Raw genomic sequence first — 144,179 nt, 5'->3', positions numbered from 1 at the left:
GGGTTTTGCAGGGGTTGGCTGTGGGCACGGGGTGCAGAGCTGGCTGTAGGCAGGGGGGGCAGGGCTGGTGCGGGCAGGGCAGGGGGTGCAGCAGAGGCAGCTGGAGCCCCCACCCTTTAAATAGCCCCCAAGGCTCCCGCTATCCCAGGGCTCTGGGGGTTATATAAAGGGCCTGGGGCTCCCCTGCTTCTACCCTCCTCCCTGGACCTTTTAAATAGCCGCGGGAGCCCTGGAGAATACATGGGGGGGAGGGGCCTCCGGTGGCTATTTAAAGGATGAGATGGCAGAGGCAGCTGGAGCCCCAGCCCTTTAAATAGCCCCCAGAGCCCCCTGCTATCCCAGGGCTTTGGGGGCTATTTAAAGGGCCCAGAGCTCCAGCCGGGAGAGCAGGGCTGCAGGGTAGGGCTTGCGCTCTGGCAGGGGCTCCAGCCGGGAGAGCGGGGTTGTGGGGCGGCTTGCCCCGCTCCAGCCGGGGCTCCAGCCAGGAGAGCGGGGCCGCGGGGCACCTTGCCCCGCTCCAGCCGGGGCTCCAGCTGGGGCCGCGGGGCGGCTTGCCACACTCCGGCCGGGGCTCCAGCCAGGACCGCGGTGCTGCGGGGCTTGCCGCACTCCGGCCGGGGCTCCTGCTGGCGCTTTGGTCAGGGGAGTGGGACCACTGAAGACCCCGGAGCAGACCGCAGCCGGGGTAAGCAAAGAAAATTTAAAAGGCGCTTAAGGTGCGGGGCCCTCTTAGGCGCGGGGCCCGGTTCCGGGGAATCGGCTGAATCGGCCTAAAGCCGGCCCTGGCAGGAGTGGAACCCAGCTGATTGCTAGGGTTGAGTGAAACACACTGCCTACAATCAGTTTTCTTTGTGAAGACAGACTTGAAACTTGTAAAGGGCTAGGAACTTACCTTAAAAAAACCAACAAGAACAACCACAACAAAAGACAAACCCACCACACCAGCAGAAAACACAGACTTCATCCTCAATGCGGCAAAAAGACTGCTTCTGTGAACAAGGGTCTCGTATGAGTGCCCACCAGCCTCCACCGACTTATTAGTGGTTACAGGCTGCGTCTGTCACAGAGATTATGAACATCACAGATTCTATGATCTCTGTGACTTCTGCAGGGGCCGGGGTGGCTGGCTCCAGGGCTGCCCAAGTAGATGAGGCAGCCCCACCCACACTGGCTGCTGCTGGGTCAGACTGAGTGTGGGAGGGGGGTTAGGACTGGGGCAAGAGGTGGAAGTGTGGGGCAGTGCTTACTTTGGAAGGGTGGGGGGCTCCCTGGAAGCTGCCGGCATGTCCCTGCAGCTCCTAGAGGAGGGGGCAGGGAGCTCTGCGTGCTGCTCCCGCCCACAAATGCTGCCCCTGCATCTCCCATTGGCTGTGGTTCCTGGCCAATGAGAGCTGTGGAGCTGGAAGCTGAGGCAGCACGTGGAGCCCCCCTGGCCTTCTCTCCCCCTAGGAGCTGCAGGAACATGCGGAGATGGATAGGGAGACTGCCAGCTCTGCTGACCCTCCTCACCAGCGCTAGCAGAGGTCCCGTGCTGTGCGCCACCACCTGCCTCCCATGCCACCACCTGCCTCTCCCCAAGCCCCAAACCTGCCACGGTGCACCTCCCCTGCCCCGCCGCGGCCAGCGGACAGATGGGGCAGGGGAGGTGCAACCCCTCCGCACCTGCGGCACCCCCATTGTTTTACTTCCCTACAATTTATTATGACTATTTAGATCACTTCACAGTATATAGTAGTGATCAATGGTTCCATGTCTAGTTGGCAGCCGGTATCAAGCGGAGGGCTCCAGGGGTCGGTTTTGTTCAACATCTTCATTAATGATCTGGATGATGGGATGGATTGCACCCTCAGCAAGTTTGAGGATGACACTAAGCTGGGGGGAGCATGGGTGCCAGGTTTGTAAAATTTTTGGAGGTGCCTAGAACTGGTCCGCAGAGCCGTTGCATCCATAGAACAGACCAAGGCAACTGACCTGGGTCCCATGCTTTGGGGGCCCCTGCACTTCAGGGGGATGTGGGCTCCAGGGTGGCCTGGGAGGTGAGTGGGGGGCCTGGTGCTGGCAGCAGCAAGAGACCCGGCCTCAGCCTGCTCCACTGGCTCCCAACATCACTCGGGGAAGGGGGCAGAAGCTGGAAAGAAGCCAGGTGAGGGTTTCGGGGGGGAAGGTGGAGTGAGGATGGGACGGAGGCAGAGCAGGGACGGGAAGAGGTCAATCAAAATGATTAGGGGGCTGGGGCACATGACTTATGAGGAGAGTCTGAGGAAACTGGGCTTACTTAGTCTGCAGAAGAGGTGGGATTTGATAGCAGCCTTCAACTATCTGAAAGGGAGGTTGCAAAGAGTATGGAGCTCAGCTGTTCTCAGCGGTGGTAGATGACAGAACAAGGAGCAATGGTCTTAAATTGCAGTGGGGGAGATCTAGATCGGATATTGGGAAACACTATTTCACTAGGAGAGTGGTGAAGCACTGGAATGGGTTACCTAGGGAGGTGGTGGAATCGCCATCCTTAGACAAAGCCCTGGCTGGGAAGATTTAGTTGGGGTTGGTCCTGCTTTGAGCAGGGAGTTGGACTAGATGACCTCCTGAAGTCTCTTCCAACCCTAATCTATGATGCTATGATATAGTTTAACATTCTTCACTATTTCTTGTAGCTCTGAACTTTCTAATTTCCCACATGGGTTATAGGTATAAATCCTTTAAGAAATATTAATCTTCTGCATTGGGATCTGAACTGCATTATATTCTAAGCTTACTTCTTCATTCTCTACTGCTATCCATTTTAGTCTCTCTCTTATGAAATACAAACACTTCCTCCCCGTCCTAGTTTTCAGGCTTGTCTACAGGCAATATATCCTGGAATTTTAAAAGCAAGATTGTCAAGCTTTTTGTGTTTCCTAGATACATATGACATCTGGTTTAGTTTTCACTTCCAGAATATTTTCTTTTAGTTCTTGACCCTGTGCTATCAGACTGTTTACATTCCGACAAAAGATTGAGATCCTCATACTACAGTCATATTTTACCATTAACTTCATTAAAAATTGCACCAATGTGGTCCATTGACAATTGCTAACATACAAGTATTTTTGCCCTTGCTATACTTTTCATTTTTTCTGATTTCTTCCCAGTTTGGGATATACAGTTTATCACTCTATCATAAATGCAGTAAAGCCTCTTTTTTCATTACTAGTATATCATCGCCTATTCCAGTGGTCCCCAATGTGGTGCTCACGGGCGCCATGGCACCCACCAGGGCATCTATGTGCAGCCACCTACTGACAAGGGAGCGCCCCACCGCCGAGTATGGCTGCCGGACAAGTGGCCATCGAAATGCTGTCAAGAAGCGGCAACGTTGAGAAGCATCGCTGCCGAAATGCCGCTGCTTCTCGGCGGCATTTCGCCGGCAACGCTTCTTGGTGTTGGCGCTTCTTGGTGGCATTTAGGCGTTAACGCCTCTTGATGACGCTGCTTCTTGGTGGTATTTCGGCATCTGCTTGTCCGGCAGCTGTGCTCTCTGGCGGTTAGTTGTTCGGCGCCCACTACACTGAAAGGTTGGGGACCACTGGCCTATTCCTTCTGCGGTGTTTATCATATTCTTTATAGAATGAGACTGTGTTTTCTTGTGAATTCTCTCTTCCTTCACCACCTGATATGTTGAGAGTCTCTTTACAGCTTCCGCTAGGATCTGTTAATTTTTTCCTCACTCTTTAGCTTACCTTATTGCAATACACCTTCTATAGGCCTGTCAGTGATTACCACTGCAGTTACTACTTTTGACCTCTGTCCCTCCTGTGAAAATTGTATAGAAATACTCTCCCCTACATTTACTGCATCTTGTTTTCACTTTACAGACAGCCCTACATGCCCATAACACCTTAGTGGAGGGGGGAATATATGGCTTGGTACTGAATATCTGAAACGCTAGAGTTCCTTTAGGCTGGTCTATACTAGCGCTTTCATTGGCAAAAAAATTTTGTCCGAGTTGTGGAAAAAACACACCCCTGACCAACATAAGTTTCACCAGCAAAAGCACCAGTGTGGACAGTGCTATTTTGGCAGGAGACGCTCTCCCATTGGCACACAGTGGCTACATGGGAGATCTCACACCGATGCAGCTGCAGCAGTACAGCTGTGCCACTGTAAGGTCTGTAGTTCTCTAGACAGGTAGAGTCTCTCAGGTAGAGTCCCTCCCTGTACTGTCATCAGTACTCCTGTTGATGGCTTTGACTTTCTACTACTCATTTCCTAATTAGTCGCTTGACACTTTATCTCATCATTAGTCAGCTCTAATGACACTCCATGTATTATTTCCTTTCTTTCAGTTAAACACTTTGGTACTGGCACCTCAACTTTCCTTATCTTAGTTTTTAACAGTTTATCAGTTTGTTCTTTATTTTTACATTCAACCAAAAGATCACCATCTTGCAGCTTCCCTGGCTCTTACACTATCCTCTATGCTTTTTTTAAATCCACTCAGCTACTTTCCCAGGATTAACATCACCTCATCTTATTTCTCTGGCTAGGGAATCTTACTATTATAACATTCTGGTTTATTTCCTTTCTCAGCTTTGCTTTTTTGCTGCTATCATCTGATTCTGTTTCTACTCTATTTTTCCCCCCCCTACTTTGCTTCATTCCTCCCTCTCTAACAGACTCTTCTTCAGTTTCCCAAGTGACTTCCTTGGAGGCCAGAAATATCCTCTCTCCCCCACCAGGCCCAACCCCTTTCTGCTTGCCTGTCCCTGGCTTTATATAAGCCCCTCCTCTTCCTACCCAGCTGGGCTTTAGGTTCAATTAGGGCTGTATGCAGTATACACTTTACCCAGGCAGGTGCAGCCCATCCTGTCAAGTAGCCCTTTCTGAATCATTTTAACTCCTTCAGAGGTGGTGGAGGGTGAACACCCATCACAGTGGCATTTTATTTTCTTGTGCTGTATACGAAATCTCATCTCTGTTAGTAAGGGCACAGAGATGGGCTATCAGTAAGCCATCCTGTGTTAAACCACAGCAGTACAGGAAGCAGAACAAACAAACAAACAGTTTTACTTTCAAAAGCCAAAGCAGTGAACATACATAGCTGCCCTACACAGCCCAGTAAAAGCAAATTGATTAAGTGTCTTGGGCCAGCTATATATTTGATTAAGATTCCCAGAACCTTTTTGGAAGGGATTCTTCATATGTCCACAAAAGGTAATTCCTCTCTTCCCTGTCTATTTGCCTCACAAACTTGCATGTTTCATTGAATATTCAAAGTGACTTGCAGGCAGGAGTGATTTTTTGTTTGTTTTTTAAATTCAGGCTTGAGATGAACATCAAAAATACAGGATCAACACACTAGATGAGAAACCATTGGTCCAGTATCCAGTAACATCAAGCTCTGCGGGGATTACCTTTTTAGAGCCAGTGGTGACACATTGGATGAGAAACCATTGGTCTGGTATCCTACATTCAGCAATAGCCAAAACCTGATGCTACTAAAGAAAAGTACACATTCTTCTATAATGTACATAGTCAAATATGCAATGGTATCCATAAGCTTTGGTGAAAGTAGGGGAAATATCTTAATCTCAGACATTCAAACAAAAAAAGAATCTTTGTTCTTATTCATTCCCCCCCACCCCCCCAAAATTTTTTTTGATTGGGTTACTTGTGAATTTCATTCAAAAATAGTTGGTTTACTTCATTAACAGTCATCCAGAGATGATAATAATATTACATTTTAATTTTCTTCAAAATAATAATTCAGCCTATTAATATTTGAGAGGGCAGAAGTGAAAGTTATATTTCAAAGTAGGGCTGTCAAACAATTAATTTTTTAATTGCAGTTAATTGTGCAATTAAAAAAATTAATCACAATCATTCTGTTTAACAATATAAGAATACCATTTATTTAAATTTTTTGGATGTTGCCTACATTTTCAAATATATTGATTTCAATTACAATAGAACACAAAGTATGCAGTGCTCACTTTATTTTTGGATTACGAATATTTGCACTGTAAAAACAAAAGAAATTGTATTTTTCAATTCACCTAATACAAGTACTGTAGTGCAATCTATCATGAAAATTGAACTTACAAATGTACAATTATGTACAAAAAAATAACTGCACTCAAAAACAAAACACTGTAAAACTTTAGAGACTACAAGTTCACTCAGTCCTACTTTTTATTCAGCCAATCGCTCAGACAAACAAGTTTGTTTACATTTGCAGGAGATAATGTTGCCTGCTTCTTGTTTACGTTGTCACCTGAAAGTGAGAACAAGCTTCACATGATACTATTCTAGCCAGCATTGCAAGATATTTACATGCCAACTGTGCTAAAGTTTCATCTGTCCCTTCATGCTTCAACCACTATTCCAGAGGACATGCTTCCATGCTGATTATGGGTTCTGCTTGATAACGATCTAAAGCAGTGTGGACTGAGGCATGTTCATTTTCATCATCTGAGTCAGATGCCACCAGCAGGAGGTTGATTTTCTCTTTTGGTGATTTGGGTTCTGTAGTTTCCACATTGGAGTGTTGCTCTTTTAACACTTCTGAAAGCATGCTCCACACCTCATCTTTCAGATTTTGAAAGGCACTTCAGATTCTTAAACTTTGGGTCAAGTGCTGTAGCTATCTTTAGAAATCTCATATTGGTACCTTCTTTGTGTTTTGTCAAATCTGCAGTTGAAGTGTTCCTAAAAATGAAGAACATGTGCTAAGTCATCTGAAACTGTTATAACATGAAATATTTGACAGAATGCAGATAAAACAGAGTAGGAGACATACAATTCTCCCCCAAGGAGTTCAGTCACAAATTTAATTAATGCATTTTTTTAAAAGCATCATCAGCATGGAAGCATGCCCTCTGGAATGATGGCTGAAGCATGAAGGGTCATATGAATGTTTACAATATCTGACACATAAATATCTTGCAGTGCAGGCTACAAAAGTGCCATTCAAACAGCTGTTCTCACTTTCAGGTGACATTCTAAATAAGAAGTGGGCAGCATTATCTCCTGTACCAGTAAACAAACTTTTGTGTCTTAGCGATTGGCTGAACAAGAAGTAGGACTGAGTGGACTTGTAGGCTCTAAAGTTTTAAATGTGTGTTACATAACTGCACTCAAAAACAAAACAATCTACATTTGTAAGTTGCACTTTCACAATAAAGTGATTGCAGTACAGTACTTGTATGAGGTGAATTGAAAAACTATCACTTTTACAGTGCAAATATTTGTAATAAAAATATAAAGTGAGCACTGTACACTTTGTATTCTGTGTTGCAATTGAAATCAATATATTTGAAAATGTATTAAATATTTTTGGATGTTTTTCCACATTTAAATTGTCATTCTATTGTTTAACAGTGCAATTAAAACTGCAATTAATCACAGTTAATTTTTTGAGTTAATCACATGAGTTAGCTGCAATTAATCAACAGCCCTATTTCAAAGTAATTAAATATGAACATCAGGCTCTATGGGATTGCCTTTTTAAAGCTGGTGGTGAATTAAAGGCTACATTTCCTTATCACATTCGGCAGCATATTAGAAAATCCCAAGTGTACTGGGAAAGTGTTGAAAGATACGGTGCAAAGATGTGCAGACTGAAAACGAATTTTCTGAGTGGAAGGTTGACTCACCCGGTGTTTCCTATCGAATTGAGTAGAATATACATTTAATTTAAGATGCAAGAGGAACATTTTCCTATGCAGTTATATAACGGGACTGAGTCACCTGGAAAGCTAAGCAGTTTAACCTTTTCTTGTAATCATGGGCTAATGACATACAGATACCAAACAGAGTAATAGACACAAATGAAAGTTTCAGTGCTGGAGCACAAGAGTCTCAACAAGGTTAGAGACAACAAAAAATCAGCCCCTATACGTGGAACACTATTCACCATTTCTGACAAACTCCTTGAGTGCAAAAAGGGAGGTGAAACTATTAGGAATCAGGAGTGATGTGTGAAATCTCAAGCAGAAATCCCTCCAAGGCAAGAAATATAACTGAGATAGCTAGTACATCTCATCACAGGCTCATTGACTGTCTGGCTTGAGAGGGCTCTAGACACCGAAGCTGGGGCTAAATGATAGCAGCTGGACCCTAAATATCCTTCCTCACCTGTTTGTCAGCAACATTCAGGGACCAAGCTGGAAAGTCTTAAGATTCTGGGAGGTCAAGACAGCTATAGTTCTTCAGGCAACTAGGGCCACGTGCTTTAATTACACAAGGCAGCAAGAACATTGGCTGCCCTTCCCTGATTATCGGGGGAAGGAGAGTGGACGAGATGCTCAGAGGTAGGTTATGGCTACGCTAGAGAGCTTACAGCAGTGCCATTGTAAGAGCTCTAGTTTAGCTACTCTAAGCTGCCAGTAAGGGTTATGGTCAACAACCCACACTCTGTAGAACTGGAAATCAAAGGAGTTGCAGGTGCTCAGGACCTATCAAAATCATTCCATTTTTACTTGGGAGCCTATGATTTAGGCACTTAGGTTAGACATTTTAGTTCTCTAGCCTTGTACTTGATATAATCATAAACAGCTAATGGTGCTACCTGTGGTTTTTTTTTGTTTTTAAAAGAGCAGAAGGTCCTGAGTTTTGTCCCTGCTGATGATTATGAACTTGATGCACTCCCTCCATCCTGATAACTTACAAGATATCCATTCTAATAAATGTAAAAGCTCTGATTCCTTTCATGTGGAGATGAAAGTCTGAAGTTTTTCCTTCCTGAAAATTTGCCTTCTCATGTCTTTGGAAAACTCTCAGGAACAGCAATATTAAAGGAATAACCAATAGACATTACAACAACAGCTACATACACAGCTATGTAGACTATGACATACTGAAATTTACAAGTCTTTCCTGAATTTTATCAGAAAAGAATCAAATACCGAAAGACAGCACAATAGAAAAAGACAATAGCAGAAGTGCTTTTACTAGCAGTGAACCTAGTCCCACTCCCATTGTAGTAAATTGAGCAGTTTATTTTGTGGGAGTCTTTAGGGTGAGAACTTAGACACTGAAGTCCTGTCTGCTCTGGACAGATATTAAAGATCAAATAACACTATCATAGCATAGAGGTTTCCCTGTATCTCTGCCCCAAAATATACATGGTTTGGCTGCTGCTCCAAACCAAAGGGTGATTTCAATAATTCTACGTGTAAACTGGAACTGATTCTGCTTCATCAAAGTCAGCTGAAAAACTCCCATTTTACTACACTGGGAGTGGGAGTGGGAGGAGGCTCATTGCTAGTAAAGCACTTGGAGATCTTTCAGGATGAAAATCATAACAGCTAATGCTAAGCAGAGAGTTTTGGATGGGACAGGAAACACAATACCCCACATCTGCCTTCTGGGGGATTTCTTGCCCCTTCCTCTGAAGCACCTGGAGCTGGCCACTGTCAGAGTCAGGAAATTAGATTAAATGGACGATGGGCTGGATTCCCCATGTATGGCAATTCCTATGAGATGCTCTATATGAAAGAATTAGTTCACGCAAACCAGTGTCACTCTCAGTGGATATACACAAGTATAAATGAGATCAGTAAAACCATCAGGGTGCCTGTCAGACACCTGTTTTAGTTAAATGGATGTACTACATATGGCCCTGATCCAAAGCCCATTGAAGTCAATGTAAAGACTCCCATTGACATCAATGGGCTTTGGATCAGGCCTTATATAAACCCTGGAGTAAAAATAATAAACCACATGCTTTGTTTCAAAGGACCAATCAGGCCTAATATTTTAAATAAGCACATCATTAATAAAACCACCTTAAAATATAAAACTGTTTGAAAACTACATTGTATTTGCTTCACAATTTGGTGTTCTGATTTTTCTGTTTTGATTACTGGCTTCCCTGTGGTTCTCCTTTGCTTTCAGTTACTCCTATTCACCCTCCCTCTTAATACCCTCCCACAGAATGTTTCCACAAAAAGCATCTAGCTTCCAGGCATCATGAAGAATTACTCCTCAATTGTTAGAGGCTTGACTGCAACATAACAATAACTAGAAGTGACCCATCTACTGTTCATACTGACTTGAATGAATTATACAGTGTATCAAGTGTCTGCGAGTTTTATTGGTGAGGCTTAAACAAACAATACACAACCCAATACAGTAACTCCTCACTTAAAGTCATCCCAGTTAACGTTTCATTGCTGATCAGTTAAGGAACATGCTTGTTATAAAGTTGTGCGCTGCTCCCTTCTAATGTTGTTTGGCAGCCGCCTGTTTTGTCTGCTGCTTACAGGAAGAGCAGCCTATTGCAGCTAGCTGGTGGGGGCTTGGAACCAAGGTGGACCGCCAGCCCCCCTATCAGCTCCCTGCTCCCTGTGCTGAAGCCACCCACCAGGCTAGCAATTGCAGCTGTCCCTCCCCCACTGCCATGTGCTGCTCCTGCCCTCTGCCCTGGAGCTGCTCCCTGAGACTCCAGCTTGCTGTGCGGAGGGAGGAAAGGAAGGGGGGGGGTAATGTCAGGATGTCCCCTCCTGCTCCTGCATCCCACTTACTCCATCTTCCACAGAGCAGGAGGGACACACCAGGGCTCAGGAGGAGGGCACTTGCAGCAGCTGGTCTTAGCAAGCTGATCTAATTAACAAGGCAGTGTACTTAAAGGGGAAGTGCACATCTCTTTCTCACACATACCCTCTCCCTCCATTCCTGGTGCCTTGTAGAGTGAGAGAGTTAACCCTTGAGGGCTCAGCCAATTGCTAATTCATCATTTAGCAGTAAGGGAAATATCCCACCCTCTGACTCCTCCACCTCAACCAAGCTTCACAATCATCATCACTGTGTACCAGTATTAAATTGTTTGTTTAAAACTTATACTCTGTGTGTGTGTATATATATAATATAGTCTTTTGTCTGGTGAAAAAAAATTCCCAGGAACTTAATCCCCACATTTACATTAATTCTTATGGGGAAATTGGATTTGCTTAACATCATTTTGCTTAAAGTCGCATTTTTCAGGAACATAACTACAACGTTAAGTGAGGAGTTACTGTAGGTCAATTCTCCTCTCACATGAGTAGATCAGGAGGATTCAATGCCACTGAAACCAGCGCAGGTACACTGCTGTGAAACTGGTGTGAGATCAGAAACAAGTTCTGTCATAAACAGATAGTTAAGGGTTAATGTCTCTTTTACCTGTAAAGGGTTAACAAACAGGGACCCAAACACCTGACCAGAGGACCAATCAGTAAACAAGATACTTTCAAATCTAGGTGGAGGGAAGCCTTTGTTTGTGGGTTTGGGGTTTGTGCGTTGTTCTCTCTGGGTCCTGGATGGGACTAGAGGTGCAACCAGGTTTCTGCCAATCTCCCTGCTACAGTTTCTTATCTATTCAGAATAGTGAGTAAGTACAAAGGTGATTATAGTCATTTAACTTGTTTTTCTTTATTTGCAGATGTGTACTTGCTGGAAGTAGCTTAAATTGTGTTTCTGCTGGAGAAAGCTTCTTTCTATTGTCTATAAGCTATAAAAACCCTGTATATTTACCATCTTGATTACAGAGACCGTTTTTATGTTTTTCCTTCTTTATTAAAGTTTTCCTCTTTTTTTAGAACCTAATTGATTTTTTTGAGTTATCTTTTGTAAGACTCTAGGGAAGGGAGTCTGTACTCACCAGGGAATTGGTGGGAGAAAGGAAAGGGAGGAGGGAAGAAAAACCTGCTCTCTGCGTTTATCTCTGTATCTCTCTCTGGGGAAGAAGGGAGGGGGAAGGTAACATTCCTCTTGGGGTGGGGATTCAAGGAACTGAATCACGGTGGTCTCCTAGTGTACCCAGGGCGGGAAAGAGCTGGGAGGAGGAAAGGAGGGAGAAGGGAAATGGTTTATTCCCCTTTGTTTTGAGACTCAAGGAATCTGGGTCTTGGGGGTCCCCAGGGAAGAGTTTGGGGGGACCAGAGGGTATCAGGCCCTGAAATTCCTGATTGGTGGCAGCGCTACAGAATCTAAGCTGGTAATTAAGCTTAGAGGACTTTAGGCTAGTACCCATAACCTGGACGCCTAAGTCCAGAGTTGGGAATTATACTATGAGAAGTTCAAAGTTGTGGGTGAGACCTTTTATTTGACTGACCCAAAAAATATAAAAAGGGAAAAAAAGGATTAGTTTAGAACGACAGTTTGATTTTTGACCTCGAATACACCAATGTAAAGTGGGAGTAGCTACTGAAATCAATGGAGATGTAATGGTGAGCGTGAGAGGAGAATCAACAGTGTCTGAGACTGTTTACACTATGAGCTAGGGGTATGATTTCTCAGTTCTTGTACATATACTCAAGCAGGGAAATCACACCCCTAGCTCATAGTGTAGTCCTAGAAAGCAGAACAACATGGGGTATAAGAAACACTGACAGGGCATGAACACTTCTTAGTGAAATTCAGCAGTAGAGAAACTAACAGGGTGAAAGATGTATAAATAGAGCTAGCTATAGCTATGGACTGAAGTTTTAATTCCTTAAGAAGAACCTGCTGTGATTTGTTCTACAATAATTCAAAAGTACACAACTCTGCAAGACTTCCTTGCATGGAGCTCCCGCTGAAATCTATGAGTCACTTGTGTGAAGGGCTTGGATGATAAGGCCCCTACAGAGTTAATTACTGTAAATGTTAATTAATTTTCAAAAGAGGTTTTTTAGAAACACCTGTTACTGTTTTATTATCTGCAGCTCAGGAAGTAGAACTGTTTTCTTAGTAGGGGTGGCCATCAGAATAATACTGCCTGATATTTTCCAGCACAGCCTTACAAGGAAGATGGAGATGGAGAAAAGTAGGTCTCATCAGAAACTGATGATATTGAGAGGTTTCAAAGTTGTTCTAAGGTAAAGCCAATATTAAAACAAACAAACAAACTTCTGACAATTTACACTCTGGTTCATTAGAAGCAGATGTAGTGGCTAGCATCTCTTATTTTCTGTGTCTGTATTATAGTAGCAGGAATAAAAACTAAAGGTCTGAATGCACTCACTTATACTTGTGTAAGTCAGGAGTAACTCTACCACTGTTAATAATGCAAAACTGATGAAAGAAAGATCAGAATCAGACCCAAAGAGTAGTTAATCAATAGAAAAATAGCAAAATAGAATTAATTAATTAGCCAGGACAGTTTTTGTATGGATGACAAGTGGGTTAAAAACCCACTAGCCTAGAGCTGACCACAAGCTGCAACCACATTGTTAAACAGGATTTGCTCTATCCAGTTGGTGCAAAGAGCTGTTTAAAATGGTGTTAATTAAAACAACCTGTTATCCTTGTCTGGCTACTGCCTTTTAGAGAACAAGACCAGAGAAAATCCACAACACTGGCCAAACATTGACCCTGGGCCTTCCAAATGACAGCTGAGACCTCTGCCACCAACCTACCAGTGCTAAATGGTTTGCCGCTCGTAAAGAATACCAATGAGTCCAAGTATTTTCCTCTAAGAACTTCAGGTCAGCGCACCAACTGTCTTTTAATTTTCCACTTCTGCTAATTAGGAGTGCAGGATACAGAGTGGGTGCACAGCAAAGGGCTTCTTGTTAATTCCTGGCCAAGGCAGCCTGTTGGTGGCAAAGGGTGGCTGGTGAGAGGAAAGAAGGGATCCTTTGGCGGCGGCAGCAGTTGGGGAGGGGATCAGATCTCAAGCAGTACATCTTAACTTCAGTCAAAACAGAACTGTTGGCCTATGGGAGATCAGTGAGCAGCCAAGGTTCTGTAGGTTAATGGTTACTATGTTTACCTCATATGGACAAGGTCCCTTTGTTGAGGGTAGTTTCTTGGCTGGGAGAGTGGGAAGGGGTTCTGGATAAAACTCTGTATGTCTACACTGCAGATGGGAGGTGCAATTCACAGCCCTGTGCTAAAAACATTGGTGTGGACCTTGCTACACGGTATGGAGATGTATCAGAGGGGTAGCCGTGTTAGTCTGGATCTGTAAAAGCAGCAAAGAATCCTGTGGCACCTTATAGACTAGCAGACGTTTTGGAGTATGAGCTTTCGTGGGTGAATACCCACTTCCTCAGATGCATGTCTGGAGCAGGTATGGAGATGGACACAGTAGCTAGCCTGAGCTGCTGCCCCACCGCAGTATCCAGTGGTGATCTCCAGCTGGTTTGCACTGGTTTGCAGGAACCAGTTGTTAAATTTGGAAGCCTTTTTAGGACTGGTTGTTCCAGGGACAACCAGTTCTAAAAAAGTTTTTAAATTTAACAAAGGCTCGGGCAGCTGTCCACCCGGCCCCGGCTCCGGCTCATCTCCCCCTCTCCCCTGAACTCTCCTCTCTCCTTCTCCTCCCACTCCCCTGCTTCCCGCGAATCAAATGTTCGTGGGAAGCCTGAAACAAGCAGCAGGCAGGTAAGCCAGGCGTGTGCGGCCCAGTCCGGCTCCACCTGAGCGGCTCCCCCTGGCCCTGGCCGAGCGCCCCAGCCCGGTCCCGGCCAAGCACCTGCGGCGCCAGTCCCGGTGCCGGCCAAGCGGCCCTGGCCCCACCCGGGGAGTTGGGCCCTGCAGTGCTGGTTGCAGTCCCAGTGGAGCGGACACGGTCCCAGCCCCAGGCAGTGTGGTAAGGGGACAGGGAGGGGTTGTTCAGTGACTTGTAGGGGGGTGGATAGGGGTCGGGGCGGTCAGAGGGCAGGGAACAGGGAGATTGAATGGGGGCAAGGGTCCCGGGGGGGCAGTCAGGAAGGATCAGGGGTTGGATGAGGTGGTGGGGAGCAGTCAGGGACAGAGAAAAGGGGGGTTGGATGGGGCAGGGGTCTCGAGGGGCCATCAAGAATGAGAGGAGAGGTTGGATGGGGCGGCATGGGGCAGTCAGGGGACAGGGAAGTGGGGGGAATGGGTCACAGATCCCTGGGGGGGGGTGTCAAGGAACATGCGGGGTTGGATGGGACACAACTTCCCAGGGGGGTGAGATGAAGAGGAGGGAACCTGTTAATATTTTGGCAGCTCATCGCTGGCAATATCCACTCTACTTTTTCAGTGTGCTATTTGAGCAGTGCTAGCGTGAGTCAGTGGCATAGCTAGGAGTAGAAATTTGAGTGGGCCCCGACTTTCGGGTGGATGGGCAATGACAGACAGTGCTAGCTCAGCCCTTGACCCCATGCCCTCTTCCTAGCCCTGGTACCCCCAGATACAGGGCTTCACCTGCCGAGGTGCACGTGCACAGGCCTCACCTTGGGCAATCACCTCCAGCAGCTCCGTCTCCACCAGCCTCAACTCACTTCTGCTGGAGGGGAGCCATGGCACCGCCTCCTTGTCCTGCACTCACAGGGGCCAGATACAGTACCACATATTATTGAACCCAGCTGGGACCCAGCGCAGCACCCCATATGCCCACTAAACCTCTCCCATCAGAGCAGCTGTGAACAGGGTGCCCCTGAAAAATGGTACCCCTGCACTCCACCCTGTTCCAGCTGGTGCTTCTGCCAGGGAGTGGGAGAAGCTCCTGCATCCCAACTCCATTTCCCTGGCAGGATCATGGGGGCGAGGGGGCAGAGAGGGAAGAGGACTGCAGGAGGAAGGGGTGGGAGGATCCCTCCTCCACTTGCTCTGGCCCAGGGTGCCACAAAACTGTTATCAGCCTCTGGGTGGGGAGGAGGGCGGGGAGCAGAACAGCTGGGGCACTAATGTGTCTCTGTGGCACTGTCCTTTGCCACTTCACTGTGTGTGAGTCCTGAGTGCGCTCCTGGGGCTGAGCAGCCCTGAGAGGTGAGGGTGGTGGAAACCCTCTGGCCCACAGCTCAGAAAATGGCCAGGCAGAGCTGCCTGAGCGTAGCTTTCTGAAGGGGGGGCGGCGCAGAGCTCCGTCCTGGATTTCAGGTGCCCAAGTGCCACTCTGGGCTGCTGTGGCAGTGCTGCACCCCAGCTCACATTTGGGTGGGCCGTGGCCTACCCATGGCTACACCCCGGCGTGAGTGTCTACCTGTGCTAGGAACTGCACCTCCCAGCTCCTGTGTAGATGTTCTCTTCATCCCCATAACTGGTTGCGTAGTAATCTCCTTGTAGACCCAGCCAACTGAAGCATGCCTTTTCGATGAATGCTTACATTCATCTTGGTTATCACACAGGCAGGCCATATGGAGTAAAAATATCAACGTTAAACAAGAAAGAAAATTGATGGGCAACTTGTAACTTCCTGGCAGGCTGACAACTTTTCATAAACGCCTCCAATGTTAAGCACTCTCACTGTATGTGTATATATTTAGAGTCACAAGAGACTACATGCACAAACCTTCCTCCTGGCTTATCTTTAGGCAGCACAGTCTCACATTGAGTGACACGAGGAGGAAGTGTTCATTCAGCAGAGCAAGGCAGCAGAACAGATGGACTAGCGCAATACTTAATAAAAAAAAATCATGCTGCTCTATTTAGCTCGCATGAGCTTCGTCATCTGGACAGTTTTATATTTAACACTTCATTGATTTTTTTCACCACAATAACAAATTACTACAAGATGGGTAGAAATCTGGTCTTCATTCAGAATATAAAGGGAGACTGGCAGTACATAAAGCTAGGGAACAGAAGTACAGCAGAGATTGTATTTGGATTATGACTTGTGTTATGACTATTGTGTTACTTTGCTGCATTTGTACACGTTTCTGTAATTAAAACATGGAACACTTTCTTTTTGGCTCTCTCTTTGGGATATGTTTTTTTAATACATAAACACAAATTCTAATATTGCATCAGTGTAAATAGGAGTGATTTCACTAAAGCCAATGTGGAGTTTAACTAGTGTAGGCAAGTGCAGACATGTGCGAAGAGCAGTAGTCCTGCATAATAGTTCCCCCCCCCACCCCCAGTCTCTCTCAATACCTTCATTTCTACAGCCTAAGCACTTTCCATGTCCTTTAGTTACAGTCTGTTTCCATGTTGCTGCACACTAGCATTTTCCAAGTCCTGGGAAACCCAGTGGCAAGAATAGTTCTGGACCAGATTTCATATTTGCTTATCACCTTTACAAATGAGTGTATTTGCTCAAAATTTCAAGGGCAGAATTTTAATTCTGAAGTGGGTAAATAAGCAGTCTCAGACCTCTTTCTGTGTGCATTACTGCCTATCCTGTGTGCTACTAAATCGAGCTATAACAGAGTAGTGGTGTTGGTGAAAGCTAGGTCAGACTTCAATCTGACCAAATGGGAAAAATTCTGGAGTTCCTTGAACCTTGGTTGAACCTAGTAGTTTGTGACTATTTTTAATGCAGGAATACTACAGCTGGCAGTAAAGGAAAAACACCCACTTATTTTGGCTTAACCAATCCACCAATTATAGTCTATATTCAAACTGCTTGAAGGGGTGGCATGACTTGGCCTGTCTAAGGGAAACTGGCTGTTGCTGAATTTTCCCCTTATTGGGGTTCTTTCATTTTTTCCAAGTGTTTTCTCAGCTGATGGGATGGAATTATACATTTACACTGAGCATGTCAGGGAGGCAGGATGGTGAGGCCATCTGACATCCTTTAAGAGTTTTTATACGTTCAAAGGGGAAAATGCACCACAGTACAAAGGCCCTATTCACCACGAAGGGCTTTGAATCCCTCTGCGCTGAGTGAATTTCACTCAGATTGAATAATCTTTAAGAAATAGGAATGAAAGGACCTCCTTGCTGCTGACAAAATAGTCACAAGGGACCCTGCATGGAAACCCAGCATGATGAACACAGGGATTTTCCAAACAGAGGTGGGCCAGTTCTCTGTTTCTTGATTTGGAGGGACCACTTCTGTACATAAGAAGGTGGTTTGAAAGAGCATACAAAACAATCTGAGGTCTCTCACCTGAGATTGCCAACAAAAAGGTTCCAATTAATGGCAACCGTGGCAGTGGTTTTTGTGCTGTGGACACCTGTCTGCTAGGCACTACATGATGACAAACTTGTTTCACAGAAGATTCAAAAGTCATCAGATAGAACCACTTTCAAATTGACCTGGGCTGCAATTGAACTGCTAATTTAAAAGACAAAGGCTCCATCCTTATCCCAGCACCAGCCCTAGAATAAATTATGAAAACATAGCTTTGTAAAATAGAACTATTTACATGTGAAGTGCTAGAAGTGTATTAAAAATATTCCAAAATGTATCCTTGCCCTTTGGTACTGCTAGAAAATATGGCTGTTTACAAAATGTCAGACAAAAGGTTGGTGCATGTACAACAGAAGAAAATTAATAGGCCGATAAATACAGAGAATACTATTTAGCATTTTCTAATTCTGTATTTCTTTCTCGGTACTTATATAGCCCATCACTGTAGTTTTATCAGCTATTTTGACACATTATTTTCCTGGGTACTATTAGCATCCTTGGTTATTTTATGATTTTAATACAAAACATATCAAATAATCTCTAGAAAATCAGCCATTGAGAGATCTTTTACACTAATAGGAGTTTGCCACCATAATCTGAAATTTGTCCCTTTGTCATGGAATCATAGAAATACAGATGTGTTAAAGACCTAACAGGTCATCTAGTCCATCCTGCAGGCTAATACAGGAATGCTCTCCAGTGTAGGGTGGCCCCGCTGCATCCCCAGAATACATTACATCCCCTCAGTTGCATGAAACCAATATATATAGCTAACATTTCCATGCAGGCTAATATAACCTGCACCAAACATAGCTGTCCACATTTAAAATGCCCCACTTAGTGCTGAGTGTTATTGTTAAAGACTAATTCAGATTTTGGATGAGTTTAATGACAATGCAACAGCCTGCATTTAGTTGTGTATGATTACACAGACTAAAAATTACAACACAATTCAGAACTTTCTCAACAAAATAGAATGTGCATGTGTGTTTAAGGAACAAAGGGACTATGTAAATCCAGTTAGACTTGCTAGCGAGAAGCTGATTGTGTGATGTGCCTAATTCACAGAGTACCATATGGCATTTATAGTGACCATAGGAAGACAAAACATCTCCCTTTTTATCCGTGTCTGTACTTTTGCCCATCCCTGGTTTCTTTCAGAAGTTTTGTTCCTGAGGAACGTGGAGCACATACTTTTGCATTCCCCTGTTAAATTGACACACATTAGGAGCTCTGCCTTCATGCTCTCCACATACAGCTTATTCCTTTCATTTTCCAAGCTTTGGTCATCAGAGAAAAAACCTTCTGGATGTTAGCATTGCTGCATGTTACTGAAAAGATGAAGGAGCTGATCTTCATTGCCCTGAGCCTTAGTGAAAATTGTCAGATACCTCACCTCACTAGTCAGACAATCTTTTAACTCGGGAGAAGAAATTAGGCTTTCTGCAATGCCAAATCCTTACATAGAGCTCATCCACATCCACTTCTTTCATGCTCCAAGCACAAACAGCTTCAGAAAATTCTTTAAAGTTGATGGGTGTTTCCAAGAACTATCTTGGACACTTTGCTATGAAGGTGGTCTTCAGAGAAGTCATACTTCTTTGCTCTTTCATTAAAGGTCAAAAAGTGTATGTCTACACTGCAATGTTAGCCAGGGTTCAAACTCAGGCTCAAGCCTAATACTTCCCCTCCATCTACACACAAATCACGCTAACCCAGGGCTCAGACCCAGGGTCCCAGGACCCCATGGGGATGGAGGGTCTGAGCCAAGCCAGGACCCAGGGTTCAAGTCTTATTGCTTCACAGTACAGACATCTCCACTGGACTTGTGCTCTGGCAGTCTGCCAAAAGTATTCCATAGGCCAACTTTCTTTGCCCAAGTTTGTTGGACAATCAAGTTTTCCCACAATGCACCATGAACCAAGGGCTAGAGCAGCCACATTTTGGGAGGGCATTAGGAAGTCTGGGATACGAGTGGTTGGACTTAGTCCCACATAACGCAATGTAGGCACTGGAGCCACAGGATTTAATAATTCCTAAACCTGGAGTTACAAATGAGTGTCAGTCTCCTCATTTCCAAAGTATTTCCAATTTACTCTGGGGCACTCCTCCTCACTCCTTAGCTACTTCTAGAGTTTGTTAGTGGTTTCTAGCACTTCAGTACCCTATCAATTGCTGGCAAAAAAAGGACAGCCACCTAGTAACATCAATAGATTGCACTCCTCCTCCTCAACAAAGTCACAAACCTCCTTTAGTTCTGGTAGCAGGAACACTAAAGCGGGAATAAACCTTTAGAATTAAATGTTCTACATTGACATCAAGTTTTCCTGTGGGGTACTTCATTGCAGTATGCAGAATGTGCACTAGCAGGTTGACTGCTAAATTGTCCTCTTTTGTATTTTTCAGTTTCTGGTAGATGCGGTTATGCTTCCTGTAATTTACACTGGCATACTCTGCATACACTGACAGCGTCTCCAAACTGGAGTCAAAAGCCTTGAGTTTTAAAAATATTTCTGTGGCAATGGCTTGAATAGTTTCCTGAGTATCACTGTAAAAATCCAAGAGAAAGTACTAAAACCTGTTTTAAAAACTGAAATACATGAAAACTAATGGAATACACTTTAGTGCTTCCTTATTTGCAGTATGAGTGGCCAAAGGGAAAAAGATATAGTTAGTCTGAATATATTCTAAATGCTTCTAAACTGAATACAGGGCTAAAATGTTCTCACTCCATGCCTTTGCTTTGTTTTTTTTTTCCTGCAAGTCGAGTCTTTAGCCACATATGAATTTTATGCTACAGTTGTGCATCATCATTCTTACTGAAGCATCAACAGCATGGAACACTTTTCAAAGTTCAGCAGTAGTCACATTATTGTCATGAGGCGACACTAGCTTTGAGGAAGCTCTGTATAGTAGTTGAAGTACCTACACTACTACTGTTTGTGCTTTTTATAAGAAAAGTGTTGATTCAAAACTTTCCTTCCATGATTGCTGACATCTACATCACACCTAGTCAGTCTGCAGAACACCTTGGTGCTCTCCTTGCCTACTTTAAGCAATTAACTCATTCTTTTGAACTTTTGGGAATAAATGTCTTGAGTTTTGGCATGGTGACTATAAAGCTGCAAGATGATGTTGCTTTTACTGACACTGATCATGAATCAGTGCTTGAGGGTGTCATAACCTTAGTCCCAGATTTGGACCTTAGCGTCCAAAATATGGGGGTTAGCATGAAAACCTCCAAGCTTAGTTACCAGCTTGGACCTGGTACCTGCTGCCACCACCCAAAAAATTAGAGTGTTTTGGGGCACTCTGGTCCCCCTGAAAAACCTTCCCTGGGGACCCCAAGACCCAAATCCCTTGAGTCTCACAACCAAGGGAAATAATCCTTTTTCCCTTCCCCCCTCCAGGTGCTCCTGGAGAGATGCACAGACACAAGCTCTGTGAATCCAAACAGAGTGACTCCCCCTCTCCGTTCCCAGTCCTGGAAACCAAAAGCACTTTCCTATTCCCCCAGAGGGAATGCAAAATCAGGCTAGCAAATCCAACACACAGATCTCCCCGATTTCTTCCTCCCACCAATTCCCTGGTGAGTACAGACTCAATTTCCCTGAAATTTCCCAGTAAAGAAAACTTCAACAGGTCTTAAAAGAAAGCTTTATATAAAAAAGAAAGGAAAAATACATACAAATGGTCTCTCTGTATTAAGGTGACAAAATACAGGGTCGATTGCTTAAAAGAATATTGAATAAACAGCCTTATTCAAAAAGAATACAAATCAAAGCACTCCAGCACTTATATTCATGCAAATACCAAAGAAAAGAAACCATATAACTTACTATCTGATCTCTTTGTCCATACACTTAGAAACAGAAGACTAGAAAGTAGAAACTACTTCTCCAAAGCTCAGAGAAAGCAGGCAGATAGACAAAGACTCAGATACAAACTTCCCTCCACCCAGAGTTGAAAAAAATCCGGTTTTCTGATTGGTCCTCTGGTCAGGTGCTTCAGGTGAAAGAGACATTAACCCTTAGCTATCTGTTTATGACAGAGGGAACAATCTGTCTGAGCAATGGTGTAGCCCTGAATGAGAAAAATACCAGCACTTCCAAAACTGTGTAGGCTTGCCCTGCCAGCATAATCTTACATGGACCATATGTGCAAGCTCACTGCACAGAGGACATTTTGCAGAGGATGTTGCCCTGTGCCTGCTGGCATGACCTTGCATGCCCAGTGTGTGCAGGATCACACTGGGATTGGTGGAGTAGTGCAGTCTGCAAAATGGCATCCTCCATGCATTCACTGCAATAATAGACAAAGCCGCATGACTGTCCAGCTTAAAACCAGATGACTGGCCTGCCTGGCTGGGAGCCCTCACTCCCTAGCAGCTGGCCAGGTGACTGCTGAGGAAACAGGCAGGCCAGCTGGAAGGAAAATAGGTAGATAGCTCACCCAGTCTGCCTGGTTTCCACTGAAACTTTCAACAGAATCAATATGCTCCTACAGAATGTTTGGAATCTGCATTTTCTGATAGGAAACTGTTCCACTGGAAAATGTTCAGCCAGTTCTAATATTATGGCATGGAGTCACTACAAGGTACAGTTATGGTTGTTTGGATGCCCTAACATGTTTGTTTGTGTCTTTAGTTTTAATCTCAACTCTAAGTTTCCTGGGCTTATAACACTTTTAGGGGAACAATTACATCAGTCCTCACAATGTTTTTTACCTTGATGTGCTCTCAGCCTCAATGCAGTTTCTCTGGGATTTCCTACAAAGCTCAGTGCAGTTATGGACTAGTTTGGGAGCATACAACCTGAAGTTTGCATAGAGAACCTAAACAGTACTGCACTCAAACATTTTTTATTACAGCGGCATCTATAAGCACTAATCAGGAATCAAGGTCCCATTGTGTCAGACCCTGTAGATACATCTTACAAAAGACAGTCCCTGCCCACAAAAGTTTACACTCTTAATACATAGATATTATAGAGAAATGTACATAATGATAAAATGCCCAAAATATTCCTGCTGATAATACTACTTGATTACTGTTGCTAGTGTCTGGCTGCCAGTAACACTACTTCATTATAATTAGTTTGTCCCATCACATTTAGCTATGAACCAATTTTAGTTTTTCTGCTACTTTATTTTAATGAGTGTCCCAACTCAAGGGTTTCTGAAAAACACTTTTAAAATTCCCAAGAATTTGGATTAATATGCATCTTTCCATTCTATGTCATAATAAAAACCTTAATTTCTGTACAAGTGGCTTTAAACTTGAAACTCCATTCATCACACTTAGTGAGTTTCATTTTTCTATCGTTTAACACCAAATTGCAATTTGTCTCTGGTTCTAAATCCAACTGTCTAGTCTAGGTCCACATCCATGAGAGGCCTTGGGCACTCCTATCCCACACTGGTGCTGGGTTGGCAAGCAGACAGATAAATGCTGTAGTAATTATGTTACTACACTTCCACCTAGTGGTCAGTAGTGCTCCCAACTGTGTCTATTAAAATAATCTAACCCTCAATCTGGTCTGCTGGGCTCCAAGACTTTATTATGTTATGGGGCATTGTCCTTTAATGCGATGAGACCATTATTCATGCTGCTCCCACATCATGAGATCAGCTGGTTCAAAACTTCCGGTACTCCACTCCCCTTTCCAGTGAGTTTGAAAAAGGTGACAAGTTAATTATCATGGTGATTTTTATGATATGAACATCTATCCATCTATCTATCAGAAAACTGAACCAGAGCCACCAATTCATGTTATATAGGCCAGCAGCAGGTGTGTAGATCTGGTCCAGTGGTTGCTAAGAAGAGGTTAGCACTGTTCTTAAGCAGAGGAAGATAAAAGCTGAATGCCTTCAATGCAAAGTGTCACAGACCTGGCTGAACCCTTCTGCCCCTTCCCCGAATCAGGCAGCCATATTTGGACCCAGACTCTGGATCCATGTGCTTTCAAAGCTCCCTCTGGGCTGGGAAGGCTATAGCCATAATCTGTTCTCTTGGGCACACTTCCTGGCCACAGACCCCCTGGTACCAATTCTAGGGAATAGAATCCTGTGGTCCAACTGCCCTAGGTCCTTAGAACCACGGCTGACAGCCCAAGACACCTCAGTTACTCAAATACAACCTCTTCAGAGCGCCACCATCATGGGTACTCCAGTTTATAGTTTAATTCATCAGGGACATAAGACAGTTGAAGCAAGTAAGAAATTCTTCCACAAACTCTTTCTAAAATCACTCACCTGTATGCCATTTCTTCCCTCAGCATCTTCACTCCTCTTTGGGGTTTGGTTATTGCCTTCAGGGGAGTAACAGGCCCCCCTTTTTGGACCCCACTCCTCTGGCTCCATTTTCTCTTGCCAGTCATGGAATCTCCTTTAACTCCTGCAGACAACTCTCCCTCTTTGTTCAGGTCTGCAGGTCAAAATATTCCCCAGCTCAAAAAGCATGTCCTTTTGCATTCTCTCAAACCTCCCAGAGTCTGTTTTTAAAAGGCAAGCCTAACACCGTCTTTTGGACCAGAATCACAAAGGGTTTTAGGCATCTAAAGCCCAGGAGCAGGATGGAAAAATAGTACGTGTTCATGTAATTTAAGACTATCATAATGCATATGCACAAGCAGGATCGGCGCTAGGGGTTTTAGCGCCCTTGGCGCATGGCAATTTCGCCGCCCTGTGCCCTGGTCCCAGGGCTCCGGTGGAGCTGCCGCAGTTGTGCCTGTGGAGGGTCCGCTGGTCTGCGGCTCCGGTGGAGCTGCCGTAGTGGTGCCTGCGGGAGCTCCACCGGAGCCGTGGGAACAGCCGACCGTCCGCAGGCACGACTACGGCAGCTCCACCGGAGCCGTGGGAACAGCCGACCGTCCGCAGGCACGACTACGGCAGCTCCACTGGAGCCGTGGACCAGCGGACCCTCTGCAGGCACCCCTGCGGCAGCTCCACCAGAGCTGCCTGCCGCCCCCTTCGGCAAAATGCCGCCCACCAATAATCCTGGCGCCCTAGGCGATTGCCTAGGCCGTCTACATGGAAGCGTCGGCCCTGTGCACAAGGGTTCAAGGTAAGGTTGCTCAGAGATAATGTGATGGTCTATTGGAATACTGGACACATTTGTATGACGGGTTATCAGAATCTCAGTCTAACTTGTTTAGGTTAATTTCATTAGGACAAAGATGCTGAAACAATAGTCTATATTCTCCTCTCATTTGCACCAGTGCAACCACACTTCAACAGGTTGTACTGGTATAAGAGAGCAGAATTTGTCCCAGTAGGTTTGCTTAGGCAGGTCTCAACATTTCAATATTCAACTGAATTGCTACAATAAGTTGCTGGGAAATGCACTGGAAAAGACATGGAGTACCCACCACTCTATCCAGACAAGCTCATGGCAGACAATATATACACTCATCTCTGCGGAAGCCCATTTCCACTCTTCCTCAGAACGTGATGGCAGAGAATGAATAGAAGAGGGAATTTATGGTTCCAGGCCTGACCACTCTTGCATCTAATCCAACATCCTGCCCCCAGCATTGACCATAGTATACTGGATGCTTCAGAACAAGTGAAACTACAAGCATGCCAAACTGGGATAGTTCAACACATCGTGGGTATGTTGACACTAGACTTTTTAACCTCAAATTAATTGGTTATTTTACAGCTAGTTAATTGATATGCTAGAGTTGACCTTTCAGTGGTAGCTATTGTGATTTATTGGACTGAGGCCCATATCAGGTATGCCTATTCTAGAATTCATATGCATTAACCAAATAAGTCGTTTGCTATCAAGAAAAGGCGAGCTGCAGGATATGTTTAATGCTCTTTCATGTAAGACAGCAGTTAGGAGAAAGAAACATTGATCATGCTTTTCTGCAAGGGCAGAGGCAATTTTAAAAGTACAGTTGGTAGAAAATCTGTCTTTTGCTCACTGTCAGACTTACACACAGCTGAGTAGATCCATCTGGAGTCACGCATTAGCAAAGCACTTAAGGCATTTTGACACAGGGATATTTACCAGTATCATTATACCACTATAGTTATACCAGAACTTCCTTTGTAGAAATAGTCTTTCAGTTTAGCTCAGTGTCTCTCAAACTTTTTTCACTGGTGACCTTTTTCACATAGCAAACCTCTGAGTGTGACCCCCCCCCCTTATAAATTAAGAACACCTTTTAATATATTTAACACCATTATAAATGCTGGAGGCAAAGCAGGATATGGGTTGGAGGTTGACAGCTTGCAACCCCCCATGTAATGACCCCCTGAGGGATCCTGATCCCCAGTTTGAGCGCCCCGGTTTAGCTTATGTTCCACCCAAGGAGTTATATCTGTATAACTATAGTAGTATAATTATACCAGGCAAATGTGACAGACTGGCCTTAGGTTTCTCACTAGATAAATGCAGTGTGAAAATATCTGATACTAAATTCCATGCAAGTGAACAATTCTTTGCAAAAAAGTATTTGCCACTATATTTCAGGTGATTGTGCAACCTCTGCAATTTCTACTTCCCTACCTCCCATTTCTCTGCAGATCATAACCTATCTACTTGGGCTTCATATGAAGGAATGGGACAGCAATTACTTGGCCTTCAGATAACATCTTTTTTTTCAGAACTGACTGTTTTCCTTTGTCACATGCCACTGGAAAGGTTTCCGTCTCTAGGGTTCAGTTCACATATAGGAAAATCCTTTTCCAATTCCTGGGTGGGGGTGGGGGGAAGAATGACATTCCAAAATCCATATTGCCCTTTTATTAGAATTTATCCATTCAAGTTGACAGTTGGCTTCCTCTTTCATGGAGAGACAAGGTGGGTGAGGCAATATCTTTTATTTGTCCAATTTCTGTTGGTGAGTTTGAGAAGTTTTTGAGCTACATAGAACTATTCTTCAGGTTACCCACTTTGTCTCCAATATCCTGGGACTGACACAGCTACAACCACACCTTCTCTCTTTGACTCCTCAGCTACATGTTAGTATATTGGATTAGTTCAAACAACAAAGTACTTAAAATTCCAGACCATGCAAGTTATCTTTGAATGCCTTTGTTTATCCTACTATTTGAGTCTTTAGGACATCCATTATCTTTCTTTGGTGACACTTCTATCTGTGCCCCAGGAATACAAAGGCACCATTAGCATTCAGCTACACCAGTGATGCTTAGTTCTATCTGCTACAAAAACAGTGTTTTCTGGGATAACTTCAAAGGCAACACAATGCCTTATGGACAATCTCAGGCTGTTTTTTGTCATCTCCTTGGGAATGTCTAGCTATTGACTGAAATGAACACAGCCAAATGGAGCACCTGATATTTCCTCTGAAAACCTGTCCCCTTTCTCTATCATTGTGGACAGCACCACCATCTATCCTGTCACACAAGACCCTAATTTGGCGCCACCTTTGGTTGTTGGCCTGGATGTGTGGATTAAGAGGAGACCCATGTCTTAGGTCTAGTCTACACTAGAAGCTACATTGGCACAGCTGCACTGTTTAAGTGCATCTGCTGAAGACCCTCTGTTGATGGGAGAGAGCTCTCCCTCAGCATAGTAAATCCACCTCCATGAGAGGCGGTAGCTATGCTGGCGAGAGAAGTAGGCTGAGATCACTTACATCACTCAGGAGTGGCTTATCCACATGCCAGAGTGACATTATACATACCCACATTAGTGGTAGTGTAGACCTGGTAGGGGAGGAAGTGTAGACCTACACCTCTCCAACCTTTCCTCTCTGTGCACACTGCCAAAATTCTTGTCCAAGCCTCGATCTCCTCCTCCTTTCTGGCCTCAATGCCTCCCCTCAAGTCCATTCAAAAGATCATCTTCCTGAGTCTTTGTGCTATGTCACTCTCCTCTAAGTCTACTGGTTCCACCTCTCTCACTGTGTCAATTACTAGGGTTACCATATTTCAGATTCCCCAAAAGAGGACAGTGCCAGCAGCGCTGAGGAAGGAGAAGAGATTTGGAGAGCGGAGGAGGAGCTTGAGGGAAGGTACAGTTGGGGTTGCTGGTGGGGGTGTGTGTGGGTATATACACGTACACACTGGAGTACCACCAGAGGGATGCTGGAAGGAACACATGAGGGGATGCAGTGGGGGGGTGTATTGGCAGTGGTATTTGGGAGTGTTGCAGGGCATGCTGGAGGGGTATATGTATACTAGAGGAGTTACCTGGAGAGTGCAGGAGAGGTGTGTGTACTGGAAGGGTTATTTGGGGGATGCTGGAGAGGTACCTGTGGTAGGAGTACTCACTGGAGGTGGGGGGACAGTATCACTCCGTCATTGGCAAGAACACAGCAACAGCCATCAGTCAGTGCCTCCTCCTTTCTGAGCTGCAATGACTGCTCTGCAAAACCCCTGATATGGCTCGTTTGATAAATCTGCCCGAACAAAAAGGTGGAGGATGAAAAAAGAGGCAATGTCCAGGAAAACCCGGATGTATGGTAACCCTGTCAATTACAAACTCTTATCCTTACTTTCAAAGCCTTCACAGCTTAGGTTACCTAGGTAGGGCAGAGCTATTGTCACCTTTGCTCTACCAGTGACGCCAGCACCATCTGCTTTTCTGACAAGCACTTCCACCTATGCCACATTTGGAAGCTTCCACTTAACATCCCTAAAGCCACCATGTTATCCTCTTTCAAGTCCCTCTTCAAAACACCGAACATCCACAGTCTATACAGGGAACTGCAACCTCATAATAGCTTGGAGGGTGGTGATCTGTGGTGACTGCTCCTGAGAGGAGGCACACAGTTTTAGCCAATTATTTTTGTTACCTTATATACGGTTTGGGCTGAACATACTAACTAAACATGTTTAATTGGATACCAGGTGCAGTAAATAATTGGTTATATATTTGCTTAATGTATTATAAAAAACTGATTCATGTGGCATTAGCTAAAGTCCAAAATCTGACAGCACTTGTCTGTTAAAGGAGTATTAAAAAAGTAAACTCTTTAAGGGTTCACTGCTACTACTTGCCTGACCAAGTTGAAGTCAACCAATATGGGTCTGAGTACCTCTAGGATTCAGCCCTTTAAGTGTTTTAATCAAATGCTTATAAAATGTTTTGTTACTATTTCCATGCAGTAAATTGCTTATTCTATAGGCTTTTAAAATATGTTTAGAGCAATTGTAGAACTACAATTCAGCCTTTAACTTTAATAAAGAATTTATGGTTACATTGATGTCACAGTAGTTATCCTATATTATTAACAATTGTTTTCTGTAAAGGCTTTAAATCAAGCAGTGTTTGCAGTTCTGCACAGTATTGTTACCAGCATGCTCAAGAAGAGACCATTTTATAGGCTTGAAGTGGCACAGAGCAGCCTGAAGGGGGCCCCCTTCACACCCTTTTAGAAAAACGCTACAGGAATTGAGAGACATTTTAAAATTTTGTGCAAACTGAGACAAACTCTAGATAAAAGGAAGTTAAGATGCATAGCACAGTTTCTGATGGCTTTCTTACCTCAATTTTAAACTACACAGGTATATATATTCTAAATATGTAACTAAAAGTGTATTTTTTTAATACTTCAGAGCCAAATCCTATAGCCCTTACCGAGCCAAAATCATCATTGAATTTAATGGCAGTTTTGCTGGAGTAAGTATTGACTTCATAATGCAAGGTTTAGCCCTTAGGTGTCAAGCCCACATTTCTCTTGCTTTAATCAAAGCATCCTGAGTAAAAGTTATTTTGGCAGTGCCACTAAGGAGTGGCAGAAGAAAAATCTTCTTGACAGTGACCACTGATTCCAATCAGAGAGGTATAAGTGGGTGCAATGGTTCTGAATTTTACCTACTGTCTGTACTGATACCCCTCACTGAGCCAGGAGACTGTAAGCCAATGCACTTTCATTCAGTTCAGAATCTTACAAAAGCTGACCCTACCAGTTACTAGGGTGTCTGGAAAAGGCCTGGCAGATCACAGTGTCACATAAATAAAGATGGAAGAGAGCGACTTCCACGTGCAACATTTCATGCAAATCACATGAGCTAATGTGCACATGTATTGATGTGCATATGACAAAATTCACTTTATTACCAATCCACTCTGCTCAAGGCAGTGGTAAGGGTAGAACATGAGGCCGTATAAAACATGGCAGCTGTGGGTAGGGATGGCTAGGGAAGCTGGTTGATTTTGGATGGGTGTGGGGGGAGTAGGAAGGGGAAGGAAGCTAGGTGGATTCTGAAGTAACTGAAAGTGCTGCAATATTGCCAACATCAAGCCCCTCAAAATCATGATGAGTCCCAAACTAGTAAACAGATGACTTGTACCTCCCCACTAGGGAGCAGCAGCACAGGTAACATGACATTTATTAAGATAAGCAAATATTTGAAATTTTAAAAGGTAGCTATCTAAAAATTGAGTTGGCTTTTGCATGTTGATGCTGTGGTGCAAACAACAAAAGGGGCAACACCTACCTACCCCAGTCCTGGACCAGGACTCCATTTTGTTAGGCACTGTATAAACACAGAACAAAAAGATGGTCCCTGGCCAACAGTTTACAGCCTAAAGTATAAGATATGAGGCAACAGCTGGCTACAGACAGTAGGCGGCAATGTAAGGAAACAATGAGACAACACGACTCAGCATATGGTCACTTGCCATGAATATGCTAGCAAGTTAATTTACATGAAAACAGCTTATTTTAAACAAATATTAGTAGAAGAAAGTTTAGATGATGTAAACAAGAATTCTACTTGCAAATCTGATTCTAGGCATTATACTCATCCAGTCTATGGTTATGTCTCCAAAACTGCTGGGAACAGGCTTCTCAGTGTGGGTGAACCGTCATACACCAGCTTTGCTCGAGCATACGGTATTTCACACAAGGATCTCCCAGCACCTCTTAAACAAGCCTTAACACTCAGCTGAGGTAAAGGCTTAATAGCCATTTTACAGAGTGGTAAATGGAGGAAAGCCTGAGCCAAACAAAAACTGGGGCCTGATTCTGAGTGCCCAACTTGTGAAAGGAAAAAAAAGAGGTGCTGAGAATCCACAACTCTAATTCAAGTTAAGACCTGTAGACTTAATTCTAATTAAGACCTAATTCAAGCTCAGCCCCTCTGAAAAAAGTCAGTCTGTACATGTCTGAAGGTGGGCATCCAGAAGATGAAGCACCATAAAATAGTGAATCTTTGAAACTTGGGTCTAATGTCCTACATTAAGCTAATGGCAGAGTTGGCACTGGATCCTGATTCCCAGTTCCCGCATTCTAATCACTAGACAATACTCCTTCCCATACCAACCCCAAGCATTCAGAAAATCATGAGACTAGCTTCAAAATTATAAGATTTAAACAAACAAAAAAAATACCCAAACAACGCCCCCCCCCCGCCCAAACACACATTTTGGGTCCTGTTACTGAGTTTCTGCCTCTAGAACATCCCCTCACGGCATGGAGTGGCTCCGCAGCACTCCTGCCTCAGTTTTCCTTTCTGATTTGGCCCTCCAGCTACATACTTAAGAAAATTCCACTCATTCTGAGGAACAAAACATGGCTTTGTCCCAGTCACAGACTAGGCCCAGCTCCTCCTTCCCAAGGAACCTGTGTTCTCTCCTTTAATTTTTTCAGTGGACTCTCTGGGCTTGCCTTTCAGCCCCTCCTGGGCTCCCTGCTGTTTCCCAAACAGGCACTCACAGGCCTTCCTACCTAGAGCCTTTGATACAGGCCTCTGCCTGCCTTGCATTTGTCTCCAGCTCTTCACGGCCTTTCAACAGCTATGTACTGCTGCTGAAACAACACTTTCTCTTTCTATCTAGGCCTCCATCTTATCTAGATAAAGTCTAGCTAAGGGGCTGATTGGGTCACATGGCCTTCATTTTCCCCCAACCTGAGGAGATAAGCTAATCATGCATTGAGGTGGGGGGAAGGAAGGGAAGAGAAGAGACTAGGCCCATCTCCCCTTAACCAGGCCAGTCGCCCTGTGGAACAAGTTCTTGTGCATCTTCTGGTGTCTAAATTGTGAAGCTAGAAAATGTGACTGCTCTACAACCATGATGGCTAGAAATTTCCTTTATTTAAACACAGCCTGAGATTCTCAGGCAGGAGCTGTGGGTTTTTAAAGAGAAAAATCTCAAGTGTCTTGTTCAAGGGCGGCTCTAGCTTTTTTGCCACACCAAGCACAGCAGGCAGGCTGCCTTCGGCGGCTTGCCTGTGGGAGGTCCCCGGTCCCGCAGATTCGGCGGCATGCCTACGGGAGGGCCGCCAATCCTGTGGATTTGGTGTACCCGCCACCGAATTGCCGCCGAATCCGTGGGACTGGCAGACCTCCTGCAGCTGTGCTGCCCAAGGCTGCCTGACTGTGGCCTTTGCTGCCCCAGGCACGCCCTTGGAGCGCTGGTGCCTGGAGCCGCCACTGGTCTTGATGCTCAGGATAAAATAGAGAGCTGGCACCATTGTACATGAGTAGTCCTGAACTAGTCAGTCAATACTGACGAAATGGATACTGAACATTTCTTGCTCAATTAATTTTTTTTTTTTAATACTGGCTTATGAATAATCATGACCATTTCCTTTTTGTGTTTCCTCAGTCAAATAAAATTTTAGCTTAAGGTGGAAGATATATAAATTACGGTACATAATTGGAGGAACATAACTGGCTTCACTAAAGATGTGAAGTGAGATTTTCTTGTTTCATTATTGAGACAGACTGATTCTTACACCAAATCCTGTATTAAATGTGCAAGAAACATTTTAGACCTTTTGGTTGCATTTTAAACTAGAACTGAATAAAGAAACTACAGATTAATAGCACAAATCTGCCTAATGCTAATTTATCTGAAAAAAACCTCATATTTTAGGGAACAACTAGTTGTGTTTCTCAGCAAGATTGCACATTCAGAAACTGAATCTCCCCCAAAAACCATCTTCCCCAAAGGAAGACTTTCCTTTTCTGTATATTAATAAACTCCCAGGTTAAGAGTCACCTGTGCAATGTATCGATTTAGAAAAGTCAGCGGCAGTGCCACTGAAGACTACAGTTAGTAAACTGCTTTCAGCCACTACAGAAAGTTGTTCATCTTGTGACAGAGCACGTGCATGTCTGCCTGTAAAAGATATTTGATAAATAATCCCTTCATAACCTTTGCTTGCTTTCAAAAAATCCAGTCAGGGAGTACTAAAAAGACCCCCACACTCTGAGTGACCAATCACATGGTACAAACAGTGCATTGTGAACAAGAACTTGAGGCAGTACTCATGACAGAGTTTGCAAAGAAGTCATGCAGGGCCAGCGAGGTCTCCTCGTTCATTTCAAACCACCTTCAGTCACAATTTCAAATAAGTATCGTTGTAAAAACAGATAATTGTCAAACAGAAAAAGGAGCTAGATCCATAGAATACATTGTTTGCTCTTACTGTCTTGGGGCACACCACTCACCACCAGACTAGTACTTCCTCCTAATACTCTGGGAGTTACCTCAAGGTCAATGGCCCCCTAATCCATGGTTTGCAGTCACTCCATCCGCCTGCAGCTTGTCCCACAGCCTCAGGAACCACAGCATCCTCTTCATGGCCCAGCCCTCCAGCAGTGTGATTGTCTGTGTTCCTCTCTTCTGGGGGAGGTTTAGCCCTCAACAGTCCGAGGCAGTCCGCTCACTTATTGCCTTGGTGCCACTCATCGAGTGGCTGGTAGGGGAACCCAGGCCCGCCCCTTCTCTGGATTCCAGCCTAGGAACCTTCAGCTCAGCTGTCTGAGCCTTCTCTCTCTGGTCTCACTGCTGAGAGCTTGTGGGCCCAGGTGGCTGCCCTGGCCTCCTGACTGTGTGGGGCAGGCTGGGAGCCCTGACCCCCAGACCAGCTGGGCAGCCCAGACCCATCCTCCCTCCGTGCCAGGCAGCCATGAACCTGGGACTCTAGCATGTGGCCAGCCTTTAGCACACAGATGAGCTGGGCTGCAGCCATGTGCTAACTGGGCCGCATGGGGCCTACAGGCCTAGAACAGCTGGTGTAGATGTTTGGGCTGGGTCTGGAGCTCAGGCTCTGAGACCCTCCCCTCTCGCAAGGTCCTAGAGGCTGGACTTAGCCAGAGCCCAGATGCTTTCACTGCAATTTTATAGCCTTGCAACCTGAGCCAGATGATCCCAGCCAGTCACAGCCAGTCTGCAGGTCTTTTTTTGCAGTGTAGACCAGTGGTCCCCAAACTCTTCAGGGTTGCGCCCCCCTTATCCCATCTGCCTCCCTGAGTAGGGCTGGAAACAGGTCCATGGCTCTTGGGGGGAGAGGGGACAAGGACAGGGGTAGAGGGGCTGAGGCTGGGTCTGAGGCCAGGAGTAGGCCTGGGGCTGGGGACAGAGTCGCAGCCAGGGGCTAAGCCTGGGGGGCAGGAGCGGAGCTGTAGCCAGGCCCTTCCCCCACCTCCAGCCAGAATGGAGCTGCAGCCAGGGGCCAAGTGTGGGGGCGGGGCTGGGAGCAGAGCCCCAGCTGGGCCTGTGCCCTGGTGCAGAGCTGCACTGAGGCTGGGGATGGGGCCAGAGCAGAGCTTTTGGAGGGCCTGGGTGGCACTCGCTCCCCACTCCCCATGGGGGCTGGCCTGGGCCTGCTGTGCCCCCACAAATATTCCTCCATGCCCCCCCTAGGAGTGTGCACCCCATAGTTTGGGGACCTCTGGTGGAGATGTACCATTGTCTATAAATAACTGATATGAGTTGTGCTGGTTACTTGTGATTAGTGAGGTTGTTCCCCTTCTCTAATTCCAACATCCTGCTACAATAAAATATCAAAGGCAGACCAGCATTTACTGCTATTACCCCTATCTGGCTTAGAACAGAATAATTTTCACAATTATTTTGTATCAGTTGGATATCAGAAAACCACTTCAGTGCACCTCATAAGCAGCTGAACCACTCAGTGCTTAAATTAAACTTTCGGAGGGTCCACTATCAACTAGTACTTTTAATGAGTACATTTAGAGGGGACAACATAAGCATCTTTCTCCTATTTTCCTCACCTGCAGACCCTCATACAATGCCAGTAAAGCCAACAGCAGAATTCAAGTGGAGAAGAATCTGAACAACACAGATGATTTAAGCAATTAGTATGTAAACTCCTGCCAAAACCCTAGATACGTATCTTAGATTCTGAAGATAACACTTAGTCCTTATAAATAGGACAATTGCAGGAAGATTCTTAAAATTGTACAGTCTATTTCTTTAAATGTTTCACAACCTAATTTATGGCAACATCTTCATTTTCCATCAGATTTCTGTACTGTTGCCAGACTATCTCCAGAGCAAAGTACTATGAAATGTTGCACTGAGAAACAGACCATATTCAACCCAAGGTTAAATTGATGCAATGTGACACTGCCATTGAGGGTCCATTCATCCTCTAATAAATCACCTATCATTATTAATTATATTCATGCAAGTTAAAAATCTAACATGTTGTGACAAAATTGTGTAATTGGATAAATGCAGAGCAAGCAGTCTGCCAAATTGGAACAGTAACCAAGAAAATGCTGGCCCTCTGCAAACTACCCTGGGCTGCCAGCAGCACCATGAGAAGTGAATTCCATGGAGACATTAAGCCATGGGAATCAAAAGCAAATCTCCAGCAATTGACATACGTTTCCTAATGTTTCTCACATGCAGGCATGGATTGAGGACCAGACCCATGATTTCAGTCAGGTTTTGATGTATCCTCCTTTTGTGGATACAGACTAACAGGGCGACCCCAATACCTTCTCAGAAGGATAATTTCAAAATGGTATAAAATTTGAGATACCCTTCACAGCAACATACAGTATAGCAAGTTTTCAGATTTATTTCTTCAAGTGACTGCTTCTTCCCTATTGTGTGTAGGGTAAAGTGCCCCTACAAGTGGATTTAACAGTTTAAGATTTTAAAAGCGGTCTACAGGATTAAGACACTTATCTTCCATTAGATGTTTTACGTCCTAACACTTATGCTTTATTTGCACTGCATTGTATGGGTCCCTCCTTACTAGCCTGATACTATGATGAACTCAGTGCTGAGTAAAAATTTCCCTTTCTTTCCAGATCTTTGCTGACACTATTTTAAAGTGCCACAAGGTCAAATCCTTCTCCTAAATACTGTGGATTCACAACTGCAATGGAAAACAGAATTCATCTTTTGTTGCTTAATACATTAGCATAATGTAAAAATACATTTTGAAGCTTTTACAAGTAGATCTGAATTAAAGCATTTCTAAAATGCTTAACTGACATCTCTAATAAATGAGAACTAGTTTATCCGTGTCCTCCCCCATTCATTCTCCACTTAAAATTTCTTTTTTACTTTACCATTGAGTAAAGCCACTCTCCTACAGAGTTTTCACTCTCCCAGGAGGGCTGGGAACAGGTCCATGGCTCCTGTTTCCTTTTGAAGGATTTTCCTCTTATTTTCTTTTGAAAGGCAAGAAAATCTGAACTCTAAACTTTGACAAGCCTTATTTTAATACTCCACAGCACCCAAGGAGAAAGAGGTAGTTGATCTCCAGTCTCACACTCACCATTTTTTAAATAATAAATTTGTACAGCACCTTTCAACCCAAAGCACTTCACAGATAATGTATATACCAGCGCCACTGAAATGCAGCTGCCTGCAGGGTGAAGGATGAGGGCCAAGTGGATGCATAGCACTTGAGGATGAAGTTGAATGGGGAAATATTGCCAGGAATAGCAGGGCAAGTCCTTAATTTTATGCCATGTGGTCTTTAATGCTCAGACAGAGGAAGCAAGAGACTCAGATTTTTATGCATACTCCCAAACAGTAAACTGTTGAAGGATGAAAAGCTGAGTCAACCCTATTAGGAAGACAAATTCAAAATTAATAACAGGAAATACTCTTTCCACACATAGTATAATTAGACTGTGGAACTCATTGACACAGGATCTCATTGAGGCCAAGAATTTAGCAAGATTCAAATCTGATGTTTCAGGGTTTAAACCACTCTCTAACTCTTAAGGATTAGGATGAGTCCTACACAGGGGCTGAGGATTAGGCAGATTACCACATTTACCTTCAATGGCGTTTCTTGAACCTTCCTCTGACAATGGTTAGCACCAGATGCTTCAGAGATAGGATAGTGGACTAGATGGACCCTAGCTCTGATCCAGTCTGGCAATTCCTATGTTCCTATGTTGCAGGGGCTTTCGGAACCCTTTACCTGATGCTTAGGCCACTAAGCAAACCCTCTATATGATGTTTCCCCAGGTGGAAACTTCTATCCTCAGTACAAATCATTTTAATTTTTCTGATTTAAAACATTAACTATGTCTAATTAGGATTGTACTGCAAGTGACTAGCAACTACCCTTCACTGACTACTGGTGTTTTTCAGGTGTGTGGGGATATAATTCATGCGTAATGATTACATCAAGGATTATTTTAAAATGCCATTTTACTCAGAAAAAGTGATTATATAAAAATGGCATCATGTTTGTTGTGTTTGATTCCATATAATTGTGCTCAGTTTATAACTTAAAACAGACTCTCAGTCTGAGCTCCAAGACCCCAGTTGAGTTCTTCTCTATGACATCAGTAAAAGATTCTGCAGGTCAGATTAGGTCTTGAGTGACATCTGTATACTCTCATTGCTTTTAGTCGGTTTGCACAGAACTAGTGGTTTGGAATTAAGCAAACAAGTCTGGTCACGATGTACAAGGAAGAACAAAATCATGCTTCCGCCCGCTGAGCTGCACTGATTCTATAGTGCTAACAGGAATAATATCAGTGAAAATTTTAATTTTATTCAAGTCAGGCAGTACAACTCTGAATACACTAGAAGCAAATCTGTTGAGTAAGAAGGCATTACTTTCATGTATTTATTTTTCAGAGCATTCCTAGAGGTTTTAAAATATGGAAAAACAAACAAACAAACAAACAAAATAACCCACAACAAACCATACAACAGTTTATCCAGTAGCGCTGCTTGATTGTGTGTATCCCTAGGATATGTATTGTCCCTGGATACTAGGAGTAGCTGTAATGGTTTAGTACGATTGAACTGCCACTGAAATAAATCGCAAAACTCTCACTATGTTCATATTTTCAACGCAGCAGTCTGTAAACCTGGTTTCACTTCGGGCATCCTGCTGCCGCCTATCCAGAATGTCTAGGCAAACTGTAAAAGTGAATTTAAGATCTTCTCCTGTTTTGTCTTACACACATACAAAACACCTAAGAAATGCCATGCAAAACCTCCACTCTTATGAGAAAATTAAGACTGAAAAAAAAGTTAAGCAGTCTAAAGTCAGAAAATACCAAAGTTAAGACTGTGCAAACTTAATTCTGACACTCTGTGTCAAGGCATTATTTATATGACCACATACCGCCACTGCAGGACTTCTCCTACACATAAGAGGGCAGAGTTAAGGTTCAACATAGAAATTTAACTTTGGTATTTCCTGGTTTAGAGGGTGGTTGTTTTTTTTTAAATACAGAATTATATGGTATTTATGACACTCAGACTCGGTGTTATCTGGCAATGGGAGGTCCCAAAGCAGATAAGTTACCATTCAGGATATGTGTGACAGCTAGAGCAGAACACAGAATAGGTGCCAATAAGTCTTATCAGACCAACCTCTTCATTCAAATCTTTCCTTAAAATATACTTTTAGATAATCCACTAAAGACAGACGTGTACAATTAAAAAACCTGTATGGCTTTAAGATTGGTTCTTTATCCAATGCCCTGTGGGCCAGATCCAAAGCCAACAGAAAAAACTCTCATTGACTACAACGGGCCTTGGATCAGGCCCTGTGCGTCTGAACTGTGTGGTCTAATTTAGAGCCTAGTCTTGCAGTTGATTCTGGATGGCTTTCAGGCAGACCTCCATACCTGAGTGGAGTGCAATTGCAGATGCCCAGGTGTTCTCGCACGGAGTCAATTGCAAGATTGGAGCTTTAGGATCAAATCCTGGGAGTCAGGGAGCAAATCTTACTCTGGTTTACACGGTGACCAAGTTACATGGTGCACTAAAATTCACCATAAGAAAATTTAAGGATATAAGACACCACTTGATACGGCAGGCAAAAGACATTTTTATACAAAAAAATTATTTATTGGCTGTACTACAAATAGCTGTACAGAGTGTAAACTTTAATGTATCACCTGATATTTGAATAATTTTGGAGGAACAGTTATTAAGCACCTTCATTTCAACACATTTTTGGTATTTACAGTTAAGACATATTAAAGTATATGAATACAATGAATTAAAGTTATTAAAAGTTACACAAAAACTTTAACATTCTATATGGCATTTGATATTTTTGTGATAAATACGTAATTAAAAAGGAAATAGTTCAAGCTCAAAATTGGCTCTGTTATAGCAATGTTATAATCTGGAGGAGAACGGCCTCAGTTATTTATTTATTTTTTTAACCATAGCCTGGGGTTTTTTATTGTAATTTATCACTGTAACCAAGAGATTATAAAGACAGCTATTTAGATACATGACTCTCACAATCACATTTGGTTCTTCTACTGCAGATAAGCTACCCTGCCTGCAGCAGCAGGAGCAAAAGTCAAATCCTGTTCCCAGAAATGGTCTGCTGAAGCAAGCCTTATTGAAGTGTTCTATCATTACAATGTGTAATCTCTTATGAAGTCTGTGCTGGATTTTCCTAACTGCTCTGCAAACATTGCTGTCAGTGGAGACACGCTCCATCTTCACATTGATTTCCAGCACAGATGTTTTGCCCTTACTGTAAAAGTGACACATGAACAGGGCTGGGTTTTTTTGTTTTTTTTAAAGCCCTGTGAGATTGTCAGAGTGTTGCCTAACAAATATTCAACTATCATGGTTGTTCATGGTCTGCAAGAAAATAAAATATCTAGGTTTGCCGCAAAGAAAAAAAATTGGTAGGGCAAAATTGAAGTGTCATTTTTAAGCTTATAAAATAGTATCACAAAAATAGGAAATGTAAACACTATTTTAAAAAATACTTGACAGTGTCCCTTTAAAAACACACCACCAATCAATCGCCATTCTTTGATGAGTAATTGGGATTTGTATCCCAAGTCTCAACTTTGGAGATATCCAAAAAGCTATTCAATAAGTGTCCACTAGCAAAACAGAAAAAAAACTTTTTGGGAAAATCCACGGAAAATTTCACAATACCAACTAAAGCACTGCTGGTATTAAGATGATTGCACACAGTATGAAGAGGTAACATGAACCAGTACCGGAGCTATCCCTGTGCTAAAGCATATTGGTTAACTTCCTCTAACATTATCAATAGCCAAAAGGCAAAGGTTTGAGAGAGTAGCTTTAACGTATAAAGGCTTTGGCAACTCTGTGTGTGTGTGTGTGCGTGCGTACGTGCGCACACATTGTGGAGTTCATGTTGCCAAAGGATGTGCTCACGCACTCACTGACCATTCTTTGGACCCCAGGCTTCCTGCCTAACTAAGCTGAATTTGCGACCCAGCTGCACCTATGCTGGGCTACAGCATTCCATTCTGTGGCTGAATTGTTGTGTGCTCCGATGCACAGCACAATCAGTGGTGCTCAAAATTCCAATCTCTCGTCCACCTCAGGATTTGAGACACCGCATAAAACACAGTGTACAATAATTTCACTGGGAGGTTCAGAGCCCAGCACAGAAGCAAATGAGCCCCCAAGCTCCTCTTTAAAGGCAAGAAGGTGATGCTGCAGGAGTGGGACCCTCCCTGGGCAGCACAGACTTACCTGAATGCCACCATGCTGTGCTATGGTGAATGTGTTGTGGCTTGCCCCCTGTAAGCAGCATGGAGCTTATCTTTACTGTCTTCATTTTATGCTGATAGCTGTGAACTATTTACAGTACTTTTCCAAAGGGAGACTCTGTTCTAACACATTTCCTGGTTTGGCTCTCAGTTTCTTTCTATACAATCCACTCCAACGGTATTGTCAGGGCAGCGGCAAGAGCGGCCTCCTGGGGTAGCCAGGCATAAATGAGTACAGCCTCCGTTATTCACTGTGCAATAGTTATGACCTATAAAAGAACAGGAATTTACATATAAAAAAGCCTTCTAGGGTGAAGCAATTCATATAGTAGAAAAACCAGGAACGTTACAAAAAATAAAAACCACACCAGAGTTAGGGCTGCAAGTGCTTTACTTCTGATTTCTGATTGATCAGCTCCTGAGCATCATCCCCCCAGTCCCATCAGATACCAAGTACCAATCTGGATATCATGTGATGGAGCAGGTGGCAGGTTTCTGGAGTTGGGAATTAGGTCACAATGGGTGGGGAAAGGTCCACAGGGAGAAGCAGTGATTGCATAGAAAAGAAAAAAAGAGAGTTTCCGAGATTGGTTACAGGCAACATGAAGGACTATGCTTAAAAAGTATATCCAGAACTTTAACGTTCACAGTTAAATAGAATGCAGAGACAGTCAGTGAGTGAACAAATGAACAGAAAGGAAGAAAAGGAGAGCACTAAGTCCAGAATCCTAAGAGATGTCAGCCAAATAAAGGAGAAAGGGGAGGATGAGGAGCCATTAAAGAAGACGGTGAAGGAGTGTTCGAGTAAAGCAGAATAAGCAAGAAAGCAAGCTGTGTGCACTGCAAGCCAAGGGGAGGAAGTGGAAGAGACAGTATCAAAAGTAGTATATAGACCAAAGATGACGAGGTCACAGAAAAGGTCATTAGTGACAATGTTTCACTTTAGTGGTGAGGGAGTAGCCAGATTTGAGGAGTCTAAGACAGTGAGAGTTAGCTGTATATCTCCAGGATTTGAGGGGCAGGGAGTCAGGATGGTATTTAGAAAGGCAAGTTAGATCATGAGATTTTCTTTTTAAAATAGGGACACAAAACATGTTTGGAGAGAGTCTCACACACACACACACACACACACACACACACGAAGCAGAGCAGAGAAAGCTGGCCATGAAAAAGATGTAAACTCACATTTACTTAGATGGTTAGCTCTGTGGGGCAAGGACTCTCTCTTTGTTATGTACGTACACTGCCTACACAGTAGGGCCTCAAGGTGCTACCATAATACATATAATAAACATTTAAAAAGTTTCTCAATGAAGATGATATCTATATACTCATCCTTTTTAAAAATCACACATGGTAATTGGTGTATGGTAAGTAAGCACCTACATTAAACTACTCAAAATCATTAGCAAAATATCCTTTGAACTCAAACTTTGTCACAATCTTGGTCTTAGCTGAAAAGAAAAATCTCACAAATCTAGGACCATTGTAATCCTAAAACACGAACTCTTCTGTTGACAGCCAGACTGAATTTGGCCAGAAATAACAAGACTAAACAGTTGCATTAATTCCCAGAGAAACAGAAATTGTTATTTCAAGGATATTAATTTCCTCCTCTGAGCCTCTATTGCTCAAGCTAAGTATGAAGAAGAAGAGAAATAAAGAATGTTGTTTCTCTGAAAAGAGTTACTGTCACCATTACCATGTTTCCAAAATTCACAAGATGCTTTTGGGACATGTGAATATTTATGGATATAACTCAAAAGCTTAACATTTACGTAGGGCAAGAATGACTTTGCCTATTCTACCACCAACTGCTTCTTTAACTCTTCCTTTTTTAAAAAACACAGGATTATTGATCCCAGAAGGAAAACTGAGATACTTTTATAGTTATTGCTTACATGGACAAAGTTGTATTTTTAGCATCCGTTAATGTTAAGAGATGGAAACCATGTGACCAATCTGCTCTCCACCGCCAAAAGCAAGTACTCTGTAGGCCACAGCTTGGGAACTGCTGGGTAACTACATTCATATTCTATAGCTCCTGGAGAAACATAGGGATTTAGTGATTACCTTGTGGGCACTGAGCAAAGGCTGTAGTTATCCCATAAAGACGGGCACGTTTGTGGGGCTGGAAGTTATCGTTTTCTTTTGAAATTGTGCGATCCACAGCTATAACAGCATCCCTACAGTACACAAAAGAAAAGTGTAAAGGTGAGTGAGGGCTTTCCTCTAAGATGACCTCAGAAGAAAAAAATTGGAAGAGGAAGCACCAGATACCTTTTTGTATTTTAAACACCCTGTCAACTAGTAATGCTGAAGCACACAGGCAGACCAGAGGGTAGCCAGTAGTCCCAAGGATGAAGAATCCCAGGGTCTGGTTTGTTTGATACAGAATCCCACTGCTGTTGGGCAACCCAAATATGTCACAGCCCTGATTCTGGGAAGCAGAGGGATCTTCTACTAGCAGGGCAACAGTCTTTTTTTGTGGCAGGAAAGGTAAACATAGTGCACTCAGTCTGACCGTGTCCCTCTAGGGGACAAGTTTATTGGCAATTTAGATACTTTTCTCTCCTACAATATTATTCCTGGCATGGCCACAATGGAATGATCCATTGTTATGGACAATGTTCCACTTCAAGAGAAATCTGACATTCAGAATTAGAAGGGTAGGAGTTCAGCCACTCAGGTGCAGTTGTTGCCTGCTGTAAACAAAAGCCGACTGGCTGGCACAATGACGACATTTTCCACTTCCCATTTTTAAATGGCATTCTGAAGTAATATTTCATAGATACTGGGTTCAACCTTGGAACCTCTTAGTCATGGGACTAGCCCTTACTGCCAAGTAGCCCTGTTGATATCAGTGGAACTATTTGTTCAAGAGTTTGCAGATACAGTCTTGGTCTCACATTTATATGGATTAAAAACAAACTACTGGTATTTTAAAAACATTTAGTCTGGAATCTAATCTGCAGATTCTTGTAAAGTCATCCTAGATCATAATGTGGCAAAGACTTAAGTCACTTACCTCCAGCAAACAAAAATAAGTGTTGTCAACAGCTAAAATGTTTTCTTCTTATTACTGATTGAATATTTACATACTAATAAGGATAAGAATTCTTGAGCCTCAAATAATCAATTTCTGTACTAAATCTCAAAGCAAGTGCTGCCATAAGACGTATTAAACCACCTCCTCATATTAAACCTATCCCCATCATGTTCAGCATTAAAAGCATCTTGTTAGAGAACAAACTTTTAAACTGAGAAAACAGTTAATTAGGAACATTAATACATCCAACTCTAAATTTCCACTACGCCCTGCCTCAGCTGATTGCCAGGAGAGAAAAAAATAAAATCTCTAAGGAAGAATACATGTGCTGCCAAGAGAACAGATGCAGTGAATCTCAGTTTCTACCAGGCAGAAGACCAGACTAAAACACAACTATATAATTTCTTAAACAGATAACCTACCTCCTCCAGTCTGTGTAATATAAATTCTTCCCATAGCTTGTAATACTAAAAGGATACTGGACTCCTTCAAGGATCTTTCGTCGACCAAGCTGACTGGGGTTCATACATTCCACCCTCTTGGTGCCTGTACACAGTAAAACAATTTAGTCTTTGTATATGAGAATTTTTTTTTTTTTTTGCAGGGGGAGGAGGGGAAGCACAATGACATAATCAAAGGAGCATGTATAGAGAATAATTTCCTCGAGTCCTGCTCCCCCTACCCAGCCAAATTCTTCTCCAGATCACATCTCCTTATATGCCAAGGACCAAACCTTTTATAAAATGTCTCATTTATTAGCATGCGCCTGTGGGACTTTATTAGAACAACGGAGGAAAGCCCATTCAGGTCCTTGTCTGGATGTTCAGTTAGACTGAAAGTTTACAGCAGCAGGGATAATTTGTGCATACGACAAATTTTGCTCATGAAGAGTGAGGGCCTGGCCATCCTGAAGATTAAAGGATGATTTATCCACAGAAGATTTACAGCCTGGGGAGCAGCAGTGAAAATTTCTTCACAGTGCCTCGCCAGTATACCTCGACTCTGAGCTGGGGAAAGAGCAAGTCTTTCACTGAGAAGGCAGCTGAACCTGAATACCTATTCAGTTCTGTGCCTCTCTGCTGGGGCGACTGGAAGAGTGCTCTGGTGCCAATATTGCAACAGGGCAAGCTGGATGATCCGGGTGACTATAGTCTGGTTAGCCTGACATCAATCCTGGGCAAAGATAAAAATACATCAATCCTGGAAAAGCTGATAATTATTAAAGAATGAAGGAATAAGAATGGGATGAATGTCAGTCAAAATGGTTTAATGGAAAATAGTTCTTGTCAAAGAAACCCAAATTTAATTCCTTCATGAAATTACAAGTTTGCTTCATAAAGATAAGTGCAAAGATGTAAAATACTTAAGACCTTTGCAAGGCATTTGACTTAGTAGTGCATGACATCCTCATTAAATATACAATTTCAATAGACCACACATTCAATAGATTAGGACAGCTAGCTGACCAATCTCAAAAGTAGTTGTCAATGCGGAATTGTCATCAAATGGCGGTGTTTCTAGAAGAGTTCCACAAGGCTTGATTCTGGATCTGATGCTATTCAACTTCATCATAAATCTGGAAGTAAATATAAAACCACTGCTGATAAAATTTGTGGATGACACAAAGATTGGCCATATGGTAAATAATGGTGAGGACAGGGCAGTCAAACAGAGCAATATGGTAAAGATGTGTCCATTCAAATAAAAAGTGTGTTAATACAGCCAAATGCAAAAGTATATGTCTAGGAACACGGAACACAGACCATACCTATGGAAAGGGGGCTGTAGCTTGGGAAGCAGTGACTCTGAAAAGGACGTAGGGGTCAGAGTGGACAAGCAACTGATCATGAGCTCCCAGTGCAATGCTGTGACAAAACAGCCTAATGCAATCCTTGGATGTATAAACAGGGGAGCAGTGAGGAGGAGCAGAGAGGTGATTTTGCTTCGGTACACAGCTCTGGTGAGACCAACATTAGAATACTGCATACAATTATGGTGTCCACATTTTTAAAAAGATGTTGAAAAATTGGAGGGGATGCAGAGAAGAGCCACACCAAAAAAAGATTCAAGGGCTAGAGAAAATGTCTTCTACTGAGAGACTTAAAGAGATCAATCTGTTTAGCTTATCAAAAAGATAGCGAGAACTTTATTACAGTGTATAAGTACTTTCACAGGGGAGAAAATACTGGGTACTAAAGGAGTCTTTACTAGAGAAAAACATAACAAGTATCAATGGCTGTAAGCTAAAACCAGACAAATTCAAAGTAGAAATCAGGCACATGTTTTTAACAGCGAAGATGATTAATCACTGGAACAAGCTACCAAGAGAAGTTGTCGATTCTCTATAATCTATTGCCATCAAATGAAGACTGGATACTTTTCTGGAAGACATGTTTAAGGTCAAATACAAAGTACTGGGCTCATTCAAGGGATAACTGGATGAAGTTCTATGGCCTTAGACTGTGAATACCCAATTCCCTGTATCAAGGGATAGACATGGATTAAAGATATACTTGCTTGCAGCAGACACAAAATAAGTCTACACCATACCTAGCACTTTCTCCTTTCTGAACTAAAATCCTTCAGCTTGTAAACTTACTTTTGGTGAATCAGCAAGAGATAATAAATAAAACAGTGGATACTCTGAGGTATGTCTCTCAAGTCTGAGGAAAGATGAAGTCCAAACAACTCAGAGCATTTGCTCGTGAGTCATGCTGTGCATCATTGCACTGGTTATAATGTTTATTCCGTTATGCGTTATGAATATAGATTTCAGCACCTCTCTTTACCTGCATCAACCCAGCACAGCATTGAGGAGTAAGTGTCAAATGTCAGACCATTTGGTAATCCCAGATCATCTTTAACAAGAACCCTTCTGTTTGTGCCATCCATGTATGAAGTTTCAATTTTAGGAGCATCTCTGTTCCAGTCAGTCCAGTAAAGATTTCTAAATAGGAAGAAGAGACAAAAAAGTTATAATAACTGATCAATCTGAAGTGATTTTTCTTTTTTTACGTAAAGGAAAATGTTTAAGGAAACAGGGAACATTTAGATAGAATGGCAGAAAGCAGCATATGTGACTTTGATAGACAATACCTGAAGTATAGTGAAATAGCATCCCTTTAAAAGAAATTGCTTTTCCAGCATTGTGTAGAAGCTCATTTACCAGGTGCCAAACAGAAAAATCCATTTCAACAATACAAAGTCAGTCTAGGTAAAAACAAACTTCTCTGCAGAGTCATCCTCCCCATCACCTGCCCTGAGGCTGATTAGTGAGAATTCAGCACATATTTATGTATTTACTTTAATTCAACATTTTCTTCAGTATAATTTAGAAGAATATTTACCAACAAATCTGAATCAGAGGCAACTTCTCATCATCTAGAGTCAGTTGTCTGAAAAACCTCACATAAGACTCGGAGCATTAACTGCTGCTAGTTCAACCTTTTACCCACCATTTTATTAATACTTTGGATACATTCCCTGAAGCTGCCAACTAACACACCAACCCTGCTGAAGTCAATGAGGTTCCACCCAGGTACTTGGGTCCACGCATGCAAATCTGTTTGCATTACTGGGAGAGCCTTTAATTACACAACTTACAGGATATACCACATTTTCCACAAAGAGGTAAATCAGTGGCACTCTTCCTTTATTTAGCTTTAAATATCTTCATTTTGAGCTGTCACATACATGCTCCTTTCACCAAAATCTTGTTCAGTTAACATCTGGAAGAAGGATAACCCTTCCAAAGACTCTCCTTAAGAAATCTAGTCAGGATTTGTAGCGGTGTCGTTACCCCGCTTCTGCCTTAAAGGGCTTAAAACAGCCCTGGGATAGGGCTGTGGCTGGGAGAAAGCAGCTACTAGGTTGATTGGGGAAAGTAGCCTCAGCTGGGGGCCACGCCCCAATCAGGCCACAGCTGGCCTGTATAAAAAGGCTGTGAGGCAGAGACCCTGGAGGCTCTCTCCAGGTTGGGATAGAGCAGGGCCTGGCTGTCTGCAGAAAGTGTACTAAGAGTGAAGCAGGGCTGGGGAGAGCTAGGGGAGCCTCACGCTGGCAACTCCCCAGGCTGCAGGGCCTGGTTTAAGGCCCACAAAGGTACTGGAAGGCAGCAGGTCTGAACAACCTTGCCTATGATAAGTGGTTCTTGCACTGTAGTTTGTCCCAGGGAGTGGGGGCTTGGTGACTACTGGCCAGGGGTGGCTCCAGGCCCCAGCATGCCAAGCACACGGCTTGCCACAGGAGGTGCTCTGCTGGTTGCTGGGAGGGCAGCAGGCAGGCAGCCTTTGGCGGTATGTCTGTGGAGGGTCTGCTGGTCCCGTGGCTCCAGTGGACCTCCTGCAGGCATGCTTGGTCCCTGTGCTTGGGGTGGCAAAATGTCTAGAGTGGCCCCTGCTACTGGCAGTAGCCCAGACTGAGGCAAGGTGGGGATAGAGGGTTGGGAGTTGCCCTGAGAGAGGGGACCCATAAAGACTGGTGGGATATTGCCAGGGGCAGCCCCAGGGTAAATGGGCACCAGGGGCCAAGAGGGACATGGGGCCAGCTAGAAACAGGACACTGGCCTGCAGATGGTGATCCGGAGCCTGGAAAAGAGCTAATTCCCTAGATGACCAGAAGGAGGCGCTGCAGGGGTGAGTCCTGCACCATTTACAGGCTTCCAGGATATATTCCCCATTCTCTCTCATGAACTCTTCAGATTTTTGTTTCATTGCTTAAGTAGTCTTTGTTCATTACAGAAAGCTGCACTAGTTTTTTTTTTTTTAGCACAACTTCCTAGAAGTTCATGTGACTGGAAAAAACCCACAACAAAATAAAAACCTTTCAGTTGTATTGGAAATTAAGTATTTGAGTGAAATGACTTTTTTTTGGTTGGCAAATATGTTCCTGGAAAATGACACTTCTGACAACAGCAGTTTAAGACCCAACGTAAGAGTATGGAGATCAGTTTGTGCCCAACTTACATTATCAGTGGTTTGTGACTATTTAAATTAAACATAAAACAATTTTGCATCAAGCAGAGGGTCAAACCTGAGTGGTGCTGCAACCCTGTACACCAGGTCACAATGACTTTACCAGGGAGCTGTGCCCAGCCCTGTGGGACAGGAGCTGCCAGGGCAAGGTGTGTGTAGTGGGCGGGCTTGCTCTCCACTAGGCCTGGATTAGGGTTGTGGTCCCAGGGTGCTGCTACAAGTGGTTGGTGCCCTCTTAGCAAAATGAGAAGGAGGTGGCAGAAGTGCAGAAGGATGCTGGCCTATTGCCCCTTCCTTTCTTGTGAATTTGGACCCTGGGAGGGTTGCAAAAAAAAAATGACAAAATGCAGTTGGGAACCACTGGCTTAAAACATTGTAATGGGTATTCATTTTATCTCTCTCCTCAAGTGGCATATTGCCTGTTAATGCTGCACAGCAATAATGTGCTGTGAAGGTAACTTGTTATGGAGGTTACTTTATGGATGTAATTTTTTAATTTTGTATGCTGCTGAGGATTAAGATAGGAATTTTAAGAATGAAAAAGGAACAGTCTTAAGAAAACACAAGGGAAAAATGTGCCAAACCATGAACAAGATGCTTCCATAAAATTCATTGGAATGAGCTGGTGTAATAGAACAAACAGGGACCCTATATAGTGCTCATACCTTAACACTTGCCTTAGTTTATGTAGTATTCTAGACAGACAACATAATACGCATAGCACAGTTAAAGTAATATCCCAAATAGTAAGAATTAATCCATTTATTTAAGATAAAACTGGCAAGGGTTTAAAGGTGAGCACTGTAGCTGAAATGTTGTATGGCACAGATGGATTTTCAAACTTTTGGAAGAGTCTTGGTGTATATTAATTAGGAGGCTGTCCCAAGCATAACAGTGTCATAGAAAACACAATATTGGGTGTGGGTGAAGGAGACAGAATAAATAGGAAAGGTACTTGGATGATGGTCAGGAGTAGATAAAGGCAGAGATGTAGATAGAGAAGGAGCTAATGCAGTTTTTTGCAAGTCAAAGTACTGGAAAGATGGCTTCCACTAAGAAAAAAATATAAGAATGCTTATTCTAATCCAGTACTTTAATTGCTAATAAAAATGCATTATTGTGCCTAGGGAGAAATGCTTTTAATCATTCTGAAATAAATTTTTATTTCTAATAAAACACTTAAATTATAGGAGGATTTTTAGGACTGAAAAGGATATTGAAGCTTTATATCACTAGTTGATAGTGTAAAAGTGTAGAGGGAGTTTCAGGATATATACATAAGATGTTTATTAAAGTCTATAAAATATTTATATACCCTCTCACAGAATCTGTTACTATGGCTCTGGGGTTCACCAGACCAGTATTAAACAGTACTCGGCGCTGGCTACCATCCAGCCTGGCCACTTCTATTCTATCGAGGTGAGAGTCTGTCCAGAAAACATTGCGACCGAGATGATCTATTGCTATTCCTTCAGGACTTCCCAAGTCTGGAACAGAACAAAGAAAAAACAAAACAGCAAACAATAAATTTGTTTCCTAATATAGTTATACTAAACACTTAACAGTTATTCCAGCTTGAGCAGCAAAGTTCCCATTAAGTAATTTTCCTAATGTCTGTCCAATCACAATTAAGGCCAACAGACCATTTTATACAGAGTGTGTTAAACTGTTACAAGAAGAATAAAAGCTGTGCCTTACAAAATATAAAAATCATAACTTATTAGTAAGGCTGGCACTTCTACAAGAGAGATCTTTAATCGGCACCTGAAAGACCGCAAATCTAATTGCTAGAGAGAACAACAAAGGCGACTAGTTTATTTCACTATTGATAGTAGAGAAAATTAAAGGACATGCAGGTAGTTTAGGCTTGAAGTCAGTGGGGCTCTTCAGAGGCTCAGGGATCAATCCAAATGGCACATCTCACAGGAGCTGGGGTCCAGGCCAGTGTCAGTCAAGAACAGCATATAGGTTTCCTGTGCTAATCAATAGACACTGCTGCCTCCCATAGAACACAAGCTGAAGTTGCAGTTTAAGCCTACTGTAAATGTGTTAATTCAATAGGGTTAAACAACTTCTAAGTTGATACTTCTATAGATTATTCTGTTAATTTTAAAATACACCAAAAGCCCATGAATCAGTGGATGGATTCCAATTGATTTTAATGGGCTTTAGATCAGCCCTATGGGCTGCTAGAGGAGTGTAAATAGCAAGAAAAAAAATCCAGAGTTAGTAGGGCCTTTTTATTAAAGAATATTTATAACAAGAAATCAAAACCAAGTTTACTAACCAAAGAGAATAAACAGAAACACACCCCAACCTGGAGTTTAATTTTAGCCCTATAACCCCAAGGTGTAGAATGGGGCCTTCCAAAACAGTCTCCTAAACAGTCACTTTTCTAGCTTTTTTTTAAACTTATGATCTGTGTAAGGATAGGGGAGGATGATGAGCTTAAGTTAACCCTTGTTTACATGGAATCAGGAAGTCTCTGCATCTCATCACAGAAAGGGATTCCAAAGAAGTATAAAGTACAAACAAACCTGTATGTTTAATTCTATTAATTTGTATAGAGCCCATCACATGCATTTATGCAGTATTGGAGACAGTTATGAGCGGAATAGGGTGCATAATTCATAAAGCATGCCCCTGCCAAGGCACGTGAGGCACAGGACAAACAATCCCCCCTCCCCCTGCAGTTATTAGAACACCACTTTTAAAAGAAAAATCATGATAGGCAATATAAAAATATAAACTCAGAAATATTGAAGTAAAATTGGTCCAAAAGCATGCAAGCAGTAAGACAACGCTGACCTGTACTCAAACTAGGCAAAAACAAGAGTTAGTTTAAACACTTTCATAAAATTTAACAATGTATAAATCATACTATAGAACTCCATGTCAGGGATACAATTCTCAATTAAATTCCGAAGGCTGCTTAGAATAATTTCTACAGAACCCAATAAACTTCCGGTGGTTTCATCCTTAATGAATTTTGTAGAACTCTTTCAAAAATGGCTGTAACAAACCTACCCAAATTTAGAATTACAAGAATATGCTAAATAATTGGAGCAAAGGGAGGTACATACCGTATTTGAAATTTAGGAAACAAAAAACCAAAATCAAGAAAAAGCCCACCACAATTCTTTGTCCTACAACATCCAGCTTTATATCATGTTGCCAGGATCTGCTCCCTCCAATATGCCGGTAACAGAGCTCCACTAGTCTGGAGCTTCAAGCTGGCTTACAAAGGTCAGGTGACTGTCCTTTCTGAAGGATGCACAATTCTATCATATTGACTGTTTCAAATCTGAGATGCCAATGGACTTACTTTAATTTAAAAATAAATAAATATATATAGTTAGAAGTCACTTCTCATCCTGATAATTGCTGGAATTTAGCACAACTTCTAACCCAAGGGCTTGTCTACCTACAAAAGTAACTATATCAGTACACCTACATTGGTATAGTCCCCTAGCGTGGACACATTTATACCAGTACAGTGTATTCCCATACGGGAAGTGAATTATAATAGTATTAAGGCACTTATCTGTATATTTGCACCAACACTAGGGGTTCAACTAGGATAACTATTTTTTGTTTTAAAAAAACCCAAACAAACCAAAAAAATCACAACTTTATCTAAAATAGTAGTGCTAATACAAAAATAGGTATGTAGTGCAGACTTAAGAAGAATGGCTGGTAGGGAAACAAACACTGTTGCTCATCAGAATTGAAATTATTCTATCCTCTTGGAAAACAAAATGGTCTTTATAAAGATCTGGGGTGGGCTTAAAAATCTTAGAAGTATGTCAGTACAAAAGGAGAACAAACAATGCAACATTCTGAAAGCTATATTCTTGTACTGGTTACAATTTAAATACATAAACTTGAATAAGTTTTTTAAATATTAATCTCCAAAGTGCTAACAGAATTAATCTTAGCTAGCTAGATGGAATTTAAATTCAATTGTGTTTTGTGGAGGGATTTTGTTTGGAACATGTTTTAGTACTGTTCGTGCATAGTTTTTCTTGGACAGTTATCTGTTCCAAAAGCAACAGGAAATAGCAGACAATGACCTATTACTCTGGTCCCAGTGATTTCTCACTCTAAATAATAGGAGAAACAAATACTTAAAAAATATAAATAAAAAGGCATATTAAAGTTTCTTGTAATCAGCCAGCACAAAAAAATTGCTCTACAGTTTTCTGGACGTACAGGTCCATAGAGAAGAACAGGCTGCACACAAGAAACTAAATGTAAATACAATCCCACTTCAGGATAATTCCAGAGGTATAAACTCTGAATGAACCACTAAGGAAAGATTGCATGGAGTTGTTTTAAAAGTGTCAGTGTCCCTTCATGAAAACCAGCTGTCAGGGAAGCTTTCCAATGCAGAACTACACTCCCCATTTCTGAATTTCAAAGAAAGCTTAATTGAAATGAATTGAGTTTGTCTATTCATTTTCACATTTATTCATTATTCAACCATTAAACAAGTGTCATATTTCTCAACCCAAACTGGGTTCCTGGGGAGAATGCGCAAAATGCAAGGTGGGATTTTTAAAAAAATTGACACTGTCATTATTCTAATAAGAGTTATATTGGACCATAATCAGCAGAAACTGCATTGCCTTATCTTGGTTTGTAACTTATTTGCGTCACAAGTCATGTGTGTGTATGTGTACGCATGATCAAACACGTGTGTGCATGTTGGACAAGTGGAAACGAACACCCATTCCAAGACTGAAATCTGCAAAGAACTGATCAAGCTGTAGAGAGCAAATATAAATTAGATTCCTCTCCCACCCCCAAATCATGCTTCTATATCCCTTCATCTCTTGCTGAGGTCAGTAGGCAGTGGGAGCTGCCTCATGTGGGGTGGAGAGCCTCTCTCCCATCCCCAGTCACTGAATGGGAGGACTGCCAACTCTGATGGTCTTTTAGGAGGGAATAGAGAGGGTAGTGGGTTAGACATCTGCTACCAGTGGTTTCCAGGAGTCCTTTCTCCCTGGCACAATTCTATTTTGAGTTGTCAGCCAGGAGATTTAAAGAAGCTGTGTGTGGCCTGAAGTAAATGTCTTTCCTGGCTGGCTAACACTTAGCCAGAGGGAAACTTGGCCCCAGCTAACATGTGTAAGGGAATATATTAAGCATGCTCTGTGCATCCCCTCGCCCACATCACCAGTCACTCCCAGTGCCATGATTTCAGTATACCAGTACTGGGGTCAGGCTGGAGACAGTCCCAAACTCTGCCCTTGGGAAGTGGACAAGCTTGTGCACACATGTATGTCTCATATGATTTAAACAACTGCAGCAGAGGGGAAGTTCCCTGTGTGGAGCAGCCCCTGCAGCTGCAGAGCTCAGGAAACTTGTAGCCTCAGGAGGCTATGCAGCTGCAGAGGCAGATGAGAGCTGGACGGAGCCCCATACCAAAACATGCTCCTGCAAAGCAAACAAACTCCAAATCGCAAGAACATGAACAAAGAAATAAATGTTCAATACAAAAACAAACTGCAAATCGAACAAGGGAGCTTCAGCCCACAGAAAGGAGAGCAACAGCAAAAACAGGATAATCTCAGTGTCTTCTGAAAGACTGGGAGTAGTGGCTCTGCAATGTTTAATTTACATTTTGGCTAGCAAAGCACACCACGTAAATGCCCAATTAAACACTTGTAGTCAACACCTTAGTGTTTTGTTTTGATTCCATGATATAATGCATCTGATGTTTTGTGCAGAAAATTAAGAAAACTATTGCTTTAGCGTCACTTCACAAGCACTTGATTTGTCACAATCTGCACCAGCAACAAGGGCAACAGAGTCCTGAATGAGTCTTTAGATACTTTCTGCTTCCATAGCAGACAAAAGACATGGAAGATTACCTGAAAATGCAACTTGGTTATAACAAACCACCTATGGGCGTGAAGTACTGATCACATTTGCTTTCACCACTTCATGATATAGTGTTAAATGGCTCTACAATATAAAACATACTGTAAGGAGGAGGGAAGATGTGAAACAAATACAATTCTCATTAAATGAAGTCACAGGTTCTCTGAAAAGTCACTGCAATATACACATAATCCACTATCAATAAGAATTGAGTGTGTCAGCATTTCTATTTTATGCTTCCCTCCCCTGCTAGCTTATTCACAGATAAGCAAAAAGAGCTTTGTTCTGAAGTGTCCTTAAAGATAAACAGAATGGAAAGTAGTAGTCCTTCCACCAACCCCTCTGTACGTGGATAGGCACAGACTCACTGTAAGAGTCTAGAATACACCTTTGAGGTTAGTTCTACTAGAATTGAAAGGGAGTCTTGTGAGTATTTCGGACATCAGGCCCTTAGGAGGCCCAAGTCATGGTTCTAGTGTTAGAAGATAGTCAGAAGGAACGTATTCCCTGCCCCTAACAGTGCCCACTCCAGAGGTAACAACATGAGGGTGAAGAGAGCTCAGTGGTTTGAGCATTGGCCTGCTAAACCCAGGGTTGTGAGTTCAATCCTTGAGGGGGCCACTTAGGGATCTGGGGTAAAAAAATCTGTCTGGGGATTGGTCCTGCTTTGAGCAGGGGGTTGGACTAGATGACCTCCCAAGGTCCCTTCCAACTCTGATATTCTATGATTGCATCCCCTTCCTGAGCACAAAGCAGGGCAAAACCAATTCCACTCTGCTTGTGTGAGGACCCTGGAATCAAGTATAATTATAGAAATGGTTTTACACTGTAAAATTATGCATTTAATAGTAATTTTGAATGTTCTAATATTTGTTTATTGCTGTATAGGTTTTGTTTGTATTTTTGTTAATATTTGCATCACTTATGGAAGTATAGAAATGAGAGCTGCCCCCTTAAAAACAGGATAAGGTACAAGTACGTGTCCTTGCAAAGACTTTAGAGCAGATTGCTGAGATCTGCATGCAGCTCAAGAGTAGGGAAGAACCAGCCCACAGGGTCAGGCAGGGAGAGGTATTATATCCTTTAGGAAACTACAGCCTCGTCACCGAAGGTGCGACACTAGCAGAGCTACCCTTCTAGCCCCTACATACCAGCAAGATAGACAATTCTGGGCAGAATGCCCCATGTTTGCTGTCTTTTGCACAGCTGTACCACTTGTGCTTGCTGAACAGTCTGGCACTTGCACCCAGGAAGTACGACACTTTCCTCTGCCTTATGCAGAGATAATGTCCCCTAAAACCACCACTTTGGAGGGGCAGAGGGGAGTGCAAGCTGCCCATCCCTCTACTGCCTTGAGAGTCTTAATTTAGTCCAAACTGTATTGATCTCTAACAAGTGAATGAAGCACCTTTCAATTCCAATAGAAATAAACCTCAGATGGAGATACTTATTAAAAAACAGGACAAACGAAAGCAGATACACAGAAAATAAAATTTTAAATGTGACTGTACTGTTTTGCTAAATTAACTCCCCTCCCCAAATCTGTTTATAATGGCTTAATAGGCACAAAGTTTGTTTTGCTATGTACAGCAGAAGTATGAGCACCGTTTAGCACTGTGACTGCTGAGCAATCCATTATATTTCATGATGAAAGTTTGTGGAAAGGTAGTTTATGGTGCTATCCAATAGCCTATACCTACTAGTACAAACTGCTGCGGACCTGTCCTAGCTCTTGTGATGGCAGTCCCATTAGAAATGCTTACTTCATCCTTCAAATCCCTCCTGCCGAGCAGCCTACAAAAAAACTCAACAATAGTTTGGCAGGTGGTGTAAGGTGAGTGCTGCTCATTACCCAGATCACAATCATCTCCCTGTTACCTTGTGCTCGCCCTACATGTTAGATGTATTCACCTGTTGTCACTTGCCTTATACATAGATTGTAAGTTCTTTGGGGCATGGACTGTATGTCCTGTGCCTAGCTCAATGGAGCTGTGCCCACTAGGTGCTCCCGCAATACAAGTAATAATAAAATAGACAGGTTTTCTAAATGTAAAGATTTTTAAAACTTAAGATTATTCAATCACTCTGATTTCTGCCAATCTGACCTTCTTTTAAACAATCTAGCCTTGGAGCAGTCAGGCTGAGCCACTGGACGGTAAGTGCAGGTTGGTGTATGCAGGTCTTTACACTCACTGCTGGAAATGAATCTATGAAGCAGAAACCGATATTGCTACCTGTTTTGATGATGGTTGCTGGCTCCCCACCATGCAAACTGGCTCTACTGATGGAGGGGCCACTGATCTCCGTCCAGTAAACCATCTTGTCCATGCAGTCATACGCAACTCCAATAACAACTCTGTCCTGTAAGTCAATAAGTGAATTATTACAGCCTCATATTAAATAACAGTTCTAAAGCTAGAAAGAATGGCTTGGGATCTAAGCATCAGACTCTATGCAGGGCCAGAGTTAAGAATAAGGGCCCAGCAGGCAAATGAACAGAGGGGCCCTGCTGGGGTCAGGTTATGGAGGAGAGCTATAGAGGCAGGTGGGAGGTGGGCGGCCAGGAGGAGCAGATTTACAGCAGTTGGAGAAGTAGTTAGTGCAAGTGAGAAGCTGCTGCACCCCGACCCCTGTCCAGACTGCAGTCTGGCCAGATGCCCTCTTCACTCATCTAAAAAAGGAAATAATTGTGATCCCTCCATCTCACAACAGTAATCCTGACGCCACAAATCTAGGCTGGACTGGCAGGCACAGGCATTCTGGGAATTATCTTTCAGTAGCCCACAAAACATTTAATCAAAACTCCTTTAATTAATAAGGCCTTAAATTGTATTTGATTCTGTTACAAACACAGAGACCTACTGAGAGTTAGTGCTGAATTTTGTGGATAGTTCCAATAACCAATTTTGCATATCAGATTAAACACCATGCACACTGGTTTATTTTGGTGTCAAGTTCAATGACTGATGCAGTCTCTTTGCCTTTTACTTATTTTCTCCTTTTCCTCCTTCTCCATATTTTTCTTTCAGGAATCCTGATATTTCCCTCCAGACTTTTCAGTGTTTTTCCTTCAGATTAATTTTTCCTTATCTCCCTCTTTCGCACATTCTTTCATGAGTACCTCCTTCCTGTCACTGTTTTTCTCTCATCTTCTTCTTTACTCTTTCTTTAACTTCTCTTTTCTTTCTAACTGTCCCATCTTTCTTTCCTTCTATTACCTTAAATTTTCACCCATCTGTCACATCCAGTACGTATTCACACCCATCACACACTCTGCCACTAGACTCTAGAACAGCCAGCCACCAATATACTCATTCACACAACCACATTTCATCCACTCACCATTCACACCTTCTCTCCCCAACATACCTGTGCACCCACTGCTCCCTGGATGTCACCACCACCGTCAACCCTGTCCATCATGCACCCAGATTGTACTGGGGGTGCCCCCAACACTCCCATGCGTCAACTCCTCGCCCAGTCTACTCGATACATACACACCATGCATCCATTCCTCACTCATTCAAGTGCTGTCCCCACAATCTACTCTCCCAATGCTGGGGCACTCAGGTAGCCCTTATATGGAGTCTGTTCTCTTCCTCCTGTACCCTACATTCCTTTAACATGTGGTATGCAATGTTTAGTTGCTGCCTGCCACTAACCCACATACTCAAGGTGGCTGTATTTCATTGGTGCTGTGTGTGTAGTTTGTGAACTGCTTTGTATGAATGGTACTATATTAAAACAATTTATTAAATTAAAACTGCATTTTTTAATATATGAACTATTCTTATTTAAAATAAACCACAGCTTTTCCTCTTCCTGAGACAGTCAGTGGACAAGCAGAACAGATTTAAGAATCTATTGCAAAAGAAAGCAGAACCTAAAGAGCACACATTTAGATTTAAAGTATCCTTATCATAGCAATTGGATGGGACTTTTAGTCTGACACTCCTCATTTTGTATGGATTCCTGAGTCTGTCTCTTGTGATGCCTTAGTAAGATAAGATTCTGACAGAATGGAAGAGTACAAAGAGTCCAACAACTCCTTAACAAGGCATTTCAAAAACATCCATTAAAATGAGATTTATTTATGCATGGTGTTCTTGACCATGCATTCAGACTATAGGTCACAGGGTGATCAGAGTGTTTGCCTGTAGCAACATGCTGTTTCTGCTTGACATTTACACAATTCTCTCTATAGTTACAAGTTGGGATTAAAAAAAAAATCCAGTTATGTCAGTTTAAAGGAAAAAAGGGTCGGAAAAGTTTCATTAACAATTAAACTAAGAGTTAGCCTTTCCTATGAAGGTTTCCACTGGAGTTTCTCTTTTAAAATTATTTTATTCAGACCAGACAGATGGAGCCACCAGCCTCACTGACAGGAATGTCCAGTTCTGCTTATACATCAACCTGACTGCCCAAGTTTCTACTGGGTCAGATCTACATCAGTCTTTTATTATATAAATCTTCAGGCAAGAGACAATGGACCCAATTCTACTCTTCCATCAGGGCAATTCTACTGACATTACTCACTGAGTTGCACCAGTGTAACTGAGATCAGTATTTGGCCTACAAAGAATAACCTGCGGGAAGTGGCGTGGGCTGCACGGACATTCTGGCCACCACTTTCTGCAGCTCCCATTGGGTGGGAATGGTGAACCGCAGCCACTGGGAGCTGCGGGTGGCCATGTAAACATAAACAAACTGTCTGGTGGCCCGCCAGCGGATTATTTTGCTGGGTCGTGTGCAGCCCATGGGCCACAGGTTGCCCACCACTGGTTAAGAGTCACATGCTATGGAAAAGAGGATGGGATTTGAAAAGCATCAGGAAGTCATTTGAGAAGAGGCTTTTTCCAAACAGTGGGAAAGAATGTGGGGAAAGGATTTACTGACAGGGACCAGACCTGGAGAGGGGGACTGACAAATTGAGTAATCTGAGGTGATTAGGGAACTGACTGGAGAACAGGGTGATATTAAGACAGATGACAGGAGGAGAAAAGACAAATTCAGTGGAAGACCTTTAAGAGTAATATGGAGTTTTATATTTGAGGCTGCAGTGGACAGGAAGCCAATGAAAACCATGAGTCTGAGAGTGAGGTGTTCCCACATACGAGCTACAGGCTTTTTTGGACATAAGAAGGGACACAAGATTTATTCATGATGAAAAGTTAAAATGCTGTGGGAACCTTTCATTTAGTGTAAATAACTCTTTCTGTAGCCTCAGTTTCAGGACTCTATTACTGATATAAAGAATTTTAATAAAAGAGAGAGAGAGAGAGAGGATACCATATTTGTGTGGAGCACAGGTAAATCTGGGACTAAAATGAGTAAGTCCTCCAATGTAAGGGAGATTTGAGAGAGTTTCCCTTCTAAACAAGGTCCATAATCTGTCTCTTCAGTGACCAAGAGGACAATTTTTCCCTAAGCACCAGTGGCTATAGGAGTAAAATAGATACTCACTGGAACATGCAGTAAAGCTTTTGCATCAGTTTTCTTCATACTATTTTCCACCAGTGGGACATGTTCAATCTTCCCACTTTGGGCAAAGAGTAAGTGTGTTCCTGGGGGCAGAGGAATTGAATCTGGTCGAACAGAGGGCCCAATAACAACAGGAGGAGCAGCTGTGCTCAGACCTTGGTGACAGATGACAAAAAGCCAATGAAAAAGTCAGTTCATACAAATACAGGAAAGCAAGCCATTATCTTCAATGCATAAATTACAAACATCTTAGAAAGAAATAGCACTATAAATGGATAGTAACAAGGAAAGTAGTACAACAGATATTTTACAGCTTCTGAATTTTTCTTGCACGTGCTGGTGCAACAGAGTGTGTTATAGCTAAGGCTGTGAGTTTGTCACAGAGGTCATGGATTCTGTGCCTTTCTGTGACTTCTGTAGCGGCTGGTGTGCCTGGCTCAGGGACAGCTCAGGCAGCCCCTGTGCCAGTCGTACTGGCAGCTGCTGGGGCAGTCTGGGCCACTGCACTCCCCCTCGCCAGCCAGCAGCAGCAGAATTTGGGTGTGGGAGGGGGCAGGGGTACAGGACGGGTGGAGGTGGGCTCTGGGCGACACTTACCTGGCCCCGGAAGCGATGACATCCCCCTAGCTCAGCTCCTAGGTAGAGGAATGATCAGGCAGCTCTGTGCGTTGCCTCTACCCAAAGCGCTGGCTTTGCAACTCCCATTGGCCGGGAACTGAAGCCAATGGGATCTGCAGGGGCGGTGCCTGCGTGCTTTCACCCACCCCCAATCCCTCCGTCCCCCTCAGCACCTGGGCCACCCTCCCCCCACTAAGTTTTAGTCAGGGGTATTTTTAGTAAAAGTCACGGACAGGTCACTGGCCGTGAATTTTTGTTTACTGCCTGTGACCTGTCCATGACTTTTACTAAAAATGCCTGTACTAAAACAGAGCCTTAATTATAGCCTTCAAGAGGTTTAGCAACGGGCATGCTCCCACTGAAATAGCACAACTCTGCAATACTCCAGTGCAGCGCTGCACCTATATGGTATACCAGAATCCACTGAAAATAGATGCTACAACAATTTAAGAGATACCCGTAGAAGAGAGAAATACTTGAGCAACTTACATGGGGGTCGGATTCCTGGTCCAGTTCTGGTGCCATCAATCTCATTACCATCCCTATCCACACACCAACAATACCCAGTGCTAGAATGGCATTGAGTTGGTTGATAATTCCCATGCTCATCACACTGAGGAACAAACTGACCAATGGGTCTGGGCCTTTGTGAGTAGGAAGAAACCCCACTAGCCAAAGCTTGTTCTTGTTCACGCTGACATTTAGTTTTCTCCAGTTCTGCAAAAAATTAATGCAATGAATATATTTTATTTTATTTTATTTTATACACCTGACCAGCTACAGCATCCTAGTGCAGCAGAATATGGTAAGAGTATTCCAGACTCCAGCCTTTAAAGAAAGTTTTTACTATTACAAGTCCTGATGTCCTATCTGAAAAGATAAGGTGTTGTTACTTCAATGATAACCTGACAAATGGAAGTGTGGCACATTTATCTCAGAACAGATTTCACAATCAGTGTTAAAAGTATAACTTTGTATAGTCTGAGACTATGAGCAAATGCTAGATTTTAATACTTTATGTATTCATTCTGCCTGTACATCGTGACCCTAGAATGGAACTTCACTCCTCCAGGAGAAGGCAGCATAATGTGTAAGCAATTTGCAACACCCCCTCACCCCCAGAATTGCAGCTAACTAGCTATGCCATACAGTAGATGTAATTTTTTTTGCAGCTCTAAAGGGGGACTCTCCCTTCAGATCCACAAGAGCAAGTCCATGATAAGCAGCAGAAATTACAAGTTCTCCGCAGAAGCCAGAAAGAGTAGTGCCTCCTTATGGCTTTATGTGACAAGCAGGGTGACATCCCTCTGGTATCTGCAAAGATAGTGTGGTCTGGTCCAAAAGGGGAGCAGGGGAGAGAAGACATAAACAAGGGGTGTGGGGTGGAGATATCATAGGATTAGATTCTACTGTCTTGTAAATGTGTTGAAAAGAAGGACATATCAGGCAGAACAGATACACAGTAACTCGTCAATTAAAGTAGTCCCGCTTAACGCTTGTTTTGTTGCTGATCAGTTAGAGAACATTTGATCTAAAGTTGTGCAATGCTCCACTCTTACACTGTTTGGCTGCCTGCTTTCTCCACAGCTGGCTGCCTCCCTATTGCCCCCACCACCCAGCACCTTCTACCCGCTGGAAGATCCCCGGATCAGCACCTTCCCCCTCCTCCTGCCCATGGCAATCAGCTGGCTTACGGCGTTTTGGAGGCAGGAGGGAGGAGTGAGGACTCAGCGTGCAGGCTCCCCCTCCCTCCCGAATGCCGCAAACCAGCTGATTGCCCCGGGCAGGGGGGAGGGAGAGGGAGCCTACGCCTAATCCTCGCTCCTCCCCTCCTAAAGGCCACAAGCCATGTGATTGCCCCGGGCAGGAGGGAGGTGGGAGGAGTGAGGACTTGGCATGCCTTCCTCCTCCCTCCCCTGCCTCCAGCTGGCAGCAATCATCTGGCTTGCGGGGTTTTGGAGAGAGGGGGGAGGAGCGAGGACTCTGCGCACAGGCTCCCCCTCCCTCCCGAACGCGGCAAGCCAGCTGATTGCCCTGGGCAGGAGGGAGGACTCAGCGTGCCTCCTCCCTCGCTCCCCTGCCTCCTGAACATGGCAATCAGCTGGCTTGCGGCGTTTAGGAGGGAGGGGGGAGGAGCCAGGATGCAGCATGGGGAGGAAGTCAGGGAGAGGGAGAAGAGGCAGGTCAAGGGTAGGGGCTTGGGAGAAGGGGTGAAGTGGGTGGGTTGAGGGCTGAGCCCTCCGCCCCTGGTGCTTGCAGAGTAGGGGAAGCTGCCCTGGAACCTAACCCCCCTATTTACATTAATTCTTATGGGGAAACTGGATTCGCTTAACATCATTTCACTCAAAGTTGCATTTTTCAGGAACATAACTACAACATTAAGGGAGGAGTTCCTGTACCAGTCTAGAAACTGATTACATGCAGCAGCCCCATGACCTGTGGAGATCTGTTAATAAAGAGGTCACAAAGGAACCATCACCATTCTATATGATTAGGAGGGTTGGGCACAGTCCTCTGAAGAACAGGTTTTCCAAAAGACATCACAAAATTGGTTTATGAAAAAATATACTGTAATCATATACCTCATGAACCAGGAATAGTAGCATGGGAGGAACACCAACTTTTCCTTTGACCTGCCCTTCAGCATAAACAAACTCAAAACATACAGACAAATGACTTATGTCTCCAGACACAACTGACTGGATTAGTGTTATCTTACTTTGAAGGTCCCTGCAGCGTTTTGGGAGGGAGGGAGAGAGAGAGAGAGATCAGTTGTGACTGCACATCCCCTATCTCCTTTCTCAGCCTGCAGAACCAGTTCTCCAGCCAGCCAGCAACAACCACTTTGAACTGTTTGATGATAAGGTTTAACATCACCACTTCCATTTATTTGTTTGTGTTTTACACCATACAACAGCCTGGTAGGGAACAATGAGTAAGTCCTCCAATGTAAGGGAGATTTTTTAAGTTAAACACTTGGTCCCTAGGATGTCGCCAAGGTATGTTACTGTCCTTGCCTCACTTTAAAAGTATATACATTAAAAGAGCACGAGCCTTTTAGAGCTTCACTTTTGGCATCACAGAAAGGCACCTAAAAAAATTCCTTGGCCCTTTGAGCGAGATCTCCAGAAGCAGAAAGAGCTGGCAAAGGCTTTACCAGAGCCAATGTGGGAGAATCCACCTCTAATTATTCCCTTTGAGATTTCATGACCTCACTAGCGTCAATAGGAGTCATTTGGGACAGCCTGGGGTGTTTGATGCCATCGACACCTATGCTGCTAGAACTGCGACAGCTTCACAAGAATCACATCAGAGCATGAAGAATAAGCAGCATTCTTGCAACGCAGAGGACTGCAGTGCTAGAAGGTTGCATCCCATTTGAGAGCAAGTTCCCCACTCCGCTCCCCTCCCCAAGAAGCACACGTAGCCCCAATGTTTTGCTGGTACGTGTCTCCCTGCATGACTAGAAGTGGACTCCATCAGCAATTAAAGGCCTGCCTTGCTCGCAGCTTGCAGAATATGAACAACAGGCTACACCCCAAAGGTAAGAGGATTTTAAGAAGCCACCAACTCTCTCCTCTAGGATCAGGGGATTTTTCGTCTTTGCTCAGAAAAAAAAGATTTGTTTAAAAAAAGTTACAGAAAGAGGCTATAGATACTGGAGTGTTGCCGGCAACAGAGATCTGCACACGAGCTGGCCTGGGGAGGTGGCCTTGTGGCCAAGCAGGACCCAGGGCTCAGTAGCCCTCCTCTTCTCGGTAGTAGTGGTACTCTGGTGGGTCCGTGCTCTGGTCGTACACTGCGTTGGCCACGTCACCGGCATTGCCCTGGGGACAGTACTTGGGATCGTAGATCTGTCGGCCCAGGCCAAAGATCTGACCGCTCTGAGTGGCTCCCTGGTTGGAGCCCATCTGGAGGGACATGGAGGTGTTGTCGCACTTCTCGGTGCCCATTTTGGTGTCGTAGATGTGTCTCCTCGTGCCAGGAGCCGTCATGCCCACCTGGCTAGCACACTTGTTGGTGCCCATCTGAAGGCTGATGGTGGAATGGTCCATGGGGGCCAGGATCTGGTTTTTGGGATCATAGAGGTGTCTCCTGGTGCCATAGGCTGTCATGCCAGACTGGCTTGCACACTTGTTTGTGCCCATCTGAAGCCCGATGACACACTGGCCAGCCTTCATTTTTGCATCGTCAAAGTTCCTCTGTTGTTTCTCTGAGTATTTCACCCCGATGTCCACGTTACTTTGTATCCCCTTGGTCTTTGCCATGCCTGCCAGAGCCAGCAGGCACACCTGCACCTGGGTCATGTTCCCGGTCTCGAAGAAGTCATTGGCTTCAAAGAGGTCGACGGGGTTCATGCCGTACTGAACCATGGCCTTGATGAAGTTGGAGAGGTTCTCCAGCTGGTGCCAGGTCTGAGCCGAGCGGTTGATCTTCCTCACTGAGCCTGGCTGCAGCTTGTTCATGAGCTCGCAGAGGATCACTCCATCCTTCAGCCCCAACTGGAAATCAGGGCCGATCTCCTTCCCGGTGATGCTCTCAATCCATATCCTCAGTTCAGCCTCCTTCTGGGGATCATACTTCTGGGCAAGCCTGCTCTTGACCTCCGCGGACAAGCCGTAGGACGGGCCCTTGTTGAACTGCGTGCCGCTCATGCTGCGCTCCGGGGGCTCCACTGGGCCAGGTCCCGGCGCCGCGGCGCTTACAGGAGATTTGAGAGAGTTTCCCTTCTAAACAAGGTCCATAATCTGTCTCTTCAGTGACCAAGAGGACAATTTTTCCCTAAGCACCAGTGGCTATAGGAGTAAAATAGATACTCACTGGAACATGCAGTAAAGCTTTTGCATCAGTTTTCTTCATACTATTTTCCACCAGTGGGACATGTTCAATCTTCCCACTTTGGGCAAAGAGTAAGTGTGACACAGCTCATTTGTATGGTTTTTACAGTCACACAGATACAAACCTTAGATTAAAAAAAATAAATAAATAAAAATATTTAAACCAGTTATGCAAGCACAGGCTTGGGACACCTCTCAGACACCTGGACAAAATTAAAATAGGGAAATGCAAATATCTGGAGAACAGCTCAGCGTCTCTAAACAAATGAAATATTTGGCCTCGGCTCTAATGTGGGTGGTGAAGTACACTGAGACAAGGTAGAGCACAGATTTTTAAGGAACACTATAGAGCTAATATTTTGTGTGTGTTTGAAATTATCATCTTCCCAGCAATGCACTATAAAAAAGCAGGGAATGCAGTAATTGGCTCGTTTGCCCACACTGCTTGCGTTTTTTAAGAGGTCATGTTCTGTGTATAGCACTCTCCAGTGAAAGCTGAGGGTGTACAGCAGCTGGAGGCCAGCCACTTTTTTCTACTGTTCTAGGGTTTTAAAAGGAAACTATTATCCATCCAAATTATCTTTGTGAGAAGGCATCAGCCCCTCCTTCCTCCAAAAACAAATATGAATCCCAGAGGTTGGCCATTGCTCCTCGCTGCCCCAAGAATTAATTACCAAATAGTGTAATAGAAATTCAGTATTGACTGAGGCTAACAAAACTAAATCAGCAGTTATTTTATTAACAACTTACATTTCTAAATATAAATCAAGAGAATGAATACATTTTTAAAAGGAGTTAACAATTACGTATTATAGAAAGGAATGCATGCACTCTAATTGTAATCTGGTTGTTACATAAAACAGTCTTACTACAGCTAAATAGAAATGTCACAAGGATCTTGGAGTTAACATATGTATATGAACTTAGTTACAAGGATACCTTCCACGCTAGTTATAGGAAAGTAAAAAACGAGATGGCAAAACCCACAGCAAAATGGTAAGTTGCAAGTTACTCATGACTACCAATTTAAGTCCCAATCCTGCAAATATTTATACATGTTCAACTTTACTTAAACAAGCACATGCATAACTGTTGCAGGATTAGGACTTGAGGCAAATATTGCAATCAGAGCCATGTGGGCAGATCCTGAAACTCCATACAGTCACAAAGCGCTGCTCATGTGGCTCTAATTGAAGGACTGAGGCCTTAATTTTGACAATTCCTTTCCGATAGCTAGTTAAGAAGAATGTAGATGTTAAGAATGAAAGTTTCCAAAATACATCTGCAGAGTTCTCATGAACCGAAGCCATAGTCAACTGATAAGAGTTCACAAAAATATTTATATAAGAGAAGCCCAAGCAAAATAATTTCACTTTCATCACATAGACAGGCAGCTATAGTAAAGATACTTTTTATATAACCATAGCAGTTCACCCTGCAGTTTTGTTAAGTCTCCTTGACACAAACAAAAAAACCCCCATGCTTTATTTGCTATTGCAATGCTAGGGATCAATCTTGCAAATGTCTGTTTATGCAATTAGTCCCAATAAAGTCAATGGGATTACTCACATAAGTAACAGTTTATTGGATCAGACATCTAGTTTCCAGACTCTGGAGCCCATGGCTTTTTTAAACTTTTAAAGTCTTAGCCTATATTTATAAAGATACAGAAGGCAACTAAACACCCAATTCCCACTGCTTTTCAATGAGAGTTGAGTGCCTTTGAAAATCATCCTCCTAGTCATTTGTGCTACCTGCTCTATGTGCATGTTTATATTTACGGATTTGTGTTAAGCTTTCAGTTCCATCCAACTGTCTATAGGTTATCTTGAGATCTATTCTTTCATTCTTGTAAACAGCCTACTTTAGATAAATATTTTTATTAAAAATCTGTGAACAGGAATAAAATCATCATCAGCATATGCATTCTATACTGAGCGCACACATTTATTTTGGCTAGTCTTTCACCCTTATTCTCATCCTTCAACTCATAATGCTTACTTTAGCTCATATTACAACATACACATAAAAATTCACCAGCACCATCACCACCAACCAAAAAAATGAAATCCTACAACTACAAGCACTCATCACTTTGCTTTTACACTGCACTTCTTTCCCCTCTTTTGTAGTTTGAATTGTAAGTAGAGCTGTGTATTAACTGCAGTTAAGTCACACGATTAACTCAAAAAAATTAATCGTGATAAATCAGTTTTAATCGCACTGTTAAACAATACAATTCCAATTGAAATTTATTAAATATTATTGGATTTTTTCAACGTTTTCAAATATATTGATTTCAATTACAATACAATATACAAAATAGACAGTGCTCATTTTGTATTTATTTTTTATTACAACTATTTGCACTGTAAAAATGGCAAACAAAAATAATAGTATTTTTCAATTCACTTCATACAAGTACCATAGTGCAATCTATTTACTGTGAAAGTGCAACTTACAAATGTAATTTTTTTGTTCCATAACTGCACTCAAAACCAAAACAATGTAAAACTTCAGAGCCTACAAGTCCACCCAGTACTACTACTTGTTCAGCTAATCACTAAGACAAACAAGTTTTTTTAAATGTACGGGTGGTAATGCTGCCCGCTTCTTATTTACGTCAACTGAAAGTTAGAACAGGCATTCGCATTGGACTTTTATAGCCAGCATTTCAAGGTATGTACGTGCCAGATATGCTAAACATTCATATGCCCCTTCATGCTTCAGCCACCATTCCAGAGGACATGCTTCCATGCCGATGATGCTCGTTAAAAAAATAATGCATTTATTAAATTTGTGGCTGAACTCCTTGGGGGAGAACTGTATGCCTCCTACTCTGTTTTATCCACATTCTGCCATATATTTCATGTCATAGCAGTCTCAGATGATGACGGAGCACATGTTGTTCATTTTAAGAACTCTTTCACTGCAGATCTGACAAAACGCAAAGAAGGCAGCAATGCGAAATTTCTAAAAGTAGCTACAGCACTTGGCCAAAAGTTAAGAATCTGAAGTGCCGTCCAAGTCTTCTAAAAACAACACTCTGATGCGGAAACTACAGAAATTGAACCATCAAAGAAGAAAATCAAATCAACCTTCTGTTGGTGGCATCTGACTTCGATGATGAAAATTAACTTGCCAAGGCCCCAGGCCTTACTGAACACTCACAAATGAATAGTTGGAAACCATCTGGCTTACCTGCGGGTTCATATAGTTAAAATTGATATTAGTGTTATAAGAATGTGTGTAGTGTTTAGAATGTATGGAATGCTTGGAGGGTGCTGTTTATAATACTTACAATATGTCCCATGCTATAAAGATAATGCTTAAGTGTTTGCGCTATAACTGTAAAATATTTGTTCAGAAACTCTAACTCACCAAACAGGAAAAAAAACTTCATGTAATGCAAAATGCTAGATTCCTACAGAAGGTGTTACCTCCTGCCCATCAGGAAGGACTGCTGAATCCAAATGGGCCATTGTGGAACAAAGACTTTGTCGATTGCTCCCCCCACCCACCCAGGAAGAGTTCTTCCATCAGCTTGGGCTCTAGGGAAATGGGGATAAAAATCTCTCACCAGAAGGTCTCTGTATGCTATATGGACTCTGATGGGCAGAGATATTTAAACATATGCAAGAGATCCCCAAGCAAGTTGGCTTGGGTTAGCCTCAAAAGACAAAAAAGCTTGATTAAAGAAACTTCTATAACCTTTTGAACTCAAGACTGTATCTTTGTGTATGTATGCTTACCTGCTTTAACCTTGTGAATAATTAGGGTAACCAGATGTCCCGATTTTATAAGGACAGTCCCGATATTTGGGGCTTTTTCTTATATAGGATCCTATTGCCCCCCACCACCTGTTCCAATTTTTCACACTTGCTGTCTGGTCACCCTATAAACAACTCATTTTTTCTTCCTAATTAATAAACCTTTCGTTAGTTTATTACAGGTGTGGCTACAAGCATGGTCTTTTGTGTGAGATCTGAGGCGCAAAATGACCTGGGGTGAGTGACTGGTCCTTTGAGACTAGGAGTAACCTGAATATTGCTGCAATTTTTGGTGTAAAGCAACCATCTATCACAGAGGCATGCTTGCCTGGGGTGACAAGATAGACTGAGGAGCCAAATGGGACTGCCTGTGACTCCATATTAAGGCTGTTACAGTGCTTTGTTATAACATACCTTACCTGAAAGATACAGGGCAGGATGAGAGAACATAAACCATGAGGTATTTAGGAATTGTAGCTGGTGGCAGCTATAACTATCCAATCAAGTTTGCTTCACTATGGAAAACAAACAGAAAAAGAATGAAGTGAGGAGGCTCTGGAGATTGTAGAACGTGAACAGCTCCTGCAGGGAAGACCCTGAGACCAAGGGAGCTGTGATCTAGAGAGAAGCCGAGGGAGCAAGAGGCTCTGAGGAAACCTCGATGGAGTTTGAGCCTAGAGGCCATGTCAGAAGGCTAACATGTAGCTAAGAAGAAAGATGAGAACAGCCTGGGATGGAAGATGAGCTCCAGCTGTAAGACAAACATGAGAGTTAAGTATGGACTGTTGTGTGGTGATGGACTTTATTTTGGGACCCTAGAGGACTGTTAGGACCCATTTCTGTTATTAAACTGGCCCCAGATAGAGGTGGTGTTAATACAGCAATTGTTTTATGTGAAATCCTGTGCATAGTTCTTAGGGGGCTAAAATGGGCAGGGTACCTGTAAAGAGAACCCAGCCCCCCCACAGGAGGGGGCGCTCAGTAAACAGTTACTTTGTTACAGGGCCTGTATCCTGGAGCACAGTGACCTTGAAAAGGACTTAAAAAAATCACAAAAAGAACAGGAGTACTTGTGGCACCTTAGAGACTAACAAATTTATTTCAGCATGAGCGTTTGTGGGCTATAGCTCGCTTCTTCGGATGCATAGCAGTAGACAAGTAACTGCATATGAGCTCCCAATGTGATGATGCAGCTAGAAGGGTAAGTAGGATCCTTTTATATATAACTAGGGAAACGTCATGGAGTGCAGAGGCAGTATTACCTTCGCACATGGCACTGGTGAGACCATACTGGAATGCTCTGTCCCATTCTGGTGTCAACACTTCAAAAGGGAAGTTGAAAAATTGGAAAAAGGCTCAGAAAAGAACTACAAGAATAATTTAAGGTCTGAAAAAAAATCTGTTACAGAGAGATATCGAAGATGTTCAATCTATTTAGTTTATCCAGAGAAGCTTAAATGGTGATTCTACCAGTACCTACATGGGGAAAGAGATTTTTGATGTTAGATGCCTCTTTAATCAAGCAAAAATAGCATAATGAGATCCAATGTTAGGAAGCTGAAGCTAGACAAATTCAGACTAGAAATAAAGCATATATTCGTAACAGTGAGGGTAATTAACCAGTGGAACATCTTACCTCGGGCTGTGGTGGATTCTCCATCACTGAAATTCTTGTAAATCAAGACAGAATGTCTGTCTAAAAGATATGCTATAGCTCAAACAGCAGTTATGGTCTTGATGCAAATACTACTGGGTGATGTAGAAATTCTTGGTGAGGTGGCTTGTGTTATGAAGAAAGTCAGACCACATGGTCTTAGTGATGCCTTCTGGCCTTGAAGTCTATGGGTACATCCACACTACCCGCCGGATCAGCGGGTAGCAATCGATCTATCGGGGATTGATTTATCATGTCTCCTCTAGATGCGATAAATCGATCCCTGAATGCGCTCCCGTCGACTCCAGAACTCCACCGGGCGAGAGGCGGAAGTGGAGTTGATGGGGGAGCCGCGGCCGTCGAACCCACACCATGAGGATGGGAGGTAAGTCGAAATAAGATATGTCAACTTCAGCTACGCTATTCCTGTAGCTGAAGTTGCGTATCTTACATCGACCCCCCTTCCCCCAAGTGTAGACCAGCCTTATGAATGTATAAGAATGACCTTCCTACAGCAACAGCTGTTTAATTTTTGTTCCATCACCCTTTCCAGCATCCATGTCATTTTCAATTTATTTCAAGTTCCACAGTATATGGGACATCTTCCTCCCCTTAGTCACCCGTCAAAAATGATTATGCACTGGCTTTGTTAATCATGCCAAATTCAGACAGTCAGTTTTATAAGCCATTAAAATATTTTCAACTTCTGATCTACCAACTCAATCACATTTTCATTCTCAGATGGAAACTACAGAAAATGTTTTCATATCATGCCCCGAGTCATTATGTAATCTCATAGTTATTTTATGTTTCTTGTTTGGACAGTTCATTCTGGGTACTACAAGAAACTACACTGGGATTTTCAATTGCTAGTCCTGAACAGTCTCAAAGAACAGGTTAAAAATGTCAACATTAAAATCTCACCCCTATTTATCAGTTTACCTGTATTTGTAGTGATATAATACAAACAGTAAACAGACTAATGCTGTCAATGCATTTCTCATATGAAAGAGATTATACACATCACTCTTTTGGCCTTGAGAGGAAAACCTTGTCTGTGTTTCTGGGACCTTGAAGTAAAAATATGATTTAGTGGCCATAGCTCCCAACCCAAGAATCTTTTTTTTCTTTTCCCCTGTTTAGTAAACATAGCCTCTGGGGTTTGCAGGCATGGGAGGGCTCAGACATCTGTTTCTTTTTTAACTGAAAAAATGAAGCGTGAGGAAATAATGAAGTTCAAACATTCTTAATAGCTGCTGGAATGTCACTGCTCACATCAACTCTTTCATTAACAAGGTGGCTAAGTTTGGAATGAATGTGAAATTCCAGACAATTTCCAACAACTACTTCTGAGAGAAGATTTACCATGTACTGGTTAAAAAAAAAAAGAAAAAAAATGCATAAAACAGATTGTTACTCATTGTATGGAACCCAAAATTCAAGATTAATTTTGTATCAAGGAGAATAAAGGCTGCATAAAGCAACATTTTGTCTATTAGATTCAACAGATGCTTAGTTCTGAATCTTGATGCTTATTAGTAAAGTTCAGCTCTAAGTCCAAACTTTGTGGCTTGGGCCCATCTCTACTTGTCAGTTTAATTGTTTCAAGAGGCCCATTTCAGCAGTAGCTAGACTCACTTTTTTGTGATAAAAAAATCATAAGCAGCCAGTTGTATAAGCTGCTGGGAAGACTATATGTAGCAAGGACTGAGCAATTAGTCGAATGAAAATCTCCAAGCTGATAGCTATCTGGAGAGATACACCTCTACCCCAATATAACGCGACCTAATATAACACGAATTCCGAAATAACACGGTAAAGCAGTGCTTGGGGAGGGGGGGTGGCGGGGGAGAAGGGGGTATGCGCACTCCGGTGGATCAAAGCAAGTTCGATATAACGCAGTTTGACCTATAACATGGTACGACTTTTTTGGCTCCCAAGGACAGCGTTATATCGGGGTAGAGGTGTATTAGTGAGTTAGTTTAGGTCAATGAGATCTCATCTTGAAATGGAAGAAGTAGGAGGGAAAAAGCCTGGATAGATAGTAAATTTGGACATAGTAGATCCTCACTAAAATACTCCAACTGGGAGACGCACTGTGGAGCACCACATATTAAAAGTCAGCCAATAAAGTGAACAAAGCACAGTTATAAAAATAAATCTGGACATGCACTTGAGCCACTTTTAACAAGTATATTTTGGTTTTAATTATTGATAAAACTTCATAAAAGTAATGAAGTTTTAGCGATATGAAGCCTCTCTACAGCATCTGCTACTACCCCTCTGTTGAAGAGTGGAGTAACCACAAGTTTTTTGTGAGAATTACCAGCGTTGCAGCTTAGTGAAGTGAGAAGTAGTAGAGTTCTACTGTATTCCAGTCAGACTTAATTCATCTGCAAAGGATAAGTTTCTTATCTACCAATCAGTTTTTGTAATCAAATTTTATGCACTAGACTAATTTGATGCTGGTGGTTTAGGTATGTCCCTAATCCATAGCAGAAGTCATAAGAAAAAAAAAACCAGAAACATAAAAAGTTTAATGAACTTTAGTAGATTCTCAGCCTAAAAACACTAGGTACTAAAAACTCTACCAGCTATTATATTACCATTAACACTGTTTTAGGACAGATCCATACACAGCAAGATATTTTACCTTGAAAGTGGAAGGTCAAGTAAGGTACAGGACTCAAAAAAAATTATGATTACCAGCCAAACAAATAGGGTATTAAACTCAGCAGATTTAAGGTGCAGCTGGAGTACTAGGCACTTGGGACCAGATTTTTAAAAGCATTTAGACAAATTCCACAAAGAAATACAGCAGAAGTCATCCTACATAGCATAAAAATATTATGAAGCTACTACTATATACTAAAAGTCACTTTGTATTAACCATAATAAATTAAAACTTAAAGGTTTAGTATACATTTGTTTTATGCAGTAAATAATAAACTTTGAACAGTGCAAACACGTCATTATATTATATATATATTCAGATGAAATTCAATATATTCTTAAAACTAGGCTTTCTGCATAACATTAATTTGCCAGCTTCAACTGGTTCTGCTGTAACAAAGGGGATGCAACAGATGTCAAAGCAATATTTCTACATCTGTGATTCATGGAAAAATTTAGAATCTTTAAATTTCAATTTGGTTTCAAATTACCTAAAAGTTCCTTCTAAGGCAAAAACTCAGTTCTCATCTTCAGGTTAGTTTGAGAAATACTTAATGAGGCAAGAAACACTATAGAAAACTTTCCATCTATACACATAGGTATTCATGCATGAAAACTAAGAATACTGAAACACTGGCTTAAAAGGTGACAAAAGCTAGAGCTTCAGAATTAATGCTGCAAATCTGGCTTCAAACTGCTCCAGTGAGTTTAGTTAGTACAGAAAAGTCTACAAATATTGGACGATTTGACATACCATATGTGCTGTTAAGGAAGAGTTAAATAAATATGATCCACAAACATAAAATACCACTACCACACAACAGCTTTTTACTAGTGTGCTGCAAATGCCTCTTTTGCCTCAGTGATGAGACATTAAGCACTCAGTTCTAAAGTTTTGACTTTTAGGGCAACTAGGAAATATAGGGGGAAGACCCCCTAAAAATTAAGCTACAGCCATAATATAGTATGTCATGTAAGTACACCTCTGGGCAAGCTTTAAAAAGTTGAGGGCTCTAAAAAAAAAATCATATTGTCAATTGCATAAAGATTTTGACATTTTGCTTTGTGCTGTACTACAGAAATGTATAAATAGAAAGAACCATTCTTTCAAAAACGTTTCATAAGTAGTACTAATAAGAGGCAAGCTTCAAATGGCTTAGAGATTTGATTAACTACCCAAGTATGTTCATCTGAAACTCTTGGGTCTGTCAAGTTGACCATTTTGGGCCAGATTGTCCAGTAGTATAAACTGGTATAGCCTAAACAAAGCCAGTGGAGCTGCAAGGATTTACACAAGCTCAAATTCTAGACCCAAGAACAGGAAGAATGGTTCTCATAGTTATTTCAACACTTCTGTTTCTTCACATTCCACAGATTAGGTAAAAAAAGTTGTCTACAATTTCAAATCTTAAGAAAAGTTTGGCAAATTTTGGGTTCGTGTTTGGGTCAGTTTTTATTTGACCGGAACTGCCGTTTTCTAGTAACTACTGTCCATATGCAGCATTTTTATCGTAAAATGTCTGGAAAGGTTTGTAATGTAATTTAAATGAAAAGTGACAAATTATTTATAGAATTAATGCAATGCCAGTTACAATAACAAATCTGAAACCAATATGCCTGTTTCCTCCACTTATGCAACCTGAGAGCCATGCAGTAACAGTGTAACATGTTAATATACCTACTGGACAGCTTGTCCCATCTGAATAAAAGTTGTTAATACCTATAGGGCATTAGGGAGGAATAATTCTTTTTTCCTCATTAGCTGTATTAATTTTGACATATGTGACCGAAAACAAGTATTGCAAATTACACAAACGCCTCACAAGGACAGGAATAATTCTAGTAGCTGAAACATCTGGTTAAATAACTTTAAAGAAAAATAGAATGGCTGGAGAGCTATTATCCTAACAAAAAAAGAGAGTAGGTTTGTTTTGTTCAGACAGATAGATCCTTTTTCAGAACAGGTTATACCCATTGTTATGTCAAGACACTGACTTCCCTAAATAGGGACTAGAATCACTAGATCTTGCCCTGTTTACTGCAGAAGGAGTGAACATGTGTTCCTCCTTCCCCTTCATAACACAATGCATCAGTTGAAAGATAATACAATGAATACTCCCACAGATATCTACTTTAAATCAAGTGAAAACAGGAACGAGGGACCAGACACCAAGAGCCTATAAGACCTATCTGAAAGGTCATACATTTTAAGTATGCAACCAATGAGGGGACGGGGAGAAGGGGAACCCAGAAAAATATGGAGATGGGCTCTTTTGAAAAGTGAAGACACTATTGAATCATATTAACAGTAGGGCTTGATTTTCAACACCATAGGAGACAAAGATGGCACACTAAAGTATGAATGCAATGGCATGCTGAATTGCTAGGTTTGTATGAGCAAATAGCCAGTTAAATGCCTAACTGACATTGTGTATACACAATTGTGGTATCAACCCACTACATACAGCCCTATTTATTTGACCTTTAGAAAATCTGGCCCTAAATACACTTAGGAGTATCAGAATGCTTAGACACTAGCCACTGATCAATTAAATATTACATTAAAACAATAAGGCTACTAATATTTTTTTGTTCTAGCGATGAAATAGGTTAAATGTTTGTCCTCTGATTCTTGAGCTTTATTTCTGGTCCTAAATTGAAGAACGGTAAAACTTTACCTCCTAACACACACTGGAAACCATCCCCACGATAACCTGCCTTACAGTGGCAACTGAAAGACCCAGGAGTGTTGTAGCAGAAAGCATCTGGATGACAGCGGTTCTGACGACATTCATCTACATCTGTAAAACAGAAAATCAAGCCAGATAATTTCTCATGATATACAATAGCTTATAGATCACAGTTAAGTTGTTCGTTTTAAGGTGCCAAAGTGGCTTAGGAGCGGAGGTCTCATTTTTCAAAGTGACTAACACCTAGAATCCTAAATTCCACTGACTTTCAATGGAACTTCAGCTCCTATGCCACTTCGTTGCTTTTGAAAGTTTTACCCCCATATCTAGGTTAGGATTTGCTTTCCAGTGGTAAAGCATGCAAAATTTAAACAGAAAATTTTAAGAAAAAGCATTGTTGACAGTTTACTAACAGATACCTACCCACATTATTTAAAAAAATTCTGGATTTCTGAAGCAACAGATCTTTAAATTGGTGGACCCTATAAAATGGTTAGGATTTGGCTGGCAAAGGTTCCAGCGCATACAATTATGGGAAGCCGCCACGGCCCTGCAGTCCAAGTAACATGAAAAAAGCATGTTACTATCACAAATTCAGTGTGACAGGCATGGTGGGCCACATCCTCAACTAAAATAAACAGGCATTGCTCTACATTCATTTACATCAACTGAGGATCTGACCTGTTCTGTTTAGGTGACCATAAACTAAGAACTGTTTAAGATTATTGCAATTCTCCCATCAGAGCCAGGCTACTTATCAGGTTATCAACCTGGGTTACAAATGAGCGGGGAAAACATAAGGGTTGAATTTATGTCTATCAGGAGACCTATCAACCAAGACACTTTCTATTTGAAAATCGGAAATAAGTGATTTAAAAATCAAACCAAGGCAGGTATCAACTGGCTCACTAGCATATATAATAATCAGCAAAACTGTTCTAAATAAACAAATGGTGTGACGCACCTACACAGGAGTGTCCATCTCCAGAGAAGCCATCTAGACATGTGCAGATGTAAGAAGAGCCATCAACATATACACATTGGGCACGCTGAGGAATATCACAATTGTGTGTGCCCATTGCACAATGGTTTTTAACATGTTCAACAGCTGTAAGTTTAGATAAACACAAAATTAAAAATGAGATTTTACACATTTAAATTTTCCCTCTACTTAATCTGCAGCTAGAGATACATTTCAGAGAAAGAAAAACAATTTCTCAAAAGACATAAATTGCAAAGGAACCTTTGTTTTATTTATCAGTCTGTACTTACTTACACTATGTACCTTGCAGGACAAGGCCATTTTACAAATGAAGGGCTTCATTCTATTCACCACCTTGCAGGTTTGGGCCAAAAATGTGTTGTACTATGCCACAGAGAAGTCACCACACACACAAATCCTAGCATCCAAAAGATTTTTCCTTTCTGTAATTAATCAAGTAGTGGTTGACAAAATGTCAGGAAAATAACCTTGTATAGGCCTATCAACATGTTGGCTGAACTATCAGTCAAACACACTGGGAATAATTCAGTATCCCACTAATCTGTCCCAGGATTGTTGTCACTTGGCAACAGATGGGAGCTGTGACTCAGTAGGAGCCAAATACATTTGTAGATTAATGGGGAGAAATTTTGGCTAACTGCAGCAGCTATCACAATCTACTTACAGCTGTGTTTGCGATCACATTTCCTACAGTAACAACAGCTATTCCATGCCCAACACTACTTCTATCACTCTCCAGAACTTCCCGCTCCTACTTGTTGTGTCTAAGAGAAGGGGAAGAGGCAAAATAGAATTAAAATCAATTTTGAAATCCCCCTTGTCCCCAGAAATATTTGAATCTGCAACACGTGCAGCCACAGCAGCATTCTAACTGCTGGTGCATGAGTGCTCACCGAGAGCTACCCCTTCATGGGCTCTTTTCTAGAAGAGACAGGATGACTGGAGAGCAAGTTCTGAATTACTTCTCTCTCAACAGTACAGACATGTAGATTACAATGCTACCAGCAAACACTGCTGTCACAGCAAGATCTATGATGCGAGTCACTATATCTTCTTTTCCACATGGAAAGCCCTGGTAGAAAACCACTGACAGAGTTGGGATCATTTAGATTTGTCGCTCTATGAAAGTAAATTTTAGTATAGAGCCCCCCCGTCCCCATTTTATACTCTGGGCTGTATATCCAAAAACCCTCCTGACCTGCAGCCCTCAATCTGAGCACAGCACCCATTTACAACCCTTTTCTCCACCTCTGATGGAATCAACAGCTTCTGATCAACAGCCTATGCCCAACGCCATATTAACAGCTTCATCATCAATGGAAAAACCTATTATGCAACAACTAACCTAAATATTCAGTAAAAATGGACACAACTCCAGTAACGCTGACATGCTAATAGGTCACAAGATTTTGGGAGTTTCATGCCACTTGCACTTAATACAAGTACTATGAAAGAGCTAAAGCTGAGTAAGAGCACTGCCTTGAAAGAGCAAGTGGAACAAGCACAAAAGAAGGCAACAGACACCTGCTTTGGTGCTTAGGGCTTGGCTACACTGGAGAGTTGCAGCGCTGGTGATGGGGTTACAGCGCTGCAACTCACTCTGTGTCCACACTTGCAAAGCACAGCCAGCGCTGCAACTCCCTGGCTGCAGCGCTGGCTGTACACCTGGTCTGCTTGGGGTGTAAAGATTCCAGCGCTGGTGATGCAGCGCTGGTCATCAAGTGTGGCCACCAAAAGCGCTTTCATTGGCCTCCAGGGTATAAGGAGGTATCCCAGCATACCTTTTCAGCCACTCTGCTCATCATTTTGCACTCCACTTCCCTGGGCTCAGGTGACCCGCCCTTTAAATGCCCCGGGAATTTTAAAAATCCCCTTCCTGTTTGCTCAGCCAGGTGTGGAGTTCAATCAATCAGTGACCATGCCTCCACGCCCCAAACGAGCCCCAGCATGGAATACTTCTGAGCTGCAGGACCTCATCAGTGTTTGGGGTGAGGAAGCTGTGCAGTCACAGCTGCGCTCCAGCCGTAGAAATTATGATACCTATGGGCAGATATCAAAGTCCTTGCTGCAAAGGGGCCATGAACAGGACGCGTTGCAGTGCACGGTTAAAGTAAAGGAGCTGCGCAGTGCCTATTGCAAAGCCCTTGAGGGAAACCGGCGCTCAGGAGCTGCCCCTACAACCTGCCGTTTTTACAAGGAGCTGGATGCCATACTTGGGTGTGACCCCACTGCCAATCCGAGGACCACGATGGAGAGTTCAGAGCAGGGAGAAGTGGGGGAGGGTGTAGAGGAAGCCAAAAGTGAGGCTACTGGGGTGGAGGGAGACACCCCGGAGTCCCAGGAGGCATGCAGCCAGGAGCTCTTCTCAAGCCAGGAGGAGGCTAGCCAGTCGCAGCAGCTGGAACTTCTTGGTGAAGAAGAAGCAAAGGAGCGGGTTCCTGGTAAGCAGCTTTTATTTTAAGGATGGAAATGTTTTGGGAGAGGACGGTTGGGGTTATGGCTGCCTGCATGCATGCCTAGATGTGGAATAGCCCATTGATTTGGTCTATCACGTCTCGGTAATCGGCCTCGGTAATCTCTTCAAAAGTTTCAGCCAGAGCGTGGGCAATGCGCTTGCGCAAGTTTATAGGGAGAGCCACTGTGGTCCTTGTCCCAGTCAGGCTAACGCGCCCGCGCCACTGTGCCGCGAGGGGTGGGGGAACCATGGCTGCACACAGGCAAGCTGCATAGGGGCCAGGGCGGAATCCACATTGCTGTAGAAGACCCTCCCTCTCTTCCCAGCTAACACGCAGCAGTGATATATCTGGCAGTAGAAAATCCTGTTGAAAATGTAGGGATAGTGTTCAGTGCAGGTCCCCCCCAGCTGCTCTCTGCTTTCCCCAATGCACAGAAACCCCAGTGAGCCATGACTCAAGCAGCTCCCCTTCCCAGAGGAGTAACTGCTGTGGCAATTGTGGGGGTAGTGTTCAGTGCACTTTCCCCCCAGCTGCTCTCTGCTTTCCCCAATGCACAGAAGCCGCAGTGAGCCCTGACTCAAGCAGCTCCCCACCCAGATGAGTCGCGGCAGAAACACTCACCCCATTACTCACCATGTCTTCGCTGCTGTGGCCTCTCTGTGCTATGTTTGCTATGTGTAAATGATGCTACAAATAGTCTACAAACTCCTTCACTGTGATAATAAACAATGTAGCCTCTGTATTAAATGTTTCTATTTCTGTTTTTTTTAAGTGTCCTTGAATCCTCCGGCCCTATCACAGCCTGCTGAAAAATTACAGAGCTTGAAGCGTAAACCAAGGAAAAGCAAAGAAGATTTGGTGAAAGCAGTTATGAATCAGTATGCCAGAGAGAATAAGAGGCTGCAGGACTGGAGAGAGAAAATGCATCAGTGGAGGGAAACACAAAGTAGGAGAAAGGAATTGGCTACCAAGAAAAGCACAAAGCGGCTGATAAGCCTCCTGGCACGCCAAACAGACTGTATGCAGTCTCTCGTAGCCACGCAGGCAGATCAGTACCGTGCTAACCCCCCGCCCCCCAAAGCTCTCTCCCTTGTGCCCCAGTGTTTGCTCAAAAACCCTTTCTCAAGCAGCCTGGTTCTTACCACCACCACCTGCCCCCAACACCTGTACATTCACCTACCAGCCCTGAGAACTACGACCCATACCCTATGCACTCAACCCCCATCACCATGTAGCATATTAATCCTGAAGTGCAGCAGGCATTGCACAGCAATCCAGGCAGGACATATTCAAACCTCTGAATGTACAGTTCAGCACCCTACCCTCCTGCCCTTTTATGTACTGTATTTTGAATAAATGATTTCTTGGCTTTTAAAACATTTTTTATTATTGCAGAAAGTGAAAAATACTGTACCCCAAGGGAAAAACAGGCACTGCAAATCATTTTAACCACTGCACTTCACACCTGTGCAAGGCACCAAACATTACTGTTGGCTTTCAGCCTCAAATTGCTCCCTTAAGGCATCCCTAATCCTGGAAGCCCTGTGCTGGGCCTCTCTAGTAGCCCCGCTTTCTGGCTGTGCAAGTTTAGCCTCTAGGCATTGAACCTCGGAGGTCCATTCCTCACTGAACGTTTCACCCTTCCCTTCACAAATATTATGGAGGGTAAAGCACGAGGATAACAGCGGGGATGCTGCTTTCCCCCAAGTCTAGCTTCCCATAAAGACACCTCCAGCGTCCCTTTAAACGGCCGAAAGCACACTCCACCGTCATTCTGCACCGGCTCAGCCTGTAGTTGAACCGGTCCTTGCTCCTGTCAAGCTTCCCTGTATATGATTTCATGAGCCATGGCATTAAGGGGTAAGCGGGGTCTCCAAGGATCACAATGGGCATTTCAACGTCCCCTACTGTGATCTTGCGGTCTGGGAAAAAAGTCCCGGCCTGCAGCTTCCTGAACAGGGCACTGTTCCAAAAGATGTGTGCATCATGCACCTTTCCAGGCCATCCTGTGTAAATGTCAGTGAAACGCCCATGGTGATCCACAAGCACTTGCAGAACCACAGAGAAATACCCCTTGCAATTAACGTACTCGGATGCCAGGTGGGGTGGTGCCAGAATAGGAATATGCGTCCCATCTATCGCCCCTCCACAGTTAGGGAAACCCATTTGTGCAAAGCCATCCACAATGTCCTGCACGTTCCCCAGAGTCACTGTTCTTCTTAGCAGGATGCGTTTAATGGCCCTGCAAACTTGCATCAACACTATTCCAACGGTCGACTTTCCCACTCCAAACTGGTTTGCGACCGATCGGTAGCTGTCTGGAGTTGCCATCTTCCAGATTGCAATAGCCACCCGCTTCTCCACAGGCAGGGCAGTTCTCAATCTTGTGTCCTTGCGCCGCAGGGTGGGGGCAAGCTCCTCACACAGTCCCATGAAAGTGGTTTTTCCCATCTGAAAGTTCTGCAGCCACTGCTCATCATCCCAGGCTTGCAGGACGATGTGATCCCACCACTCAGTGCTTGTTTCCCGAGCCCAAAGGCGGCGTTCCACGGTGCTGAGCACGTCTGTTACTGCCACAAGCAATTTAGTGTCTTGCACGTCAGGCGAATCAATATCATCGTCTGACTCCTCACTGTCACTTTGGAGCTGAAGGAATACCTCAACTACCAAACGTGATGTGCTGGCAACATTCATCAGCAAGGTCCTCAGCAGCTCGGGCTCCATTTCTAACAGAAATCGCGCTGCAGACTCACAATGGCGCCAAACTGCTGGGATGTGTAGCGATGCACCACGGGGCGTTGGGACAGGAAGCGGAATGACCCGCACCCTTCCATCCCCTTCCCACAACCCACAGTGCCAAAATGGGACAAGGTGCTCTGTGGGATAGCCGCCCACAATGCACCACTCCCAAAAGTGCTGCAAATGTGGCCACACTGCAGCGCTGGTAGCTGTCAGTGTGGCCACACTGCAGCGCTGTCCCTACACAGCTGTACGAACACAGCTGTAACTCCCAGCGCTGCACAAATATAAGTGTAGCCATACCCTTAGATTTGCAGAGTGCTGACTCCCCATCCCTGGGGAAGGAGAAGGGAAGAAGAGAGCCACTGGATTTGTTTTCATCAGCGAGCTACTCTCCATTTTCCTTCCAGCCCTATACACTGCAGAGTGTATCTTTGCAATGCCTCTGCTAGAAAGAAAGGAAGAAACTGGGGATCAATGGAATTATGTCAGGGATGAATTTGGCCAGAGCTGGTCACCGGAAGTGCCACAAAGATTAACTTTATAGGTACATCCACATCACGCACTTCTTACAGTGATACGTAGAATACACACCTGGGTAGCCCTCTTTGCATAGGTACAAATAGCAGCATAGGCTGTGAGGCACTGCTTAAAAGATCTGCCTGAAGCCTGTGTGTATGTCCTCAGGCATATATCCTACATGGCTCTCTACAGCCCAAGCAGTGCCTTCCCTGCCTACATGGCTACTTTTAGCAGAGTGGTGTCCTGCTACCTCACAGCTACAGGAGCCTTCCCCTGCCACAGAGAAAAGTCTTGGGCAGTGGGGGAAAAGGCTTCAGTAAATCCCTCCTCCAAGAACCTTTCCTCATCACAGTGAAAGGCTTTGGCATTAGGGAGCTACTGAAGTCTCTCTGCTGCCTCCCCCCTGTCAAAGCCTTTCACAGACAGAAGAAGCTACACACTGCAGTGTGGAGGCAGCTTGCTTTTCGCTGTGGCATGTAGCTACATGTACCCCACTCTCTGCCAGCACTGGTGTGCAATGTAGACACAGTCTATATGGGGGCTGGCAGAACAGGGCCCGGAAGGAAAAAGTGTTTCAGGCTGAAGTGACAAAAGGGAGACAAGAAAAGATTAATTGTCCTTCCACACGTTTCCCTCTCCTCCTCCACCCTGAGATAGCGTAAGAGTCAAATTCCCCTTCCAGTATCCAATATTAACTGTTCCACTGCCTGACCCTACCTTGTCTTTCAGGTGACTTTTCAAACTGAAGGGGGGCACACACAAAAGGAGGTGCGAACAGGTGGCACACCTTCCCTTTAAAATCATTCAATATTCACAAGACTGTCCAAAAAGAGTGTCATAAATTATTATACAGGTTGCATGATTTTTTTTTCAGTGTGCCTTCTGATTTTTAAACTCTTGGGGTTTTTAAATTTCTCCAGGGCAAGGCGTCCAACCCCTAAAGAATCTATATAATATTAAACAGGATGAAAATTCCACATGAGAAATTAATCTGCCCACAAAGAAATCCACTTTAAACATGCATTCTGTACAAGCATCCTCAGACTTAGCTAGCTATGGTAAAACTTGAACTTCTGCAAATGCAAAAGCCTGAGAGGGAGTAAGGGAAAAAAAATTGTGTGAGCCTGTACTTGCCCAGGGTAGGAAAATGCCTGACTATGTTATTCTTAAATTCAGGTTTCCACCAAGCAGATGTTGAAACAACCAAATATGTAAGAAAGGAAATATTTAATAAAAAGTTATTTAGCAGAGCCAATAAAGTTACTTATTTAAAGCTTTCACAGGCCACCTGACATTACACAGCTAACAAAATTTCCTCAAAACCCCAGAGGCTTAGATTTCTTTTTAAGCAGGGATTTAGCACGGTTTCTCTCCCTCCAGTGCTCTGCAGTTACAATTCCTTTTTAGCAAGTTCCAACAGGAACTTCAAGATTCCCAACCTACACACAGCACTGATCCACAACAGCATTAGTAGGTACTGGTTCTAAACAGCACATTACATTACCCAAATGATAAATCTGAGAGTTACACAGAATGACACCAAGCTGAAGACAGACCTTTATCTGGACTAAAATATAAGAGCAAAAAAACTGAATTCTCCCTTTTTCCACTTGTTGATCCCTTTTTGGAAGAAAAGGTGTGGAAGAATTGTCTTTTCTAGTCTCATGTCAGAAGGAGTTTCCAGCAGTGTTGAAATGTAGTTTCATAAATGGCATAATACAAGGGTAGAAGGTGGGCCTCTTGAACATCGGTATTTGGGTACTACTCAAAGAATATGGACTCCCTATTCCATGCTCTTCACATGGACTGCAACCCAGGAGCAGCAGAAGGTCCATAAGAGTTGTGGGGCTGACGGTGCCCGAACCATGGCCACATCCTCCTGTACTGCCCCTTCTCCTGGAGCCCCTACCCTCATATCGCCTCTTCCTGAGGCCTCACTGCCGTGCCGCCCCCTTTTTCCCCGAGCCCTGTGTAGGAGCAGGATTTAATAATTGTACTATAAGAATTAATGTATGATTTGATTTCATCCTGCCAGCCACCCTTTTTGAATAGCAGAAAGGAATGACAGACCAGAACAATCCTTATGACTGATTATGGTCACCCTTTCGTTTTAGGATAAGTTATAACGTCTACTATGGTTTCCTATATGTATTACAAATTAGGCACTCTAGTTAAATATACATTTCTTTGTTGTAAGGTTTAGAAAGTAAGGATACGGCTACACTTGAAACTTCAAAGCGCTGCCACGGGAGCGCTTTGAAATGTGAGCGTGGTCGCAGTGCCAGCTCTGGGAGAGAGCTCTCCCAACGCTGCACGTACTCCACCTCCTCATGGGGATTAGCTTGCAGTGCTGGGAGCCAAGCTCCCAGCGCTGTGGCACTGTTTACACTGGCGCTTTACAGCTCTGTATCTTGCAGCGCTCAGGGGGGTGTTTTTTTCACACCCCTGAGCGAGAAAGTTGCAGCGCTGTAAAGCGCCAGTATAGCCAAGGCCTTAGAGACAGGATTCTGTATTGTGTCTATGTTAAGGAGATTAGAGGAAAGTTGAAGTAAATTGTTTTGATTATAAGATTTAGGAAGGCTTAATTTACAATGCCTTTTCTTGCTCAACATAAAAACTGCTGTATACCTTTATCTGTAAGAGACTGTTCATGTGAATGAGGAATGTATGCATCAGGAAAAGATAAGGTGTGAAGGCCATTGTTATAGCTAGATGGGCCAGATGGTCAAGGAAGAAGGAGTGAAAAGACTTAAAGGACATCAGAGAATCATCAACATGCATCCATAATGAAGGGCAGATTGACGACCCTGAGGTAAAGTCTGGCACCCCGAGGACAATTGATTAAATCAGAACAAAGGACAGGATGACCCTCTTGGAGGTGTATTGGAATGTTTACATCAAAAGATACACCAACTAAGAAGTAACCAGTCAGAAACGGACACAGCAAAATCTATAGACGTCAACAGAGAAAAAAAGACCATAAGAACAGGGTGCTCTGCCATGGGGTTTTAGGTTCGTGTTGCCACACTCCAGCAGCATCAGATCGCGACCAACAGAGCCCGGCTCCCCTCTGCGACCAATCTGGCTGGCCACTAAATTGATCCAGACTCTGAACTGGTAACTAAACATCAACTAGCAGGACTCATAAAAAGATCCCATGTGCTTTGTATAGCATAACAGCTGCCTTGCACCATCCCTTCTCCTGAGGCCCCACTTTGGTGCTGTCTCCCCTGCTCCCAACCCCTGCTTGCTCCTCGCTACCCCTTCCCCCCACCCCCATCACTTGCCCTTACGGCAGGTAAAAAGTGGGAGGGACCCCTGGCCCCTCCTGTTCGGGCAAACTTACTGCAGCCAGCTCACTTCAGGACCCCAACAATGCAGTCCAGCTCTCAGAAACAGCAAGCAGACAGCTTGTCAGCATATGCTCAGAAGTGGGAGCAACACAATGGGACAGTTAAAACTGGAGTTAAGACTGACCTGCCTTAAATTTGAAGACATTGTGAAATCAGATGGCATGTTAGTAACTGATCATTTTAATTTTTCCCTCTTTACAACTATGAACACCAATTACATTTGGAATCCACAGCTGAAAGTAACAGGCAAGTATGAAAGAGCTGATATCTGAAGACAGACAATTTTAAAATCACATTTGTTTAGATTTATATTCAGCCTTCAAGAAAACTTAGCTGAGAATTGTACTAGTAAAGCATCAGTCTTTATAAAAGTCATAGATGATAATTTTCTAACATAAAAAGATACTGCATCCAACATGTGGTAGCTCTGTTTTGGACCAGCTCAGTGGTTTGAGCGTTGGCCTGCTAAACCCAGGGCTGTGAGTTCAATACTTGAGGGGGCCGTTTGGGGAACTGGGGCAAAAAATCTGAGGATTGGTCCTGCTTTGAGCAGGGGGTTGGACTAGATGACCTCCTGAGGTCCCTTCCAACCCTAATATTCTATGATTCTATGATGGATAAAGATGAATTATTCATTGGACTAGTAGTTAGTGGTCGCTAGGGACCAGTAATCATCAACTGATTACATTTAACAGGGACACACAGAGGACACTCCCAACCAGGCACTCCTCCATTCCTCACCTCCCCCTGCCCTTCATTTTAATTTTTTTTTTAATGAAATCTGATAAAACCTGGAAAATTTAAAAAATAAAAAATTTAAAACAAAAAGGTCTTACTCATATTCAGTCTGTGATCCACTACATCCTCCAGATCCTTTTCTACTGCACTGCCTACATAACTATTCCCCATTTTCTGCATTTGATTCTTCCTTGGCAAGTGTAGTACTTTGACATTCAGTAAAGAAAAGTCCTTCTTGTTGATTTCAGATAAATTCTCCAATTTGTCAAGGTTGTTTTGATTTCTGAGACTATCCTCCAAAGTGCTTGCAACCCCTCCCAGCTTGGTGTCACCTGCACATTTTATAAGCACATTCTCTATTCCATTATCCAAATAATTAATAAAAATATTGACTAGTACTGGATGCAGGACTGACCCCACTAGATATGTCCTTCTAGAGTGACAGTGAAACTTTGACAACCACTCTGAGTATAGCTGTGCACCCAGTGGCAGATTAATGATTTTGTCGCCACTAGGCCCTGAAATAATTGCTGCCCTCAGCCCCATATGAACTTATTAAATATCAATATTTTCAATATCAATACCAATATTTTCATTTTTTACTTCACTACTACTTTCAACTATTTTTTCTGTCTCACTATTGGCACTAACTGATATAACAAAGGAATCAATTTTGCGCATTTTTGCTATCATTTCATTTTCCCTTTCTTTTGTACAGCATTTTTTTTGAACTGAGAACCACTTAATTTCTTCCTTCCGGTCATATTATTAATGTTTAGGATTCTCGCTAGTATGTTTACTAAATGGCGTCACGCCATCATTGGTGGTTTCAATACGCACAATGATTGGTAGAATCACGGCGTCACTGATGTTGCAATTACAAAAATGCTGCTATTATAAATTTGCCAGCCTAGGCAATAATACGCCGCTGTGTTCACCCATTTTATAGTAATCTCATTTAGACTCCATTTCCTTCATTTGCTTAGGAGAACGTCATTTGGGACATTAAAAGCTTTACTAAATCATATTAAATCATTTTGATGGCTTCCCTCACATCCACTAAACCAGTAAACCTGTCAAAGAAGGTAACTAGGTTGGTTTAGCATGATTTGTTCCTGACAACTTGATTTATTTAATCACCCTATTATTTGTTTGGTGCTTACAAAATTGATTATTTAATGATTTATTCCAATATCTTTCCAGGTATCAAGAAGTTAAGTTAACTGGTCTATAACTTGCCAGGTCCTCTTTTTTTCCCTTTTTTTGTCCTTCTCCAGTCCTCTGGGACCTCACTCATCCTCCATAAGTCTTGGATGATAAATCACTCATGGTTCTGAGATTGCTTCAGCTAATTCCCTGTGTACTCTAGGGTGAATTTCAATTTGAATACATCTAGCTTATCTAAATATTCTTTCACTTGTTCTTTGCCTATGCTGGCTTGTGTTCCTTCCCACATGTTAAGTATCTGTTCTCAATTTTTTAAAAAACCAAATTAAGCATTAAACACCTCAGCCTTCTTAATATCATTTGTTATGCACTCTCCTTCCCTGTTACATAGTGGACCTACATTTTCCTTCATCTTTCTATTGCTCCTGATGTACAAGGCTCTATAAGCCTCTTTTTAAAATCGCCTTTTATGTCACTTGTTAGGTGTAATTCATTTTAGTGCCTTGGTCTTTCAGAGTTTGTCCCTACATGCTTATGCTATTCTTTTGTACTAATCCTTCACAATTTGTCCATGTTTCCATTTTTTGTAGGATTCTCTGACTTTCAGGTCATTCAAGAGATCCTAAGGGCTTGTCTACATCAGAAAGTTGCAGCGCTGGTGAGGGAGTTACAGCGCTGCAACTTAGGAGGTGTACACATCTGCAGGGCACCACCAGCGCTGCAACTCCCTGTTTGCAGCGCTGGCCGTACTCCCGTTTTGTCTCGGGTGTAGAGGATCCAGCGCTGGTGATCCAGCGCTGGTAATCAAGTATAGACACTTACCAGCGCTTTTCTTGACCTCCGTGGAATAAGCAGGTATCCCAGCATACCTGAGGAAGCCTCTGGTAATCAAGCTGGTCTCCTTCCCCGGCTTGCTCTCGCGTTCCCCGAACCCCGAGCAAGCAGGTCTCCTTCCCTGAGGTTTGCAGGGTGGTTCGGGGAACGCGAGAGCAAACCGCGGCGAAGCTGGTCTCCTTTCCCGGTTTGCTCTCGCGTTCCCCGAACCCCCCTTGAAGCCGCCCAACAGCGCTGCAGTGTGGCCACATCTAACACCACTTGCAGCGCTGGTTGCTGTAAGTGTGGCCACTCTGCAGCGCTGGCCCTATACAGCTGTACTAATACAGCTGTAACAACCAGCGCTGCAAAATTTTAGATGTAGACATGGCCTAATTCATCCATAATGGCCTCTTATTTATTTATTATTTTTTCTTTGCATTGGGATAGTTTGCAGTTGCCCCTTTAATACTGTCTTCTTGAGAAACTGCCTGCTCTCCTGAATTCCTTTTTCTCTTAGATTTTCTTTCCATGGGACCTTTCCTACTAGTTCTGAGTTGTTAAACTCTGCTTGTTTGAAGTCTAATGCAATCCTTGGATGTATAAACAGGGAAGTCAGAAAGTGATTTTATTTTTGTATACAGCATTGGTGAGTCTGATACTGGAATACTGCATACAGTTCTGCTCTCCATATTTTACAGAGTATGTTTAAAAATTGGAAAGGTTGTAGGAAAGAGACAAAAATTACTCAAGGCCAGAGAAAATGCCTTCTAGTGACTTAGAGAGCCAATCTGTTTAGCTTATCAAAAACATGATTGAGAGGTGGCTTGATTACAGTGTACCTTCACAAGGAAAAAGCAGTGGGTACTAAAAGGCTCTTTAAACTGTGAAAAAAGACACACACCTAATGTTATAAAAATTCTTTGAAGGTCACCTTTAAGTGACTTGCCCAAAGTAACAGCAAATCAGTGGCAGAAACAGAAACAGAACCCCCAAAACCTGACTCTACATCTGTGCTCTATGTAACAGTCACATTTCCCAAAACCTGCTAGTACATGATTTAAGAAAATCTGGAACTAAACTCACCCACACAAGTCCGTCCATCGTCTGAAAATTGATAGCCATCAACACACTCACATCGGAAAGTTCCTGGCTGGTTATTACAGACTGCATTGGTGCCACACACAGTTGGTTGCTCTGAGCACTCATCAACATCTGGAGAATGTTACAAAGATTCCAGTTATTACAACGGGGTGAACAATGTGGATCCTGGAAACAAGGGCATCATGCAACTACTACTAAATAAATATATAGATAGATTAATAAAGCTAATCTAAAAAACCAGTCCATACACCAGTTGTGTTGTTATTCTTTAACATTTCCAAAGAGAGATTCAAGAACTTTCCACAGGCCAGTAAAGGTTCCTTTCCTAAGATGATCTGATTGCACAAAGCTATAGCAGTAAACTTTATCATTATGGTACCATATGGATTCAACCAACAATTGCTGCTGTAACTTTAAGTTAGATTTTAAAATAAATTATATATTTTGTTGTTCATATATGTGCTATGTACAGCATGAGCATTACTGACTATGCTGGAGGCTTGTTACTTGGAGAACTACACTAATGCATAATAATTTACCGCATGTAATTGTCAGAGAGCACACATTCAGAAAATAAAATGGACTAATATTTTATTAAATTGTGCCATATAGCAGCTACCAACTATAGTTTAACTAAACGTAACATGTGGAGGACTTGTACAGATGTGATATTGATTCATAACTTTAACTGTAAGTCATGTATTCCAAGCTTTATATGATCAGGTTTTATAGATCTCCAGCTAGGAGGAGCTAGTGTAGACATCTAGGGAATTTCTAATGTGACCTGGGATACGTAGGAGGGACTAAATTATGAGAAGAGTCAAACAAAATAGCACATTTTCACAGTTTAGCTTTGTCAGCCTAATAACATATTTCACCCTGAGAAGTTACCCAATATAAAATGGCTATTACTCTGTAAGTCATACATTAAACTGCAGAGTCCCGTGAAATACTTAAGACTTGTGATTTTAGACAACAGGAATGCCATACAACTGAGAAGAACAGACTTCCTTTTAGAAGTGCTTCCATTTAAATGAGTCCAGTCTTGAAAAGATGGTTCCAAAGGCTTCTATTTTTTCCAAACATTCTTTACCCATTCTACAAAATTAGAGTACTCTAACAAGATACAGGTTCTATGGTAGTAGGTAGGAGTACAATCATTTTACATGAGCTCTCAGCTCTAATGAAACAGCTATATTCAATTATTAATTAAAAGGAGGAGAGGAACACTTAAAATCACATAATTATACATTTAATAGTCTCTGGAAGTGAAAATGTTATCAGAGCCAAAAAGCAAGGGTAACCCAAAGACCTTTGTGATAATTTTTCCTCTCCTCTTTTCTTTATCTCTTGTTTACAGAGGCTGCCCTGGGCTTTAAAAAAAAAAAAAATCAGGACAATTGCAAAGATTTTGGATAGTACATTGAAAATAAATATTTATCTACACTTATTACAAGCGGTATTTGAGGTACCACAGCTATGTCCTTTTCTAAATAATGTACTACTAATTATACCTCTATCCCGATACAATGCTGTCCCTGGGAGCCAAAAAATCTTACCCCGTTATAGGTGAAACTGTGTTATATTGAACTTGCTTTGATCTGCCAGAGCGCGCAGCCCCGCCCCCCCAGAGCACTGCTTTACTGCAATATATCCGAATTTGTGTTATATCGGGTCGCGTTTTATCGTGGTAGAGCTGTATTCCATGAGCAATTCCTGGACAGTATCCATGTGGAGACAGCTGACGTAGCTGTCCCAGTTCACAGGACTACTGACACACCAGTGGAGGAGGAGATGGCTCAGGGTGTATCTGACACACCAGTGGAGGAGGAGATGGCTCAGGCTGGACACTGGCAGCTGGTTACTTCTGGCAGCAGGCAGTGCTCCACCCCTGCTGCGAACCCTCCTGCTGTGGTAATAGATAACCGTTATGCTCTTCTTGATACAGGAGAGAAGGAATCACCCCCAACAGTTAAGGAGGGGAAGCCTCGTAACCCTAAGGCTGGGAGGTCTGCTGCCACCACTGATAATAAGAAACGTAGGGTAGTGGTGGTTGGAGACTCTCTGCTGAGGGGGACGGAGACACCCATCTGTCGCCCTGACCGTTCATCCCGGGAGGTATGCTGCCTGCCAGGGGCCTGTATCCGAGATGTTACAGAGGCATTGTGGAGGATTATCCGGCCTTCTGACTACTACCCCATGCTACTCATCCATGTGGGCACAAATGATACCGTGAGGTGTGACACTGAGCAGATCAAGAGTGACTACAGGGCTCTGGGAGTACGGGTTAAGGAGTTTGGAGCGCAGGTGGTATTCTCTTCGATTCTTCCTGTCGAAGGTAGGGGCCCGGGCAGAGACAGATGCATCGTGGAGGTGAATGCCTGGCTGCGAGGATGGTGTCGCCAGGAGGGCTTTGGCTTCCTCGACCACGGGATGCTATTCGAGAAAGGACTGCTAGGCACAGATGGCGTTCACCTTTCGAGGAGGGGAAAGGCCTTATTTGCTTACAGACTGGCTAACCTAGTAAGGAGGGCTTTAAACTAGGTTCGACGGGGCAGGTGAGCAAACCCCACAGGTAAGTGGGGAACAAGACCTGGGAGATGGGTTGGAAACAGGAGGGAGCATGGGCTATAATGGCAGAGAGAAAGGAGGGTCAGGGCAAAGCTGGGAGGCAAGATCAAACCAGTATCTTAGATGCCTATATACAAATGCAAGAAGTATGGGTAATAAGCAGGAAGAACCGGAAGTGCTAATAAATAAATACAACTATGACATTGTTGGCATTACTGAAACTTGGTGGGATAATACACACGGCTGGGATGTTGGTGTGGATGGGTATAGTTTGCTCAGGAAAGATAGACAAGGGAAAAAGGGAGGAGGTGTTGCCTTATATATTAAAAATGTACACACTTGGACTGAGGTGGAGATGGACATAGGAGATGGAAGTGTTGAGAGTCTCTGGGTTAGGCTAAAAGGGGTAAAAAACACGGGTGATGTCGTGCTGGGAGTCTATTACAGGCCACCTAATCAGGTGGAAGAGGTGGATGAGGTTTTTTCAAACAACTAACAAAATCATCCAAAGCCCAAGATTTGGTGGTGATGGGGGACTTCAACTATCCAGATGTATGTTGGGAAAATAACACCGCGGGGCACAGACTATCCAATAAATTCCTGGACTGCATTGCAGACAACTTTTTATTTCAGAAAGTTGAAAAAGCTACTGGGGGGAAGCTGTTCTAGACTTGATTTTAAGAAATAGGGAGGAACTTGTTGAGAATTTGAAAGTAGAAGGAAGCTTGGGTGAAAGTGATCATGAAATCATAGAGTTTGCAATTTTAAGGAAGGGTAGAAGGGAGTACAGCAAAATAGAGACAATGGATTTCAGGAAGGCGGATTTTGGTAAGCTCAGAGAGCTGATAGGTAAGGTCCCATGGGAATCAAAACTGAGGGGAAAAACAACTGAGGAGAGTTGGCAGTTTTTCAAAGGGACGCTATTAAGGGCCCAAAAGCAAGCTATTCCGATGGTTAGGAAAGATAGAAAATGTGGCAAAAGACCACCTTGGCTTAACCACGAGACCTTGCGTGACCTACAAAATAAAAAGGCGTCATATAAAAAATGGAAACTAGGTCAGATCACAAAGGACGAATATAGGCAAATAACACAGGAATGCAGAGGCAAGATTAGAAAGGCAAAGGCACAAAATGAGCTCAAACTAGCTATGGAAATAAAGGGAAACAAGAAGACTTTTTATCAATACATTAGAAGCAAGAGGGAGACCAAGGACAGGGTAGGCCCACTGCTCAGTGAGGAGGGGGAAACAGTAACGGGAGACTTGGAAATGGCAGAGATGCTTAATGACTTCTTTGTTTCGGTCTTCACTGAGAAGTCTGAAGGAATGTCTAGTATAGTGAATGCTTACGGGAAGAGGGTAGGTTTAGAAGATAAAATAAAAAAAGAGCAAGTAAAAAATCACTTAGAAAAGTTAGATGCCTGCAAGTCACCAGGGCCTGATGAAATGCATCCTAGAATACTCAAGGAGTTAATAGAGGAGGTATCTGAGCCTTTAGCTATTATCTTTGGGAAATCATGGGAGACAGGGGAGATTCCAGAAGACTGGAAGGGGGCAAATATAGTGCCCATCTATAAAAAGGGAAATAAAAACATCCCAGGAAACTACAGACCAGTTAGTTTAACTTCTGTGCCAGGGAAGATAATGGAGCAGGTAATTAAAGAAATCATCTGCAAACACTTGGAAGGTGGTAAGGTGATAGGGAATAGCCAGCATGGATTTGTAAAGAACAAATCGTGTCAAACTAATCTGATAGCATTCTTTGATAGGATAACAAGCCTTGTGGATAAGTGAGAAGCGGTGGATGTGATATACCTAGACTTTAGTAAGGCATTTGATACGGTCTCGCATGATGTCCTTATCGATAAACTAGGCAAATACAATTTAGATGGGGCTACTATAAGGTGGGTGCATAACTGGCTGGATAACCATACTCAGAGAGTAGTTATTAATGGCTCCCAATCCTGCTGGAAAGGTATAACAAGTGGGGTTCCGCAGGGGTCTGTTTTGGGACCGACTCTGTTCAATATCTTCATCAACGATTTAGATGTTGGTATAGAAAGTACGCTTATTAAGTTTGCGGACGATACCAAACTGGGAGGGATTGCAACTGCTTTGGAGGACAGGGTCAAAATTCAAAATGATCTGGACAAATTGGAGAAATGGTCTGAGGTAAACAGGATGAAGTTCAATAAAGATAAATGCAAAGTGCTCCACTTAGGAAGGAACAAACAGTTTCACACATACAGAATGGGAAGAGACTGTCTAGGAAGGAGTATGGCAGAAAGAGATCTAGGGGTCATAGTAGACCACAAGCTTAATATGAGTCAACAGTGTGATACTGTTGCAAAAAAAGCAAATGTGATTCTGGGATGCATTAACAGGTGTGTTGTAAACAAGACACGAGAAATCATTCTTCCGCTTTACTCTGCGCTGGTTAGGCCTCAACTGGAGTATTGTGTCCAGTTCTGGGCACCGCATTTCAAGAAAGATGTGGAGAAATTGGAGAGGGTCCAGAGAAGAGCAACAAGAATGATTAAAGGTCTTGAGAACATGACCTGTGAAGGAAGGCTGAAGGAATTGGGTTTGTTTAGTTTGGAAAAGAGAAGACTGAGAGGGGACATGATAGCAGTTTTCAGGTATCTAAAAGGGTGTCATCAGGAGGAGGGAGAAAACTTGTTCACCTTAGCCTCCAATGATAGAACAAGAAGCAATGGGCTTAAACTGCAGCAAAGGAGATTTAGGTTGGACATTAGGAAAAAGTTCCTAACTGTCAGGGTAGTTAAACCCTGGAATAAATTGCCTAGGGAAGTTGTGGAATCTCCATCTCTGGAGATATTTAAGAGTAGGTTAGATAAATGTCTATTAGGGATGGTCTAGACAGTATTTGGTCCTGCCATGAGGGCAGGGGACTGGACTCAATGACCTCTCGAGGTCCCTTCCATTCCTAGAGTCTATGAGTCTATGAGTATATACATTGCATAGCCCAAGACATCCGTAAACTAATGTTTTACATGTACAAAGAGTTCAGTACTCCCATCCAGGATTCCTAGTAAGACTTTGTGGAGACACAGCTGGAGAGTGTTAGGTTTTAAACAGTTCATTAAAACTGCTCCCTCCTCTTTTATAAGCAGCTAAATTGAGATTGCTTCACAATAAAATCTGAAAAAAGCAAAGCAACCCTGTGGAGTATTAACATATATACAGACCAGCACTTTTAATCTAGAAAAGCTCTTACAGCATTGGCTATTGGTCTAAGTTTTTTCAGTCAGCAACAGCTGAGATGGCATAAGGGGATCCAGTAAACCAAGAGGAATACAGATTCAGACTAGACAGCCAAAACAAATGAATTTAACAATGATTAATTAACTCCATTGTGTCTCAACCATATTATAAACACAGTATTGCCAGACTATGTGGACTGTGGCAAACTGCGCTATAAATTGTAAAATTGTACTTGGTCTTCACACAAATCTTCAGATTGGAATCCATTACTAACGGAGATTGGATTTTATTGGGTCTTTTGAAGACAGTGGGAAGATTGCTATTGATTTCAATATTAACTGCTTTGATCAAGGCCATAGTAACATTTGTTATAGGTAGTCTGTGAGCAGAAAATGGCAGTCCTTTTAGGAATATGCTATATAGGTAGGATTGGTAGCAGAGAAAAAAAAATTCTGGATTTTGAAAGGCAAAAATATTACAAAATTTCTGTCAGCCATTTCGAAGTTCTAATATACGCACTAGCTCACCAAGGAAAGAATGTAAGTAATTATTTTGAACTGTCTTCTTCCCCCATTAGGAATTTATAGCACTCATGCATCAATTAGCTTTAGGGTTCTTTGTGCTAGGCACTGTACAAAACACATAGTGAAAGAATTCCTGCCTCAGAAAGCTTTAGAGAACCATATTCCAATAGCAAGATTTTTCAAGACATGTTTTAATAGTCCAGGCCAAAAGGGTCAGTTCTGAGGGTTAATATATTCCAGTGATGACCAGCAGAATCTACACAAGCCATTATTCTGATGCATAAATGTTTCACATACCGTAACAAACACGTCCATCTCCACGGAAGCCTACAGAGCATTCACAGGAGAACTGATTTCCTGTTCCTGGACGACATACTGCATTGGTGTCACAACCATGGGAACCAGTGTAGCAAGGATTCCGGCTGATATCAGCAGAACCATCTGTTAAAAGAGATTGTATTTAGCCACTGAAGACGCTAAAACAAGGCCAAGTTAAATGTAACTATCTGACAAACATTAGTCTCTTATTGTCCTTATTTAAAGGGAAGTTTAAAGTCTGAATCCATCCCTGCAGCAGCATGGGGACTGAGGCAGAGACTGAGGGGAGATTGCTTACACCTGCAGTATGTGTGAGGGCCAGTTCTGTGCCAGTTGGTCTCATCAGGAAGAGGGGTTCCTACAGTTGAGATGCGGGTCAACGATGAATCATACCTTTTACCTCAAACATGACAGCACAAATTCCTCAAGAACTTTTACAAAAGTAAATTATAAAAACAATACAGATGACACTTTTATGCAGAAAAGCCCACAGCAAATTATATACACAATTAAAAAGCAAGGTTAAGTCAAATCACGTGTGCAGTTACCTTCCAGTCTCTTGAGTCACTAAAGAAGATTGTTTTGTTTGGGTTGGGATGCTTTTTTCCATTAGCTAGGAATGCCTTATTTCAACCTGTATCCTTGCTATCAAAAACTAAACATACTCCCTTCTGTACTCACTTGGTGTGCATTTTTAAATTGTTCCTTCACTCACACCTAATTTAACTCCCGCAAAAAACAAAAAACAAAAAACAAAACCTTTGCTAACTTGTCATTAAGGTTGCCCAGACTTATCAACCTTTGCAAAAAAATCCTTTAAAATAAAGTTTCAAGTTTAAACAAAAATTAATAAAAAATCCCAACACACCCAAACAAGTTTATCATTTCACTCTAATAAAACATTTTGTATAATTGGCTATTGCACATCATATAGAAATGAAATATTATGATGGCTGAAAGATGTGCCATTAAATAGAAGTTAGTTTCTATGAGCCATGATTCATTCTAGTACTGGGTTGTTATTTGCAGCAGTGGGTTTGTGCTCCCATACAGTATAAAAATTGATAAATTGATGATAGAACTGTTATATGTTTAAAAGGTAACATTTACATGAGGTAAATGAAAATTCTCCGTGGATGTATTAGTAAGGAAATGTTTCAAACTAGTATTTTCAAAGTATCCTAGGAATTAGGCACTCAAATACCACTGAAATTCAATAGCAGTTGGGTGCTCAATTTACAAGAGGTATTTTTGGATCTTTTTTAAAAAAAGGTCCATAGGCATTTTGAATTCCAGGTAAGTAACGCAGCTATATAATCTATTTCATTAACATCCAGCTAATGCAAAGTGAAATATAAAGGAGCTGTTTTCCCACAATCCAAGTCCCCAAAGAGGAATTGAAGAATTACCATTATACATACCACTGACTGGGCCAATTGAGTTGCTCATAGCATATCGCAGAATTTGTTCGTCCCTATTATACAGGACAAAGACACTGTCTACTGAAAGCTGCTGTGTGGCAGAAATAGCATGATGTGAGTCATCATGAATGCATTCGTCGAATGAGATGGTCTGTCGCCACTGGTAGGCTACAGTGTAGGAGGGAGCAATCCCATCTCGTTCTGGTTCTGTCACTGTGTACTCCCTGGTAGAAGATGATGTGATCACTGAAATACAACAAATACCACATGGATAAGAGAGGAAAGGGACAGTACAAAGCCCATTTCCATCTGCAGACATGGATCAAAGGCAAGATTGTATTAAACAGAATTTTGCAGACAAGCAGCTATAAAGCACTGCCATGTTTTTCTATTCAAAGGGAGGAAATTCCACTTGATTTGGCCTGTTTTTTGTTTTCATGTATCAGAGTTTCAAACAATGTGCTAAATATTTATCTAAACATAATTTAGCAAATCCTGCCCAAGTCCCAGTGATAGATGGTTACTACCAGATAACTGGTCAGTGACCTATGTAAACTGATACATAGGTCTCAGTCCAGTTCCTAGTGGAGCATTGTGCACATTGCAAAAAGCCTCACAGCAATAGGTACAGTTAATGGTAGTCTCTTAGAAAATAGAGACCAAGGACTGAATAAGCTGAAAAACCAAATCACCCTCTGCTCTTGAGCACTGTAGATCAGAACTGAAAAATTAGCAAGCAATGCAGGAAATCTGCACTGCTGCTGTCTACATTGTTATCAGTTTTGTAGATAAAAGAAAGGCCCCTTCAGTGTCTCTAGAGCTGTCAATCCAGCATTTTACACACCACACAATTAATAAAAAAATTTTTAATCTCACAAGAGACCAAGAACATGCAATTTTCAAGGATAAAAGTTATTACAACATTCTCATTGAGTTGTTCCAAAGAGCCAAAGAACAAGTATATGGTAGCAAACTCTACACTGAAAACAGGTATGAACCTGTGTAACAGGCAATGATTTTCAGATTCTTATTTTCTTTTCTGAGGAATATGGTTGATAATCACCTCCATTAATTCATGTTGTTTCTTACCAGAACGAGAAGAGTGATAGAGCTCATTGTATGGTTCTATGTGGACTGATGCACCAAATGGGATCTCGGGTACTTTGCCCTCCATTTCTGTGCTGATTGTAAGATGACCATGTTCATCGATTCCACTGAACTTTTGCTTGATAACCAGTTTCTCATTACTGCCAAGGAAGGTAACTTCAGCTTGCCGCGTAAACTCACCACCTAGAAATCAAGATTAGGAAAAACCATGACTAAATTTGAATCCATCTAGTCAAACTGTTGCCCACAACTCTTCAAAACAACAACAACAAAAACCAACCAAACAAAAAGCAAATATTTTCTCCAAGCTATTATGCAAGATCTTCTAAGAGTTCACTTTTTTTCCCATATAAAGGAAAAATTATAGTTCTAGAAATTGCCATTGACACACTATCACTGAATATAGTAAAAGAACCCAGACTTTTAGGTACTAAACATCTTGAACTGCAAATAAGGCAGAAGAAAAAGGTTTCAGATCAAGAGAAGAGTTGAGGTAGAGCCAAAATATACAATAGTAAGTCTTATCATATGTGTTATAGTTGAAAGTGGTTTTATTCTTCAGAGAAAATATATCTATTAACAGGCAGAACATTTCTGGTCCCCAATTTAAAAAAAAATTGAAATGTACATTATAAATTCCTGAACTAGCTTCCAGGAAGTCAATAAATTAATACACAAAAAACAAACAAACACAACCCAATAACAAAATTCTATATTCAATTAACATACTGATGAGGCTGACAAAATTCGTGCCACAGAACTGTAAAGCATCAAATAAAAAAAGATGCATAAACTTCTAAATCAGATTATACTCACAGATGGGTCTGAGTGGTAGAATTTGAATCAGTCTAGAAATTCAGACCCATCTCTAGTTATTTGTAGCCTTGAATTACAAAAATATTTCTGAAACGTATAGGAATTTTAACAAAAATATCAGTGAATTCCTCACTTGCCTGCCAAAATTGCAGTTGAAGGTTCAGCATTTCCCGTGCAGCATTTCCCCTGATGCTATTGTTAGCACCTAAAGCCTAATATGTTTTAGGTATTCATAGGGCCAGCTTTTCCTTGCATTCTGGCTTCTTCTTTGCAGATGCTCAAAAGCAGCCAGATCCATCTAGCTGTGAATACCCCCAGCATTGGGACCTTTTAGCTATCAGTGGCTGTATAGCCAGTTCAGCACAGAGGTACAAGTTGGGGGATTACCAAGAAAAAATTAGCATATGGTTCATTTGGGACTATAAGCAACTGAAATATCTAACCTACATGGTGACTCAGCACAGCTATACCCCAATAATAAGGGTGCTGTAACTGGCTCCCCAATAACCCCACGTCCTTTTTGCGCCAAGCAAAAGCTGAGCACAGCATAGAATCTGGGCTGATTTGCTGTTGTAGGAGAAAACACAGATCCCTACACTCCAGTCTTGGCAGGTAAAAAGTTCACCTCTAAGGCTCAAATTCTGCTTTCACCTCATTTTGTTGTATTTTTGTTTAAAGGTGGGATTTTCAAAAATCCCAAACTCACTTAGAAGCACAATTCGTACTGAAATTCAGTGGGACTTGTATTCCTAAAAGACTGGGAGTTTTGAAAATACCACCCTACGTGTTATCATATACTTTGTTCAGTACCTTATTTAAAAGATTCCTATATACAAGGTAGTAAATATGCCACCAAAATGATTTTACAGTAATCAGAGGGGAAAAAACAGGTTTCCCCATTTAAGGATAAACTACCAAGAGACTTGAAGTGGTTACGACAAAACATTTAAGTTACAAGGAGTTGCAGGTGCTCAGCACCTCTCAGGAACAGGTCCTCTGGCTCCAATTCTCCTGTCATTAGAAGGATAGCCTCCCCATAGCACACTGATAGACTAAGATAATGTTAAACATCAGCAAAAAAGTGTATAGTCTGAGAAAGCTCAGGACTTTTCTCATGTGGTATCATAAACAAAAATCTCACCACATTTTAGGCAGTGTCAGCAGGCAGCAGCTATTGCAATGGAACAAATGTAAATACTGAATTTTTGAGGACACTCAAATATTTATACCAAACTTTCATTTGAGGGTGTTTCCTTTCTATCTTGTTGCATGTTGGCTGCTTCTTTCAAGTGTCTAAAGGCCAGCTTTATTGCCATACCAGGATACAACAAGACCCATTGTTTTCATTAGCATTTTAAATTTTACAAATTTGTGTACTAGTATAATTTCAAAATGACCCTACAGATTTAAGTCTTTACTATTCAGTGGTGAGGAGCATCTTTTATGCTAGTTCTGTAGTATAAAGGTTTCCTTATGCTGAAAGATTCTCCACACTTTGCAACAGTTGTGATTTATTGAATTAAGACCCATTTACATTTTTATGACTATTTATACAACTGCCAAATAGCCAGATGTATTCAGAAGGAACAGATTAAAGATGAAAATCTAGGGAAATGTATCTTTCAAGAGCTGTGATTGTGTTGTTGCAGCCATGTTGATCTCAGGATATTAGAGAGGCAGGGTGGGTGAAGTAATATCTTTTTATTTGGAATTTCCAAACCTGAAGAAGAGCTCTGTGTAAGTTCAAAAACTTGTCATTATCACCAACAGCAGTTGGTCCAGTAAAACAGGGGTTCTCAACCTTTCTTTTTGAGGCCCGCCCAACCTGCTATAAAAACTCCATGGCCCACCTGCACCACCACCACTGTTTTTCTGCATATCCGGTAGATTAAAAGCCAGGCTCGCATTAGTGGCTAGCAAGCAGGGCAATTACCTGGGGCCTCACACCACAAGGAGCCCCCGCGAAGCTAAGTTGCTCGAGCTTCAGCTTCTTCTCTGGGAGGCGGGGCTCAGGCTTCAACATTCTGCCTTGGGCCCCGGTGAGTTTAACGTTAGCCCTGCTCACTGGTTTATTTTGATGGATCCCCTGAAACCTGCTCACAATCCCCCAGGGGGCCCGAGACTTCACCCACTTTGTCTTGCTAAGCGACATGATTTTCAGTTATCTAGGAATTTGCATCTATACATAGTATGAGGTCTAAACTGAAAAGTTGCTGCATCTGTACAAGTTGGTGAATTCAGAGCAAGATGTGAGATATTTAGAAAACTCCAATAATGTGAAGTAAGAAAAAGAAAGGAACCTGGCTCCTGCCTCTGTGTCAAGTGCTGATTTATAATTCCATCCATTATTATCTAAAAATAAAAAAATGCAACTGAAAATTGTGGTCTCTTAACACATACAGACCAATTTTCAGAGGTGCGGTATACTCAGGCCTCCCAAAATAGGTCACCTGCTTCCTGATAACATCAATTCATTGAATGGGAACTGGCTAATCCACTTTGACTCTGACTACTAGGGATCTGTGCCTAGTGTAAAGTAAAAATTCAGGTATCTGTATTATATCAGCAAGAGAAATGGGCTGAAGTTTTAATCTAGCACCAACCAACCAATACTAGGCAGGAAACAGGGAGCTTCTGCATCTTTCTAATAATTTACTTCAAAGTTTTCTAGTTTAACAGTTCTCTTGCCTCAAGTCACAAAAAAAGTATAAAGCAGCCTTTTGAACAAGTTCTAATTTTAAAAAGTTACCTGTAATACTGAATCCATTTCTATATCCTTGCTGCTCCACAGCAAACATCCATCCTATGATACCTCCAACAGAAGCAAGAGGAAGCAGAGAATACCCCAGCACCTCTGGAATGGTGCTGATAGCAGTATATGCTCGCCCGTGGTTCATCACAACATAAGAATGGAGGTCAGTGTTCTCAAATACAACTGGAACTGGGTTACTTCCTACAAAGATTTTCCCTTTCACTTTCCCATTCACTCGCTGAGGAGAACCTGGTCAATCAAAAACACCAATGTAAGGTAAAGAATTTCGCAAAGTAAAAACAGAATTAACACATTGTTCAGAGCTACATTTGCTAATCAGTATATCAATTTTGTGTAGATAGAAAGTAGAAAATTAGCATCAACATTCATGGCAAGAGACAGTTGCTCACAGAGTTAGACATAGAAGCCACCTACAAATGCAGTGTAAAGTCGCATAGGCAATTATGGTTTCATTGCTATGAAAGAGAGAGAGTGGGCAGAGTTACAATAATTAGAAGTTGTCCTTTTTCATTTTTCCCCAGGGATAGATAGTTGAATAAACAAGCTGTTTTGTTATACGATCTGCAAATAGTGAATGCTATATAGAAAAACCCGAATGCCATACAGTAAAGCCCCTAATTACACAAATTCCTGCCTTCAGAGTCTGCCCTAAAACAATGTTTTTCAAAGTCTGGGTCGTGACCCAATACTGGGTCGCAGCATGTTAGGCACTGGGTAGCCTTGCTTAGCACCCAGGGACCCTAGCGGCTCTGGTCAGCACCGCCGACCGGGATGTTAAAAGTTCCATCAGCAGTGCTGCCCAGCTAAGGCAGGCTACTGCCTACCTGCTCTGACATCGCATTGCATCCCAGAAGCAACCAGCAGCGGGTCCAGCTTCTAGGCAGCAGGGCCATGGGGCTCTGCACGTTGCCCCCATCCCCAAGCACCAGCTTTGCTCTCCAGTTCGGTTCCCAGCCAATGGATGCTGGGGCGGGGAGGGGGGAGCAGAGCTGCTTGCATGCCACTGCCTAGGAGCCGGACCTGCTGTGCCGCTGACTGGGAGCCATGAGAGGTAAGTCTGCACCCCAACCCTGTGCCCCAATCCCCTGCCCCAGCCCTGAGCCCCCTTCAAACCCAGAACCCCTTCCTGCACCCCAAACCCTTCATCCCTAGCCTCACCCCAGAACCTGCACCTCCAGCTCAGGGCCCTGACCCCCTCCCGCACCCCAACCTCCTGCCCCAGCCCTGAGCCCCCTCCAAACCCAGAACCCCTTCCTGCACCCCAAGCCCCAAACCCTTCATCCCTGGCCTCACCCCAGAATCTGCACCTCCAGCTCAGAGCCCTGACCCCCTCCCGCACCCCAACCTCCTGCCCCAGCCCTGAGCCCCGTCCCACATGCTGAACCCCTCATTCCTGGCCCCATCCCACAGCCCTAACTCCTGCACCCCAACCCTGCGCTCCCCCCACACCTCAAGCCCCTTATCCCTAGCTCCGCTGGGTCTTGGACATCAGCAATTTTCTTCAACTGAGTCCCCAGAAAAAAAGTTTGAAAACCACTGTCCTAAAGTATCTTCAGAGCTACAGAGTACAAATTTGCTCCTCCTTATTTTAAGTTTACTTCTATTAAGCAACCAAGTTTTTTTTTTATGGTAGCTATTGTGGTCACAACAGGCTTTGCTGTATTTAAGGTTACATTGGAGTACCATTATAGTCCCATATTTTTCATATCTCAACTTTCCTCAAAATTCTGTCATACACAGGTTGTCAGTAGTGCTGCACAGAGGTAGTATTCTGGATTAGTATTTAAGATGCTGTGGTATTTTCTAATGTATAAAGTACATGCATTAAGTTACATTATTTTCAGATCTTTTATTTTCCTTGCTCTGGATTGGTTTAAATGTGTAACTAACACTGAGTTAAGTGCAATTTTTGCATTTTGTAGAAACAGGAAAGCAAGGAAAGCTTTTAGTCAGTTACTTAACAGTCAAAATGCATGTATAGATTGAATTACTAGAAGGATTACAAGTGTATACATAAGAAATTCCTTTTTGGATCTCACACAAGCACAATGTTGAAATATAGATCCAACAAAATCAAGCAGCTTAGATCTTTGCTATAGGAGCTGAAAAAGTCAGAGAAACAGGAGTCATACTTTGACTCCAGTAATAAAAGTCAGACCATGCACTTTTAAAGAAGTTTATTTCTAGAGATGGGCCAGACTAGAACCCTGGATCCTAAACATTCCTGAACCGTTCAAAGAGTAACCAGTCTCTAGTTTTCCTTTAGATGTTCAGTTGTCCTAGCAAGCATGGCTGAAAAGCTTGTGTAATTTCTTATTTTATCTCCATTTCAAAATGGAGACATTTTAAAGCATTCAGTTCATTTTTTCACTGTATTATTCAAAGTATCATCTTGGCTGCAATAGTAAAAAGTTACCTGCCCACTGTCTTCAACTTATGCTTTGGGACTGAGGGTGCCCAAGCAGCCTTCAATTATTTTTCTCCACACAAAGCCCCATGAACTAAAAATTCAGATACTAACACTGGTTTGTAGTGATTGAAGTGTCAAATATAACAGGCTATTCTAGCCTCTGTGCTAGACTGCTGAAGTCTGGAGAGACTGCTGAGTAATGCGGAAGCTTTGTGTGTGCTGTGATGTGTCTGGTTCACAGAAGCTCGGTGCCCTCAGCAGCTGTGGCAGCCCATTTTAAAATGGTGTGTTAAGTTGCCAACTGTACAATAAAAGCTTTGACAAAAAAAGCTGTCCAGCTCTTAGTCACAAGTCACACAGCTCTTAGCACTTAGTCTACAAACAAACAAATCCTTGATTTCCTAAATGTATAGTATCTAAAGTAGCTAATTTTCCTGAAAAATACTCATTACATTTTAAGTAGGCTGCCAAAGACTGCAGTATTCCCATTTGCTTATATGTGAAATTTACAGACATCCAACACTTCCCAGTTTGTCTGCTTCCTGTTTACATAAAAAGGGGAGGGGGGGGGAAAAGAGAACTAAACTAGACACTGAGGGCACTGGGTTGTTAATTGTTTATTCCAGTGAACATATGTTCCAGACAGCTGTTTACATATTTTCTTCACCCTGTAACTATATGGAAAAAATGTACTTTTCCAAGCAATAAATATTAGGAAGGGTAACTTCCATCCAGTTTCGACCAACCTTGCATTCAGTGTCAGCACTCATGTTAGTGGGTTGAATGTTTTTCAGAAAGGCTTCTACTATGAAGCATTGCACATTGCAATACCCCATAAAAGAGAAATGCCTCATCATTATTGAGCGCCTACACTCTACAGCCAGCAGGATGAGAGAGAGAACCTCAGTGCAGTACCGTTAGCCTCATCTGCGTCAGTCAAATAAAGTCTCAAGAACGTTCCCAAGGAACACAGTGCGACTTCTTGTAGTAAGATACAACACTTTACTGTAGATTACAAAAACCATTTAAATGAGAAAAGCAGCAACCTCACCCCTTTCTGTACTAAAGAGGGTTTTAAAAAAAACCATTGCCTATTTATCCATAACTGTATTACAACATTAAATGTCTTGTACAAAATGTTAGTACAACTATTTAGTTTTGAAAAGTTACATTACCTTCTGCTACACATTGCCTGCCATTTCCTTTGTAACCAGCAATACAACTGCAACAATACCCGTTGGGATAGTCTCTGCAAACAGCATGAATGGAACATTGATGACGGTTGTTAGCACAGGTCTGTTGGACATCTGTATGGTAACGGAACACTGTAGGAAGAAAGACCAACCAATTATTATTCTGCATATTACATTACAGCCATAACATCTATAAAGATTCACAACAGGGCCAACTAGAACACAACATAATTCTGAGTTAGCATCAGAATTTCGTTGTGCCCATTTGATCTGCTTTTAGGAAGGGCAAACAACTGCAATAGATTTTTGCTTGCCTTGCAATATGTAGCTAATTTGCCCAAATATTCCAGTAAAAGGTACTGGGCCAGATCCTCAGCAACTGCAAATCAGTGGAGCTCTACTGTCTTAAGTTATGTCAATGGAAGTACACCAATTTATGCCAGATGTCAATCTGGTCCTTAAGCTAAACATGGGGAAAGTTTCTCAAGGTTCTGGTTTCCTGCCCACCCTAGAAGGGACAGTGTGGTGTTTAGATGTTGCTTGTAATTATTAGAATTGGAAGCACTGGCTGTTGGGAGTCTGAAAGGACAGGAAACAGGAAGGAGAGGGGAGGAGTGGAGGAGGCTGAGTGAGAGTCCCAAGGGTGCAGCAGCAGCTTGGTAAAGAGGTTTCCACTTTAAAAATAAAGTCCCGTTGAAGTTTGTTAGTACCTTGCCTGGTTACCACAACAGACAGCCCATGCACCCACTGTTAAAACCCACACCTGTGCTCTTCCAAGCTCACAGATATAACAATCCTCACATCTGAGGTCAGGGAACATTCTGAGTCCTGTCATTCCAATAATTGCTCAGTGTCGCATTCGGCTTCATATTCGCTATATTCATTGCCTCAACAAGTAGCATTGCTAGTACAGAGCTTTTAAACACACAAAACCAGGGAATCCTAAATTGTAAACAGCCTTTTGTAGTGGTGGCTCAGGGTTCTCTGACCTTATCAAGTGATCTGTGATCTATGAAGAGTTTATAAAGTTATATTTCTGTGAAAACAGTTTGTATCATACACACACAATCCATACTAAGTGCAGCAACATATTGCTACTGTTAAAAATGCAGGTCATTACTTTAACAACCATAATAACCAAAACAACTTAGATAAAAAATGTTGTTAAGACAGAGATACCTTTGAGACTATATTGCCCTTCAGAAGTATTAATACACTTACTCCACAGAGACACTAGTTTCTCCACAGCATTCGATCCTGCAAGCTACTGAGAACAGACCCATTGCGGGACAAGTCTGTGGTAAGCACGACTGGCCATACATGTTTGTGGTCCAGTATTACAATTGGACTTGAAACTGTCCACACATCCCCCTAACACAGCCAAAACTAAACAACTCTGTCTGGAATTTCAGAGGTCGAAGGGCAAATCAAAAAGAAAGAGCCAATTTGGGGTGGAGGAGGCAGTGGGAAGCCATTCTGGGGGGAAAACAGGCTATATCCAGCAGCTTAGAGAGCACTCCTTAAATAAATCTACTTTTCATGCTTCCCACACAGATCTTTCATTGACACCCTCCCATGATGGGGGAAGTGGAAAACAAGTGGATAAGGGGGGATAGAGGAGGCTGGTCTCAGGACAAAGTGGAAGCCACACTGGGGTGTTAGGGTGGTAGAATGGGGCATAAAGGGGAAAGTCAGGTGCCAAGAGCCTAAAACAGTACAAATGACTTTACCAATCCCAGTTTCTTCAATATCTTCCACGTCTATAACCTGAGAATACTGCTGAGGCAATCGCTGGACCTGAAACTGAGGTGGCGTTTTCCCAGTTGAGAGTTCTGGCTGTTGATTGAAAGAGGATTCTCTTGGAGGTGTCTCTGTTGTTATAGTTTTGTGTGGTGGCTGTAAGTCATCTTCTGAAGCTGACTGAGGAATTCTATATGTAATATGTTGTTGATCCCCTCTTCTGCTGGGAACATCATATGGTACCTGCTCTGGGCTTATTTCAACCAAGTCATGGTGCAATACAGCTGGTTTTGAGGTCACCTCCTGATACTGTTCATCATCACCAAATTCTGGACTGTTGCTGATTTTGGCAGGCACAATACTATTAGATGAGCTACCAATCTCAAAAACCCAGATTCCTTTCCTTCCAGAATTGCTGCTCCTAGAAAGAGAGAATAACCACACTAAACAAAGGGTCAGGTAAACATAACAGTAAATATAAATTCTATATGAAAATCACTACATATTTGATTCTACACTCCACTGATAAATACAACAGCAAATTGGATGAATCATCAGACCTATACAAAATACAGCTTAGGGCACACAGCTGGAATTTTTAATATACATTGAGAACGAACTTTTTTTTAGAATTTATCTGGAGGCTAGGGAGGGTTGGGAACAAAAAGGGGTATAATTTGACCCAAGTTGATAGCAGCACTCTGAACTTTCTGAATTGTTCTCTTTCCTTCCTGTCCTTTTCCCCACAAACACAGAGGCAGGGGTGCTGGAACAATTTGTATAGTGGGAACACTGAGAGCCATTGAACCAAACTGTAAACTTTATATATGATGAAAACCACTTCAAGCCCAGGGGAGCAGCAGCACTCCATAGGCAGTTCCAGCACCTATGAACAGAGGTCAAGACTTTTCAAAAGGGGATGCCTAAAGTTAGGCTTCTCAGAAAGTGTTCCAATTTTCAAAAGGGCTGTGCACCCAGTAGCTCCCACTGAAGACAACATCAGCATCCACTTTTGAAAATCTTGGTCAAAAACCTCTCATTTTTCAAAAAGCACAGGAGTACTTGTGGCACCTTAGAGACTAACAAATTCATTTGAGCATGCATCTGATGAAGTGGGCTATAGCCCACGAAATCTTATGCTCAAATAAATTTGTTAGTCTCTAAGGTGCCACAAGTACTCCTGTTCTTTTTGCAGTTGCTGCTCTGAAACCTGTCATTCTTCAAAAATGTTGATCAAATTTTATGATTTATAAACACAATGGCTAATGAAATCTTATTAGCTATGACATTTTCCTCACATTGCAGACTGCATAAAAACATGTCAGACAGTAGAAAAAATTGGGATCTGGGTTTATTTATTTATTTTAAAAGCATACTCCTGCAGGTTTCTGATGGACTCTTCATCATTAGCAACTGTATTGTAGGATCCTGGTTTTATCCACAAGTAGTAGTTTGTAGCGGCTTGACTAAAGCCAACTGTAGCAGGAATGTTTTCCTCAGCATTCTTGGAGTGTGCACTGTAGAACTGCAAACCATCTTCTGGATAAAGGAAAACAGCATAGGAACTGGAATCTGAAGACGCTAGAACAGCCTGGAATGTGTTTCTCTGTGGGGAAGATTTAAACTCCATTTACTTGTGGGAAAATATTCAAGATTAGAAAAAAAGAGGACACTTTACAAAACAAATTCAAGATCTGGGTTCACACAATGGGTTGTGCATTACACAATTATTAGAGACTGTTAAATTCCTTTGAGAAGTTTTTCAAAGAAACAGATTTAATTTTTTTTTCAAAAACACATTTGTTTTGACTATGCTTAAATGTCACAATCAAAGTCTTACCACAGATAAACTGAAGTCAATGTAAAATAGCCATTAGGATGCTTAAAAAAGCCCTAAGTTCAATATATGTTTAGCAAATTGAAAAGTCTTTTTAACAGAAAAATGGAGTGGATTGGCTGTTCCTGGACGATCTTGTATCAAATTTAGATGCTAATTACAAATATCCGCACAGAACAGCATATTGAATTCAGCTTCCGCAAAATTAGGCCAAAAAAAAAAAAAAAAAAAAAAGGTTCGGTTTTCAAGTGAGAAATGTCCTTACACAATAGCCAGGTGATATCAAATATTCATACTGACTTTCCAAAATTACTACATTTTCAATTATCAGATGTTTTACAATCAGAGTTTTCTGTTTTAAAGACTTAAATCCCAGCTGAAGCTCAACATGGAGATTAAAGGACTATCCACAGAAAGAGAGCGGAGAAAATATCATTTTAAACTCTCTAATGCAGTACATTCTGGGGCATCTCAGGCCCCACATGGAGATGAAGAAGCCACTGGTGTGCAATGAGGGGCAACACACAATACAGGACCCCTCACAGTGCATGCTGTACTGGATAACCAGCAACAATGTTCAGGATACTTATCAACCAAACAGATCATTCCTTTCATAAAGCCCAGTTTATACTAAGCCAATAAATAAATAAAAATGACCAAATTAAAAAAACCAACCAACTAAACAAACCCTCAATGCTACCAGATGTCAAGGAATCAGCTGGCCTAGAGGTACTGCACTGGACTGTAAATGACATATGTTTAGATGCAGACAGCACATCCAATTTTGAATTCTGATCTGCATTTTTTATTTTAGGGCTCTCAAGTGAGGAGAGGATTTTGGAGAAGTATTTTATTATTTGTTGGTAGAGAACATCCATGCCACTGCATCACGGCCCTTGCTGAGACAGTGTTCCAATGAGGGCCATTTAGCTGTTTACCACTGCCCCAGCATGGGCCCCATTATAGGGAAAGTGGATGCTATGCCTCTGGCCTAATCAGACACAAGAAACTGGTATTTGGCAAAACAAGGCCCTGATGCTGGAAAGACAGAAGCACATGCTTAGCTTTACACACTGAGTAGTCCCATTGACAATGGAGCTAATCTCAGTACATAAAACAAAGCATGTGCTTACATCTTTGCAGAATGGGACCTAAAAGATTTAGAAGATGGGGTGGGGAGGAGGGATTGTGGCTCTCAAATAAATTGTACGGTTAAGTCCTAAGCATACATGGATCATCGTACACGTATCTTAAAGAGTCTACTATGGAAGGCCTGATTTCAGATATGTGAGTTTGTGGTGAATGAGATGCGATCAACCCCAAAAAAGATATTGAGGGCTAGATTCACAGAGAGGACTTAAGTGCCTAACTGCCACTTTAGACACCTAAATCCCAGAATCAGGCCCCACTGGGATTCAAAGCCTCTGCTCAGCTGCCCCTGAAATCTGTAGTCACCAAAACTGGCTCAATGCCTCAACTGCAGTATAAGTTTACCAGGTATCTGTTTTTGCCTGAGTACAAGCACTGCAGCCCCACACCAGACATCTGGACACCTAAGCCCCAGAGCAATGAACGAACCAGGGAAAGACAGATATACACTCCTCTGCCTACCTAGCCTGCAGGGCCTGGTCTGGAAAGCATGTTCAGAGATCAGCTACCAGATCAGGCCCTTATAGAGATGTTTACACAAAGACTGAGAAGTGTACACAAGGGAGGGAGCAGGGGAGAACAATCTTCCTCAGAACCTTTCACCCAGTGGCTAGGGTACTCATCTGGGATGTGGAAGACACCCAAGTAAAGTACCACCCTCCAACTGAGACACAGGAAAGATTTGAAGTGGGTTCTGCCACCTCTCAGGTGCATACACTAGCCACTGGGGCATGGTATATTCTAGTGTGGAGCTCTCAGTCTCCCCTGTCGAAATGGAGATAAATAAATTTTAAAAAGAGTCACTGGAGTAGGGAGACTGAATCCTGGGTCTCCCACCTTTCAGGTGGGTGCACTACACATCAGGCTACAGAGTCACTCATACTTACCTGCTCGCTCGGCCCAATGAGTGCAACAGTTTCAACAGGAGAGCCAGAGAGAACAATGTCAGAATATCCCATAGCCCAGTGGTTAGGGTGCTGGCAGCAGAGACCAGTTCAAACCTCCTCTCTCCATCAGGGAGAAGAGGGACTTGAATTGGGGTTTTTCCACATGCCAGATGAGTACACTAACTACTGGGCTAAACATTGTGAGAGTGCTGCTGCTGCGCCTCCTCCCTCCCTGCTAACTTCTTTCGAAAACAATGTAGGCACCTCACACCAAGAGAGCATTTTCCGCTGAGAATCCCATTTTGTAGGAAGCACTTCCCTGTAGCCCAGACTTAGGCGCTTATCTATGTATGAGAGAGGGGGAAATGCTTCACACACCCGCCTTGGCTTAGCATCTTCCACCTTTGGTGAGGCATCACCTAGTGTGCTGGCTTTTGTGAATCCCATTCTAAGATCCCATCTCTTCCATTCATTGTGTAGGGAGCCTAGGTGCCTAAATCCAGCATTTGTGATTTTCTAGGCACCTGAACGTTAGACCTGATGATATTGAGTGTCACCACATTAAGTTTCTTTGTTAATTTAGCCCCCAAAGTCCAGATTTTAGTACATCTAAGTTCCCTGATTATTCCAAGTATCTGGCACATTTTTGGGTGTTATAAAAGTTAACATAATAGTTCAAGGATAGTTTGATGTTGAATAAAAAGGTAAAAGTATGGGAGCTTTGTCCTCATCTCTGCCCATATGCTACAAGCCAGACTGCTTACATCTTTTAAATATGTCTGAGAAACTTCACCCAAAAATTTCCTTCTCATGAATGCTGTGATAAGCATAACAAGCAAAGCAGTAAGGTATTTAAAATGAAATAATTTTCTTTTTGAAGTATGAAATATTACAATTGACACTTAAAACAATGGACCATGGAGTTACACTTCTGTTGCACTTGGTCTATCTTAGAGCTCTGTCTAATATTCACCTTGCCTTCCAGAGTGGGGTCTTCTCCAGGTACATGGTAAGGAGCCACAGATGTCCAGGTAACAATGACAACACTGCTTGGGTCAAAAATGGCCTCAGGGAAACCTCGTTGGATATGGTCTGCAGCAAGCTGTAAGATGTCAGGGGATGAATCTTCTCTATAAAACACCTTCCCACGTCCATCTGTAGTGTCCAGATCACCCAAAAATGGAGCAATAGCTCCAAAACTGAGTGGGAATTGACCAAGGTATTCTTCTTCTTTTGATGGTTCATTCACTGCAATGATCCCATTAGTGGCCACCTAATAGAAAGGGTAAAATCATTTGGACAGGGCAGTAAGTATTGTTCACATGGCTATTTCACAAGTCTAAACACTTTTGTAGTATTTTCAAACCCACTGAAACATTTCCGGTTCTTAAATATCTAATATCATTGAAGCTGAAGCTTGTATTTATGAGATAAGTCAAGTTTACCAACCTGTAGGACTATTCCAAAACACACTTTTTATATCGTTTTGGAGAGATCCTGGGGTTTTAACTTTTCATGGTTCAACAACAAGGTACATTCAAAACTGAACATTCTTCTCTCTGAAGGGTAAGATTTCAAACAGCTATATTTCACAGGCTACCACATTCACCTCCGCTTCTGGCAAATCAGTACAAAATAACCACATCTCACAAACTCCAAAACTCTCGATCTTTATAGATCAAAACCCAGTGCATGCAGTCTTTTGTATGGATTCTCTTAGATGACTAGATACTAGCCATTATGCTATTAAAAATGTTTACATAAAAGTGTTGCTAGGTATGGAAGCTCAGGGAAGATGGCACCCTAGGCAAGCTTGTATTTTGGTGCCCCTGGCACCCACTGCCTCTCCCACCCCTTACTCGTTCCTCCCACCCTCTGCCGCCTTCCCATTAGTCCCCCCATCACCACTGGCCCCCACTGCCTCCCCTGGTGCCTGATGCCTTCCCCACCCCCATTGCCCCAAGCTCCTTTCTGCGGCCTTGCACTCCATGCCCGCCCCACTCCTTGCCTCTTGACCACAGTACCCTCTGACTATGGTGCCCTGGGCAGTCACCCATGTCGCCCACCCATAAGGACAGCTCTGGATGGAAGAAATGAAGTAAATACTCAAACTTAGAATTTTAGAATGGATAAATAAATACTTAAGACAATTACTTTGTCAACTAACCAGTATGCCAGATTCTCACCTGATGCAAGCTGGTGTAATTCCATTAATGTCAATGAAACTATTTGGATTGACACCACCTTAAAATCTCGACCATACTACTTCTACAGTGTAAGATCCAGGAGCGATAGTATGCATGACATTATACACTTGTAGGAGAGCTTGGGGCTGATGAAAGTGAGGGATCAACAGCATTATCATGTGCCCCCCACAGCAGGAGCAGAGATGTTGTGTAACTTTCCACAACAGATCAGCCAACAGATCATCCTCCTAATTTCCCTGCCTAGGGCTTTTTGCAAACTGCACAATCAAGCCATTCCTCACATTCCTTCCTTGCATTCAAGATTGCTGCAATTTTAGACCCTGTCTACACTGGCAAGTTTCTGCACAGTAAAGCAGCTTTCTGAGCTGTAACTCCCGAGGTGTCCACACTGCCAAGCCACTCAGTGTGCAGAAACTGCGCAGTTGCAGCGCTGTAAAAAAACCCACTCCAACAAGAGGTGTACAGCTTTCTGCACTGGGGCTACAGTGCCATGGTGTCAGTGTAGACACTGTGTTCGATTACAGAGCTCCAATTGGGCGCAGGGAGGTGTCCCACAATGCCTGTTCTCCCCTCTCTGGTCATCAGTTTGAACTCTACTGCCCTGACCTCAGGTGACCAACTGTCATCCCCACCCCGTAAATTCCTTTGGAAAGTCCCTTTCTTGCTTGCTCGGTGATGCATGCAGTGGTCTCAGCGTATCTTTTTAGGTGGCCATGCCTGCTCCATGCACCAGGCGATCCCCCATTTGGAGCAATGCCGAGCTGCTGGACCTCATCAGCATTTGGGGAAGAGGAGGCTGTCCAGTCCCATCTCCGCTCCAGCCATAGGAATTAGGATACCTACAGACAGATTTCACGATGCATGACAGAAAGGGCCCCTGATCGGAACACACTGCAGTGCAGGGTCAAACTGAAGGAGCTGCAGAACGCCGACCACAAAGGCGCAGGAGGCAAACTGCTGCACCGGTGCTGCGCCCATGAGCTGCAAGTTCTACAAAGAGCTGGATGAGATACTCAGCAGCAATCCCACCTCCGCTGCGAAGGCCACTGTGGATATTTCAGTGGCTCATGTTCCAGTTGAGAGTGGACCAAGCCAGGAGGAAGAAATCTTGGATGAGGATGTGGAGGGGGACGGGGACCCAGAGGCAGAGGATGACCAGAAAGATGCATGCAGCCAGGAGCTCTTTTCTACCTCAGAGGAGGCTAGCCAGTCACAGCTGTCAGATGTTGGCAAAGTGCAAACAGGAGAGGAGGCCCTAGTAAGTGGATTTGATTTTTGGGAATCGCTGAAGTGAGTTGTTGGGGGCAGGAGGGTTGCAGAAAGCAGGCTTGTGTCTGTATGATGCACGTATCACCACATGCCTAGTCTGAATGGCGGAACAGGGTGTTGATGGACTCCCTCACTTCACGGGAATCTGCCTCAAAGATCTCCAGGAAACTCTTATGGAGATACTGGGCAATCCACTGCCACAGGCTCTCTGGCAGAGCAGCTTTGTTTCTTGCCCCAGTAATGGTAACTTTCCCGCACCACTGTGCTGTCACTGGTGGGGTGGGGACGACACCATTGCGGTACAAAGGCGAGCCACATAGGGGCCAGGGCAGAAGCCACAGTCTTGGAGAAGACCCTCCCTTGATTCCCTGCCCATGCTCAGCAGTGAGATATCTTCCATAATGATCATATTCTGTGGAAAGTGTGGGGACAGAAATGATTATCAGGCTCTCCTTACAATGCTAGCTCTCCCCAAGAGCCACGTGCCCAGTATACAACAGGGTCCAGGAAGAGTGATTTACCCTTCCCTTGTGGCTACTCACCATTTTGGGGGTCTTGTGGCTCATGTGTGCTTGCCTGGAGTCAGCCAGGTAGTGATAGGTACGTGAATAGTGGCTGTGTTTTAAAATCACTGAATCAGTGTTCTCTGTGTTGCAAACAATACTGCTTCTGTAAAATGTTATGTTTAAACTTCACAGAGATGACCTTGGGATGGAGTTACCAGATAGCAACTGTGAAAAAACGGGACGGGGGTGAGGGTGATAGGTGCCTATATAAGAAAAAGTCCCCAAAAACGGGACTGTCCCTTTAAAAATGGGATAGATGGTCAACCTACCTTGGGAGCCCAGCCTCCCTCTTTGTTATCGGTGGCTGAATGGCTGCGCAGAATTAGAAAGGGGCCAAGAAGAACTAAGGAGGACTTTCTGCGTGATGTTATGATGTACTCCGTGGCCAATAAGCAGGAATTGAAGGAGTGTCAGGACAGTGAGAAGACAGACCGAAAGGAGAATGCTGCACGCCAGAATGAAGCCACGGAACACCAAGCAGATGTGCTCCAGGCGATACTACCTCTGAAAACCAAGCACTTCCACGCCCGCACTCCCCTGCAGCTGCTGTCGCAAAATTCTTTCCCATGCTCCCCCCAGACACCACCACCACTCTTATCAACCTCCTGGCTCCAGTCTATATCCATGGCATTCTCCCCCATCACAGTTCAGCACTGCAGACTCCCACTACCCAGTGCACTCAACACTCATCCCTCTGCAGTTTGGCCCTGCTGAAGTACAGTACCCACTGCATTGTATTCCAAAAGAGAAGGCTGGATATGATCCCTGGACATACACAAATCTTTAGCCATCCTGGGACCCCACCCCCCCCTTCCCCCATGCCCCTCACTGCTGATATTTTTTTTTGTTTGCCTCTCTCTTCTGGTTGTTTTTTTAATAAAATAATTGTTTTGGTTTGAAAGCAATCTTTATTCTATTAACTGAAAGCAAACAGAGCCCTGCAAAGCAACAGACAATTATGTTGTCTTCATATTGCATCGTCTGCACCAATCACCTCTTAACATAACAAGCACTGCACTCCCGAGCATAGCAACAAATATTAGTGGCTTTCAGCTTCAAATTGCTGCCTCAAGGCATCCCTGATCCTTATGGCCCCTCGCTGTGCCCCTCTAATAGCCCTGGTCTCAGACTGTTCAAACTCAGCCTCCAGGCGCTGAGCCTCAGCGGTCCAGCCCTAATTGAAGCTTTCACTCTTCCCTTCACAAATATTATGGAGCACAGGCTATAAGCATAGGAATATTGTCATTGGCCAGGTCCAGCATCCCATAGAGGCAGCGCCAGCGGGCCTTTAAATGGCCAAAACCACACTCAACAGTTATTCTGCACTTGCTCAGCCTGTTATTGAACCACTCCTTGCTACTGTCAAGTTGCTCCGTGTATGGGTTCATAAGCCACAGCATTAAGGGGTAGGCAGGGTCTCCCAGGATCACAATGGGCATTTCGACTTCCTCTACAGTGACCTTCAGGTCCAGGAAGAAAGTCCCTGCTTGCAGCTTCCTGAACAGACCGGTGTTCCAAAAGATGTGTGTGTCATGCACCTTTCCAGACCAGTCTGCGTTAATGTCTGTGAAATGCCCACAGTGATCAATAAGCGCCTGGAGAACCATTGAGAAATACCTCTTGCGATTAATGTACTTGGTGGGTAGGTGGTCTGGTGCTAGAACTGGAGTATGTGTGCCATCTATCACCCCTCTGCAGTTAGGGAAGCCCATTTGTGCAAAGCCATCCACAATGTCACGCACATTGCCCAGAGTCACGGTCTTTCGGACCAGGATGCAAATAATGGGCCAGCACACTTCCATCAACATGAGTCCAACGGTCGACTTTCCCACTCTGAACTGGTTAGCAATCGATCAATTGGTAGCAGTCTGGAGTAGCCAGCTTCCATAGTGCAATCGCCACGCACTTCTCCAATGACAGGGCAGCTCTCATTCTCATGTCCTTGAGCTGCAGGGATGGGGCGGGCTCATCACACAGTCCCATGAATGTGGCTTTCCTCATCCAAAACTTCTGCAGCCACTGCTCGTCATCCCAGACATGCATCATGATGTGATCTCACCACTCAGTGCTTGTTTCCACTGCCACTCGTGACGTGTTGGTCAGAGCAAGTGGCATACTGGTCAACAGTTCAGGTGCCATTCCTGCAGCCCGAAGAGGCAGGGTGCACAGTACACAAACCATTGACAGATGACGCCAAATACAGACAGAAGCACAGGGATTGCTGGCATGCGAAGCAATGCATCGGGGCATTGGGACAGGACCCAGGATGCCTCACAACCCCCTCCACCTTCCAACAGCTCTTAGCGGTGAAAGACGAAGAAATGCTCTGTTGGATAGCTCCCCAGAGTGCAACGCTCCGAATACTGCTGCAAGTGCCACAAGTGTGAACATGCTATTGTGCAGGCTGTTGACAGCGTGAACACACAACAGCGGTTTCCCTTTAGTGCTTTGTGAGTGGCGCTGTAACTGCTGGCGATGTAACTCTGCCAGTGTAGACGTACCCTTCGTTTAGAATTTAACTAGAGAATTTAGGGTTGACCTACACTTAACCTTGCACCAAAATAACTAACTCAATTTTAATTTTGTTATTTTGGTGCAAGTCTGTGTGTGGATACTTATTTCAGGCTATAAGTGCCCTGTTTTGATTGACAAGCAAAACTGAAATTCAACATCAAGACTGTTCTAACATAACTTGGTTCCCACAGCACACTAGGAACTCTTCTGAAACTGCAGAAACCAGAGCGCAGCATGCTTTTGCAACAACTTCCGGTCCCAGATATGCCTTCAGTACATCCCCAGAGGCTACAGGGGAGTGGGGAGATAAAGCCATTCTGTTAGCTATTTGCCACCCAGGGAATCCTTTTACATCAGGGTATTACCCAGGCATGGGTTCTGTCAGGTTTACAATCCCTATATGCTGCTCAGCCATGGTGAAATGGAGAATCTGAACCATTGTCTGGAAAAGCTTAATCTTACAACTGGCATAAAACAATCCAATGTGTATTTCTTGTTTATTGATCATTTTCAATGCAGATCTGTAACTGAAACATAAACAATACATTCATGTTCAGGTTTCCCCAGAGGTAACACTTAAAAGTTTAATTGGTTCCATAAGAAGTTCCATTGAGGGCACACCATTCACAGAAATGGTGGCCTCAGGGACAAAGAAAAGTGAATGAAAATGTGAAAAATAATGCAAGTTATAAGGGGCAACATAAACATTTATATTTAAGGACTTTGGATGACATTCTCACAGAAAGAACTGCAGATGGAGCTTGAAGAGCTGCTGCCACAAGCAAAGTAGAAAATATCATTCTGAAGCCTCCTCTGACAGCCAGGGGTTTCCTGACTAGCAATCTGTCTGCGTAGGGTCAGCATTTAACCTATAGTTTGTCATTTATCTGGGATGTGGTTACACACGAATAATTGATTTAACTTAGCAAATAGTTAACTTTAGTTCATCAAAAAATGAAGTGGCTAGTGTGGCTGTCACCAGCCAGCTGCTTGGGTTGCCCTGTGGTCAGCCACACTGGCTGCTGCAGCAGTCACAGAGGTTGCAGAAAGTCATGGAATCCGTGACTCCTGCAACCTCTGCGACAGACACAGAACCCTCGTCATCAGCTGTATTAAAATATTTATCTATATTATTTGTACAGTGTTTAATTTTCTTTATAATCTGAATAGACAAGATGGGGGTGTGTGGAGGAGTAATTTACTAACCATGGCAAATTTACTATGTCAATTTCTCCTCTATCTAGACTAAATATACTCTCAAGGAATGTACATGCATCTTTCAGGGGTCACAAATTCATAGTTCATCTCCATCTTGGACTTGTGGCCACAAAAAAAGGCAATTTATGTGATTCCCAGATTATAACAGAAATATAAAATAACATTGGGAGAGGAGCTACCAAACATACATAATCAAAGCCATTCAAAATTATGGAATAAAGACTAGAGACAAGAGAAACAACTTTAAAGCTATCCTTGTCTCTCTCTAGCCGTTAGGTGCTTGCTTCTGAACTCTTAGGATATGTCTACACCGCAGCAGGGAACATACTTCCAGTCTAGGTAAACAGATGTGCCAGTTCTACTCAAGCTAATGTGTTACAAATAGCACTGTGACCACAGCGGCACAGGCTAGCCTCCCAAGCATGTAGCCAGAGAGGACTGGATTGGTTTGTACTTGGGCAGCTGATCTGCTGCCTGTGCTGCTGTGGCCGCGGTGCTATCGCTAGCTGGAGCACAGCTAGCATGAGTCTGTCTATCAGCATCTGGGAGGGCACTTCCCAGGGTGATGTAGACTTATCCTTATTTCCTAGTTTGTCATAAACTGATAGGGTTGCTGTCAAGTACTTTGTAGGTTTCTCAACAATTGATTATTTTCATGTTTTGTTTTTCAAAGGAGATGTTTTGTTCAGATTTAAACATTACCCTGCGTTACATGCAACCAAGCATTGTACTATTATTCTACTGCAAAAGAACCAAACTATTGAAACTCTGAAAAACAAATATTAGAAACCAAGCAGTATGGATTCCTGGTGTAAAGTGAGTCAAGTGCACAGAATAAGCACTTATCATAAGTAGTGAAAAGTTGTTTTTTAAATTTCAAAATTTAAGAATTAATGCATTTTATTAACATACGTAAGGAAATTGTTTTTTTTAAGTATTATTTAACTTTACCATGCCCCTTTAAACTCATATAAATACACATTTTTATTAATGTCAATAACTAAGTGAAAGCCCAAAAATGGATATATGTATTACAGTTCAATAAAGAGGTATTTTTATTATAAAAAAGACAAAAAAGCTGAAGGCTTGTGTTGTCTAAAGACAGTAACAGCTATACGTTTTTTTTTTTTGCCATTTAGGGTATTACTCTATTTAAAATGACAGGAAGCAGTGGCAGTTTTTTAAGCATTTTAAACTGCTGGACTACACATTGCTAAATTACATTTATGTTTTGTAGTAAAACATACCAGACACACTATATACAGCTCTATCTCAGTTAGTCAAATGGGGCAGCAGTGAGGGGGGTAGAAAAATGACACTGTATACTTCTGTAAAATCAAATTTTCAAACAAATAAGTGGTTTTTTTGTTGTTGCTTGTTTCTTTGGAGTGTAATTACCAGACATTGTGGGAATATGACACTTTCTGGGTAAAAATTAGCTTTTGACAAATAAGGGTGGTTGTTTGCATAACTGAGTGCTGGTATAGTTAAAGCAACAAAACTTTCTAATGTAAACAAGGCCAAAATTTAAAAGTTTAATTTTAAAGAGTTTACAAATGTAATAAAACAAATTAAATCAAGTTCAGTTAAAAGACTCCTTTCCAAAAGGAAACAACATCAGACCTCTCTAAATCATCCCTCAGATGATATCCACTATATTAGGGATTGGCAACCTTTCAGAAGTGGTGTGCCAAGTCTTCATTTATTCACTCTAATTTAAGGTTTTGCATGCCAGTAATACATTTTAACATTTTTAGAAGGTCTCTCTCTATAAGTCTATATTATATAACTAAACTATTGTTGTATGTAAAGTAAGCAAGGTTTTTAAAATGTTTAAGAAGCTTCATTTAAAATTAAATTAAAATGAAGTTCTTATCAGTTTAATGCAGTGGTTCTTAACCTGGGTGCATGCACCCCCTGGGGGTGCGAAATGCCCTTTCTAGGGGTGTGAGATATGCAAGATTTTTTAGAAGGCAAATCATCAAAAACACAAATTAAGCACAGGCACATAAGCACAACTACTTTGTTTCATCAAACTTATGTATTTTATTAACATTATACATGTTTTAATGATTACTGTATTATACAAACAAAGTTTTTACATTTTTAAGTTCTCAAGTTTTTAAGCCAATTGTAGTGTAATTTTTATAAGGGCTGCAGAGCACTGGGACCAGGCCAGGAGCAGAGCCCTGGGTTGGCTGCCCGTACTGCAGGCTGGCAGGAGGGCTGAGCAGGGCCCGAGAGGCCCAGACCCCGGCTGGCAGGGGACCGGGCAGCTGGAACCCCAGCCCAGCAGCGAGGTGAGTGGGGCCAGTGGCTGATATCCCAGGCCGGTAGCAGGCCGAGCGGGGCCGATGGCCGGGACCCTGGCTGGCAAGGGGCCAACGGCCGGAACCCCAGACTGGCAACAGGCTGAGCAGCTCAGCCCACTGCTGGTCTGGGATTCCGTCCGCCAGCTCCTGCCAGCCAGGGTCCTGGCCACTGGCTCCGCTCAGCTGCTGCTGACCAGGAGTTCTGTTCACTCAGGCCAGCAGCGGGCTGAGTGGGGCCAGTGGCCGGGACCCCAGCTGGCAGCAGCGTGCCAGTAAAAATCGGCTCATGTGCCACCTTTGGCATGCGTGCTGCAAGTTGCCAACCGCTGCACTATACAAATGCATAACTGTTACATTGTGTCCTGTCAAACTGATGGTCAGAGCAAAAAGGGCTGGAGCTAACATTTTAGTTCTAGATTAGAAGGTCCTTCACTGAAATGCCTATGGACAATTAGTTCAAGCACCTCATTTTATATCAACTGTTAGATATACAGAATTACATTTAATGAAACCTACATTAATAAACATTAAGATTGCAAAAACAAAGCACTTAAAAGTTAAGAATAATTGGAAAGCATTTTTTATCAAGTATAAAGAAATGCACATTTCATCACAACAACCTAAACTCTGACCCAAGAATTTTTAATATTTAAAATTTTTTTTTCAGGATTCTATAAATTAGTATATTATCAGTTAATATATTTATCAACTAGCAGTACTTTTTTGAAAGTTCTGTTTCTCAAGAGTAATATTGTATATGTAGTTTAATAGAAAAAAGTATAAAATAATTTTGGTAAAATTTTTTCACATGGGCACTCTATTCCCGAATATTTTTTTTTATTCCAAATATTCATTCTGGCTGGTACAATGGACAAAATGCCAGATAAATAAACTAATCAAATTTATAATGGCTCTTGTGAGGGTCTGACTCATTCAGTGTGCACCAGACAATACACTCATGTTCACTGGAAAGTTCAGTTACTAAGCATGTCTATGCAGCACTCTTTAAAGTGTGATCTTAGAAGGTCCAGCTTTAACATGTGTTAAAGCAGTGTAGTGTGCCTTGTCAACAGTTGGCTTTTAAAACACCTCAGATCTCTGATAAGATCTCAGAGGAAAAAAGACAGTCACTGAGGGCATGTCTACACTCACCTCCAGAGCGATCAAAGCAGTCGGGGTCAATTTATCGGACTAGTGAAGACGCGATAAATCGACTGCCGAGCACACTCCCCTCGATTCCAGAGCGAGATATGTAGGCGAAGTCGATGGGGGAGCACCAGCAGTCGACCTACCACAGTGAAGACACCACGTGAGTAGGTACTCGACTTCAGCTATATTATTCATGTAGCTGAAGTTGTGTAACTTAGATCGATCCCCTCCCCCTCGTGTAGATCAGGCCTAAGCAATAGTTTAGGCCAGGTTCTGCCGCCATATTAACACAAGGATATCAGTATCAGTCTTTATTCTGAATGTGAATAAAAGTGTTAAATAGTCACTGAAAGTTCAACACTGAAAAAAACTGAAAAATTGCAGCACGCAGAGCTCATGAAAAGGAGCACAGGACTGATTGCCATCAGTACATTGGTGATGCTGCAGTCTAAATAACCCCTCTCCCCCTCGTGGCCTCACACTTTACACTGAACAAGTACCTCTGACCATACGTTCTTCAAGGAAAATACTGACTTATAATGTTCCTATGAGCAGACAGTTACAAACACATTGTGGATGCTATCAGACAGGAGCGGCTCCAGGCACCAACACAGCAAGCGTGTGCCTGGGGCGGCAAGCCACGGGGGAGTGGCCTGTGAGCTCTGCTGGTCCCACGGTTTCGGCAGACCTCCCAGAGAACTGCCGCCAAATCCGCATGACCAGGGCGGACCTCTACCTGACTGCCGTGCTTGAGGTGGCAAAAATACATAGAGCCGCCCCTGCTATCAGAATACAAACAGCAAACAACAACTAAGATACAGACTAGAATTCACATAAGAAAACCTTCAAGACACCATCACCGCACCACTCTCTAACATGCTAACCAATATTGTCTCGTTTCCATGTACTGCCCTGCCTGTCTGTACCCATCTGTTGTCTTAAGACCTAGACTGCAAGCTCTTTGGAGAAGGGACTGTCTAATTCTGCAGCTCACACAACACATACAGTATGAAAGTGGCTAAACTGTTATGGGCCTTTTCCTGCTGCAGACCACATATGCATGGCCTCCCAATACAGACAATATATTTCACTAAAACCAGACAGAGCTACAGTATTTAGCAGTGGGTTGATCAGAAACCTGATATAAAATAAAATAAAGCTTTGTGACCCTGTAAATTAGGATTTTATGACAAAACATATTAGAAATGTATGTCAATCTAAGCCAGGTGATATAGTTTTGAGTCAAGGTGCTATTGCAACTTAACACACCGGCAGCAATCACCATATAAAGCATCAACTCATTCCTTTCACTAGCAAGACAGACAGCCATAGAAGGCAATCCACCAAGGAATTCACATTGGTCACTTATTTGTAAAATCCCCTGGTATTTGAAGAGAAATTGATAGTTATCTTAGAATCCAGTGCAACAAAAACATCAACCTTGTCTCTCCTCTCATTACTCCTGGGGGAGAAGAAAGCCTGTTCTTGCCTAAGGAAACAAATTAACTCAAAAGTCTGATGAAGTGGGCTGTAGCCCACAAAAGCCTGTGGCACATTAGAAATTAACAAATTTATTTGAGCATAAGTACTCCTGTTCTTTTTGCAGATACAGACTAACAGGGCTGATAAGACATTGAGCTAGATTAGTGTTTTTCAACCTGTGCACAGAGTCTGTGTCTGTTTCAACCCCCAGGGGTCTGCAAAAGGTTGTCCTTACTACAGAACAGTGGTTTTCACTCTGTGGTCCATGGACCCCTTGGGGTCAGCAGATTATGTCTAAGATTTCCAAAGGGGTCTGCATCACCACTTGAAATGTTTTAGGGGTCCACAATTGAAAAAAAGGTTGAAAATCACTGGGCTAGATCCTCTCTGATGTGCAGCAGCCCAGTTCCAGCGAAGTAACTGAATTTACACCTGCCGAGGATCTCACTCGGAGAGTTCAGATCCGCATTGGTAAGTTTTGCCTGTAGCCTGCGCCCTGTAGTGAAACAAACCCCTGGAAATCCAGGCAACAAAAGCATTTTCAGGGAGGGAGCTTCCCAGCCCAGAAAGGCGGGGGGCATCTGCTTTTCATTGAGTTTGTCGTTAGCCAAAGTCTTCCAGCTCGGAGACCTCCCCGCGCCCGTTCCCTTGGCCTGTTGTGCAGCGCCGTGCCCCGGGACGCAGCAGCGCTTGGCTCCGCCGTCGGGCACCAGCCAGAGAGGAGGGAAATGGGGGGATTCGAAGGGCTGAACCCGAGCGGCTCGGCAGCGGGTCACTCGGCGGAGCCTCTCCCAGCGGGGGCTGCGCTACAGCGGCTGCGCTTGGCCCCTAGCGAGCGGGGCGGCCCGGCCCGGCCCGTCCGGCTCCCCGCGGAGCCCCCGCGCCGCACGCCCCGCGGACAGAGACCAACCCAGTTAGCTGCCCCCCGCCCAGCCCCGCACTCACGTAGAGGGAGCGGACGCTGGAGCCGTAGAAGCGCAGCGGGGCGCTGAGCTCCAGGGGCGGGGAGCTCACGTCGTCCCCGGGCTCCAGCTCCGCGTCACCCCGCTCCGCGCCGAAGGGGAAGAGCAGCCCCCCGCGGGGCAGGCAACCCCCGGGCACGGCCAGCCCTAGCAGCGCCCACAGCAGCGCCCAGCCCCAGCTCCGCCCGGGGAACATGCTCGCCTCGCCCGGCGCCTCCCTGCACAGCGCGCGGCAGCAGCTCCAGCGCGGGCGGCGGAACTATGAAGCCCCCAAAGTTTTAAACCCAGCCAGGGCTGGGGTGGGGAGGGGAGAAGGGGACTCGTGAGGGGCTGAGGCGCAAACCAATGAAGGAAGCAGCTCAGAGAAAACCAGCCAATCACAATTAGAGGGGAAAGGCTCCCCCACCCCTCACTGCATCCCAACCCCATCAATACGTCTCTTTCGTACCAAGAACATAATTGAAAAAAAACAAGCAAACCCATCAGCCTGAGTTTTCCCCCGTTAACCCCATCCTCGACCGCAGAAACTCAAGGTACCCCCCCTACTCCCATCCCAGCCACAGTGGACTACAACTCACCCGACCAATAACATCTCCTTTCCTTTACAGTTGAATTGTTTTTTGTAAGTTTAGAAAATGAAGCAGATCTCCTGTAACGCGTTCCCTCCTACTCTCATGTTGATGCAGTAATTCTCTTAAGAAAACCAACCAAGTTCGCTGACTGTTGAAAATACAACAGATTCCAACAACAAGCGGTAGTGCTCAAGTGCAGAGCAGCAGCAAACTCAGAAGAAAAGTAGATAGTACATTTCCCAAAAGAGAGAAGAAATTGTAAAACATTGCTTTTCACCCTATTTCTGTTCTTATGTGGAAAAAATGTATCTACAACAAATCCATATGGGAAAGGAGAGAGAGAACTCATTTTCTTGTACACTTTGTCTTTCTTAACTTTGGAGTTTAGATCAAGCAGTTCAGTTTATATGAGACAGGCAGAACTCTGTACTCTGACTATGAGTACTCATAATTTTGCAGGGATGCTTCCATATCCCACCAGATTAGGCTGTTCTTCTGATGTGGCAACAAATCCTTCTCTTGTCTGAATTTAGAGGCATAAGAACTCTGGGAAGCTGGAGGATTCTTGCAATAAATAAGAATTTGATAAGAAGTCTGGATGTTTAAATATTTGTGTCTGTATATTTGCATCAGTAATGTCAGTGATATCATACATTCTTTGACTCTTAAGTATCAGAGGGTAGCCGTGTTAGTCTGGATCTGTAAAAGCAGCAAAGAATCCTGTGGCACCTTATAGACTAACAGACGTTTTGGAGCATGAGCTTTCGTGGGTGAATACCCACTTCCTCAGATGCATGTAATGGAAATATCCAGGGGCAGGTATATATATGTGTGCTAGCAAGCAAGCTAGAGATAACGAGGTCAGTACAATCAGGGAGGATGAGGCCCTGTTCTAGCAGTTAACAGGGCCTCATCCTCCCTGATTGTACTGACCTCGTTATCTCTAGCTTGCTTGCTAGCACACATATATATACCTGCCCCTGGATATTTCCATTCATGCATCTGAGGAAGTGGGTATTCACCCACGAAAGCTCATGCTCCAAAACGTCTGTTAGTCTATAAGGTGCCACAGGATTCTTTGCTTCTTTGACTCTTGAGTCTGGATTTTTTACAAGTTCTTTTGATTTAGCCAATGTTATCTGCAATATATGAATATTTTCACCTTTTGCGCTGTTTCCATTGTGTCTGAATATTGAAGTGTATTTTATTTAAAGTGTCCTGTTGAACATCTTTACTGACATCTGGAAGAGGGATAAAAAAGCATTCACAAAGGTTACTTATTATCTCGGAGACATTACAAACACCATTCAGGACTGAGAAATTATGCAGTTTTTGATTAAAAATGAGGGCAAGAAATATACTCAGAATCAACCTGGAATTCCACCAGCTAATATATCATGGGAGAAATATAATCCAAAACAGACATGGACACAACGTTTTCAGTAGATAACAAATTAGATGTGATAGTTTACAAAGCAATACAGTGTCAAAAAATCCAACGGGATTTTGTGCTGCATACGAGTAGGCATTATTATGTTACAGACTAGGGAGATGATTGTCCCTTTATGGATATGGTGACATTATTTTTATTAGATCATTTCTGAGTATTTCAATGCCAGAAAGATACATATTAAAAAATCTTGGAGGGAATTCAGAGAAAAGCAACAACAATTATTAGAGGACTAGAAGGAATGACATATAAGGTATTAGTAATGAACTACTTATGTATAGGTTTCAGAATAGCAGCCGTGTTAGTCTGTGTCCCAAAAAGAACAGGAATACTTGTGGCACGTAAGCATATGCTCAGATACATTTGTTAGTCTCTAAAGTGTCACAAGTACTCCTGTTCTTTTTACTTATGTATACTGTAGCTTGGCCAAATGACAACTGCAAGGGGACTTAATTACCATCTTTTGTTATGGATAAGATCACCGTCCAGTACACATACGAATGGCATAAATACTAAAGAGGGGGAGGAATTATTTGGGGTGGTCCCAACTGTCATAAATGGGAGTGATAGGATCAAAATAACTGAAGGAAAACATGATCTGAGTATCAGAAAATGTTTCCTAACAGTGAAATTTATATTCAGAAAATCACAGATTAGACATGGTGGAAGCCCCATCCCTGGAGTCACTTAACGCTAGACTGGATAGAATATTGAAGACTCTGTTGCAGGGAACAATCCTGCATTTACCTTTGGGGAAAAGGACAAGATGATTCAAAAGATTTTTTCCATCTCCAGCTTCTATGATTATAGGATATTCAAATAGGTCATATATCCATACAAATTATAATCTCCTGAAGATTTCTGCTGCTTGAACATGAGGCTATGGGAGAAGAGTGCTGCTGATTTCTCTCCAAAGGTCATCTTACATCACAGAACTCAGTCTCCTCTTTGATTATTCTTATCAGGGTAAGCGAACTACAAGCTTCCTTCTGCAGTCACCTAGTGCCAAGGATGTGAGGAGAGGACTACTGACATGGGCCTCCCATTGAAAGTCTTTTACTGCCCAAAAAGGGTAGAGTAATCTGATGAATAGCTCATCAAAAGATAAAGTGACCATGGTATATGTCTACACTATCCACCGGCTTGGTGGGCAGCGATTGATCCGGCGGGGATCAATTTATCGCATCTAGTCTAGACGTGATAAATCGACCCCTGAGCCCTCTCCCATCGACTTCTGTACTCCAGCGCCACGAGAGGCACAAGCAGAGTCACTGGGGGAGCGGCAGCAGTCGGCTCACCAAGGTGAAGACACCACGGTAAATCGATCTAAGTACGTTGACTTCAGCTACATTTTTCACGTAGCTGAAGCTGCATAACTTAGATCGATTCCCCTCCCCTTGCGTAGACCAGGGCTATGTCACTATGTAGAACACAATACAGTAGTCGCAGGGGGAAAGGATACAGGATAGAATGAGGGGGCTGATCACTGGGAAGGATGGAACTGAGGCCTGTTGAGAAGGAAATTTGTTTTCAGAAGGGCAGGCCATGGGAATCTTAGAAGGTCACATGGAAGGAGGGGGCTTGAAGAAAGATCTCAGACAGCCTCATAAAGTTTAAGTCACACTAGCTTGACATGTGAATGTTGGCCTGTTTATTAAAGTTGAACCTCTGAACCTTTTGGGAGTCACTCATCATAAATCTAAATATCTCTATGTCATAATGGAGAACACAAAGGCCAGGAGAGAGGGGGAAAGAGGATACAATATAGCAAATTTCTATATGGAGAGAGTAACCCACTTTTTCACCCTTGGCAAAGTCAGATGCCCGGGGGAACAAAGGCACACAAAGGGCAATGTTGTCCCTCATCCTACACACATGTGCAAGGGAGTAAAAGGTTATAAGTAGATCTGAGTGAAATTTTTCAGGAGAATAGTTTTTTCATTGAAAAATGCAGTTTTGGTTGACCCAAAATTATCCACAAGTTTGACTGTGTGTGTGTGTTCCTCCTTATAACCATTAGTCCAATGCTTAGGGAGCATACCTAGGATGTGGGAGACCCAGGTTTGACTCTCCATATAACAGCAACTTATACTCAAGTTTCCCTCCTTCTAGGTGAAGCATCTTTACCACTAGGCTAGAGGATATTTTGGGGTGAGTTGCTCTCAGTCCCTCTATTCCACTGTGTATAAATATTAATTGTGCCAAACAGAAAGCAAGTGAGACTGACTCTATAGCCTGGTGATTAAGGTACTCACATGGGGGGTAGGAGACATGGATTTAAACCTCTCTCTTCCTGATTCATAGAAGGGAATAAATGATTTGCAAGAGCTAATGTGTGAAGTCACTATGGGGTTGTATCCAGATATATTTGCTAAAGAGAATCATGCAACTCCCAGACAATTGATCTGGAGTTAGGTACATTTGGGAGGATGTCAGAATGCCATTGACTCTCACATAAGGTTTTTGATTCACAATAAAACCTTCCATAAAGCACCTTTCATTCGGTATGTCTACACTACAGGGCATAGCCCCATAGTGTAGACACAGGCTACCCCGAGAGAAGGGGTTTTCCACTGGCGTAGGAATATCACTTCCCCAAGCAACAGTAGTGAGATAGATGGAAGCATTCTTCTGTCGACCTAGTTACATATTCACTGTGTATAAGAATGGCATAGGTACGACACACAGTGATTTTCAACGCCACTGAGAAATGTAGTTATGTCAACCTACATTTTAAGTGTACACGAGACCAGAGACACATAATGTGCAGATCTGATGGCAGAATTTTGCCTATATTACAGACAATCATCATAGAACAAATTAATCAGCCAGATCTAATTTCTTTTATAACAAGCACATTCAGATGCACACATTATGTCCTGTTCCTGCAAAGATTTATGCTTATGCTTATCATTAAGCACTGCCAATCCATTGACTTCAACAGGACTATGCAGTGCTTAAAGTTAAGCACATGTCTAAGTCTTTGCAGGATCAGAGCCTAACTTTGAACTTTACATCTAATTTCTTGTACAATCCTCAAAATCAACAGATATATTAAGGGTTCAGAAAAAGAAACCATAGGTCAAGTTATGCAATTATTTCCCACAAAACCATGAACACTTTCCCTCATTTAAGCAAAACTAGGATATAATCTGGGGGAAAGGATAGGGGAAACAGAAGAGAAACAATATTGTCGCCAAGGACAAAGTATCCGGTTATATAAAAGTCAAGTATCACAAATATCCCAACTGTCATAAGGTCACATGAAAAATATTAAATGTCTTACCAAAAAAATTTCATCCAGCCTATCTCCCATTGTCTCCCAAGGATGGAAGCCTACCTCAAGAAAAATAATAGGAAATTTTGGGAAGTAGGAGAGGGTTGGAATGGAGCAACAATCTATTTTAAAACTCCATATTCTTGGCACAACAAAAAGTGCATTATAACTGTCTCAAGATTTGCCACGTTGTCACTATATGCAAATTTAAACTTTATGTAACAAAAGGCACAAAAGAGAGGCACTATGTACAGACTTCAGAATAAAAAAATGTGATTAGAGGAGACATAATGACAAAAGGTACAGTCAGTTTCTAACATATACAAAGAACTGATTGCGGTGAACAGAAATGAAGCACTATTGTTCACAGAACAATGAGAATGGGATGTGAAAGGCAAATCAGAGTGGAACAATGGAAACAGATATGTAAAAGTTGTGCTTTATCTCCTAACTGCTGTGGAAAATTACTTCAAATTACTATGCTGTCTCATTGGTGTCTTATCCTATCAGACTTCAAAAGACAGACAGTAAACAAAAGGAAAATGTTCTAGACATATTGTGGTCTGGAAATGAGGAGAGGAGATTTTATACATCTCACGTTAAATCATCACTCAATCTAAAATTTGCCACCAAATCCAAAGTATCAGTAGGAGTCAGATCCTGCATTCTGTATTTACCCAAACTGCCACTGCAGTAAACTGAGTGAGAGTTTTGGATGCAAAAGAAATACAGTATCAAACTTTACATGTGTTCTAGCAACAGACCCACGGTACTATTTGTGGACCTTTTAAGAGATGATCAACAAGGCAGCAAAGGTAAAGTACATGTATGGTATTAGTGATGGCTAGAAATCCAATAGGAAACATCTGGAAAAAGAAGTATTCCATATGTATCAAGCCTTGACACTTGGATTTAAGATTATTTAGAAAGTCTTAGTGAAGATTGAGATACTTGCTCATAATTTCCCACCCTACCCACACCTGGCAACCTATGCTAAGGTAATGCATGTAATAAAATAATAAATAATCTAAAGAAAAAAGTTTTTCTCAGCCAAAACAACTGTGAATAAGCAAAATGGGCCCTTAGATAGAACACTTATTGATTTTTCCCTTCCAACTAGCTGATCAAAGTTATTAGAGAAGGAAGGATTTCTTTGAAAAACTGATTGCTAGAAGATCCAGTTTAGATAGCCCTTCTGGAGAAGAAGTGCAGTACATTTTGGAAAAGTCTTCATGTATTTCTTCACAGGTGATATTAGTAGCTCAGAAACACAAGGTAGAGTTGTAATGCCAAAGGAGCATAAGCTAGCTTTTGCCCTCCAATGTTTATTTGTGTCTTGGAAGTGTCTAACTCTGTCTCACAACCTGTTTCAAAGGGTATGTCTACGTGGCAAATTAAGGTATAATTGTAGTGCTGGTAGGCATATCCACACTAGCTTTAATCTAGTTGGTGCAGGTATCAAGAGTAGTGAGGATGTGATGGCACAGACAGACATCAGTGTGAGCTAGGGTGACCAGATAGCAAGTGTGAAAAATTGGGATGGGGGTGGGAGGTAATAGGAGCCTATATAAGAAAAAGCCCCAAATATCAGGCCTGTCCCTATAAAATTGGGACATCTGGTCACCCTAGTGTGAGCTAGCAACCCAAGTATGTATCCAGAGTCCTTGGTGGGTTTATACCTGGGTTGAGTGGCTAGCCTGCACTGAAGCTCATACTTCCATGTCTTCACTACTGTTGCTATCCACGCTTAGATTAAAGCAAGCTCAGGTAAGCCTACCCGTGCTATAGTTACACCTTAATTTGGGTGGAGACGTACCCAAAGTTGTTTACTTCTCTGTCCTGTTCTGTTGAAGTGCCATGGCTGAAGAGTACAGCACAGTCTGGGCCATATATTTTCTACAAGGTAAAATGTGTCCACCCAGTGTCTTTGTACATTGAATGAGGATCCTAGGGAAAGATAAAACTGATCCTGTTACCCGAATACACAGGTTAAAATGGATTCTATAGAGAAATGAGTAAGTGACAAGCATCACTAACTCAGGCAGCTTCCAGTACAGCACAGAGCCTGGTAGAGCTCCATGATGAGAGAGAATGGATTTCCAAACAGGGGAAACTGAGGCTTTGGAAAATGCAACCTGGATCAACAGTCTCCTGATATTGGGCTTTCTGAAAAGATTTGATGAAGGAGGAATGATGTATTACAACGGTTGCCAGCTGTTCTGGCTAATGCTGTAGCCCCCAAAGTAGAACTTGGCTCGCCATTTAATTTAGTCAGCTTTCTGGATTCCACATGGAGACTTTGAAGTATGCCAAATCAAAAGTCAGAAGCCCAGGTTTCTGAAGAATTCAACATTAGATATTAATATTTCCTATAATATGATTGATAGCTTGTTCATGTTTTTTGTGTGACAGAGAATAGAGAGAGAGTCTTGGCGGCTGCTCCCCCCTTTCCCCTCATTAAAAAAAAGTCACTTCAAGGGCCCGAGGATGCTTGTGTTCCTGATGTCTCTCTTGGCCAACTAAAGCACATTGTTCAAAGTTTGCTGTATTGAAAACTGTACTTTTAAAGATTAGAGCAGAGCAGCTGTTTCATATTCAATAAAACTGGATATGCCTGGGTGGTAATTATTGCTCTTTCTTTTCTGTGTAGGTCGTGATTCAGCAAAGTGCTCATGTCCTTCCCCTTTCAGGATAAACTTCCATACAGAAATGAGTTGGCTTTATACAATTAGTTGTTTATAAAACACTGTGCACCCGTAATGCTGACCAAACTGAATAAAGATTTTTTTTTCTTTTTTTTTAGCATAGTTTTGTGCAAAGCCTGTGAATTTCCCCTGGCCCTGAAGCTGTCCAGATCCAGAAATCAGCAGTAATTCCATGAATTACAACTATTTATTCTTTCTGTCCCCAGGACTCCTTACTTACAATGCATATCATTCTACTTAGTAACTGCAGACAAATATAAACAGTGACCCGAACATAGTTTCTTCCCAAACATAGTTTAACATTTCAGCTTAGCATATAACACTGTGGGTTTGTCACAGGGGAGCAATAAAAGATAGATATCTACATTAGGCCAATTCTGTGCAAGACTATTCACTTATCTAGTCCTGGGGAAAAAGGCATTATTTGCAAAAATAGGGCTTGATACCATAGCCCTGACTCATCTGGGAAGTCCCTTGGGGGAAGGGGAAGAGAGCAAGAACTCTCTTTTTTCAGTATTTAATATAAATAGTGTCAGATTGTGAACCCCTTAATCACATGCGGTAGTACATTACTCCATGATTAGTCATATTTGTTTCAAAGGGACTATTAGCAAAGTAAGATACAATTCATAGTGGATAAGGGGAGCACAATCCAGTCCCTAGTGATTTAAACAAAACTTCCAGGCTTCTAAGCTGTAGTTTTCTAAAAGTTAAAAGTAAAAATTTACTTATATGAAATTAGCCATTTACAATGATACTCTTTGTATCAGAAAATGACTATTCTCTTTTATTTAGAATAGCCCCATTCAAATACACATTCAATCTGGGCACAGATATGCTGAAAACAGACTCAGAAGTCTAGTATATTAGTATACTATGTATATTAGTAAATGCATTTTTTAAAGTGACCCAAAACCAAAATTTTAAACATAGCCATACACATCAAGGAATGGTGATGGGAGGCTGTGTGCTACTGTGGAGAGAACACTGGGCTCAGTGACTCACTCTTGGGTCCCAGGCTTAGGACACATGTGAACCAAAATTCACATTTAAAATATTGCCCTGCCTTTGGATTAGCTGTTTTGTCAATATCTTCATTACTTCCTAAATGTCCACATGCTGTTGTTTTATTTTTCGCATCAAAGATGTCACAATTGCAGTGCTCGCTTCAATTATTAGTGGGTGAGTTTCTCTCTACTATTTTTGTTGTTCTTTGAAATGTTTTCAGCCCCTCTATTCCCCTTGAACGATAGCATTCTACTGCCTTTTCCTTTCCTGGCTTTAATTCTGTGCAGTATATTTTGCTTGTTTCCTTCCTGCCTGCTTTCTCCACTTCTAGTACAGGCTTAAATTAACTCTCAGATCTTTGAGCAGATATCTTTAAAACCACATTAGCCATTTCTTGTACCTTGAATTCTTTTTAAGAGGAATCATACCTGTTTCCTTAATTGTAAAGTCTTCAGGATTCTCTAACACTTCTTGCACTCTTACCATTTTAATACTTCTTCCTAGAACACAGGGCTCACTGATATTTTTAGGGCCCAATTTTTAGGGCCACCCTTGATTATCCTGAGTACCACCTTCCTCCATGTATAGGACCACTGAAATCAAGAGACCTACTCATGAACTAAGATGCTATTCAATATGAGTGAGGGAATCAGAATCTCACCCTTAATTACCAACTATTTGCTTTCTTGCAATATAGTAATAGTTGTCCTGTTATGTTCTATGCAATTGTTAATATATTGATGACATATTCCCCACAATCCCATCCCTACACCCACATCATGGCTATAAAGTATGATATGTAGCTGTCTGACCTGGAAATGATTACTGCCTTCCTCCCTCACAATGTGCGTGTGTATTTGTTCAATGAAAACACATAATAAAAATATGTTACAATGCAATTCTTTTTAAAAAAAAAGTTAAAAGCACATATTATATTAGATATCAGATTTAATAAAAAACTGGGTTTACTTTCAAGATTATACTGATATTTTAAACCAGTTATTTGAGATGAGGACCTGAAGTCTTCAAAATTACCAGAACCTCATGAGCGAAAAACAGCATTGTATTCATTCTGAGGACATCCAAACTTTTTTCTTCTGTGTAGTAAATTCAATTTAGTACAAAATACAGACATCAGCCCTGTCCTAAATGTGACCATACTATGTAGCCACTGGTAAGCAAAGCATAGATTTCTTTGTAGCAGTAGCAATAATAATACCACCACCCGCAGCTTTCACTTCTGTAAAGCAAAACCTTATAAACTACCTTTAAAGTAGGTAAATATTATTATTCCCACTTTACAGATGGAAAAATGAAAACACCAAGAGGTCATAAGTGACACGCTCACAGAAAATGTCAGTCACACTGCAAATCAGGGACAGAGCTGGAAATGGATCTAAGATCTCTTGACAGCAAGAAGTGACTTTACGAAACACACTAGATCATGCTTTCTCCCGAACTGAACACTTGTTTTAAGTCAATGAGTTTCTCAGTAAGTCTCCAAACTGAAGCTGTGTGTTCTCTAATGCTCAGTATTAGAAGCAGAAGGAGAACTCAGATAAAGTCACCCAGCTCATGATATTCAAGGGTATAACAAATGGCAGAAATATACAGAAAGGAGCATAAGAAAGATATATGGTCTTAAGGTGAAGATGTAATGGTAGAAAAGTTCTGTTGCTTCCTGATAAGGTCAGGTTTACTGGTAGGCATGCATTAATAAATGTGAGACAGTAAGTATCAATCCTGACTCCCGGCATTTTTGCAAAAATTATTTCCCTCCCATGAAAGCAGAGCCTTTGAAGAAGCGGTCTGAAAACTGAGGCCTACTTCTAATTGTGCCATAATTCTGAACACAGGAAATATGTCTTAAAGCAAAGTACAACAAACAGTCTCATGTGACACAACAGCATCAGTCACCCACCAAGTCAGCCTTGAGGGCAAGATAATTAACTTTCAAATAACTCTCTACAGAAAAGAAGACCATGATGCCCCCTGCTGGTCCCTGATATGACATTTGAAGAAAACAGTTCAATTTTAACAATTATTAAATATTTAATAATTAACATTAAATACTTAATTTCTTATAGAATACCCGAAAAAGTAACAGTGTTTCTAATAATTTTGCCATTATAGGTTTCTGAAACAGAGATAGTAAATTCTATACTACTTATAGCTCAAGCACACAGCAAGAGCTTAGAACAGGCATAATAACATAAAATAAAAATGTAAATAATAAATGATGAATGTTTCTAATAATAAGATAAATGTTCCATATAGTCAAAAGTTACTTTGCACATTACTTAAAATGTAAGTTTTTTCTTTCACACTTTTGAGCAATCAGAACAATGTGAAACTCTATCCTGATATGATAAAAGGACAACTCAGACCAGAATTAGCAAGGTTCTTTAAGCTCTATTTACTGTGTGTGGGTTCATGAGAGACTGCATGAATGTGAATTCCATTGACCCAGAAGACACGTCATATACCTAGTTGTTATCAGGAGCATTTGGTACATCCTAATAAAGTTACTTTTACCATTGTAGGTCACCTTTAAATTATTCAGCTCAGAAATCCATGTTCTGAGTAATTTTCAAAAACCTTTATTTAGTTAATATAGCACCCATAACTGTGGTATCTGAGCACCTCCTAAAATTATAGTCTGAACGGTTAAAGATATATTTCTCTCTCTTTCCCAGCAATCTCCAGTCAGCAAGGGGTAGACAGAGGGCTGTACTGAAGTTAATGGCCTATTTGTACCAGCTGATGGTCTTATTTAGTAATTTTTGCTTTCTTTGTTTTATATATATGTGCTTCCATAAATAGTAGTGTAACTCATTATTCTTTGAATGGCTTATATACTGTACATCCAGGGCAACATTAGTTACAGGCACTGCATGAAATGTAAATTTGGTTCACATTATTCTTGCTATTTACATGATTAAAAATACTTATACAGAAATTTCATGGTGCATTGCAAAAGGTCAATTGCAAACACTGACAGTTCCAGCACTGTATAGGTTTAACGTAACTGCACAGAATTTGCAAGTTTTATGGTGTCTGAAACTTTTAAATTTTGATTACCAGCATGTATTTTGAATATATTCTACATAGAACTTTATGATCCTAGTACAGATGGCTACAAAGTGGATATGGTGTTGAATATATTGATTTTTCCCAGAGATCTATGCCCAAATTTCTGCCACTTATATGTGCAGATCAGTCATATTGAGGCAGCTCCTGAGATGGTGTATGTATATGGTGGGTATGTCTACACTACGATATTAGGTCGATTTAATAGAAGTTGATTTTTTAGAAATCAATTTGATACAGTTGATCGTGTGTGTCCCTACTAAGCGCATTAAGTCAGTGGTGTGTGTCCACAGTACTGAGACTACCGTCGACTTTCGGAGCGTTGCAGTGTGGTAGCTATCCCACAGTTCCTGCTGTCTCCGCTGCCCATTGGAATTCTGGGTTGAGCTCCCAATGCCTGATGGGGCAAAAACATTGCCACGGGTGGTTCTGGGTACATGTTGTCAGGGACCTGCCTCCGTGAAAGCAAGGGAAAAAAATTGTTTCTCGCCTTTTTTCCTGGGTTACCTGTGCAGACGACATACCACGGCAAGCATGGAGCCCGCTCAGCTCACTGTCACCGTATGTCTCCTGGGTGCTGCTGGTAGACACGGTACTGCAGTGCTACACAGCAGAATCCCTTTGCCTTGCCTTGCAGACAGCAGACAGTGCAATACAACTGCTAACCATCGTCATCGTCCCGTGGGTGCTCCTGGCCAACCTCAATTAGGTTGGTCGGGGTGCCTGGGCAGACATGGGTGCTCCTGGCCAGCCTCGGTCAGGTCGGTCGGGGGCACCTGGACAAAAATGAGAATGATTCCAGGTCATACTCTTCTTTAAGTTTCATCTAATGGAGATTCAGTCCTGCCTGGAATATCATGCCAGCTGGAGGCTTCTGCCTCAGGCTGCTCTCCCAGTCGGCAGCCCTGCACGGTCACATCTACCCCAGCCTATCCTTTGCTCCCATGGCTCATGAAGCATGGACAGTAGAAAGGAGCAGTTCAACTATAGGCTGAGCAAGTACATAATGGTGGTAGAATGTGCCTTTGGATGTTTAAAAGTTACTGGCACAGTTTACTGACTCGGTTAGACCTCAGAGAAACCAATATTCCCATCATTATTACTGCTTGCTGTGTGCTCCACAATATCTGTGAGTAAGGGAGAGACATTTATGGCGGGGTGGGAGGTTGAAGCAAATTGCCTGGTCACTGATTATGCGCAGCCAGACACCAAGGTGGTTAGAAGAGCACAGCAGGGTGCGCTGTGCATCAGAGAAGCTTTGAAAATCAGTTTCATGACTGGCCAGGGTACAGTGTGAAGGTTCTGTTTGTTTCTCCTTGATAAAACCAGCCACCTTGGTTCACTCTACTTCCCTGTAAGCCAACCGCCTTCCCCTCCCCCCTTTGATCTCCACTTGCAGAGGCAATAAAGTCATTGTTGTTTCAAATTCATGCATTCCTTATTAATTCATCACACAAATGGGGGGATAACTGCCAAGGTATCCCAGGAGGGGTGGGGGAAGATGGAAGCACAGAGGTGGGGTACTTGTAGGGGCACCCCCTAGAAGGCATGCAGATCATCATAGAAGCGGCATGTCTGAGGCTCTGACCCGGAGAGGCAGTTTGCCTTTCTGGTTCTTTGGTAGACTTGCCTCAGCTCCTCAAGTTTCACACAGCAGTGCTATGGGTCCCTGTTATAATCTCTGTCCTTCATGCCTCTGGAAATTTTTTCAAATATTCCGGAATTTCATCTTTTGGAACGGAGTTTGGATAGCACGGATTCATCTCCCCATACAGCAATCAGATCCAGTACCTCCCATTCGGTCCATGCTGGAGCTCTTTTGTGATTCTGGGACTCCATGGTCATCTGTGCTGATGAGCTCGCCATGTTGTACAAACAGGAAATGAAATTTAAAATTTCGCTGGGCTTTCCCTGTCTACCTGGCCAGTGCATCTGAGTTGACAGTGCTGTCCAGGGTGATCACAATGGAGCACTCTGAGATAGCTCCTGGAGGCCAATACCGTTGAATTGCGTCCACACTACCCCAAATTCGATCCAGCAGGGTCGATTTCAGCACTAATCCCCTCATCGGGGAGGAGTACAGAAATCGATTTTAAGAGCCCTTTAAGTCAACAAAAATGGCTTCTTCATGTGGACGGGTTCAGGGTTAAATCGATCTAACACTGCTAAATTTGATCTAAACTCGTAGTGTAGAGGGCATAGCCTCAATCAAGTCAATCTGCCCTATTGACTTTAACTGAAAGAGCACACTCATTTTCCAACGTAGAATCTGATTCTGGTCCTGTGGGAAAAATCTATATTAGTCACATCTGCTCTAAAAGAACAATAGTGGCACTGTTATCGAAAATGATTGGTTTGAATCTTTTCTACACTAGCCCTCTTTTATAACACTCTGGCAGAGTGAAGTGGCCTTAGTGTAAATGATGTCAAGTATCAGGGGGTAGCGTGTTAGTCTGTATCCACAAAAACAACAAGGAATCTGGTGACACCTTAAAGACAAACAGATTTATTCAGGCATAAGCTTTTGTGGATATAACAACCTCACTTTGTAAATGAGAATCAAGTCCTGTATATTTCAGAAACTCAGCTTTTCTTACACTGCAAGGGTTTTAATTCCCAAAACTAACAAAAGAGAAGGAAATTACCTCATAAAACTATGTTTATAAGTAAAAACAATATTAAAAGTTTGGTTGAAACTAATAAAAGCAGAAAAATCATAGTTAAGGCTGAAATGCTCAATCATATTGTTATTGCTAAGTTTTGCTGTTGATAGGATCCACCCAAAATAGTGCGTGGGTAATTGATACATAATATTCACTGGTGCAACAGAATCTAGCTCTAGTTCCAAGCTTCCTAGATTTTCACCATTTAAGCTAGAATAACAACCCTCTGCACATACAATATTATAGCACCTTTCTTATAAGGATCTCGAAGTGCTTAACAAATAAATTTTAAGCTTCACAATATTAATACATGTATTTTGCAGTAGAGTAAACTAAGACACAGACACAGGGTGTGCCTTGATCCAGTTGCAGAGTCAAGAATAGAATATCCAGGAGCAGACCTGGTGGATAGTTTTTACATTTTTAAAAAATATGCCTTTTTTTTCTTAATACTAAATTTGTAACAACAAATTTCAACATTATTGAATTTTTTCAGGTTTTCCAAAATCTTTCATTACATTTTTTTAATTGAAATGTTACTGAAGTGATTACTGAGATTTTTCATTTACCAAACACTGGGTTTGCAATAAATAAAAAAATAATATTTATTGAAACCTGGATTTTAGCCAAATGAAAAATTTCAGCAACAACTTTGATAATATCTTCAGTCATGATTTTGCTAAAAGTTATTTCCAGTAAAAGAACTCTGCATTAAAAATGGGTCAGATTTTAATCCTTCTAAATGAAAACAACTTTGAACTTTTTATTTTTTTCTCAATTTTTTTTTTTAAACCAGCTCAGGAGTACTGACTCCCACACTCAAATTTTAACCATTAGATCACACTGTCTTCTTTATTGCAAACTTCATCTCATGTAAGTATTTTGTTTACTGTGATGTCAGATTTACTGATAGACAAACATAAGTGAACATAGTAAAGCAGGAAAACTAGAAACAGACATAGAAGCATTCTAAATACCAGAATATTTACAGTAATTGTCACCATCCTCAGTGTGGGAGGCCTTTGAAGAGATAGCTTTGAAAATTATCTGTCCTGTTCCTGACCTTTGTATATTACACCATAATCTTGAACACAGGAAAGATGCCTTCCTCAAAGGGAATTTGTTAATTGACCTGCTGCTGGCAGGATTCTAAGAGTAATAGATTAAAGCAGTAATTCTCAGCCATTTTCCACTTGTGATCCAGAAGCCAGTCACAGTTTCTTGCCATGATCCACCCAAATCCTATAGTCTTTTGATGAGTGAACATTTGAGTCTAATGGCTTAAGATGCAGTCAAGGCAACCAATCCAATCACCAATTTTCAACAATACGCTGTACCATAATAGCTATTGCTTAGCTAAAACGAGGGACTTCTGGGACCAGTCAGTGACAAAGAAAGGCAAAATTGAGTGGAATGTTTACTTTCCATTTTAAACTCAAAAAATTTATTTTTTAATTCAGGAGATTAATTAAAACAATTATAAATAGGTATCCTGAGGCCAGTTTCATCCCTTGTATAAATCCCCTACGTATAAATTGCCAAATAAGGTATATCTCAGAATGTTTGTTACTAAAATAGACTCAGATTCAATGACATTTTCTTTCATTAATGCATTTCAAGCTTCTGTAAAATTTTCCATCCACAAATCTGAATAACTGCACTGTTCTTAGTCACTTCTATTCCTATGTTATTTGTGTGTTGCTCTCAGTTAGTAATACAAGATGTCACTGTCTAATTTCCCATCTTAACAAAGTCACAGTCAGTGGCAAATGTATTTCTTCTAACCACGCTCAATGGTTTGGTAAGCTGTGGATGTGAGTTGAACAGCAGCTGTAACCCATGGCAGACTTCTCAGTTTTCACGACATGAGACTCATGGGATGATACTTACCCTCCTCTGAAAAATGACTTGAGATCTGCTGATGAAAAATGCAATATAAGAGATAAATTTTATTACCATAATCATTAAAAGTCAACATTTACTAAAGACACCAGTTACCGTAATTATCTCCTATTCATAATAGAAGAAAACGATGGTATGTCGGATACCACTGTATGGTTATGGTGGAAATGTGGACCAGTGTCCTTCTGCTGAGGCATTAAAACCTTAGAGACTGTGGCCTGGCTCCTCAAATGTATTTATGCAACTATTCCTACTGATTTCAATGGGAATTAGGTGCCCACATGCCTCTGAGGATCTGGGTCTGTATTACTACAACGATACAACAATCACTACAATGAATCCCACTTAAAGCGAAGGCAAAACTCTTACCTGTTTCAATGGGAAGGAGCAAGACGGGTTCTAAGTAAACACAAGCCTCAGATCACTTTTCCAAAGGTGCAAGTTTTTTAACATCAATTCAAAGGGGGAGTTGATGGGATTTTGACCAGATTCACAGAACAAGTCACCACTCAGCAGTAGTTGTGATTTTCAGTTCAGCTCCTGCTCTTGGCTCTTGGAATTTCTGCTGTCCTACGTATAATTGGAAAATGCACACTCACAGTCACTAGATTGTTCTCAAATACTCCAGTTATTACTGATATATGGAGCTGGAGAGGTGCTTTTATTTTTTAACCAAAAGGTGGCAACCTCTCTATATGTTTTGCCATAAAGATGTTTAACGTTGCACAAATGAGGGTAAGGAGATTGGTTTCCTCTTAATCTGGCCCTATAAAAAAAGAAATGTGAGAGTTCATGATGGAATTTGCCCTACAATTACAGGATTAAAAGGAAGCAAATCTCATCACACTCATTTGAGCAAGGACCACATCTGATTAAATGTCTTAATAGCAAAAGCTGTATGGCGGTTGAAGGGTTTTACTGTATAGCCTTTGCTTGGCTGTTCTGTTAACTGAGAGGATTGGTAATTTGCCTTTGTTGAAGATTGATGTTTGCTCCAAAACAAACTAGGGCTAGCAGTCTGAAGATGAAAGGAAGTACATCCCTGACAAATATCCTCTTCCTCCATCCCAGTTGTGAAATTATTCCAGGCTTCTCAGACCTAGCTTTTCCCAGCTGCCAAAAGCTTCTCATTCCTGTTCTTCCTCCAGCTGCCAGAGTCCTCCAAATACACCTCAGGATAAGCATCCTTCACATCCTGCAGCTACAAAGGCCTTTCCACACAGCCTAGGACAAACACTAGTTCGCCCAAAATCCCTCCTCCCACATGCAGTATCTCATGTCTCTGATGATAATCTGGGAAAGGTCCTGATTTTTCATTTGAATGATCTGGTCACCCTAATACTGAGTGTTCACAGGATTTTATTATCAGAGGAGTGAGTAGGGCTGCTTGTACTTCAGGGTGCCAGCCACTTTCCATTGTAAGACCCTGTTTTCAGTTCCAACTACTGCAACAAAGGAGGCTGGGGTTCCTACAATAGTATCACTCATCACACACCCCTAGTTCACTCCCAGAGCACTGTCCACACTGTCTATCATGTGCACTCAATAAGGCAAGGTCCTGTGGAAAAAGTAGTATGCAATCATGTAATTAAGGACAGTATCTTAATGCATATGCACTGGGAGGTGACCGAAGGTTGCCCAGGCAACTTCTGTTTTGTCATTTTCTAACTTTTGAGTGCTTGACTTTGCAAACTTTGTGTTCTTTAAATATATCTTTTAATAGTGTAATATAATGTTGAAATTAGATCTATTACATATATACACATGCAAACAGAAATGGGAAAGATAGCCTAGGATTTTACCACTTGCTTGTGGATGCTTTTAATTTGTAACTTATTTTGAAGGCTTAATTTAGAAGTTTAAGAACATCCATTTAAAAATGTTCCTTTCTTCTCACA

General features: G+C 42.5%; 2 protein-coding genes across 2 annotated transcripts; both read right to left on the bottom strand.

Moving 5' to 3' along the window:
• Positions 1 to 38,741: 38,741 nt before the first annotated feature.
• Positions 38,742 to 125,810, bottom strand: NID1 (nidogen 1). The gene is made up of 20 exons (XM_050950482.1): positions 125,598 to 125,810; positions 112,909 to 113,208; positions 109,439 to 109,668; positions 108,053 to 108,483; positions 106,305 to 106,454; positions 102,696 to 102,947; positions 99,113 to 99,313; positions 98,024 to 98,269; positions 96,582 to 96,725; positions 89,948 to 90,076; positions 77,035 to 77,178; positions 76,059 to 76,181; positions 60,935 to 61,162; positions 59,810 to 59,982; positions 56,581 to 56,707; positions 49,776 to 49,947; positions 46,277 to 46,434; positions 43,910 to 44,033; positions 42,512 to 42,624; positions 38,742 to 40,707 (listed from the first exon to the last, which is right to left on the bottom strand). The coding sequence occupies exons 1-20, from the start codon at positions 125,808 to 125,810 to the stop codon at positions 40,586 to 40,588; spliced, it is 3,780 nt and encodes a 1,259-aa protein (XP_050806439.1). The 3' UTR covers positions 38,742 to 40,585.
• On the bottom strand, positions 63,415 to 65,150 carry LOC127049541 (calponin-2-like). The gene has a single exon (XM_050950451.1). The coding sequence runs from the start codon at positions 65,098 to 65,100 to the stop codon at positions 64,183 to 64,185; it is 918 nt and encodes a 305-aa protein (XP_050806408.1). The 5' UTR covers positions 65,101 to 65,150; the 3' UTR covers positions 63,415 to 64,182.
• Positions 125,811 to 144,179: the final 18,369 nt, after the last annotated feature.

The sequence above is a fragment of the Gopherus flavomarginatus genome, chromosome 4 (genome assembly GCF_025201925.1).
Source record: "Gopherus flavomarginatus isolate rGopFla2 chromosome 4, rGopFla2.mat.asm, whole genome shotgun sequence".
Taxonomy (NCBI): Eukaryota; Metazoa; Chordata; order Testudines; family Testudinidae; genus Gopherus; species Gopherus flavomarginatus.
This window is presented reverse-complemented; position numbering and strand designations above follow the sequence as displayed.

What these genes read in the sequence shown, in the direction of transcription:
- LOC127049541 (XM_050950451.1), bottom strand. Translation starts at nt 65,100, where the DNA reads ATGAGCGGCACGCAGTTCAACAAGGGCCCGTCCTACGGCTTGTCCGCG.
- NID1 (XM_050950482.1), bottom strand. Translation starts at nt 125,810, where the DNA reads ATGTTCCCCGGGCGGAGCTGGGGCTGGGCGCTGCTGTGGGCGCTGCTA. An exon ending in CTCAATTGGCCCAGTCAGTG is followed by an intron (nt 96,726 to 98,023) that starts GTATGTATAATG and finishes CTCTTTTAACAG; the next exon opens with ATGGTTCTGCTGATATCAGC. An exon ending in GTAACAGATTCTGTGAGAGG is followed by an intron (nt 46,435 to 49,775) that starts GTATATAAATAT and finishes CTTCCTATTTAG; the next exon opens with AAATCTTTACTGGACTGACT.